The 113,040-nt window shown below is 41.5% G+C and overlaps 1 protein-coding gene and 1 pseudogene across 3 annotated transcripts; one reads left to right on the top strand and one right to left on the bottom strand.

Moving 5' to 3' along the window:
• The first annotated feature begins 33,676 nt into the window (after positions 1-33,676).
• LOC139380442 (mannose-1-phosphate guanylyltransferase regulatory subunit alpha-A) lies at positions 33,677-41,232 on the top strand. 3 transcript variants are annotated; one of them, XR_011628439.1, is made up of 13 exons: positions 33,677-33,809; positions 34,633-34,730; positions 34,813-34,916; positions 35,027-35,219; positions 35,351-35,410; positions 35,493-35,623; positions 36,634-36,774; positions 37,690-37,787; positions 37,888-37,934; positions 39,614-39,706; positions 39,912-40,080; positions 40,270-40,810; positions 40,855-40,894. XR_011628439.1 is itself a non-coding variant. In XM_071123116.1 (13 exons), exons 1-13 carry the CDS (start codon positions 33,770-33,772, stop codon positions 40,368-40,370), a joined length of 1,290 nt encoding a protein of 429 aa, XP_070979217.1. In that variant the 5' UTR covers positions 33,680-33,769; the 3' UTR covers positions 40,371-41,232. The 3 variants fall into 3 exon arrangements, 2 of the variants coding, with proteins under 2 accessions (XP_070979218.1, XP_070979217.1); XM_071123116.1 differs by adding an exon at positions 35,791-35,805 and having other exon boundaries at positions 33,680-33,809; positions 40,270-41,232; XM_071123117.1 differs by having other exon boundaries at positions 40,270-41,232.
• A 377-nt stretch (positions 41,233-41,609) lies between these two features.
• On the bottom strand, positions 41,610-112,299 carry LOC139380058 (rac GTPase-activating protein 1-like; annotated as a pseudogene).
• Between the last annotated feature and the right edge of the window lie 741 nt (positions 112,300-113,040).

Below are 113,040 nucleotides of genomic sequence, written 5' to 3'. Positions count from 1 at the left end.
TCTGGGATGACGGAAAGCTCACGTTTTCCGATGAGTAGCTAGGTGCTAAAAATGTCAAAATAGAAATGGTTAATTCCATACAATTCCCTCTGAAATACTGAGTGTTTTCAATGAACTCACCAGTGTGTAAACGACAGCTCCGATTGCAGCGTATAGCATGTGAAGCCGTGGGACCTGCGAGTGGAAGAAAACACAGGAGCTTCTGTACTGTATGTATAGGCCTACATTTATCAGATACACGACATGACCAGAAGTATGTGTATTCGGGCGGCACACAATTGGCCAGCGTCGTCCGTGTTTGGCCGGTGTAGGCCGTCATTGTAAATAAGAACTTGTTCTTAACTGACTTGCCTACCGGTAGTTAAATAAAAATGAAAACATCTCATTACAAAATCATGGGCATTAATATGGAGTTTGTCCCCCTTTTGCTGCTTAACAGCCTCCACTCTTCTGGGAAGGATTTTCACTAGATGTTGAGACATTGAGGCAGGGACTTAATTCCATTAAGCTACAAGAGCATTAGTGAGGTTGGGAACTGATGTTGGGTGATAGGCCTGGCTCGCAGTCGGCGTTCCAATTCATACCGAAGATGTTCGATGGGGTTGGGGTCAGGGCTCTGTGCAGGCCAGTCAAGTTCTTACACACCGATCTCAACAAACCATTTCTGTATGGACTTCAATTTGTGCACAGGGGCATTGTCATGCTAAAATAGGAAAAGGCCTTCGCCAAACTGTTGCCACAAAGTTGGAAGCACAGAATGGTCTAGAATGTCATAGTATGCATTAAGATTTCCCGTCACTGGAACTAAGGGGCCTAGCCCGAACCACGAAAATCAGTTGGCACCATGCATTTGGGCAGGTAGCGTTCTCCTGGCATCCACCAAACCCAGATTTGTTAGTCGGACTGCCAGATGGTGAAGCGTGATAAATCACTCCAGGGAATGCATTTCCACTGTTCCTTAGTCCAATGGCGGTGAGCTTTACACCACTCCATCCGACGCTTAGCATTGCACATAGTGGTCTTAGGCTTGTGTGCTACTGCTCGGCCATGGAAACCCATTTCATGGAGCTCCCGACAAACAGTTATTGTGGTGACGTTGCTTCCAGAGGCCATTTGGAACTTGGTAGTGAGTTTTGCAACCGAGGACATATGATGTTTACGCGCTTCAGCACTTGGCAGTCCTTTTCTTTGACCTTGTGTGGCCTACCACTTTACGGCTGAGCCGTTGTTGCTCCTAGACGTTTCCACTTCACATTAACAGCCCTTACAGTTGACCGGGGAAGCTCTAGCAGGGAAGAAATTTATTGAACTTACCTGTTGGAAAGGTGGCATCCTATGACGGTGCCACATTGGAAATCACTGAGCTCTTCAGTATGGCCATTCTACTGTCAATGTTTGTCTATGGAGATTGCATGGATGTGTGCTCAATTTTATACACCTGTCAGCAATGGGTGTGGCCGAAGTAGCCAAATCCACTCATTTTAAGGGGTGTCCACCTACTTTTGTATATATAGTGTACTTACAAATAGAGATACGCCCTACTATTGAAGTGCATTTGATGTGAAAAAGATGCAAGCATATTATTATTTTTTTTTTTCAATAGTTCAACATTTGACTACACCGAGGCACTTACATACGTGAAGGATAGTACTATGGCGATGATTATCCCAGTAACTAAGACTACGATGGCAAGAATACCTAAAAGTCCCCCCCACAAGATGTAAAATCCACCTGCCGTTAAGCATAGACATACAGTGCCTTGCGAAAGTATTCGGCCCCCTTGAACTTTGCGACTTTTTGCCACATTTCAGGCTTCAAACATAAAGATATAAAACTGTATTTTTTTGTGAAGAATCAACAACAAGTGGGACACAATCATGAAGTGGAACGACATTTATTGGATATTTCAAACTTTTTTAACAAATCAAAAACTGAAAAATTGAAAAATTTTCCCATTCCTCCTTGCAAAACAGCTCGAGCTCAGTGAGGTTGGATGGAGAGCATTTGTGAACAGCAGTTTTCAGTTCTTTCCACAGATTCTCGATTGGATTCAGGTCTGGACTTTGACTTGGCCATTCTAACACCTGGATATGTTTATTTTTGAACCATTCCATTGTAGATTTTGCTTTATATTTTGGATCATTGTCTTGTTGGAAGACAAATCTCCGTCCCAGTCTCAGGTCTTTTGCAGACTCCATCAGGTTTTCTTCCAGAATGGTCCTGTATTTGGCTCCATCCATCTTCCCATCAATTTTAACCATCTTCCCTGTCCCTGCTGAAGAAAAGCAGGCCCAAACCATGATGCTGCCACCACCATGTTTGACAGTGGGGATGGTGTGTTCAGGGTGATGAGCTGTGTTGCTTTTACGCCAAACATAACGTTTTGCATTGTTGCCAAAAAGTTCAATTTTGGTTTAATCTGACCAGAGCACCTTCTTCCACATGTTTGGTGTGTCTCCCAGGTGGCTTGTGGCAAACTTTAAACAACACTTTTTATGGATATCTTTAAGAAATGGCTTTCTTGCCACTCTTCCATAAAGGCCAGATTTGTGCAATATACAACTGATTGTTGTCCTATGGACAGAGTCTCCCACCTCAGCTGTAGATCTCTGCAGTTCATCCAGAGTGATCATGGGCCTCTTGGCTGCATCTCTGATCAGTCTTCTCCTTGTATGAGCTGAAAGTTTAGAGGGACGGCCAGGTCTTGGTAGATTTGCAGTGGTCTGATACTCCTTCCATTTCAATATTATCGCTTGCACAGTGCTCCTTGGGATGTTTAAAGCTTGGGAAATCTTTTTGTATCCAAATCCGGCTTTAAACTTCTTCACAACAGTATCTCGGACCTGCCTGGTGTGTTCCTTGTTCTTCATGATGCTCTCTGCACTTTTAACGGACCTCTGAGACTATCACAGTGCAGGTGCATTTATACGGAGACTTGATTACACACAGGTGGATTGTATTTATCATCATTAGTCATTTAGGTCAACATTGGATCATTCAGAGATCCTCACTGAACTTCTGGAGAGAGTTTGCTGCACTGAAAGTAAAGGGGCTGAATAATTTTGCACGCCCAATTTTTCAGTTTTTGATTTGTTAAAAAAGTTTGAAATATCCAATAAATGTCGTTCCACTTCATGATTGTGTCCCACTTGTTGTTGATTCTTCACAAAAAAGTTTTATATCTTTATGTTTGAAGCCTGGAATGTGGCAAAAGGTCGCAAAGTTCAAGGGGGCGAATCCTTTCGCAAGGCACTGTATACCTGATAAAAATATAAGATAATGATCATAGCAAGTATAAGTAGAAATTAGTATAATGTGTAAAAGGTATAAGGTCTCATACTTTTCGGATGAATGCATCTCGAATAGAAGTGCTTTCCCATGCAGTAGAATATGCAAATTCATCATATTCCACTGCATTAGAAATAAGTGAGTTAAGATATGAAGTCAGTAATGACCAAGTATTTCTTTGTACTACATAGCTCCAGAACCTGGGTTGGAGGTGGGCATTCCTAGAGGAATGGAATAGGGCCTCCTGGATGGAGGGTAGCCCAGATGGTACCCTGCTTGTCCTGGGTATTGAGCTGAGGACTGAGCTGGGTATGGTCCATCGGATGGTGGTGGTTGGGGTGCAGGTAACCCGTATCCTGGTCGGGCTGTGGGTAGTTCCCATGCCTGGGGCCATGTAGTACACCTTCATACGCTATAGGGAAATCCGACTTTGACATTATGATACGATATGGGCACCTTTATAAGACAGAGGGGTAAGAGGAAAACACTACGACAATGACATCACATAAGAATTACAAATGACAGGTGGGGCATTTGGGGTTTAAAATACACAGTCGCAGTAACTTCTTATCAAATAGGTTATGGGATTCCTGCATAGTTGACATGACATGTTTGATAACATATTTTCCACAAATACCCGGCAGATCACAGAGTTCAAGTAACAGACATCTCAACATCAACTGTTCAGAGGAGACTATGTGAATCAGGCCTTCGTGGTCAAATTGCTGCAAAGAAACAACTACACCAATAAGAAGAAGAGACTTGCTTGGGCCAAGAAATACACATGCAGAGATCATCCGTTCACCCACACCGCGTCTCACAAAAACACGGCTGTTGGAACCAAAAATCTCCAATTTGGACTCCAGACCAAATGACAAATTTCCCCAGGTCTAATGTCCATTGCTCGTGTTTCTTGGCCCAAGCAAGTCTCTTCTTCTTAGTGGTGTCCTTTAGTCGTGGTTTCTTTGCAGCAATTTGGCTTGATTCACACAGTCTCCTCTGAACAGTTGATGTTGAGATGTGTCTGTTATTTGAACTCTTGTGAAGAATCTATTTGGCCTGGTAACTCTAATGAACTTACCCAAAGTTCTTGAAACTTTCCGTATTGACTGACCTTCATGTCTTAAAGTAATGATGGACTGTCATTTCCCTTTGCTTATTTGATAATTTCTTGCCCTAATATGGACTTGGTCTTTTACCAAATAGGGCTATCTTCTGCCAAAGCATGACCTTCATCCACATACCATTTTTTTGTTCCATCAACGTCCCACCAAACATATACAGAACATAAGATATTAATGTTGTATACACGTTTCATGGGAACGTTGCAAGAACATTCCTGACCTGTGTCCAGTTTGAGGGATAGGAGAATATTCCATCAACATCCCACCAAACATACACAGAACATGACTGCCATTTTCTCAGAATATAAGATAATAATGTTCTAGATACGTTTCATGAGAACGTTGCAAGAACATTCCTGTGTGTCAGTTCATCAGGAACGTTCCAGGCGGTCCCAAAGAAATAGAATGCTCTTGCAACGTTCCCATGAAACGTGTCTAGAACATTAATATGAGGCCTGAGTCCAGGACATCCCTAGCGGAGACCCAGCACCTGGGTAAGGTCTGTTTCACATTAAGGGAATGGTCTGTTAGAAACATTCCTTGTACATCACTGGAACATTCCTATGAAAATGTTAGGTACTGACATAAGGAGACTCTTAAGGGAACTATCAGGTCTCAGGTAAGACCCAAGTGCAGACTGTGTTCAAGTAACAATGTTTATCGCAACAACAGGGGCAGGCAAATGACAGGTCAAGGCAGAAAGGGGTCGATAATCCAGAGTAGTGGGGCCAAGGTACAGGACGGCAGGCAGGCCCAGTGGCAGGCAGAGGTCGGTAATCCAGAGTAGGGGCACAGGGCGGCAGGCAGGCTCAGAGTCAGGACAAGCAAGGGTCAAAACCAAGAGGACGAGAAAAAGAGAGACTGGGAAAAAGCAGCTAATACAAAACGCTGGTTGACTTGAACAAACAAGACGAACTGGCAACAGACAAATAGAAAACACAGGTATAAGTACCCAGTGGATAATGGGGAAGATGGGCGACACCTGGAGAAGGGTGGAGACAAGCACAAGGACAGTTGAAACAGATCAGGGCGTGACAGGAACGTTCTCTAATGTTGTGGGAACATTTGTTGTTAGCTAGGTAGCTACATCTGTCATTGTATTTTTGCCAGAAAATAGTGTATGAAAACAACTTACTAAGACAAGCTATTCAATTGTAGGTATACATTGTACACAAGAACTTAACTTGTTTATATATACTACAAGAAACAGATGAGAAAGTCTAGCGATTGTTTCCCCACAGGACATTCCAGAGCACAGCCCATGGAAGTAAAACCTAAATGTGATTTTAACAACAGGTTATTCATGTTAAGTCAATTAATGTTAGCTACTGTAAAGATTAGTATATTACTTACACGTCACATTTTTTGTCTACAGGCAGTGGCGACTAGTCGTTCAGGGCAGGTGGGGCAGATATATTTTTTTGTTTGGCATGTTATTTTAGCATTAATACGTGTCACATATGAGTTTGCAAACAATGTACAAAAAAAATCATTGAGTTAATAAAGCTGCAAACAAACATGGTCTCTTTTTTGATATCTTGTCTAATGCCGCTCCAAAATGCAGATGTTTCCGCCTAGCTCAGCGCATTCTGTGGGGGTGGGGCAGCCAGCGGAAAATACAGAGCATAGGGGTTGATAATGTTCTCTAGTTGCGATGTGATTGGCTCAGTGTTCTGTCACTCATGGGGACACTACGTCAATGCAGAATCCACGGGAAGAGCTCGAAAATTCAAGCCCCTTGGGTGCTGCCATAGAGTTACATTAGAAGTGCCCATCCAAGAAGGCTCAAGGTCATTGGTCACAGATAAAATGGCACCAAATCACACTATATCTACCGTAGTTTTGATTGGACATATCATGTCAACATCATACTTTCAAAATCTTAGCTAGCCAGCTAGACAAGCAGTCATCATCATGAATCAAGTCGACAATCGACTGGCAAATCCTTTTCAATACTTGTCATATGAAGAGAAATTATAGATAAAATGTATCAGTGCTCATTGGCCATAGGACATAAACATTACACAACAAGTTGGAAATCGCACATTCAATAATGAGTGGTTTGGAAGCAATCAGTGGCTAACTGCAAGCGTTGCAAAGCAATCACTAGCCTGCTATTCAGTGGAGTGGGTGTGTGGGCCAAGTCTGGGTTTAACGTTCTCCTTTCCAAGCTTAAAAGGATAAACATTCACATGCAAAACAATGTGCCAGAAAATATAGAATACATTGGCCATTCTGTCAATCCAGCATGACTTCTGCCCTGTTCAAAACAACTGGAAACTCGGAACTGGGAAATCTCAGACCTCAGTTAGTTCAAGACAACTGGGAACTGACTGGGAAAATATGTTTTGAACGGTCATCCAACTCGGAATTCCAACTCGGGAACTCTAGCCTCTTCATAGACCTCCGACCTGAAGATCACTGACGTCATGATTCAACCTTGTTTTTCCCCCGAGTTCCCAGTTGTCTTAAAAGCACCATAAATCCAGAGAATCCCAGACTTTGATGATACATTTTTTATGACAAAATTTGTCCACAAAAAGGACAACACAACAAGCACAACAAGGTGAGTCCAAAAATGTATTGTATGAATAAATTATTAAATCAATTATGTAATATGCCTGGGAGATATGCATACTGTAGCTACGAAAATAATAATAGGTGTATGTTGTGTAGTAAGCTGTTAGTAGCCCATGTGTCTCACCTTAATAATTTGTTCTATTGCCCCCTTATAACTTAGTCTACTGTTCTGACATGGTGGTGCACATGTAGCCTATAGCCTGTTTTAGAGAAATGTCATCATTGAATATTGTAAGAACTTTCATTGTCTGCTTATATGCCCTCTTTATTTATCATACGGTTCTGACTTGCTGTACAAGGAGAATACTGTAAGAATGGCCCATGTTCTGAATTTGGTCACTGTACATTTCAAAAGTGCTGAATAAATAGTTTTATTGACCAAGTCTTATGCCATAGTTTGTAAATCTCAATTGTCAGTAGAAACCACATTTGTTTAAGCAAGTCAGCCATATCCGCAGTTTTTTTTTTAAAGGCAGGAAATGAGGCTGAATGAACTGTTTTGCTGCCAGACAAGACTCAGCTGAAAAGGAAGTTCTACTGTTGGGACAGCTTTATGCAGGCCTTAACAGTTTGTGGGCACCGTTTGTCACCGTTATAGTGCAATTAATGCATTGTTTAGTGTTGTTTTTAGGAATGTGATGCGAGGCGACCATCTCTGTTGGCGCCGGAAGATCTCTTGAAATTGAGCTCAGGTACATCCTGTTTCCATTGATCAACCTTGAGATGTTTCTACAACTTCATTGGAGTTCACCTATGGAAAATTCAATTGAAAATTCTACAGCAGCCAATTCTTTTGACATGGCTTAGTTTTTGCTCTAACATGCACTGTCAACTGTGGGACATTACATAGACAGGTGTGTGCCTTTCCAACTCATGTCCAATCAATTGAATTTACCACAGGTGGACTCCAATCAAGTTGTAGAAACATCTCAAGGATGATCAATGGAAAAAGGATGCACCTGAGCTCAATTTCCCTTTTGTTGTTATGGGTGTGAAGATTGATGAGGGAAAAAAATATTTAATACATTTTAAAATAAGGCTGTAATGTAACAAAATGTGGAAAAAGTCAAGGGGTTTGAATTCTTTCCAAATGCACTGTAAGAGTGTGAATTAGACATTTGTCGAAATGTAACGAGTACTTTTGGGTGTCAGGGAATATACAGTGCCTTGCGAAAGTATTCGGCCCCCTTGAACTTTGCGACCTTTTGCCACATTTCAGGCTTCAAACATAAAGATATAAAACTGTATTTTTTTGTGAAGAATCAACAACAAGTGGGACACAATCATGAAGTGGAACGACATTTATTGGATATTTCAAACTTTTTTAACAAATCAAAAACTGAAAAATTGGGCGTGCAAAATTATTCAGCCCCTTTACTTTCAGTGCAGCAAACTCTCTCCAGAAGTTCAGTGAGGATCTCTGAATGATCCAATGTTGACCTAAATGACTAATGATGATAAATACAATCCACCTGTGTGTAATCAAGTCTCCGTATAAATGCACCTGCACTGTGATAGTCTCAGAGGTCCGTTAAAAGCGCAGAGAGCATCATGAAGAACAAGGAACACACCAGGCAGGTCCGAGATACTGTTGTGAAGAAGTTTAAAGCCGGATTTGGATACAAAAAGATTTCCCAAGCTTTAAACATCCCAAGGAGCACTGTGCAAGCGATAATATTGAAATGGAAGGAGTATCAGACCACTGCAAATCTACCAAGACCTGGCCGTCCCTCTAAACTTTCAGTTCATACAAGGAGAAGACTGATCAGAGATGCAGCCAAGAGGCCCATGATCACTCTGGATGAACTGCAGAGATCTACAGCTGAGGTGGGAGACTCTGTCCATAGGACAACAATCAGTCGTATATTGCACAAATCTGGCCTTTATGGAAGAGTGGCAAGAAGAAAGCCATTTCTTAAAGATATCCATAAAACGTGTCATTTAAAGTTTGCCACCAGCCACCTGGGAGACACACCAAACATGTGGAAGAAGGTGCTCTGGTCAGATGAAACCAAAATTGAACTTTTTGGCAACAATGCAAAACGTTATGTTTGGCGTAAAAGCAACACAGCTCATCACCCTGAACACACCATCCCCACTGTCAAACATGGTGGTGGCAGCATCATGGTTTGGGCCTGCTTTTCTTCAGCAGGGACAGGGAAGATGGTTAAAATTGATGGGAAGATGGATGGAGCCAAATACAGGACCATTCTGGAAGAAAACCTGATGGAGTCTGCAAAAGACCTGAGACTGGGACGGAGATTTGTCTTCCAACAAGACAATGATCCAAAACATAAAGCAAAATCTACAATGAAATGGTTCAAAAATAAACATATCCAGGTGTTAGAATGGCCAAGTCAAAGTCCAGACCTGAATCCAACAAATGCTCTCCATCCAACCTCACTGAGCTCAAGCTGTTTTGCAAGGAGGAATGGGAAACAATATCAGTCTCTCGATGTGCAAAACTGATAGAGACATACCCCAAGCGACTTACAGCTGTAATCGCAGCAAAAGGTGGCGCTACAAAGTATTAACTTAAGGGGGCTGAATAATTTTGCACGCCCAATTTTTCAGTTTTTGATTTGTTAAAAAAGTTTGAAATATCCAATAAATGTCGTTCCACTTCATGATTGTGTCCCACTTGTTGTTGATTCTTCACAAAAAATACAGTTTTATATCTTTATGTTTGAAGCCTGAAATGTGGCAAAAGGTCGCAAAGTTCAAGGGGGCCGAATACTTTCGCAAGGCACTGTATATGGAGTCAAAAGTACATTATGTTCTTTAGGAATGTAGGGAAATAAAAGTAAAGGTTGTCAAAAATATAAATAGTAAAGTACAGATAACCTAATAAACTACTTAAGCTGTAGTTTCAAGTGTTTTTACTTAAGTACTTTACACCACTGATATACAGTAGTTCATGTGGCCTAAATCTGAATAAATTGATTCATATTTACTGATTCACATGGTAAATACAAACCAATGATACTGAGAAACTGTGATATCACAGTGAATAATTGAACCTTTTACAGATTTTGTCATCGGAGAAGAAGAAATTATTCTAGATATCTATAGAAGACCAATTAAAAGACAATGCTATGGAAACGGCTGTTGACATTCTGTTAAGCAAGTGAAATGCATGTTTGCCCTCTGGCTCAATATCATCAAGTACATATTCCAACTTCCTTTGACTTTGAATCACAGAATTAGGCACGTTACATGCAATTTCCCATAAAAAAGTTTGCCTTAACTAGAATTTTCACTACAACAAAAAGCAGTCAAATCAAATCAAATCAAATTTTATTTGTCACATACACATGGTTAGCAGATGTTAATGCGAGTGTAGCGAAATGCTTGTGCTTCTAGTTCCGACAATACAGTAATAACCAACAAGTAATCTAGCTAACAATTCCAAAACTACTACCTTATAGACACAAGTGTAAGGGGATAAAGAATATGTACATAAAGATATATGAATGAGTGATGGTACAGAGCGGCATAGGCAAGATACAGTAGATGGTATTGAGTACAGTATATACATATGAGATGAGTATGTAAACAAAGTGGCATAGTTAAAGTGGCTAGTGATACATGTATTACATAAAGATGCAGTAGATGATATAGAGTACAGTATATACGTATACATATGAGATTAATAATGTAGGGTATGTAAACATTATATTAGGTAGCATTGTTTAAAGTGGCTAGTGATATATTTTACATAATTTCCCATCAATTCCCATTATGAAAGTGGCTGGAGTTGAGTCAGTGTGTTGGCAGCAGCCACTCAATGTTAGTAGTGGCTGTTTAACAGTCTGATGGCCTTGAGATAGAAGCTGTTTTTCAGTCTCTCGGTCCCAGCTTTGATGCACCTGTACTGACCTCGCCTTCTGGATGATAGCGGGGTGAACAGGCAGTGGCTCGGGTGGTTGTTGTCCTTGATGATCTTTATGGCCTTCCTGTGACATCGGGTGGTGTAGGTGTCCTGGAGGGCAGGTAGTTTGCCCCCGGTGATGCGTTGTGCAGACCTCACTACCCTCTGGAGAGCCTTACGGTTGTGGGCGGAGCAGTTGCCGTACCAGGCGGTGATACAGCCCGACAGGATGCTCTCGATTGTGCATCTGTAGAAGTTTGTGAGTGCTTTTGGTGACAAGCCAAATTTCTTCAGCCTCCTGAGGTTGAAGAGGCGCTGCTGCGCCTTCTTCACGATGCTGTCTGTGTGGGTGGACCAATTCAGTTTGTCTGTGATGTGTACGCCGAGGAACATAAAACTTACTACCCTCTCCACTATTGTTCCATCGATGTGGATAGGGGGGTGTTCCCTCTGCTGTTTCCTGAATTCCACAATCATCTCCTTAGTTTTGTTGACGTTGAGTGTGAGGTTATTTTCCTGACACCACACTCCGAGGGCCCTCACCTCCTCCCTGTAGGCCGTCTTGTCGTTGTTGGTAATCAAGCCTACCACTGTTGTGTGGTTCGCAAACTTGATAATTGAGTTGGAGGCATGCATGGCCACGCAGTCGTGGGTGAACAGGGAGTACAGGAGAGGGCTCAGAACGTACCCTTGTGGGGCCCCAGTGTTGAGAATCAGCAGGGTGGAGATGTTGTTGCCTACCCTCACCACCTGGGGGCGGCCCGTCAGGAAGTCCAGTACCCAGTTGCACAGGGCGGGGTCGAGACCCAGGGTCTCGAGCTTGATGACGAGCTTGGAGGGCACTATGGTGTTAAATGCCGAGCTGTAGTCGATGAACAGCATTCTCACATAGGTATTCCTCTTGTCCAGATGGGTTAGGGCAGAGTGCAGTGTGGTTGAGATTGCATCGTCTGTGGACCTATTTGGGCGGTAAGCAAATTGGAGTGGGTCTAGGGCGTCAGGTAGGGTGGAGGTGATATGGTCCTTGACTAGTCTCTCAAAGCACTTCATGATGACGGAAGTGAGTGCTACGGGGCGGTAGTCGTTTAGCTCAGTTACCTTAGCTTTCTTGGGAACAGGAACAATGGTGGCCCGCTTGAAGCATGTGTGAACAACAGACTGGGATAGGGATTGATTGAATATGTCCGTAAACACACCAACCAGCTGGTCTGCGCATGCTCTGAGGGCGCGGCTGGGGATGCAGCCTTGCGAGGGTTGACACGTTTAAATGTTTTCCTCACGTCGGCTGCAGTGAAGGAGAGTCCACATGTTTTGGTTGCGGGCCGTGTCAGTGGCACTGTATTGTCCTCAAAGCGAGCAAAAAAGTTATTTAGTCTGCCTGGGAGCAAGACATCCTGGTCCGTGACGGGGCTGGTTTTCTTTTTGTAATCCGTGATTGACTGTAGACCCTGCCACATACCTCTTGTGTCTGAGCCGTTGAATTGAGATTCTACTTTGTCTCTATACTGACGCTTAGCTTGTTTGATTGCCTTGCGGAGGGAATAGCTACACTGTTTGTATTTGGTCATGTTTCCGGTCACCTTGCCCTGATTAAAAGCAGTGGTTCGCGCTTTCAGTTTCACGCGAATGCTGCCATCAATCTACGGTTTCTGGTTTGGGAATGTTTTAATCGTTGCTATGGGAACGACATCTTCAACGCACGTTCTAATGAACTCGCTCACCGAATCAGCGTATTCGTCAATGTTGTTGTTTGATGCAATACGAAACATATCCCAGTCCACGTGATGGAAGCAGTCTTCGAGTGTGGAATCAGATTGGTCGGACCAGCGTTGAACAGACCTCAGCGCGGGAGCTTCTTGTTTTAGTTTCTGTCTGTAGGCAGGGATCAACAAAAGGGAGTCGTGGTCAGCTTTTCCGAAAGGAGAGCGGGGCAGGGCCTTATATGCGTCGCGGAAGTTAGAATAGCAATGATCCAATGTTTTTCCAGCCCTGGTTGCGCAATCGATATGCTGATACAATTTAGGGAGTCTTGTTTTCAGATTAGAAAATCCCCAGCTACAATGAATGCAGCCTCCGGATATATGGATTCCAGTTTGCAAAGAGTCAAATAAAGTTCGTTCAGAGCCATCGATGTGATGGCTGCTTGGGGGGGAATATATACGGCTGTGATTATAATCGAAGAGAATTCCCTTGGTAGATAATGCGGTCGACATTTGATTGTGAGGAATTCTAAATCAGGTGAACAGAAGGACTTGAGTTCCTGTATGTTGTTGTGGCCACACCACGTCTCGTTAACCATGAAGCATACGCCCCCGCCCCTCTTCTTACCAGAAAGATGTTTGTTTCTGTCGGCGTGATGCGTGGAGAAACCAGCTGGCTGCACCGACTCCAATAGCGTCTCTCCAGTGAGCCATGTTTCCGCGAAGCAAAGAACGTTACAGTCTCTGATGTCCCTCTGGAATGCTACCCTTGCTCGGATTTCATCAACCTTGTTGTCAAGAGACTGGACATTGGCGAGAAGAATGCTAGGGAGTGGTGCACGATGTGCCCGTCTCCGGAGTCTGACCAGAAGACCGCTTCGTTTCCCCCTTTTACGAAGTAGTTTTTTTGGGTCGCCGGCTGGGATCCATTCCGTTGTCCTGGGTGAAAGGCAGAACACAGGATCCACTTCACGAAAGTCATATTCTTGGTCGTACTGATGGTGAGTTGACGCTGCTCTTATATTCAGTAGTTCTTCTTGACTGTATGTAATGAAACCTAAGATGACCTGGGGTACCAATGTAAGAAATAACACGTAAAAAAAACAAAAAACTGCATAGTTTCCTAGGAACGCGAAGCGAGGCGGCCATCTCTGTCGGCGCCTGTTCAACGATAGAATCATGATTTACTAAGCATCTGTAGCCAAGACTTACTGTGTGAGGCCAAGGATGTTACCTGTCGCTTTCCCATAAACACGACATGAGCTGTGGAGTTTTTTTTAAAGTCTTTTGTCACCCCCACTGTGGTCCCGAGGGTTAAAATGGAATAATGTCAATAAAAAAAAGTACTTTTTATCACATTATAAATGTGTGGAAATGAACCTAAACAGAACATGTAAACTTAATATCACATTGCATTTAGTATTTGAATAGATCCATGGTAATTTCCATTAAAAGCAATGGTGCTCTCTGTTCTCACTCGTGTTTTTATGTGCAGAAGATTGCTTCTAAAATGACCCTTTCTTCCTCAATGACTGCCTAAAGGGTTAGAGAAGCATCAGTTATCATCAACAGGGTAAACATTCATATCATGCCTGTGGCTAAACCCAGCACTTTAAAATAACTAAATACGCTACACCAGAACCATATATTAAGGGTGTGTTTGTAAATTCAATCTGGAGTGTCAGAGTGCGCTCTGACACTTCAGATTGTCCATTGGTAAATTAGTTTCGATCTCCGAACGTTCTGAGCCACATTGGATGCTCTGGGCGAGGAGTAGGGTTGATCAGAGCATTCTGAACTCACAACGGCAGTCAAGCACCCAAGCTAACTGGCTAACGTTGGCTAGCTACTTCCAGACACAAATGAGAGAACACCTCACTCTGACCATTTCACTCACCCTAGCAGAGTTGGTTAGGCTGTTTTTATGTTATCCAGAGCTTTGGTGACTGTCACTGTGCTTCTGGCAAAAATGTAATTACTTTATTTTGCAGACGTTCACTGACACAGGCCATATTCAATGGGTGTTGAGCGTTCGTAAATTCATCAGTTATTCTGCGCTCTGGCAAACTCTGAGGAGAGTGCTCTGAAATCGGAGTAGATGGCCAGAATTAATTTATGAAAGCACCATAAGGGTGCGCGTTATTTGTAACTTATTTTGTACATAATGTTTCTGCAACCGTATCTTACAGCAAAAAAAGCTTCTGGATATCAGAACAGAGATCACTCACCTCAGATTAGACAAAGATTTGTTTCTACAACAAGGAGGACGCACAGGACATTCTCCAAACACCCCACAGAGGAAGTGACGCAGGTACAGAGGACAAAGAGCCGGATGCCTCGTCAGGACCCGGCGAAGGCGAGTGGGAAAGCAACCGTTACCATCAATACTACTCTCCAACATGCAATCATTGGACAATAAATTAGACAACAGGACATCAAAAACTGTAATATCCTGTGTTTCACGGAATCGTGGCTGAATGACGACATGGATAATCACCAAATTTCTATCAAGATGTTAAATGTTTAACCAGAGGGAAAGAAATTCTAGATCACCTGTACTCCACACACAGAGACGCGTACTAAGCTCTCCCTCGCCCTCCATTTAGTAAATCCGACCACAACTCTATCCTCCTGATTCCTGCTTACAAGCAAAAATTAAAGCAGGAAGTACCAGTGACTCGGTCTTTAAAAAAGCAGTCAGATGAAGCAGATGCTAAACTAGAGGACTGTTTAGCTATCACAGACTGGAACATGTTCCGGGATTCTTCCAATGGCATCGAGGAGTACACCACATCAGTCACTGGCTTTATCATTATGTGCATCGAGGACGTCGTCTCCACAGTGACTGTACGTAAATACCCCAACCAGAAGCTATGGATTACAGGCAACATTCGCACTGAGCTAAAGGGTAGAGCTGACGCTTTCAAGGTGTGGGACTCTAACCCGGAAGCTTACAAGAAATCCTGTTATGCCCTGCGACGAACCATCAAACAGGCAAAGCGTCAATACAGGGCTAAGATTGAATACTACACCGGCTCCGACACTCGACTTATGTGGCAGGGCTTGCAAACTATTACAGACTACAAAGGGAAGCACAGCTGAGAGCTGCCCAGTGACACGAGCCTATCAGACGAGCTAAATCACTTCTATGCTCGCTTCGAGGCCAACCACACTGAGGTATGCTTGAGAGCATCAGCTGTTCCAGACAACTGTGTGATCACGCTCTCCGTAGCCGACGTGAGTAAGACCTTTAAACAGGTCAACATACACAAGGCTGCAGGGCCAGACGGATTACCAGGACGTGTGCTCCGGGCATGTGCCTTCACTGACATTTTCAACATGTCCCTAATTGAGTCTGTAATTGTTATGGGATTTTTATGAATAATGACTAAATTATGTATACGTTTAACGTAGAACTATAACTAACATAATTCTACCCTGTCTTTATATAATGACAAATAATGTTTGTTCATTAGGAAGGGGTTATGTAGCATAGACCTAGGAAGAAAGGAATGTATATGTGTGTCGAAAGAGAACGAAGAGGGACATTAACCTATGTTTGAACCGACCCAGCTGTAACTCTGGGGAGATAAGATAGGACAGGGAGAGCCCCTCCAGAGCTCTCGTATCTGGGGGAGACTGGAACTGTCAGCTGAGTGGTAATAAACTGTGGTGAGACTTCATGAGAAAATCCCATGGTTAGTGTGTATGTATGTGTGTAGGTTAAGATAATATTATAAAAGGAACGTCTTTGTATATGCATGGCAGAGCTCTCTAAATAAACATTCATGACTTTGTAGCTGGGCCTCCGTCTGATTCATTCCAACCCGTTTCCTACAAATTCTGGGTTTCAGGCTGAGTAATCAATTCAATTGGGTTTATGAACACTGAGAACATAATTCTCGTGACAGTAATACCAACATGTTTCAAGCATACCACCATAGTCCCTGTGCCCAAGAACACAAAGGCAACCTGCCTAAATGCCTACACACCCGTAGCACTCACGTCCATAGCCATGAAGTGCTTTGAAAGGTTGGTGATGGCTCACATCAACACCATTATCCCAAAAACCCTAGACCCCACTCAAATTTGCATACCGCCCAAACAGATCCACAGATGATGCAATCTCTTTTGCCCTCCATGCTGACCTTTCCCACCTGGACAAAAGGAACACTTATGTGAGAATGATATTCATTGACTACAGCTCAGCGTTCAACACTATAGTACCCTCAAAGCTCATCACTAAGCTAAGGATCCTGGGACTAAACACCTCCCTTTGCAACTGAATCCTGGAGTTCCTAACGGGCCTTCCCCAGGTGGTGACGGTAGGTAGCAACACATCTGACATGCTTATCCTCAACACTGGAGCTCCCCAGGAGTGCGTGCTCAGTCCCATCCTGCACTCCCTGTTCACCCATGACTGCATGGCCAGGCACAGCTCCAACACCATCATTAAGTTTGCAGACAACACAGCAGTGGTAGGCCACATCAACAACAAACTAAAATTGTCCAAACACACCAAGACAGTCGTGAAGAGGGCATGACAAAATCTATTCCCCCTCAGGAAACTAAAAAGATTTGGCATGGGTCCTGAGATCCTCAAAAGGTTCTACAGCTGCAAGATCGAGAGCATACGGACTGGTTGCATCACTGCCTGGTATGGCAATTGCTCGGCCTCTGACTGCAAGGCACTACAGGGTAGTGCGTACGGCCCAGTACATCACTGGGGCTAAGCTGCCTGCCATCCAGGACATCTACACCAGGCGGTGTCAGAGGAAGGCCACAAAAATTGTCAAAGACCCCAGCCACCCCAGTCATAGACTGTTCTCTCTACTACCGCATGGCAAGCGGTACCGGAGTGCCAAGTCTAGGACAAAAAGGCTTCTCAACAGTTTTTACCCCCAAGCCATGCCTGAACAGGTAATCAAATGGCTACCAGGACTATTTGCATTGTGTGCCCCCCCAACCCCTCTTTTTACGCTGCTGCTACTCTCTGTTTATCATATATGCATTGTCACTTTAACTATACATTCATGTACATACTACCTCAATTGGGCCGACCAACCAGTGCTCCCGCACATTGGCTAACAGGGCTATCTGCGTTGTGTCCCGCCACCCATCACCCGCCAACCCCTCTTTTACTCTACTGCTACTCTCTGTTCATCATATATGCATAGTCACTTTAACCATATCTATATGTACAGACTACCTCAATCAGCCTGACTAACCGGTGTCTGTATGTAGCCTCACTACTTTTCTAGCCTCGCTACTGTATACAGCCTGGCTTTTTACTGTTGTTTTATTTCTTTACTTACATATTGTTCACCTAATACCTTTTTTGCACTATTGGTTAGAGCCTGTAAGTAAGCTTTTCACTGTAATGTCTACACCTGTTGTATTCGGCGCACGTGACAAATAAACATTGATTTGATGTGAAGTAAAGCCAACTTTATTTAGCCAGTTAGTTTCATCGGCTGTCCGGGTGGCTGGTCTCAGACGATCCCACAGCTCACGAAGCCAGATCTGGAGGTCCTGGTGTGGCGTGGTTACACGTGGTCTGCGGTTGTGAGGCCAGTTGGATGTACTGCCAAATTCTCTAAAACTACATTGGCGGCGGCTTATGGTAGAGAAATTAACATTCAATTATCTGGCAACAGCTTTGGTGGACATTCATGTAGTCAGCATGCCAATTGCACTTTGAGTTGAGACATCTGCGTTGTGTGACAAAACTGCAAATTTTAGAGTGGCCTTTTATTGTCCCCAGAACAAGGTGCACCTGTGATAATGCAGTGATTATGCTTTTTAGTCAGCTTCTTGATATGCCACACCTGTCAGGTGGATGGATTATCTTGGCAAAATAGAAATTCTCACTAACAGGAATGTAAAAAAAGAAGTGTGAACAAAATTGGAGAGAAATATGATTTTTGTGCATATGAAACATTTCTGGAATCTTTTATTTCAGCTCATGAAACATGGGACCAACACTTTACATGTTGTGTTGCGTTTATGTTTTTGTTTAGTATAATTGCAGGAAAATAGCTTTAAAACCGCCAAATTATCTCTCTGCTTCATGCCAAACAGTGTTAAATGACTGGAAATGACTTTAACAAGTGCAACAACAAAAAAATGCTCAGTTCATTGGAAATATGTGTAGAATTGCTGAAAATGTGCTTAACAACAGGAACATTCTCTACGCCGCCAAGATTATTTTCTAGCTAATACACTACGCTAGAGTTTACACTTCCTCTTCCAATGAACTGTGGGGAGGTGTAAATAATGAAACTGTCTACCAAATGTATTAATTTTAAAACGTTGATTACTTCTACTTGCCAGTATCATTCACCTAATGATAAGACAAGACGTGTCTCTTTTTTTCTTGCTGACGTGATGGGGGTCCTGGGTCACTGGTTTGCCTGTGCGGGAGTCTCTGGGCAAGAAAAGTTTGAAAACCCGTGGCCTAATCCAGACTAAGCAATCATTGTATGCATATGGGACAGAGGCCAGATTGGCACCAGAGCTGGCTACATCCAATCAAAAAGGGTTTTATTCCAGCCAAGAGGAAGTGCCACATATGAGATAATGAGGCATTATGACAGTCAGTAAAAGCCCTTCCAGAGGTAAATTTATGGATGATCATCTAAAAGTGTATTGCTCTGGGTTTCCTCAATCGCCCAAATAACCTTATGGATGGTGACTTATTTCCTGAAATCCACTGTATAGCCTGTAGTATTCCTACCTCACCATATGTGTTGTTTATTAACCTGATATAGACTTCATAGTGTCCCAACTATTTCAAGAGGGAGTAAGTAATATTTACAAAGTAGGCATAACCATGACCCATCACCCACCTCAACTCTCTGTGGGTCTGCAGGGTCTATGACCACTGCAACGCTAGAGGCGGAGTCAATTAGGGTTGAATGGCGGGAACGCGGTTATCTTTTCCTGAGATAAATAACTGCGAGAAACCTGTAAATGATTTATATATGAACACCATGGCGTGAAATGAAATTAGTTTCTCTACGGCCTCTGTATGATGAATCGACGCTCAGGGTAGGGACAGCCAGCGCAGTTCACAATGCATGTAGACTTATCTCATCTTGGAATTTTTTATTCTTGTGACATGTAGGCATACATTTGCTGCAGCATAGCCTATGCTACAGTAATATAATTCATGTCTAATTTACCCATCTCCATCTGGCTTTCGGGGGTCAGTTTGAAAACCCCTGGCCTCACCTTTATTTTTCAATTGTAAAGACGTTTTATTTTTAATTGTAGCTGCAGAGTTTAAAAAAAAACCATCACTCGAATATCGTTGCTTTAAATCAGTGCATGCTTGAGCACTCTCTCTCCATCAACTCTCCATCCAAAATAGAATATCCTGTTCTAGATTGATATATTGCCACATATATAGATGTCCTAGCCTACCATTTTCAGGTAATACATTCAATGGAGTATTAGCCTGATATGTATCTAATTAATGATGGGTTATGCATAATAAGCTTTTAACTTATAGCCTTTGTCTCTTGTGCAATACGCAAGTACCTGTGCTCTACTGGCCTCTTTAAAAAAACGCTACTTAGCTCTTGTAGTGCCATGCAGGAAAAGCTAGACTTGAATAGCTTTCTGGACATTTTTTTTGCATTTCTTATACCTATAGACTATTCCAGGAGGGACGCAAGCTCTTTTTTTTGCTGAATGTTAAATACAGCAGTAAATGTCAGAGCAAAAACCAAGCCGTGAGGTCAAAGGAATTGTCCACAGAGCTCTGAGACAGGAATGTGTCGAGGCACAGATTGGGGAAGGGTACCAAAACATTTCTGCAGCATTGAAGGTCGCCAAGAACACAGTGGCCTCCATCATTCTTAAATGGAAGAAGTTTGGAACCACCAAGACTCTTCCTAGAGCTGGCCACCCAGCCAAACTGAGCAATCGGGGGAGAAGGGCCTTGGTCAGGGAGGTGACCAAGAAACCGATGGTCAAGTGAAAGAGCTCCATAGTTCCTAAGTGGAGATAGGAGAACCTTCCAGAAGGACAACCATCTCTGCAGCACTCCACCACCAGACGGAAGCGACTCCTCAGTAAAAGGCACATGACAGCCCGCTTGAGGTTTGCCAAAAGGCACCTAAAGGACTCTCAGATCATGAGAAACAAGATTCTCTGGTCTGATGAAATCAAGATTCAACTCTTTGGCCTATGCTAAGTGTTACCTGCAGTGTTACCTATTTTCAGGTCTCTGGAGAGACCTGAAAATAGCTGTGCAGCGACGCTCCCTATCCAACCTGACAGAGCTTGAGAGGATCTGCAGAGAAGAATGGGAGAAACTCCCCAAATACAGGTGTGCCAAGCATGTAGCGTCATACCCAAGAAGACTCAAGGCTGTAATCACTTCCAAAGGTGCTTCAATTAAGTACTGAATACCTATGTAAATAGGAGGGTTATACATTTGCAAAAAATACTGAAAACCTGTTTTTGCTTTGTCATTATGGAGTATTGTGTGTTACATTTTTTATTTAACCAAGTCAGTTAAGAACAAATTCTTATTTATGATGATGGCCTACCAGGGAACAGTGCCTTGTTCATGGGCAGAATTACAGATTTTTACTTTATCAGCTCGGGGATTTGATCCAGCAACCTTTCGGTTACTGCTGCCCCCATGTGTAGATTAATGAGGGAAAAAAAGAATGTAATCAATTTTAGAATAAGGCTAAAACGTAACAAAATGTGGAAAAAGTCAAGGGGTCTGAATACTTTCCACTGTATCAACAGAACATCCCAGGTCATCCTTACTGCCTCTGATCTGGCGGACTCACTAAACACATGCTTTGTTTGTAAATGATGTCTGAGTGTTGGAGTGAGCCCCTGGCTATCCGTAAATAAAAAATAAAAATGGTGCCGTCTGTTTTGCTTAACATAAGGAAAATGGAAACGATTAACACTTTTACCTTTAATGCTTAAGTATAGTTTAGAAATTACATTTACTTCCGATACTTAAGTATATTTAAAACCAAATATTTGAAGACTTTTAATCAAGTAGTATTTTACCGGGTTACTTTTACTTGAGTCATTTTCTTTTAAGGCATCTTTACTTTTACTAAAGTATGACAATTGGGTATTTTTTCCACCACTGCTGTATACAGCGTCAAGAAAAAGTATGTGAACCCTTGGAATTACCTGGATTTCTGCAAAAATTGGTCATCAAATTTGATCTGATCTTCATCGAAGTCACAACAATAGACAACACTATGTGCTTCAACTAATATGTCACAGCTGTTGAAGGATGAGGACCAAGGTGCAGCGTGGTGAGCATACATTTTCTCCTTTATTCAAAATGACGACGACAAAACAATAAACAAAACAAACCGTGAAGCCTAAGGCTATGTGCCATCACAGGTGGGAAAAAGGGTACCTAAGTATGGTTCCCAATCAGAGACAATGATAGACAACTGTCCCTAATTGAGAACCATACCCGGCCAATACATAGAAATAGAAAATCATAAAAACACAAAACATAGAATGCCCACCCCAACTCACGCCCTGACCAAACCAAAATAAAGACATCAAAAGGATCTCTAAGGTCAGGGCGTGACACTATATTTAATACATCAATTAAACATTCCCAGTGTAGGTTGGAAAGAGTATGTGAACCCCTATGCTAAGGACTTCTGAAAAAGCTCATTGGAGTCAGGAGTTACCTAACCTGGAGTCCAATCAATGAGATGAGATTTGAGATGTTGGTTAGAGCTGCCCTGCCCTATAAAAAATGCTATCATCGACGGAAAAATTAATTCCCAAATGTATCAAAACATTTTGCAGGGGGCTGTCTGTCTGCCAACTGAAGCTCAACAGAAGTTGAGTGATGCAACAGGACAATGACCCAAAACACTGAAGTAAATCAACAAAAGAATGGCTTCAACCAAAGAAAATACACCTTCTGGAGTGGCCCAGTCAGAGTCCTGACCTAAACCCTATTTAAGATGCTGTGGCATGACCTTGAAAGCGGTTCACACAAGACATCCCAGGAATATCGCTGAACTGAAACAGTTTTGTAAAGAGGAATTGTCCAAAATTTGTGAAGCTCTGATCCGCAATTACAGAGAACGTTTGGTTAAGGTTATTGCTGCCAAAGGAGGGTCAACCAGTTATAAATTCAAGGGTTCACATACTTTTGCCACCCTGCACTGTGAATGTTTACACGGTGTGTGTTCATATACCTTTTCTTGCCACTGTATATGGTAAGAGTAAAAACAAGGATTTTTATACTTTGAGTTTGTGTTTTTTTGCACTATCCTGCAGTTTGTTTTGAGTTTCATCCGCTGTGTGGTATATATCGTGGTAATGATGGTAGATAGGTCTATTTGTTGCGCATGAGTTCAACAAATATTTATTTTGTCTTCAGGGAAAATGTATGAAGGCAGTGCCTCAACAATGCTGTCATCATTAGACACAGTCTGAAACCCTCTTATGGCCTGGTAGGGAAATTACCTCCTTCTTTTCTGTGCATTAAATTCAAACGGACACATGGGAATTAGAAACACTATCTCTGCACCAGTATTCTGTAAGAATTGTATTGATGTCTGTGTTCCGTGTGTGGACTCGTATTTCCCAAGCCATGAGTATGCAGAGGAATACCTGATGTTTGCTGCTGAGGTGGAGCCCGGCAACACTGCCAGGGAAAACAAACATCAGTGGATCCTACAACAGAGAGGTCAAAAGCTGTGTACGGTACAGAGAACAATTCATCTTCATTGTTATTCCTTACTAGCATCAAATCCCAAAGGTATTCACCATCCTGGACGACGTGGAAGAGAGGCTCATCAGTGGTCCACAGGACAGGCTTTGTCAGAATGCCTTCGCATTTTTCTGAATGCTCCCATCATGTACAGGTCTTTTTGGTGGTGCAACGGACAGTGTATCTACTGTATCTATGCCGAACATGTTAAAAGGTATATATCACTTATCATAAGCTCATGTTTATGAAACCTACATGTAGGAGACAAAAAATAGCCACCCGTCAGTGATCCCACCCTGCCAGTGGCTTTGAAGTTAGCAGAGGAAGATTCCAACATTGAAATGCGTTCCAGATTAAAACTGTGGGTGGGATTTTAATCTGGGATCAGTGTTGGGGGTAACGTATTTCAAAAATAACGTGTTACCTAATCACATAATTTTTGTGAGTAACGGAGTAAAGTAACAAATTACTTTTTCAAATTGGCTAATATTATTACGGTTACTTTGTCAAACAATGCCTGCGTTACTTTCAATAGCCCTTGGTTCACTCCCGACCTGACTGCCCTCGACCAGCACAAAAATATCCTGTGGTGGACTGCACTAGCATCGAATAGTCCCCGTGATATTAAACTTTTCAGGGAAGTCAGGAACCAATACACACAATCAGTTAGGAAAGCAAAGGCTAGCTTTTTCAAATAGATATTTGCAACCTGTAGCTCTAACTCCAAAAAGTTTTGGGACACTGCAAAGTCCATGGAGAATAAGACCACCTCTTCCCAGCTGCCCACTGCACTGAGGCTAGGTAACACTGTCACCAACGATAAATCCACGATAATCGAGAATTTCAATAAGCATTTCTCTACGTCTGGCCATGCTTTCTTCCTGGCTACCCTAACCCCAGCCAACAGCTCCGCACCCCCCGCAGCTACTTGCCCAAGCCTCCCCAGTTTCTCCTTCACCCAAATCCAGATAGCAAATGTTCTGAAAGAGCTACAAAACCTGGACCTGTACAAATCAGCTGGGCTAGACAATCTGGACCCTCTCTTTCTAAAATTATCTGCTGCCATTGTTGCAACCCCTATTACCAGTCTGTTCAACCTCTCTTTCGTATCGTCCGAGATCCCTAAAGATTGGACAGCTGCCGCGGACATCCCCCTCTTCAAAGAGGGTGACACTCTAGACCCAAACTGTTATAGACCTATATCCATCCTGCCCTGCCTTTCTAGTCTTCGAAAGCCAAGTTCATAAACAGATCACTGACCATTTCCAATCCAACCACACCTTCTCCTCTTCTCCGGTTTCCGAGCTGGTCACGATCGCACCTCAACCACGCTCTAGGTACTAAACAATATCATAACCGCCATCGATAAAAGACTGTACTGTGCAGCCGTCTTCATCGACCTGGCCAAGGCTTTCGACTGTTAATCACCACATTCTTATCGGCAGACTCAACAGCCTTGGTTTCTCAAATGACTGCCTCGCCTGGTTCCCCAACTACTTCCCAGACAGAGTTCAGTGTGTCAAATCGGAGGGCCTATTGTCCGGACCTCTGACAGTCTCTATGGGTGTACCACAGGGTTCAATTCTAGGGCAGACTCTTTTCTCTGTATATATCAACGATGTCGCTCTTGCTGCTGGTGAATCCCTGATCCACCTCTATGCAGATGACACCATTCTTTATACATCTGGCCCTTCTTTGGACACTGTGTTAACTAACCTCCAAATGAGCTTCAATGCCATACAACACTCATTCCGTGGCCTCCAACTGCTCTTAAACGCTAGTAAAACCAAATACATGCTTTTCAACCTTTCGCTGCCCGCAGCCGCCTACTCGACTAGCATCACTACTCTGGACGGTTGTGACTTAGAATATGTGGACAACTACAAATACCTAAGTGTCTGGCTAGACTGTAAACTCTCAAAATTAAATCTAGAATCGGCTTCCTATCCAATGGGTTTAAAAAAAGGGAGGATGCGAGGAGTACACAATTGAGATTCTCCCAATGTCATCCTTCACCATGGTGAAAGGCAAAGAACTCACAAACAAAAATGGTTCTTGACCTTCATAGATCAGCCAATGTAGTACATTTTTAAAATGTATTATAAACTGGGTGGTTCAAGCCCTGAAAATGCTGATTGGCTGACAGTCGTGGTATATCAGACCGTATCCCACTGGTATGACAAAACATTTATTTTTACAGCTCTAATTACATTAGTAACCAGTTTATAATAGCAATAAGGCACCTAGTGGTTTATGATATAAGGCCAATATACCACGGCTAAGGGCTGTGTCCAGGCACTCTATGTTGTGTTGTGCAACAGCCATTAGCTGTGGTATATTGGCCATAGACCACAACGCCTTGGGCCTTGTTGCTTAAATATACCACTTACCGCTATTAGGGCAATAATTAAGAAGTTTAAAACCACTGGAACAGTGGTAAACTTGCCCGGTAGAGGACGCAAGTGTATCTTGTCCCCAAACACAGTGAGGAAGATGTTTCCAGAGGCCAAGAAAAATCTAAGGGTCACAGTTGGAGAATTACAGAACTTGGTCGCATCTTGGGGTCATCAAGTCTCCAAATCTACAAGTAGACACCACCTCCATGAAAATAGTCTCTTTGGAAGGATTGCCAGAAAAAAGCCTGTTGAGGGCAACCAACAAATGTTAACGCCTGAAGTTTGCTAAAAGGCATTGGCACTTGAATAATGGTGGTATGATCAGATAGATATGTTAGTTCTTACAGGTAAGCAGAGAGGAAGTGGGTCTACCACAGACCCACGTTTGGAAAGTCTGTTTAATCATTTGATCCTATAGATATTTTGTTTCAAATTCCGCCCATCATAATGACCAACCACCATGCCCACCGGCACAGTGAGTTGAAATGGAATTATATTTAACTTCTGGCTTCCCATGGACTGTTTTCATGTAACCAAATACACTAGTGTTGCTTCAATTGTATGTAAATGCACCCGCGTTGTTAAAAACACCTAAGGTCAACTACATCATGGACCTTATCAGGGGAGAGTGGGGTAAGTTGAGTCATAGGGGTAAGTTGAGCTGCCCTTGTTTCGAGGAAACCATACACAAAATTCATAATTTAACCAAATATTTAATAAGAGGTCATTTCATGGAGTCTGTGAAGGAAGAAATCACGTGGAAAAAGTGGTGAGCAAGTTATGTCCAAAAAGTCAAAATAATTTATTGTGAAAGGTTTTGTTGGGGTAGGTTGCTTGTTCCTTGTCAATCATTGGCTTATTGGTGAAATTGGCAATCAGACAATATCGTCTTTAAGTAAATCAATCAAACCTTTATTAATGAAATTGCAGACAGAAGTTGACAATGGAAACACAGCACACATGTTTCAGAGTTCTGCTAAATAAAAAAGGTCAAAGTTGCTTTAATATACTTGCAGTCAACCCCTAGTGATGTAACTGCCTACGTCAACACCTTCTAATCATGAGACCAAGCCCATGCATATACAGTTATACAAACCTAAAGGAGAAAACAATAGTCCTGTGTTTTCTAAGGGCTCAGCAGTAATTTTCCATTCACGTGTGGCTTACAGTGGTATGTCTGACTTGTCTCATATCTATTTACTCCCCTGTAGGGGTCTTTGTCTATGTATCTATTTTAGCCTTGAGGTGCTTTCTCACAGACACCCTGTTTAGACTGCAATGGCTCACACATCTGCTCAGACCGTTTCTTAAGAGGCAGACACTAGAAAAGAATTGTGGAACACTATTAAACCTTATGATGCATATATTGCTCATCTGTGGTCCAGGACCCTATAAATGTAGTGGGGGGAGGGTCTTAAAGCCATTCCCCTTCTATTAATACAAAAGCATAATCAATTATTATAATACATAAATCATTTGGTGCAGCTCCTATCATGACACCAAGGTGACCCCATCAGTTTCATGATGCTTGTATCTAATATCTAAAACAAATAGTCCATGAGCCAGACCCCCAAATTTGGACCGTCGGGCTCACTTGGGCCAACGATGTTGCATAGTGATTTGTTTGAAAGTCTATGTCCTGAGAGTTGGTAAATGTGTGATAGCAGTGCAGCAATGGTAACTTGCTGTGTTATCACTCTTTCTGTCATCCCTCCATCCCATTCATTTTCAGAATGTTCTGGTCAACAGAACATTGTCCTTTGACCTCTAGGCTGCATATCAGAATGACCAGTTTGACAAGTGGTTCTGAAAGGCCATGAAATTACCTTTCAAATGATCAATAAAATAACAAACTTTGTAAAGCACCAGCTACAACTATTAGTTAAAAAATCCCCCATATTGTGCCATTGAGCATTGACATTAGAATGTTGGAAGTTTAGCCATAGAATTCCAAGTATTGGGGCAGCTATGTTTTTGGATTGTAACTTTGCTGATAGAGGCACCAAATTGCGCACACACAGCAAGAACAGGGCTTTGAAAAGATGTGTAGATACAGGGCCATCACACAACTTATACATTAACCCCACAGAAGCCTTTTTTCAAAATGGCCATCAAACAACTCAATGAGGTCTTTGGGACAATTTCGCATGACCATACCTGTATGAAATATAATTGTAGACTGCCCAAATAAACGTCTTCTCATTGTCAAATGCGTTTATTTTCAGCAAACTTAACATGTGTAAATATTTGTGTGAACATAACAAGATTCAACAACTGAGACATAAACTGAACAAGTTACACACACATGTGACTAACATAATTTGAATAATATGTCCCTAAACAAAGGGAGGGGTCAAAATCAAAATTAACAGTATCTGGTGTGACCACCAGCTGCATTAAGTACTGCAGTGCATCTTCTCCTCATGGACTGCACCAGATTTGCCAGTTCTTGCTGTGAGATGTTACCTCACTCTTCCACCAAGGCATCTGCAAGTTCCCGGACATTTCTGTAGGGAATGGCCCTAGCCCTCACCCTCCGATCCAACAGGTCCCAGACATGCACAATGGGATTGAGATCCGGGCTCTTCGCCTGGCCATGGAAGAACATCGCACACAGAACGAGCAGTATGGCTGGTGGCATTGTCATACTGGGGGGTCATGTCAGGATGAGCCTACAGTAAGGGTACCACATGATGGAGAAGGATGTCTTCCCTGTAACGCACAGCATTGGGATTGCCTGCAATGACAACAAGCTCAGTCCAATGATGTCCACATGTTCTACCACGCTGCGTAATGGGGTCGGTTGGGCTTCCCACACCTCCTTGGCGATGTCCAGTAGGCCGTGTGGCCTCCTCCCGTAGAGGAGTTCGAAAGGGGAAACCCCAGCGGAGGACTGGGGTACTTCTCGGATTGAGAACAGTAGGTAGGGTAGTAGCTGGTCCCAGTTCTTCCCGTCCTGCTCGATGACCTTCCGACAGAGGTCCGGATCTGCTTGATCTGCAAGAGAGCACACAACTCTTTCATTAGATGGGACCTAAACTCAGTACCTTGGTCTGTCAGGATCTCGTTCAGGATGCCCACCCGGCTAAAAAGGTGAAACAGCTCCCGTGCGATTCCCTTGGATACCGGCGCTCCCGCCACCTCCGAACCCGTCGATACAGGTTGGTTAACCGGTTGCTTCCGGGCCGCATAGGCGATGGGTCGTCCCCGCTTTCTTCTTCGGCCGGCTCGTATATTTTTCCTCAACTCGTGCCCCCATAGGGCCGCGAACAGCGGACAATCCCGTCCCACTAGGAGAGGTACCGGCAACTCTGGTACTGCACCCACCATCATCTGGCAGCTCCCTGGTGGCGTCACGAGGTTGGTCCATATGTTTGGATACCGCTTTGTGTCACCGTGAACACAGGAATTGGACATCTTCCTACCCCCTTCGGTCTCCTGGTTCAGCAGGCTCGTGGTTACGAGCGTAACCATACTTCCGGAGTCTAACAGCGCTTCCGTGTCGTGTCCGTCAACCTTCTCCGGGACCATGGGTGCAGTTGATTTGTGGTGCGCCCATCAGGAGGTGACATAGTTTACAGCGTGATCCACCTCACGTCCGGGGCTAGCTGATGGCATTGACTCCTCTCGAGCCGGGCAATTCCAGGCAATGTGCCCCTGGGCGCTACACTCAAAACACTTCCTTTGGTCTGAACTGAGCTATCAACTCGTCCATGATGATGCTGTGTAAACGTCAACCCCGATTTGACCACTTTATCAGAATGCCCGCATTCTCCACCACTTGTGGCAGACCAGGGGGTTTGGTCAAGATGTTTACACAGATCCGAGACGGACAGAGTATGATTAGCTCGGTTTCAATGGTGTTTATTTAAATAATAAATCAAAAAGAAAAGGATAGGTCTCCCCCATGAGACCCTCTCCGGGATACCGTCTTCTGGGCTCCGGATCTTGTTGTATCCTATTGGGCACAAAAACTGAACTCCCTGCACATACCTCTGCAACCGCCCTCAACTATACGGGAGTCCTTTCTTCCCCCGCTCTCCCTTGTGCTACTGCCCTTCTGGCAGCTTTATGGGCCTTGCACAGCTGGTGAGCAATCAGCCCTTGATTACTCACAAGCTCCCAATCAGCCACAATTAGAGACCTGGCATGTCCAGCAGATGGAGCCATCGCCTCGTGATGTATACTCCGTCTCTCACCAGGCCTCGACGAGTCTCCCCCTGGTGGCTGACCTGCTGTACGCCACAATATATACAGTTGAAGTCGGAAGTTTACATACATACGCCTTAGCCAAATACATTTCAACTCAGTTTTTCAAAATTCCTGACATTTAATCCTAGTAAAAATTCCCTATCTTAGGCCAGTTAGGATCACCACTTTATTTTAAGAATGAAATGTCAGAATAATAGTAGAGAGAATGATTTATTTCAGCTTATATTTTTCTTTCATCACATTCCCAGTGGGTCAGAAGTTTACATACACTCAATTAGTATTTGGTACCATTGCCATTAAATTGCCTTTAAACTTGGGTCAAACGTTTCAGGTAGCCTTCCACAAGCTTCCCACAATAAGTTGGGTGAATTTTGGCCCATTCCTCCTGACAGAGGTGGTGTAACTGAGTCAGGTTTGAAGGCCTCCTCGCTCGCACATGCTTTTTCAGTTCTGCCCACAAATTTTCTATAGGATTGAGGTCAGGGATTTGTGATGGCCACTCCAATACCTTGACTTTGTTGTTCTTAAGCCATTTTGCCACAACTTTGGAAGTATGCTTGGGGTCATTGTCCATTTGGAAGACCCATTTGCGACCAAGCTTTAACTTCCTGACTTATGTGTTGAGATGTTGCTTCAATATATCCACATAATTTTCCACCATCATGATGCCATCTATTTTGTGAAGTGCACCAGTCCCTCCTGCCGCAAAGCACCCCCACAACATGATGCTGCCACCCCTGTGCTTCACGGTTGGGTTGGTGTACTTCAGCTTGGAAGCCTCCCCCTTTTTCCTCCAAACATAACAATGGTCATTATGGCCAAACAGCTCTATTTTTGTTTCATCAGACCAGAGGACATTTCTCCAAAAAGTACGATCTCTGTCCCCATGTGCAGTTGCAAACCGTAGTCTGGCTTTTTTTATGGCGGTTTTGGAGCAGTGGCTTCTTCCTTGCTGAGTGGCCTTTCAGGTTATTTTGATTTAGGACTCGTTTAACTGTGAATATAGATACTTTTGTACCTGTTTCCTCCAGCATCTTCACAAGGTCCTTTGCTGTTGTTCTGGGATTGATTTGTACTTTTCAAAAACCAAAGTACATTCATCTCTAGGAGACAGAACGCGTCTCCCTCCTGATCGGTGTGACGGCTGCGTTGTCCCATGGTGTTTATACTTGCATACAGTTATTTGTACAGATGAACGTGGTACCTTCAGGCATTTGGAAATTGCTCCCAAGGATGAACCAGACTTGTGGAGGTCTACACTTGTGGAGGTCTTGGCTGATTTCTTTTGATTTTCCCATGATGTCAAGGAAAGAGGCACTGAGTTTGAAGGTAGGCCTTGAAATACATCCACAGGTAACACCTCCAATTGACTCAAATGATGTCAATTAGCCTATCAGAAGCTTCTAAAGCCATGACATAATTTTCTGGAATTTTCCAAGCTGTTTAAAGGCAGTCAACTTTGTGTATGTAAACTTCTGATTTACTGGAATTGTGATACAGTGAATTATAAGTGAAATAATCTGCCTGTAAACAATTGTTGGAAAAATTAGTATGTCATGCACAAAGTAGATGACCTAACTGACTTGCCAAAACTATAGTTTGTTATTAACACAAATTTTGTGGAGTGGTTGAGAAACAATTTTTAATGACTCCAACCTAAGTATATGTAAACTTCCAACTTCAACTGTATAAACACTACCGTTCAGAAATGTCCTTGCTTTGGAAGAAAAGCAATTTTCTTTCAAAATAACATCAAATAATCAGAAATATAGTGTAGACATTGTTAATGTTGTAAATGACTATTGTAGCTGGAAACGGCAGATTTTTTAAATGGATATGGATATCTACATAGGCGTAAAGATGCCCATTATCAGCAACCATCAGTCCTGTGTTCCAATTGCACATTGTGTAAACAAATCCAAGTTCATCATTTTAAAAGGCTAATTGATCATTAGAAAACCCTTTTGCAAATTATGTTAGCACAGCTGAAAACTGTTGTTCTGATTAAAGAAGCAATACAACTGGCTTTCTTTAGACTAGTTGAGTATCTGGAGCATCAGCATTTGTGGGTTCGATTACAGAAGCAAAATGGCCAGAAACAAATCATTTTCTTCTGAAACTCATCAGTCTATTCTTGTTCTGAGAAATGAAGGCTATTCTATGTGAGAAATTGCCAAGAAACTGAAGATCTGGTGCAACGCCTCTTCACTGTTGAAGTTGAGACGGGTGTTTGTACGAGATCACAGCGTTTTTTTAAATATGCTTTTCTTTAAAAAACTAGGACATTTCTAAGTGACCCCAAGCTTTTGAAAGGTAGAGTGTGTGTGTATACACATATTTACAGTGATGTAGAATACAAAACCAAATGACCCAGGTGTACCAGATATACAGTATGAAGATCTTAAATTTTATGGTAAGAATGTGCCCAAAAATGTCAGTTTATCCAAAAACCTGGTTGCCTCTGTCAGAAGGCTTAAACTTGGCCGCAAGTGAATCTTCCAGCAAGAAAATGACCCCTAAGCACACATGAAAATCCACAAAGAAATGGTTTAGTTGTCAACAAAGTAAACATTTCGCAATGGCCATCTCATTCTCCCGACTTGTACCCCATTAAAAACCTGTGGTTTGAATTGAAGAGGGCAGTCATTAAGCGCAGTCCAAAGGATATCAAGGATCTGGAAATATTCTGTATCGAGGAATGGTCTAAGATCTGTCCCAATGTGTTCTCCAATCTCAGTCTCCAATCTCAGTCTCCAATCTCAGTCAGAAGACACTTCGTTTTTGGCTACTTTTTTCATTTTATTTGAGATGTGTAATTTTGTTTAATTCCATTGAATCATTAATAGAGAAAAATATAATCCCACATGTTAGAAAATGACAGTTTACTACTGGTATTATGTTTTTTGTTCATCTTTATCATAGGTGCCAAACATTTTGGAGGTGACTTTTTGCATTGTCGTTAACTAAACATACGCAGTACTGACATCCTGAAATGTCATAATCTTATTATGCTGCTGCATCCTAGTGGTTAATCCTTTTGTTCTTGTGAAGGGTAGGTGAATGGGTAGATAGAGCACTTTACATGTGCTGGTTTATTCAAATTCAAGTCATATATGACACGGAGTTAAGAATAGCAGCAGATCCAACCTCATGCTTACTGCTGCTCTAAGCATGTCTCTCTAATTGCACATTTTGAGTGCTGAAGAGGCCTAACTTCTCCAAAGAGACTCGTATCTAATTTTATGATTATTGCAGAGTATGGTGTTCCATCCGTTTGATACAAACACTATCTGTGGTTTTGCATATGTTATAGTTAACGTGGAAAAGATGTGCTTTAGAAACCACTTGGGAGATCATTTTACTGCAGGTAACATTTTAATGAGCAAATAAGAAAGTAAACTCCTCTGTTATTGTATCTGTTTATGTATAGTTCTCTTTTATTGAAGTTCATGATCTTCTTTGACCTTAGGCAGTTTTCATGCATAAATATGATGTGAAACAACAGGTATCCATCCGTGTGAAGCAGGTGTTTGACCCGGTTTGAACTGACTTTGGAGAGACATAAAGGAATCCTAGTAGTGGGAAGAAGAGAATGTGATGAGCAGGATACATTCATGTAATACCCCCATTAAAGTTTTACAATCAAATAGAATTCATGTCACAACTAGCAGAATATAACATCACGGCATTCATCCACTCATTATTTGACATGCCTCTGATATTCAAAGGTATACAAAACACCACTTCCCACAATCCTCCGTTTTACGTGATGACGTATTAAGCAAAAACAAACAAACAGGAAGAAGACAAAGTCAGGATTTGATCCAGATTACTAGTAGACAGCTAACGTTAGCTACAACAAATTAAAGATGCTGAAATCTGTGATTCTCATTGGAGGCCCACAGAAAGGTGAGTGTTAAGTAAATTACTAAATTCATACATGTTAATTCCTCCAGTTCTGATATCTAGAGCCACATATCTAGCTAGCTGTTAGCTAGCCTGGCTCTGAAGGGCTAGTTTAGGGGTGTATTCGTTACGACAATTCTGTTACAAAACTTTTTGCAACAGAAACCGTTTATTCCAAACGCTGTTGAGTTCCGTTTGGTTCATAAACGGAAGTTGAAGTGAAGTCGTGTCTCTCTTCATAAAAAATAAGCGGACTTCACCGCATAGCCGAATCGATAGGTGCTTGTGCCAAACACTTCGCAGACTATTACAGATTTGAATGGCAACGCGTGGAAACCATACAATTAAAATGAACGACAATGTACGTTTAAGAAAACCGCTTCTCCGTCACGTTGAAGAGCGTTTGGAGCAAAACTTTTGCAAGATAATCTGCATAATGAATACACCCTAGTTGTAGGCTAATGAATGACGTGGCGTGATCATGGAAACCCTCAGGTGCAGCTTGCCATATCAAATAATTTTTCCGATGAGCGTTGTCGAAAAGGGCTGACAGCTAGCTGTCAAGATAGCCTTGCATAGACACTTGAATTGTCACATTGCACAAGTTTGGTGCTTTCAACACTAGACCAAAATAGAACAGAAAATAATAGAATAGGGGTGCTTTCAACTCCATAGAATAAAATCTAGGATAGTATAGCTTCTTTACTTTTCCCAAGGTATGTAATTATTTCCAGAAAGAACTGGCGTGCTGATTGAGGATAGACAGGTCATCAAAATGTAATTATGATCAACTGAGCAGGTGACTTTTGCCCTACCTGTCATACAGGTACACGGTTTCGACCATTGTCCTTTGAGGTCCCGAAACCCTTGTTTCCAGTGGCTGGTGTGCCCATGCTTCAGCATCACGTTGAAGAATGTGCCAAGGTAGGTTAGCACTGACAAAAATAATAAATGTCCCTCTCTTCATCATTGGTAGAAAGAAACATGGTTTGCATTTTTCCCATAGGTGCCAAATATGAAGGAGATTTTGCTAATTGGCTTTTACCAGCCAAATGAAGAACTTACCAGATTCATGTCTAGCGCACAGCAGGAATTCAAAATCTCAATCAGGTAAAGGAGAGGATCATAGTAATTTTGTGTCAACGTTGTCATAATAAGACAAAGCCTAGAACACATGGATGGACAGTAGTCTAATTGATGAACTTGTTGAAAATATGTAGGTATTTGCAGGAGTATGCTGCTTTGGGCACTGGAGGCGGCATCTACCATTTCAGAGATCAGATTCTATCTGGTGGCCCTGAGGCGTTCTTCATTATGAATGCTGACGTGTGCTCTGAGTTTCCTCTACCAGAGATGCTCAACTTCCAGAAGGAACACGGAGAGTCTAGCAGTTTCGTAATCCTGGGGACAACTGTGAGGAGACATCCATGATTTCTATGGCTTAGGCCTTCAACAATACAGGGAAAAGTTGGGAATATGCTTGATGGAGACAATGGGATATCATTATTTGTCTCTCACTTGTTTTATTTTTCTTTATTTTGCAGGCAAACAGAAAGCAGTCCATGAACTATGGCTGTATTGTGGAAAACCAGCAAACGAATGAGGTGATGCAGCACATTTTAGTCACGCTTCTATATTTACAATTATTACTTGACCCAGAAAGTTTTTCTCTTGCTCTTATTTCAGGTTTTACATTATGTGGAGAAGCCTAGCACTTTTGTGAGTGACATCATCAACTGTGGAATCTACCTGTTTACCCCGGAGATCTTCCAACACATTGGGGCAGTCTTCCAGAAGAACCAGCAGGACATGCTGTTGTGAGTGGGAGGGATCCCCCAGGGACCCTATCGTGGGAGATCCTAGGATCTCTATGCATGGGAGTGGTGCATGCAAATTTGATAATTTCCTATCGTTGTTTCTCCTCATTTGTCTTTTTCCCTTTTCCCTTTCCTGCCATCATTCTGTTTCCCGTCCCCATCACCAGATATCCATACGAGGGGTAAGTCGGTACAACTAGGCCACTGCACAGTGTGGTTTTAGAGTAGAGATACGCATTAGTCAAATACGTCACACAAAAATATCTATCTAAAAAGCGTATCTCTTCATTGAGTCACAATACTAGCACATGGGGTGATAAATCACTCTCAAAGATGTGTTTTGGAAGGTTTATTTCCACACACTCACTTATCTTTTGATGTGCACATCATCATCATTTGTCAAGATTGAAGGAGTTGGCATACACATTTATACAATTTGTTAGTAGTAAATCGCACAATCAAATATTTAACTATCAAATTTGGACCCATTCAAAGGGACTGTTGTGACATTGACCTTGATATAAGAATATTTTTGGACTTCCTTGAGTATGTGTTCCATTACTCAAGTCAACCATGTTGCCTCTGATCCCTCTTTTGTCAAATTACTTTTGCTTTCACAATCCATTTTAATACTACCGTGCTTTATCAACTTTTAACAATCCCCACTGTATCCTTGGGCACTTGGTGAATCAGTTACTCTTTTTGACAACTCTTCTTGGTGACTTTGGTGCTGTTAATGACCCATCTAAAGTATTTCAAACTTTCTTGTGACCTTCAAGCTAGCCTTAGGTCACAATCCAATCGGAAGTGGTTGTGAGCTAACATTTCGAAAACACTGTACTAGAGAATTATTTATCACGCTTTTTTTGTATCGCCTGGTGCTCTGGGTGGAGTTATCACTTTAAAACCGATTGAATGGTCTAAAATGTGGCTACCGGATGATGCAAAACAAACGCGCCCAGAGATAAATGTTAAGAGCATGGTCTCATAGATTGGTCTCTTCCTCACAGACACGAGCAGACCAATGGCAATGGCTGGCATCGGGCTGAGGCCATTCGGTTAGAACAAGACATCTTCACAGCCCTGGCTGGGCAGGGCAAGCTCTATGTCTACAAAACACCTGCCATCTGGAGCCAAATCAAATCTGCAGGGTGAGTAGGTCGTCTCAATCTGTGAATAACTTGTGTGGTCAGTGGGACCTGAAGATGTTGGTGTAGGATACTCAACCATCTTCTGAATCTGTGTAATAGGAATTTACAGGTGAACAAAAAGGAGACCAGTCATAGGTAAAGGTAATAAGCCGGATATATATTTTTATTAGGAGTTGCAACAAGCACAGGAAAATGTCTAACTGGCCTTCTATGAGCAGGCCCTTATCTTAATCAGAAATCACCAAATGTTCTGTAAACGCCAGCCCGAGAGGCTTGCAAGGGCTAAAAACCAGAAGGCAGTGACTTTGTCAGTGTCTACAGAACTATACAGTGTTCACCGAATGGCTTCAATACAATACAACCGTACATAATGTGTCTTTTGTCCTTGTACCTCCAGTCTGGCGGCGATCACTATCAACAGATATGAGAATATCTGTTGATTGTGTATAGCGCTGTCTTAGGCGTCTCACAGTACAGACATTGCAATTTATTGCCCTGGCCACATCTGCAGTCCTCATGCCTGCTTGCAACATGCCTAAGGCACGTTCACGCAGATGAGCAGGGACCCTTGGCATCTTTATTTTGTGTTTTTCAGAGTCAGTAGAGAGGCCTCTTTGGTGTCCTAAGTTTTCATAACTGTGACCTTAATTGCAGACCATCTGTAAGCTGTTAGTGTCTTAACGACCGTTCCACAGGTGCATGTTCATTAATTGTCTATGGTTCATTGAACAAGCATGGGAAACAGTGTTTAAACCCTTTACAATGAAGATCTGTGAAGTAATTTGGATTTTTATGAATTATCTTAGAAAGACAGGGTCCTGAAAAGGGGACTTCTTTTTTTGCTGAGTTTATTAACTTTAGTCATCTTACATTTCCCCATTTTACAATTTGCTTTTTGTAAATAAAAAATGACAGGTCTGCAATATACGCCAGTCGCTTGTACCTCAACCAGTACCATAAAACCCACCCTGAAAGACTGGCTACAAACAAGGAAGGAGGGCCTAGAATAAGTGGTAGGTTATAGTACATTACTTGCCTTTTGTTACTTTTTTGAAGTTTTTGGTTGTCTTTACAGTGTATTTATACCAATTATTATTATTTTATTTTTTTCAGGAAATGTTTACATTCACCCAACAGCCAATATTGACCCTACTGCGGTGGTAAGTGCTTATCCTTGCTCTTACTACTTACCTACATACAGTACCATTCAAAAGTTTGAGAACTTAGAAATGTTGTTTTCTTTGAAAACATACATGAAATTAGTTGCAAAATGAATAGGAAATATAGTCAAGACGTTGACAAGGTTATAAATATTGATTTTTAATTTAAATAAATAATAATTGTGTCCTTCAAACTTTGCTTTTGTCAAAGAATCCTCCATTTGCAGCAATTACAGCCTTGCAGACCTTTGGCATTCTAGTTGTCAATTTGTTGAGATAATCTGAACAGATTTCACCCCATGCTTCCTGAAGCACCTCCCACAAATTGTATTGGCTTGATGGGCACTTCTTACGTACCATACGGTCAAGCTGCTCCCACAACAGCTTAATAGGGTTGAGATCCAGTGACTGTGCTGGCCACTATAGACAGAATACCAGCTGACTGCTTCTTCTCTAAATAGTTCTTGCATAGTTTAGTGCTGTGCTTTGGGTGATTTTCCTGTTGTAGGAGGAAATAGGCTCCAATTAAGTGCCGTCCACAGGGTATGGCATGGTGTTGCAAAATGGAGTGATAGCCTTCTTCAAGATCCCTTTTACCCTGTACAAATCTCACACTTTACCACCATCAAAGCACCCCCAGACCATCACATTGCATCCACCATGCTTGACAGATCATCTAATTTTTTTTTGCGTCTCACGAATGTTGTTCTTTGTGATCCGAACACCTCAAACTTAGATCCGTCTGTCCATAACACTTTTTTCCAATCTTCCTCTGTCCAGTGTCTGTTATTTTGCCCATCTTAATGTTTTCTTTTTATTGGCCAGTCTGAGATATGTATTTTTCTTTGCAACTCTGCCTAGAAGGCCAGCATCCCGGAGTCACCTCTTCACTGTTGATGTTGAGACTGGTGTTTTGCGGGTACTATTTAATGAAGCTGCCAGTTGAGGACTTGTGAGATGTCTGTTTCTCAAACTAGACACTTTAATATACTTGTCATCTTGCTCAGTTGTGCACCAGGGCCTCCCACTCTTTATATTCTGGTTAGAGCCAGTTTGCGCTGTTCAGTGAAGGGAGTAGTACACAGCGAGATCTTCAGTTTCTTGGCAATTTCTCGCATGGAATAGCCTTCATTTCTCAGAACAAGAATAGACTGATGAGTTTCAGAAGAAAGGTCTTTGTTTCTGGCCATTTTGAGCCTGTAATCGAACCCACAAATGCCGATGCTCCAGATACTCAACTAGTCTAAAGAAAGCCAGTTGTATTGCTTCTTTAATCAGAACAAGTTTTCAGCTGTGCTAACATAATTGCAAAAGGGTTTTCTAATGATCATTTAGCTTTTTTAAATGATAAACTTGGATTAGCTAACACAACGTGCCATTGGAACACAGGAGTGATGGTTGCTGACAATGGGCTTCTGTACGCCTATGTAGATATTCCATTAAAATCTGCCTTTTTCAGCTACAATAGTAATTTACAACATTAACAATGTCTACACTGTATTTCTGATCAATTTGATGTTATTTTAATGGACAGAAAATGTGCTTTTCTTTCAAAACTTTTGAACGGTGTATATACTATACAATTCAACTCCTCAACAGTCAAAGACACTACATGCTACAACAACAAAAAGACAATAAATGATACCTAATAAAACATCTAAATAAATCTCTTTCTATAGTTGGGTCCCAACGTCTCCATAGGCACAGGTGTGACCATCGGGGCTGGGGTGCGAGTGAGGGAGTCCATTATTCTCCATGGGGCTACTCTACAGGCAAGCAGTTCCTATTGGCCTACCTTAACGTTATGGCAAAAAAAAAGTGAAAAATTGGCCAGTTCCTCAGTCAAAAAGTAAATGCTGAAATGGCTGTTCTTCTCTTGATCATAGCACACAGATCATGTTTTTATTATGTCCACTTGTTTAAAGTAGGATTGATAATTAACACTGACCTAATTCCATTTTCATATGGTTCTTTTAGGATCACAGTTGTGTGTTGAACTGTATAGTGGGATGGGACAGCACTATTGGTAAGTGGGCCAGAGTTGAAGGAACTCCCAGTGACCCCAATCCAAATGACCCCTATGCCAAAATAGATAGTGAAACACTCTTCAGAGATGGAGAACTCACACCATCAATCACCATTCTTGGTAAGTTGCCTATAACTTATAACATTGAGTTGAGCTGGACTGGTTACACCTCCACCATAGTTGCTGGAAAGGAAATATCTGAGCCAGCACAGTGCATTTCAGGGCAATAGTGTGAAAAGGGTATTGGATTCATGTTGATTTTTGGAGCATGTAACCATGACAATGTTTTAATATTGCTATTTTTTTCAGGTTGTAATGTAACTATCCCGGCCGAGGTAATCATACTCAACTCAATTGTTCTGCCATACAAAGACCTCAACCGGAGCTTCAAAAACCAAATTATATTGTAGTTAATTTTCTGTGTGCGCTGTTCATTTAGTGTCAAACCAAATGAAAGATTTTAGCTTGAAGAACAATGCCACTGCCTCTGGGTTATTGTACATAAGATAAATATATAAAAAGGAGATGACACTTATTTAGGTGTTTGGAAAGTTCTAGATTTGATATTGTGTATGCATTAACTGACGTTACCATCATTTGAGATGCTTTGGGAGGCTGATGATGAGCGTTGGTTGGTTTGATTACTTCGACACGTCTGAATGTCATCCCACCACTTTTATGAAACATACGTTTCATAAAATGTATTTTAAATGTTACATTTCTGCACTAGCCCTATAATGAGCTCTGTATGATGGATTCACTACCATGTAAGGGGAATTATAAAATAATGATCATATTTTGGCATGGGGTTGCTGGCATTACTTATTTTAGGTGGTGGTGCTAACCTTTTGTTACTCAAATTGCGCCCTGAAAATGTAAACTAATCAGCTGCAGACTTTTATAAGATTGCAAAATAAAAGGAATTGGTTACAAACTGTTTAATTATGAGTGGTAATTTGGGGGCCTTTCAACATGAGTGACTTTGATTTAAAACGTGACCATTTTAATTGCAAGAGTTATTCTGACATTCTTCTCTGAAATACATTGTTGACCGTCTCATGTTTCTTTTGATTAAAGGGGCAATCTGCAAAAGTCCAAAAATGAATGTACCAATCGCCGTTTTCCACTTTTAAATAGCAATCAAGAAATGTTTGCTTGAAATTTGAACATAACAGGTGACCTGGAGATTCTGGCCTTCGATTCTGTACTTTGTTATTTGTGACAATCATAATGGGATATAGTTAACCATAGTAACATTTTGTTCCTGCGTGACTCATTTTGAAATGGAATGATTTTGGCTTTAATCAATCACTTATGGTTCAGACTGAGTTTGTACCTTTTTTAATTACTAAAAGTGTTTTTTTGTAACAAAATTGCAACCATCAGTTCCAAGTTTAAGAAAAAAAACATTGATTCTCACGACCATGCAGAAATGTTTCATAATGCAGTTTATTCAATCACAGCTACCCAATTGTGTTTGTCATGCATTAGTGCTGAGAGTTCCTCAAATGTACACTGCCCTATCATACTCCATTTTACAATACTTAACATTTCATATAATATTTAAACATTTTACACAAAGATATGTAGTCAAATGTGAAGTGCTTTTATTTTCCCAAGAACATACCAACGTTCTTCGTTCCACTGAACTATCCACACAACGAATCCAATTTAAAGAAGTCAGGAAACCACAGTGATATCAGTTGAGGGATGTAAATAACTTTAACCGTGTCAGTCTTTGCCCTGCTACTGCAAAAAAAGCCAATTCTAACAAGGACAATGAGAAAAGGTAGCAAATTGTCATATGCTATCCGCAAAACTATTTTGACAAATTTCAAAAGTGTTAAAAGATTTCAAAAACAATTTTAATTAAATAAAAGTGGTCTTACGTATTGAAGGCATTCTTCATTCTGCCCTTTAGGGAACCATGGGTAGGAGTCTTAGGGTATATACACAGCTCAGGGGAAGTCGGCGGGTTAAACAGACGATCTGAAGAGATGGTAGATACGTGTTGGAGGCACCATGAGTATTCAGCTTTTGTCCTAATCCAGCATCGTGTACATTAAAACTGACACATCACCCCGGTTACATTTGGGCAAGGGCTGTTGAGTAGTCATTGACGGTGGAGTTTCTCAATAGCACACAGCAGCTGAGTGTTGGTGTCAGGTTGTTTGTTTGCCCTCTGTCTATGCTGTGGCTGACATTGGCATCGATCACTGATATAACCTGGTTCTACACCATGAGGTGGCGTTTCCAGTTCTCAGCAGGGAACGACAGCATTCGGCCTGTGATCTGAGAGAGATGATGAAATCGACAGTAACCTGGTTCACAAATGCAGAGGCATTACACATACTGCATGCATCTACATGGGTAGCATTGCAGAAATGTTACAGCACTGAATGGACCAGATCAATGGAAATACTCAATGTGACACTTTATTATTTTATTTTTTTAAAATACTGAAACACTGTGAAATAGTGAAGATCACAATTGCGTGACATTTATACACAAGACAGTGCCCACCTTTTGGCTTTGTGTTTGTTTCTCTCATAAGGGTTGCGGGGAAGGGCTCTGCCATTCCATGTCCCAAAATGGTTGGTCCAAACATCCTGGACAAATTGTTCTGTTCTGGTCCCATTTGACACAAGGGGCTCTGCAGGACTCTACAGTGGGCAGTAAGGCAGTGTGCAATAAACTTATTAAGAAGACATTAACCTCTTATTGAATATAAACTTCCTGTTTACTCTTGCAATAACCTGCATCTGAGTGGTCCAATTTTGCTCAATTTCCTGACAAGTTATGGGATTAGTCATTTATGGAACTGTAAGTTGAGGAAATGGTACCCTCTCGGGGAGAAAAAATAATAATCACTCTAAAGACACAGGGAGGTATCCCATCACCCTTAGGTGTTACCTCGGCAGATACAGCATGAGGAAAACCAATGTCTCTGTTAGGCTTTGGCAGATCTGCTATGGCCTGGTAAATGATTGTTGCGCTGTTGTCATCATCTGTAATCGCTGTAAGCGATACACAACCCATCAGTGAGGCCCTTTAGGACAAAGAACAGCAGAGAAAAATGCTGAGAGACATACAATAACGTTATACCTCAAAATAATCTACACTCCCTCTGGCAATTATCTCTTTGTTGATTCACTCACTCCATTATGACTCAGAAGGCCTCTAGAGATACATTATAGTTCTTTGTAGCATTAGTCGTTTTGTGGATGGCAAATGCCCTGGGCTCCTTCAGACATCTCAATGCAATTTACAAAAGGGTTGGTGTTATGTCCTGAAGTCAATCGGCTTTGAGGCAGAGAGCGAGAGAGACTGATTTAAATGGGCTCATTCCCAGCATGCCACAAATTACCACTTACTCTTCACTCAAGACCATATATAAGATTGAAATTAATATGCTGGAAGTAGACATTGGTCTGGGAGAAATATTGAGTGTTGATTGTTTTATAGTCATCAGGGAGTTTTACAGTCATCAGGGAGTCATATTACAACAAGGAAATAACCTCATCCAATCAGGGCAGATGGTTAAGTGTAAACATTCTCCAGCGCTTGATACCTAAAGGTTTGCGAGGTGATTTTGAGATGCTCATTAAAAATCCATCCATGAGCATTACTGCCAAATGCATTGCATCAATCATTATATTCATGTAGATTACACAGTTTAGATACTTTAGTGTGGCTTCAAACCATAGGCCAAATCACTTTGCGTGCAACACTCAGAAATCCTGCTTCACACACTCAGGGGGAATCCTAACTTCCACTCAACTCAAATTTTCAAGCTAAAGTGAAAATTCTACTTAAGTGGAAGTTTATAAACAGCCATAGGGTAATTGATTATCATTAAACAGGGTTAGGGTCAATTCTGAATTCGAGGGTGGAACCTAAACGTGCATTTCCTCTCTAGAACAGGAAATTACGTTAAAATAGTGGCGGCAAATTCCTCTGGTGGGGGGGTTCCTTTAATTACAATTACATTTTTGAATTGGTCGCACCCCAAGAAATTACCCTGTGACTGTTCATTGTGTTGGGCAAAGCATAACTTCCACTTCAGTAGAATTTTCACTTTATAGTCATGCATTTTGATGTCATTGGGAGACGAAGTGAGAATTTGAATTAAGTGGAAGTTAGGACTCGACCCTGAGTGTGTAAAGCAGGATTTCTGAGTGTTGCACTCAAACATTTACAGTGATTTGGCCTCTGGTTTGAAGCCGCACTAAAGTATCTGAGCTATGTAATCTACATGAATATAATGATTGATGCAGTGCATTTGGCAGTAACGCTCATGGATGGATTTTTAATGAGCATCTCAAAATCGCCTCGCCAACCCTTAGGTACCAAGTGTTGGAGAATGCGTTAACCTGACCCATTTAGGGTAGATGGTTATTGTTGTAATATTTGACAACTCCCTGATGACTGTGAAACAAAATTCAAAAGGCATATTTATTCTACACATCATCATGGTCTTTATTTGTTGTATGCTTTGCAATAATAAGTGGCCTATCCTTTTGTCAACTGAATGAAACTTTCATGTTTCACATTTCAGTTAAATTGCTTTGAATTGCTTTGAATTCAATTCTGCTTCCTTCAATTCAAATGCAATTCAAATTATGCTTGCTGTGAGGTGTAGCCAATTCAAATTCATTGTTTGAATTTAATTAAATTCAGTAATTCCGAATTGACCCCAACCCTGTCATTAAAAGTGATCACATACCACAGGCCTCCATGAAGGTTCTATGCAGCCTGAAGGTGATGAGAGACTCCTTCAGTTTCCTCAGGAAATTATGTGTATGTCATCCACTCTGGGCATGCTGCTTCACCATACGCTCACCCCCAGGAACACATTAAATGCCTTTCTGCGACAACAGAGGGAGGAGAAGTCAAACATGCTGATAACTAGTCAAATATAAATGTGTCTGAATAGAAACTATTCCAGATTGAGAATAATATTGCTCCTCCAATCCTCTTTTCTCAATTTCATTCACGCACTGAACAATTATCTGAGGGATTCTAAGCTGGGTAGGTGGGGCAAAGCTCTCTAACGTGTCCTGCAAATGAATGAGAAATGCTTATTTTTAACAAACAGAACAAAGCAAGGTTGGAACTTTTGGGAATATTGAGTTGAGGTACTTCAGATCCATGAGCTCCACTAGAGGCAGAGACAGAGTAGTTCAGGCACTTCTGTTTACATTCGGGATGAGCTACCACAAAGCAGTCCCTGGACTTCATGGCCATCTATCCGAACTGGATCCTCTTCCGACATGGCTCACACGTTTCTGGACTAATCAACTGAATAGAGCCCAGACGGTTAAAAGTTCTATACATATTCTAAATAGTACAAACAATTTCTATTCAAGAGTCGCTGTGTACAGTTGAAGTTGGAAGTTTACATACACATAGGTTGAAGTCATTAAAACTTGTTTTTCAACCACTCCACAAATTTCTTGTTAACAAACTATAATTTTGGCAAGTCGGTTAGAACATCTACTTTGTGCATGACACAAGTATGTTTTCCATCAATTGTTTACAGACAGATTATTTCACTTATAATTCATTGTATCACAATTCCAATGGGTCAGAAGTTTACATACACTAAGTTGACTGTGCCTTTAAACAGCTTGGAAAATTCCAGAAAATTATGTCATGGCTTTAGAAGCTTCTGATAGGCTAATTGACAACATTTGAGTCAATTGGAGGTGTTACCTGTGGATGTATTTCAAGGTCGACCTTCAAAATCAGTGCCTCTGCTTGACATCATGGGAAAATCAAAATAAATTGTAGACCTCCACATGTCTAGTTAATTCTTGGGAGCAATTTCCAAATGCCTGCATGTACCATGTTCATCTGTACAAACAATAGTACGCAAGTATAAACACCATGGGACCACGCAGCCGTCATACCGCTCAGGAAGAAGACGCATTCTGTCTCCTAGAGATGAACTTACTTTAGTGCGAAAAGTGCAAATCATACCCAGAACAACAGCAAAGGACCTTGTGAAGATGCTGGAGGAAACCGGTACAAAAGTATCTATATCCACAGCAGTAAAACAAGCTCTATATCGACATAACCTGAAAGGCCGCTCAGCAAGGAAGATGCCACTGCTCCAAAACCGCCATAAAAAAGCCAGACTACGGTTTACAACTACACATGGGGACAAAGATCGTACTTTTTGGATAAATGTCCTCTGGTCTGATGAAACAAAAATATAACTGTTTGGCAGCATCATGTTGTGGGGTTGCTTTGTTGCTTGAGGGTCTGGTGCACTTCAAAAAAATAGATGGCATCATGAGGGGAAAATTATGTGGATATACTGAATGTCACGCCCTGGTCAAAGTATTTTGTGTTTATCTTCATTTATTTTGGTCAGGCCAGGGTGTGGCATGGGTTTTTGTATGTGGTGTGTTGGGATTGTAGCTTAGTGGGGTGTTCTAGTGAAGTCTATGGCTGTCTGAAGTGGTTCTCAATCAGAGGCAGGTGTTTATCATTGTCTCTGATTGGGAACCATATTTAGGCAGCCATATTCTTTGGGTGTTTTGTGGGTGATTGTCCTTAGTGTCCTTGTTTCTGTCGCGGTGTTAGTTTGCACCAGTTTAGGCTGTTTCGGTTTTCACATTACGTTTATTGTTTTTGTACAGTTCGTGTTTCTTCATTATTAAATAAACATGGATTGCAATAGCCACGCTGCATTTTGGTCCGATCCTTGCTATACCTCCTCATCAGAGGAGGAAATAGAAGAAAGCCGTTACATTGAAGCAACATCTCAGGACATCAGTCAGGTAGTTAAATCTTGGTCGCAAATGGGTCTTCCAAATGGACAATTACCCCAAGTATACTCCCAAAGTTGTGGCAAAATGGCTTAAGAAACAACAAAGTCAAAGTATTAGAGTGACCATCACAAAGCCCTGACCTCAATCCTATAGAATATTTGTTGGCAGAACTGAGAAAGTGTGTGCGAGCAAGGAGGCCTACAAACCTGACTCAGTTACACCAGCTCTGTCAGGAGGAATGGGCCAAAATTCACCCAACTTATTGTGGGAAGCTTGTGGAAGGCTACCCGAAACATTTGACCCAAGTTAAACAATTTAAAGGCAATGCTACCAAATACTAATATGTAAACTTCTGACCCACTGGGTATGTGATGAAAGAAATAAAAGCTGAAAGAAATCAACATTTCACAGTCTTAAAATAAAGTGGTGATCCTAACTGACCTAAAACAGGGATTTTTTACTAGGATTAAATGTCAGGAATTGTGAAAACCTGAGTTTAAATGTATTTGGCTAAGGTGTATGTAAACTTCTGACTTCAACTGTAGTTTAACATGAGAAGATGGTATCAATGAGACAGTTTTAGACAGGAAGTAGTGTCTCAAAGTGGGAGTGAAGACCCGTTTGAGTCTGGGCTTTGTGGTGGTGGTCATTTCCATCTCTGCTATGGTGTCGAGCTCCACGGTGGTTTCAGGGTCATCAGTGGTTTCATCATTGGGAGTCAAGAACATTGACAATTTTATTGCATGGGAATTGGGGAAAAACAGCTTGAGCCACAGGGATTGAGTTAAGTAGGCTTTATTGTCCTTTCCAAATGCTCTTGCCGGAAAGTCTCTGGGTTTGTGACGGTTGCTTTCACAATCGTAGTCTCAACTTCCTGATTAAAAGTATGAAACACTTGCCATTTTCAAGATTAATGAGTGGGCCTACTCATATTGAATGAACTCACACAGTGCTGAGTAGTCTTTGCTCCCTCAGAGTGAAGTGATCTCTACAGTGCATGTGGGAGGAGAAAAAAATGTGACAAGGCAGTCAGAAAGGCTACATCCCAGATGATACCATATTCCTTCCTGCACTAAAAGTAGTAAAAAAAAAAATTATGTTTTATTGTCACATACACCAGATAGGTGCAGTGAAATTGTTGTTTTACATGGTCAACCTTAGTAGTAAGGCGCCCCTGGAGGAAATTAGGGTTAACTGCCTTGCTCAAGGGCACCTCGAAGGCTCAGGTATTCGAACCAGTGACCTTTCAGAGGCATTTTGAAACTCGGTAGTGAGTGTTGCAACCGAGGACAGACTAGTTTTACGCGCTACATGCTTGACGGTCCCGTTCCGTGAGCTTGTGGGGCCTACCACTTCTCAACTGTGCCATTGTTGCTCTTAGATGTTTCCACTTCACAATAACAGCACTTACAGTTGAGTGGGGCACTGACTTGTTGGAAAGGTGGCATCCTATGACGGTAACACGTTGAAAGTCACTGAGCTCTTCAGTAAGGCCATTCTACGGCCAATGTTTGGCTATGGAGATTTTATTTTTTATTTATTTCACCTTTATTTAACCAGGTAGGCTAGTTGAGAACAAGTTCTCACTTACAACTGCGACCTGGCCAAGATAAAGCATAGCAGTGTGAACAGACAACAACACAGAGTTACACATGGAGTAAACAATAAACAAGTCAATAACACAGTAGAGAAAAAAAAGAGTCTATATACATTGTGTGCAAAAGGCATGAGGAGGTAGGCGAATAATTACAATTTAGCAGATTAACACTGGAGTGATAAATGGTCAGATGGTCATGTGCAGGTAGAGATACTGGTGTGCAAAAGAGCAGAAAAGTAAATAAATAAAAACAGTATGGGGATTAGGTAGGTAAATAGGGTGGGCTATTTACCGATGGACTATGTACAGCTGCAGCGATCGGTTAGCTGCTCAGATAGCAGATGTTTAAAGTTGGCTGTGTCCTCTATTTTATACACCTGTCAGCAATGGGTGTGGCTGAAATAGCCAAATCAACTCATTTAAAGGGGTGTCCACATACTTTTGTATATATAGTGTAGTTAACCATATAGGGAATAGGGTGCCATTTGGGACGCACAATGTGAATGATCCTGTGCTATTTCCACCTGAGCAGACGGGTGTGCTGCTCTGTGCACTGAGAGGATGACGCTGAGCAGAGGGCCTGATTAATATGCCAGCTAATAGGAAGTGACAACACACTAGGCCCAACTACAGGGACACAATGGCGAGGAACACATCAGATGATTCCGCATTAATGTTTTGGTAACTGTAACACTAGACAAATCATGGTGTATATTAAGGGTTCTCTGTTAATTGATTATCCAGTAAGGTTATTTCTGTCCCACACAATGTCTAATGATTTATTTTCAAAGACCTAACGACCAGCTGATCAAATGAATCTATATGTTTGAACTAAAAATAAACTCATGTTTTTGTGCCAAGGGCTTAAGATAGACTGGCTGAACCAAGTAACTGTCTCCCTGGTAAAAAGACCTTAGTTCCACTCCAGGTGGTTCAAATAACATTCAGAAAACTGGACAGCTTTTGCATTGTGAAGGCCAATACTTATTAGTAAAAAAATTTGTGTAAAATCAGAAGCATCAATTTTGAAACAAAGGACAAAGAATCGATTTTCAACTTGAACAATTCAGTTAATCGTTTTTATGTGGTTGAAACTGAAACCCCATTGAATTGTTTTCTAATTATTAAAGTTAACCAATCCATAGACCTCCATGTTGCAGCCTTGTTTTTATGAAAAGTATGGGTCAAATCCACATTATGCCTCTGCTTACCTTTTCCACTCGTCTTCCCCCAAGGTGATCTTCTGAGCGACCACCTACTCTTCCTGTCTTTCCAGCGGGAGCACCTGCATTCGGTGTCATGGAAGATAGCTTGGAATGCCCAAAAGTGCAGAACATGGGTCAAAGATCTATCAAAATGAATCATAACTTAAACCTCAAGAGGTCCACACCATAGCAGGCTGATGGGAGGATGGATTGGTAACAAAACACATCAAACATATGGAAACAACATTTGACTCCGTTCCCTTAAATCCATTCCAGCCATTACAATGAGCCCATCCTCCTATAGCTCCTCCCACTAACCTCCTCTGGTCCACACTTACCCTTTTTTCTCTTGCCCTCGACTTAAGTGGTTTACCACTGTTATATCCAGGACCTGTACACATTGAAACACTACGTGAAAGAGTGATACACGGACCATCCACAAGCCACAAGCTTTTACACTGTCATATAAGGGTACATATGAAATAATTGAATCTTGGTTTAAATGTGGATTTTCAGTGATAAAGTGTCATCATCAGTTCTATCATAACTAATATCAGAGTGAGACGGGAATGAAGACTCGTCAATGACAGATAATCGAATGAGATATCAAGAAACAAAACCCAAATGAATAAAGTATGAGGTCATTTTAAAAAGAACTGGGATATGACTATACTTGTAGTAGCCTATTGTTTGCTCTTGTGTTGGGTGACATTGGCTCCCCTGTGGTTGAAGTTGGCCAGCATAGATCTCTGCTCATCATTCAGGCATGCATTGGACTTCCTGTCGTGAACCAGTATATCACACATCAGTTGCAATTGTCGCTGCTGTGTGGATATACAGTGCATTCTGAAAATATTCAGACCCCTTCACTTTTTCCTAATTTCGTTAAGTTACAGCCTTATTCTAAAAGTGGTAAAAAAAATGAAAAGAATCTCATCAATCTACACACAATACCCCATAATGACAAAGCAAAAACTGTTTTTTAGAAATGTTTGCACATTTATGAATAATAAAAAACAGAAATACCTTATTTACATAAGTATTCTGACCCTTTGCTATGAGACTCGAAATTGAGCTCAGGTGCATCCTGTTTCCATTATTCATCCTTGAGATGTTTCTACAACTTGATTGGAGTCCACCTGTGGCAAATTCAATTGGTTGGACATGATTTGGAAAGGCACACACCTGTCTATATAAGGTCCCAGAGTTGACAGTCAACGTCAGAGCAAAAACCAAGCCACGAGGTCAAAGGAAATATCTGTAGAGCTCCAAGACAGGATTGTGTCGAGGCACAAATCTGGGAAAGGGTACCAAAAAATGTCTGCAGCATTGAAGGTCCCCAAGAACACAGTGGCCTCCATTCTTAAATGGAAGATGTTTGGAAGCACCAAGACTCTTCCTAGAGCTGGCCGCCCGGCCAAACTGAGCAGTTGGGGGAGAAGGGCCTTGGTCAGGGAGGTGACCAAGAACCCGATGGTCACTCTGATGGAGCTCCAGAGTTCCTCTGTGGAGATGGGAGAACCTTCCAGAAGGACAAACATCTCTGCAGCACTCCACCAATCAGGCCTCTATGGTAGAGTTTCCAAATGGAAGCCACTCCTCAGTAAAAGGCACATGACAGCCCGCTTGGAGTTTGCCAAAAGTCACCTAAAGGACTTTCAGACCTAGAAAACAAGATTATCTGGCCTGAATGCCAAGTGTCACGTCTGGAGGAAACCTGCCACCATCCCTACAGTGAAGCATGGTGCTGGCAGCATCATACTGTGTGGATGTTTTTTAGCGGCAGGGGCTTGGAGACTAGTCAGGATTGAGGGAAAGATGAACGGGGCAAAGTACAGAGAGTTCCTTGATGAAAACCTGCTCCAGAACACTCAGGACCTCAGACTGGGGCGAAGGTTCACCTTCCAACAGGACATAGCCAGAGCCGGACTTGAACCCGATCAAACATCTCTGAAGATACGTGAAAATAGCTGTGCAGCGACGCTCCCCATCCAACCTGACAGATCTTGAGAGGATCTGCAGAGAAGAATGAGAGAATCTCCCCAAATACATTTGTACAAGGCTTGTAGCATCATACCCAAGAAGACTCAGTGCTGTAATCACTGACAAATGTGCTTCAACAATGTACTGAGTAAAGGGTCTGAATCCTTATGTAAATGTGATATTTGCTTTGTCATTATAGGATATTGTGTGTTGATTGATGAGGAAAAAAACGATTTAATACATTTTAGAATAAGGCTGTAAGTTAACAATGTGGGAAAAGTAAAGGGGTCTGAATACCTTCCGAATGTACTGTATGACATTTAAGGTAAAAGTTTATCCCATCATCTTACAGACTGCAGAAAGTACAACATTAACCAAATAAACCATGCATTTATTGATCAACAAACTGTAAGTGGCTTCAGTTTATGAGAAGAATGTTGGGAAGTTCGAGATGATGGTGCTAATAACAATCGGACACGTACCATGATAATGACCTAATGATAATGAATTATTGACCTCAAAGTCTAAATCATGAGCTCCAATAGGACAGCCTAACAAAGTTAAAGGGATCCATACCAAGTGCTGAAAGTCTGCTTCGGGCTTATAGCGCTTCTTAATCTCCACATTGACCTGGTAGCGACATTTTTTCAGTTTAACCTCCAGGGCAGCCTGGGCTATGTCTGACTTCACCATCAGCTCCTTGTGTCTCTTCAGCTCCAGCTCCGCAGGTAGCCATTTCCTCTTGGTGGCATCATAGTTTTTCACTACTTCAATGAATTCTGGCATGAAAAGAAAATACCAAAGTGACAAGGCTTGTGTTAGACATCATTCTATGTTCCAAATGTGTATAATGATAGAACAAAAAAAGAGAATATGCCATGACATGAAATGTGTACATGCGAATTGCAAGATTTGGCCATAACATCTCACAACCATTCACACATGAACATGTCTTTTAGTTTGAGGCATTAGAATGGAATACGTCTTGAAATGTGTCTCAAGTGACAACATGTCTGAAGCCATATTGTGTACCATTCAACATTTTGTCTTGTCACATCTTTTTAGGGGCTGTAACGTTCTGAACTGAACAAAAGCAAAATGGCATAGTGGAGTAATGTGCCAACATTTATATCCTGTAGCCTACACACAAAAATTAATTTGACAGGGCATTCATTTATTTACAAGTCCCAGGATAATGTTGCATTCGTATCCAAGTGGGAGGTGGGAATTTACCAGTAGTGAAGTCGTAAATAATGCTTTGATATATTCAAGTGCTTTGAACTCATTGCGAAACGCTGTTTGGCCAACAAGCTGCGTAAACCATAAACTAAAAGTACAGCTATCATGCTTGTAAACAAATTATTGTTATTGTCAAAAAATTAGGGGTTCAACAAGGGTCCTTCTAAGATCCTCAACGTTTTTTGAAGAAGCTTAGGGTTCTTAGTACTGAAAATTGCCCCCAAAAGGTTCTTCCAAGAACCCCATAGGAGGTGGGGTTCATCATAATGAACACTGACAACAAAAGTATTGTGCTATTGTTGTGGGTATTATTATTATTAATAATAATATGAGGTAAACTCCCAGCAGAGCCCCATGTCCAATATATGTTGTTCTCCTTATCCTTAGCCAGAATGATTGTGCAGTGCATGGTGATCGAACAGGTTTCCTGTTATATTCATCAGAGGTGTAGGGAGGATGAAAAAATTGTAATTATACAGATGACTAACAAAACAATAATAGCATTATTATTATTAATAATAATAATAGAACCTGTTATTCAAAAGGTTCTTCGAGGATTCATTTAAAGGGTTCCTTGAGGAACTTATAGGGGTTCCCCCACAGTTTCAATTTGAAGAACCCCTAAAGGATACTCCAGGAACCTTTTATTTTTAGAGTGCATATTAATAGATTGCTTTTTATAAATAATGTTTTGCTGTTGCATCTAACTGCCGAAAATGCTTTTATCAAGGTAATTTCCTTAGTAGGTGACGTCAGAGGTCAGCATGTGGGAGAAATATGAGCTCAGGATGATGGACAAGTTTTCTCACTAGTACCTACCAGTTGGAGGGCCGTTCAAAGTTCCTTTTCCCAGTCCTATATGTGGTAAATTCCCCACTTCCCACTTGGTTGCAAACGCAGCATTAGCTTATGGAAAGTTAACATCAGGGGTGTATTCACTAGGAACCAAACAGAACCAAACGGAAGCAATCAGAACGAAATGAGGAGGGGCCTACCTTAATGTGTCCAATAGAAACTCTTGTTCTCACTGATGATAGAAAAGTATGCATCTAAGTAAATTAATTCTCAATTCAGAGAAGCATAGGGCAATGGCCTAAACACAAACAATAGTTCTACATCCTACCTTTTAGGTAGGAAGCACGCTGTCAAATGAGCATGCTTTAGGGCAGTGGTTCCCAACCAAGGGTACTAAGGACCCCTGGGGATACTTGGCCTATCCACAGGGGGTACTTGAGAAGACTCATGAGAACATAGACCTACTGGTAAAATACACATGGGGGGGTACTTTAGCAATACTCTGGGCAAAATTCAGTCGGTGGTACAGTAACCAAAAAAAGGTTGGGAACCTCTGCTTTAGGAAACCAATAAGAGGGTACAATTAATCTTGCCTGGGTGCCTTTGTAGGCGTGTTTTGCACAGCTCTGTCCAAGTTGGCTCAAAACAATAGTTACTTAATAAAGCATGTATGGTAATTAATAGGATTCTGTTTTTTACCATGCAAAAGTGCTTGCTTTTGATAAAAACACTTAATATGTCTTCCCAATGAAAACTGGTTAGAAAATTCAAACATTTTTATTTATTTATAGAAAATATATGTTTTATGTTTCTGGCCCGTCCCTATGCCCATCCCTAACACTGGGATGTTCCAAAATGCACCTGAACAAGTTGGTTATTTCATGAATGAACATTAATATTGTATTATACAACAGGTGGTTTGGAATTCCCATTGTTAGAGCTTCTCCTGCCCATGATATATGAGACAACATACACATGGCCACCTTCTTATAAAGTGGCATCTTTACATCGTTACCTAGCAACACACTAACAACTACTTTTACAACTACGATTCTTAGCACCTGTAATTCGTCATGGATGATTTTAGAGTTACTTTTGATGTGTTTTATCCACTAACGTTTAATGAATGGTGCCAACAAGAAGAGGAGGATATTAAAGATATTAAACAAGAGAACGTGGACCAGCAACCTGAGCTCAGCGTTAATGTTATACATGCAGAAAGCAGTGTTAGTGAATGTAGCATCACGTTTTGTTAAAAAATGGATAGTTTGGGAAATAATCTAGATGTTTTATGCTGGTAACCGTTGTATGAAAGCATTAATACATAAGAGGCCATGTGCTATGACTTTAAAAAAAATCATGGCTGTTGTGTTCCACACCACTCGGTTCGCTTCCTGGTTATGACCGCATCACATCCATGATAAACATGTCAAAACACATGGCCTCTGTATTACTGCTTAAATAATCAATAGCCTACTTTTCACTTGTTTCAATATCGATGGCTAACAAATAAAACACTTCCACAAATGTGGATATAATATCACATGAACATTTGATGAATAAATAGGAGGAATTCACCACTCAACATACAACGTTATAACTCCAAAACGCACGCCCTTGTTGCTGGATATTATCGAAGTGACCATAAATATGCTTGTAGTTAAAACGCTGCAACAAACATTATCGAACGGTTGGTGCCGAAAAACTATATCCCAGTGCGTAGGTTTCCACTAAATAACACAGCCACAAAGTCAAACTTCATGAAAACCAACATTTTATTTTTGGTCTTAATTTAAGGTTAGCAGTGTGGTTATGGTTAGGTTTAGAATCACATTTTAAGAGAAATTGTAGAAATATGCGGGGTTTATGACTGACTGTGGTAACTAGTGACGTCCAAGTGGGTATCTAGCCCAAAGGCCGGCAGATGGCGAGATTGAATCATGTAAAATGACACGACTCAATATCGCCACCTGCCGACTTTTGAGCTAGTGCGTATTGTCAAATGGAACCATTATCCCAAAAGACTCAATCTATGACGATATCCTCCAATTTAAAAAAAAGAAAAGTTACTTTTTTTGTTGGTATTCACATTCGTTTTTATTTGTAGTCATTGACCCCGTGTTCCTCATGTTGCCACGTGTAGCTGGAAAACAGTATTTATTGCAATGGCTAGCTAGCCTATGATTTTATTAACCTGTATTTTTCAATGTGTTGTCGTGGTACTTGGCATTTCAGGGAAAACCCACCAGTTATTACCAGACCCAGAACTGTCAGCTCGCATTGTACCACAAGGTCTGGAAGCTAGGCCAGTCAGTCAGCTCGGCGTTAACAGTAGGATATTTATTAGCCTACAAGTACTTCTTATGGAGATGAACAAAAATCTATTGCAGTATTTAATAGCCTTGTTGGGATTGAAACGTTAACTTCGCAAACATCTTACTCTTCCCGCCACCAAATCAGGTAAGGGTAAATTAAATATGCAGCCTATGTTGTTTTTGTTTACTATATGAATTATGTTATAATGTGCATTATTGCAGTGCAATAAAATATGGGATCCAGTGTTCAATTATGTAGGTTGGCTGTGAACCTGTAAAGGCCTAGTCTAAGGTTAATTTTGTGAGGTTTTTAGTCCTTTCTTCCATATCCATAGTACTGGCAGTACATTTCCAGATGCAGAGGGGTCACACCAGGGTAGCAGTCTTTTCCTGAATTGTAAATTGGCCTAATGCAGGGCTATAATTCCTTTGGTGGATGTTCTCATGAGCAGATGTTAATGTATGCTGCTTTAATGCATGCACACCATCATTTTTAAGAAGGAATGCCATTAGTTTGATTGCAGAATGTAATGCTGTCACTTATTTATAGGAGATGGTAGTGTTGTTATTTGCATCATTTCCATAAGAACATCATTTTGCACACTCTCTACATTTTAAGATTAAAGCATCGTAGGAACTTGGTGTCCTCGGAGATGTATTTTTCTTCTTTGCTGGCAGCAGCTGTCAGACAGCCCCTATATGATAAGTGTTATATTGATGCCGTGTCAAACTATAGTTATCTTCACTAACAAATCTCAGCTACCCTGCTCTGATTGAGCACAAGGGGTATGTTAAAAAAAAAAAGCAACGCTTTTGAGGTTCTACACCTTGGCGCCTGGATAACACGTTTAGCAAAGTGACCATGATATTTTCCCTATAACCTGACTGTTCATACGCCTACATCTCCTGCAGAAAAATATGAAATGTTTCCGTCTACGTCACCCTAAAAAACATGTTGTATAAGCCTTGTGAGAAAGGCAAACTGGGGGAGCCTTATTGTTTTAAGACTTTGAAATAGTTGCAAACCCCAGACAAATGTATAACATTATACTGTGCTATTTTGATAAGTTGGAACTGGGATAGGCTGTTGTTGACCCAGTTTGGCTACTTCTATAGCCTTTGTATTGATTGCATGAAATATCTTGGGTGATGAGATAATAGTCATTGACCGTGCATTTTACAGGCTATGAAATAATTTTCTACATTGTTTCTTGATTCTCAACATTGGCATACAAAACCAAAAAATCAAACCAATCTGATGTTTCAATCTCTAGAAAGTTGCCAGAGCAGGGATTATTGTTTGATTAATAATGCAGCATTAATTGTGCTCTTTTTGTTTTATCATTTCCCTCAGATGGCGTTTGCATAGCTCCATACATGTGCATACTGTTCCTGTAGCTCCATACATGTGCATACTGTTCCTGTAGTTCCATACATGTGCATACTGTTCCTGTAGCTCCATACATGTGCATACTGTTCCTGTAGCTCCATACATGTGCATACTGTTCCTGTAGCTCCATACATGTGCATACTGTTCCTGTAGCTCCATACATGTGCATACTGTTCCTGTAGTTCCATACATGTGCATACTGATCCTGTAGTTCCATACATGTGCATACTGATCCTGTAGTTCCATACATGTGCATACTGATCCTGTAGCTCCATACATGTGCATACTGTTCCTGTAGCTCCATACATGTGCATACTGTTCCTGTAGTTCCATACATGTGCATACTGTTCCTGTAGCTCCATACATGTGCATACTGTTCCTGTAGCTCCATACATGTGCATACTGTTCCTGTAGTTCCATACATGTGCATACTGATCCTGTAGTTCCATACATGTGCATACTGATCCTGTAGTTCCATACATGTGCATACTGATCCTGTAGTTCCATACATGTGCATACTGTTCCTGTAGCTCCATACATGTGCATACTCATCCTGTAGCTCCATACATGTGCATACTGATCCTGTAGCTCCATACATGTGCATACTGATCCTGTAGCTCCATACATGTGCATACTGATCCTGTAGCTCCATACATGTGCATACTGATCCTGTAGTTCCATACATGTGCATACTGATCCTGTAGCTTCATACATGTGCATACTGATCCTGTAGCTCCATACATGTGCATACTGATCCTGTAGCTCCATACATGTGTTAACTGATCCTGTAGCTCCATACATGTGCATACTGATCCTGTAGCTCCATACATGTGCATACTGATCCTGTAGCTCCATACATGTGCATACTGATCCTGTAGCTTCATACATGTGCATACTGATCCTGTAGCTTCATACATGTGCATACTGATCCTGTAGCGCCATACATGTGCATACTGATCCTCTAGCTCCATTTAGGTGCATACTGATCCTGTAGCGCCGAGGCGATGTGGGATATTGTTTTTTCGCCCAGTAGAGGACACTGTGGTAGGCCTATTCATTCTAGGGATGTCAGTACCTTGTTTTAGTGTGTGGTTGTGTGGTCTCAGTGATTAGGACAATGTTTGTTGCAACCTTTTGTCATGTTTGTTTGACGTTACACGACTCGCAATAAAAAATGACCTGTTTGCTGGTATCAAAGGCTTTTTCCCCCCTCATTTTTGGAATTACTCTATTACACAAACTGTAGTTAGCGGGCTCTGAATCAGTTAAATTTAGAACCCCAAATTTTGATGTGATATGAGACCCTTGAGTATAAGTCAGATCTCAAGCCTCCCTGTTTGGTTAGTTCTAAATTTGAGATACAGGTGTGCCTTCAGCATTTGTTCATTTTGAGCTAATCTCAGACATTGTTTGAACACTTTATTAGTTTGAACAGAATGTTTTGCCAGGGTCTTAATATCCTGTTTATATTGATTTTGGATTATTGACTTTAAGTCAATAACACCATTTATTAGACGGATTAGAAAGCCTCTTTGAGACATTTGTAGAGATTTTACCTAGGAATGAAAGTTTACCACCAGCTAGGTTTCCATCCAATTGGCGACAGATTTTCACGAGAATATTCTAAAGTCTGCATAGAAAAATATGTGCATTTTCCCACCAGATGTGTTTCCATCAACACGACTTTTAATGTTGAAAGAGTGTGACCCAGTTCTACGTATTTTATTGGTTTGTGACTCACTGACACCGCCCCCGGTTAGAGGGGAATAAAGGAGCCCAAGAGTTAACACACACAGGAACTTTAATCACACACAGGAGAAGATGAACATGGGTATGTTTTCTGTGTCCACGCATCCCATGCACATATATACACCCACACTCACAGACTGGAATAACACCGTACCTGGCAATATTTACTCCCTTGGAGAGTGTGGGGCAGGCTGGCTAGCCAATCAGGACCTGGAGAGACTGCATGGCTAGAGCGTGCACAGGGGTGAGACACATGGCCATTGTCCGATTGGCTGAAGCCATGAGCTGCAGGAGATATCGATCTCTCACATGAGGGGGAGAATTTTTATTTATTTATTTTATTTAACCTTTATTTAACTAGGCAAGTCAGTTAAGAACAAATTCTTATTTTCAATGAAAGGGTGAGTATGGGTGAGAGTCAGACAGCATGACTCCAGAAAGCAAATAAACAAATGCTCACACAAACAGTGACATAGTGTCCATTAGCGCTCTCGGCAGGGGGATTGTGCATCCATTGCATTTTCAACTTTTAAGGATGGTTTTGTCACAAACTGTTGCGATAAATGGCATACTTGCCCAATCTGGTTTTGACGCATGCTCTGTAGACAAGTTTGCTGATACAGTGGACAGGCTTGGTTATATGATGGATAAAACCAAGATCCTCTTTTTTAATAAAAGAAAAGTAAATAATCCCAAGCATGGATCATGTCCCCAGCATCATTCAAATGATAGCCAACCTTCTATCTATTGGACATTTGGTTGAAGCTTATCATCGTGCACTTAACCACCATAAATTATGAAATAAGTTATGTAGTTCATCATAACTTATTCTATCTGACTAAGAACTCAACATGCTTTTCCATGTCGTGGTAATAGTAGGCTACAACATCTCGTGACTCCCAAGTTTACTGCATCATTATGTTCTTTCTATCATTATTTGCTCATAAATGAGTTTCCACTGTCGCATAATCTACTTCACCAACAAAATAAATATACCTCCTTGTCTAACTTATTGTGTTTTGTCGACATTAGGAAGTTCTAACGACAACTTTTATCTGCATGAAATGTTTGGATGGAAACCTGGTTACTGTAACACTTACAAAATAATAAGGATTGGCTAGTCTCCCTCATAACACTAATGTACCAATCATTTTTAAAATAAGAAAAGTACATTGGTGAGAACTAATGGAAAAACACTTTATTGATATGGCCTATGCCTAGCAAAAGTGCATTTGTAAATGTTTTTGAATATTCAACACAAGGCTGAGTAGATTTTTATGAAAATTTTCGAAAAGGTACTGTATAAGATGTACATTTTTACTTTCTGTGATGCAAATATGAACGCTACATCTGGGAGAAAGATCATGTTGGCCTAATCTTGTAGGTGAGCCCCCACTCGCACTCCGACATTGCCAACCCATTCTAGCTGTCTATTTGAACGAGCATAGACTAGAGGTATTTTAATGAATCCTTTGTATAAAGCAATTTCTCATTTCTTTCTCTTTTACCCACCACTATTTCTCTATCTTTGCTTCCTCTCTCACACACTTCTATTCTCTTTGTGCCCCTCTCTCTCTCCATCCGTTGCATATAATTCCAGTGTGATTTTTAGAAATGGAGTGATTCTCTCTCTAAATTAAATGCTCTCCCCGTGCCCTGTTGATAAAAATGTTATTCTGATCGGGAGTGTTGTGTTGAATGCAAAATCTTATTTTCCGGAGTGTATTCCTATTTGCATTGTTTTGAAAACCCTTAAAATAATCAGTTGGCGATAAGACATTCGATTATTTTTGTACGTTCATTTGGAGAAAACATGCATTCATTTATGAAAGCCATCATTTGTGGTTTAAATTGACATTGCAAATGATTGTCCTCGGATTAACACACGTTATTGCTGTTAATGTTTGTAGAGAAAATAGTTTTTGCTCCATCATAAGCATACCATTTAAAGCTCTTACGGGATTTTGTTTTCTATTATATTATGAGTTCCACCATTGTTGATTGGTTTCTTTCAAATTGAGGAATTGGACTTCAGGGAGATGCTATAAGTAAGTATAATAAACTATTCACAGGTTAAACTTACTTGAAATTGCCACAAGATATAGCCCTGTGTTAAGCAACCATGTTTACAGTCTTTTGGTAGTCACATGTTCACATGCATATTTTAAAGATGATTTTAGTAATGAGGCTCCATTTGGGCAGCTTCTGTTTCTCGCCTCAGTGATTAAACAGTCTTGACCACCTCCTTTCTCATGCTGGGTCCTCATAATTCATTTAAACTGTTGTCCCATCCAGTCTACATAAAAGGAAGAACATGGCCCTAAGAGAGTCTAGTGTTATGAAGCATTCAGGCTGGACATTAACACAATCTCAACCATCTGTAATCAAATTATACCTTCAGTATATACCTTTCTGCTATATTGTTTGTCTCAGCCAGTAGCTAGCTATCAGTGGCAATGCACTTCAATAAACAAGAGTATTTTGTAAAAATGTCTGGTTAGGCAAGACGACTGATGCAAGTTGAGTAGTGTTCGGCTGAGATATTTAGGCCTATGTCTTAAAGCAGTGGTTCCCAAACGTTTTATATTCCTGTACCCCATCAAACTTTCAACCTCCAGCTGCGTACCCTTTCTAGCACCAGGGACAGCGCACTCTCAAATGTTGTTTTTTGCCATCATTGTAAGCCTGCCACACACACACTATACTTTATTAAACATAAGAATGAGTGTGAGTTTTTGTCACAACCTGGCTCGTGGGAAGTGACAAAGAGCCCTTATAGGACCAGGGCACAAATAATAATATAATGAGAATCAATAATTTTGCTCTTTATTTAACCATCTTACATATAAAACCTTATTTGTTCATTTGAAAAGGATGCACGTAACTCAATGTTGCGTTGTATTGGAGAGAGTCTCAGTCTTAAATAATTGTCCACACACAGTCTGTGTCTGTATTTAGTTTCCATGCTAGTGAGGGCCGAGAATCCACTTTCACATAGGTACGTGGTTGCAAAGGGCGTGTCTTAACAGCGCAATTTGCCAAGGAAGGATACTCTGAGCGCAGGCCAATACAGAAATTTGACAGTGGCTTCTGATTCAATTAAATTTCTACAAAACCGCTTGTTGCAATTTCGATGAGGCTCTCTTGTTCAAATATCGGTAAGTGGACTGGAGGCAGGGCATGAAAGGGATAACGAATGCAGTTGTTTGTTGTCATTTCGGGAAAGTACCTGCGTAATTAAGCTTGTCTCTCAATTTTAAAAAAACGTGTCAATACTAAGCCCCTTGATAACCAGTGCACTTCTGTATGTTGTAAAAGCGTTACATGGTCGTTGCCCATATCATTGCATATCGCAGAAGATACACAAGAGTTCAGGGGCCTTGCTTTAACAAAGTTAACAATTTTCACTGTAGTGTCCAAAGCATCTTTCAAGGTGTTAGGCATTCCCTTGGCAGCAAGAGCCTCTTGGGGAATGCAGCTACGTTTGGCTACATACGGACCGTTAGTGGAATTCCCGCAAGAGAGTAATGGTTTGGATGTTAATCATTTGACAAAGCTACCTGTATTTGACATTGTGTTATTTCGCTGAACACTGGATGGTTTAATTTTATTTTTGGCAGTGAAACGAGGCTACTCAGGCGAGAAAAAAACCTCACCCAAATATATAGCCCTGTTGGAAAATATAAATGGACTGTTTTAAAATGGGAAGAAATTATTATTATATACAGTGGGGAGAACAAGTATTTGATACACTGCCGATTTTGCAGGTTTTCCTACTTACAAAGCATGTAGAGGTCTGTAATTTTTATCGTTGGTACACTTCAACTGTGAGAGACGGAATCTAAAACAAAAATCCAGAAAATCACATTGTATGATTTTAATTAATTAATTAGCATTTTATTGCATGACATAAGTATTTGATCACCTACCAACCAGTAAGAATTCCGGCTCTCACAGACCTGTTAGTTTTTCTTTAAGAAGCCCTCCTGTTCTCCACTCATTACCTGTATTAACTGCACCTGTTTGAACTCGTTACCTGTATAAAAGACACCTGTCCACACACTCAATCAAACAGACTCCAACCTCTCCACAATGTCCAAGACCAGAGAACTGTTTAAGGACATCAGGGATAAAATTGTAGACCTGCACAAGGCTGGGATGGGCTACAGGACAATAGGCAAGCAGCTTGGTGAGAAGGCAACAACTGTTGGCACAATTATTAGAAAATGGAAGATGACGGTCAATCACCCTCGGTCTGGGGCTCCATGCAAGATCTCACCTCGTGGGGCATCAATGATCATGAGGAAGGTGAGGGATCCGCCCAGAACTACACAGCAGGACCTGGTCAATGACCTGAAGAGAGCTGGGACAACAGTCTCAAAGAGAACCATTAGTAACACACTACGCTCTCATGGATTAAAATCCTGCAGTGCACGCAAGGTCCCCCTGCTGAAGCCAGCGCATGTCCAGGCCGGTCTGAAGTTTGCCAATGACCATCTGGATGATCCAGAGGAGGAATGGGAGAAGGCAATGTGGTCTGATGAGACAAAAATATAGCTTTTTGGTCTAAACTCCACTCGCCATGTTTGGAGGAAGAAGAAGGATGAGCACAACCCCAAGAACACCATCCCAACCGTGAAGCATGGAGGTGGAAACATCATTCCTTGGGGATGCTTTTCTGCAAAGGGGACAGGACAACTGCACCGTATTGTGGGGAGGATGGATGGGGCCATGTATCGCAAGATCTTGGCCAACAACCTCCTTCTCTCAGTAAGATCATTGAAGAGGGGTCAAGGCTGGCTCTTTCAGCATGACAACGACCCGAAACACACAGCCAGGGCAACTAAGGAGTGGCTCCGTAAGAAGCATCTCAAGGTCCTGGAGTGGCCTAGCCAGTCTCCAGACCTGAACCCAATAGAAAATCTTTGGAGGGAGCTGAAAGTCCGTATTGCCCAGCGACAGCCCCGAAACCTGAAGGATCTGGAGAAGGTCTGTATGGAAGAGTGGGCCAAAATCCCCGCTGCAGTGTGTGCAAACCTGGTCAAGAACTACAGGAAACGTATGATCTCTGTAATTGCAAACAAAGGTTTCTGTACCAAATATTAAGTTCTGCTTTTCTGATGTATCAAATACGTATGTCATGCAATAAGATGCAAATTAATTACTTAAAAATCATACAATGTGATTTTCTGGATTTTTGTTTTAGATTCCGTCTCTCACAGTTGAAGTGTACCTATGATAAAAATTACAGACCTCTTCATGCTTTGAAAGTAGGAAAACCTGCAAAATCGTCAGTGTATCAAATACTTGTTCTCCCCACTGTATATTAAAAAAAAAAGTGAATCACATTTTTATTTGGCGTACCCCCGACAGCAATGCATGTACCCCAGTTTTGGAATACCTGTCTTAAAGGGTTTGTTCGGGACTTTGTCTGTGAAGCCCTTTGTCTACTTCGCTACAGTCGGATGAACTCGTGGATACCATTTTTATGTCTGCGTGCAGTTTGAAGGAAGTTGCCAATTATTGTAAGCGCAATTGTTAACTAGCGTCAGTTCAAAGACTAGATTTCTAGCTGTTCCTTTAGTCTTCGTCATTGTGCTAATGCTAGTTAGCATTGGTTTGCGAAACTACCACTAACTTCATTCATGCTGGACACAGAGACATACAAATGGTATCAAGTTCATCTGACTGGGGAAGAGCTTCATTGCCAAAATCACAAACTATTCCTTTATGTAAGGATGTTATCCAAAAATAATTGAGCAAAGACACTGGGGTCTTGTGCATGGGTATTAACCCTAAATGATTTGGCCATTGGAAAAAGTTGCTATTAGGTGGTCGATTCTGAAGTTTTCTGCTTAAAAGCCTTGCCTGCTTCTGTCAATCTTGAGTGGTGGCCATTCCAGTGTCGACATCAAATCCCTCAAATGGAATGATACCATTTGCTAAGTACACCACTCTGCTAAGTACAGAACTTTAATTTAGTGGTGTACTTTGCTTAAAGGGTAGTAGTAGTTCTGAAAGTAGCGCTCACAAGCCTAAAGTGGTCCCTGAAAATTGTGTACTAAGTCATACATGTGTGGCATGTCATTTCTCTCTCTCTTGCTCTCTGCTGTGGGTGCATCGTGTTCATCTTGCTAGCTGTCAATCATATGGCGAGGGACTGAAGCTCATTGGTTGAACTTGAATTGCTAGGGGCTGGCCCACGTGGGGGAGGGGGGGGGGGGGGGGGGGAGATGGTGCAGCACAGCTTCTACAAAAAACGGTTGCTTTCAAACTAGCGGTTTTGTGGCAAATTGAGGTAACAGTAATTCCGCTCATAGATTATGCATGTATGAACTACACATTAACAGAACCAGCCTAAAGCGGAAGATAAAGAAAAGAAACTTAGTAGTCGCCAAATTTCCAGAGCATGTCTAACACTGCTGGACCTTTGAGCGTTGATTTTAGTGTGTAGTATTTATCTGTGGTGCTTTTATGAAGGCAGTGTGTGTAATAAACAAGGGATGCATGGCACCCCCAAATCTTCTGGGAGCCATTATCAGCATCGCTGATGCAGGAAATAGATTGAATGTGAAATATAATACCCTTGAATAATTAATTCAATGGGTTTTAAATGAACCGACTGCACCCAGGGGAGGTGGAGCAGGTAAGTTTACAAGTGCCGTTTTAAAAAGCTGCCTGAGACTTGGGGATGGTCGATAAGAAGGCAAAGGAGAGAGATTAAAGCAGATCTTAAGTGTAGAGGGCACTCAAAACATTGGTTTGTTGACAGTGAACTCGGACGAAAACAAGAGTGTTTGATTTGAATATGTTCAGCATACAGCATTTCAGTCCGTTGTAGTGGTGAGGTGGTAGAATTAAGTGATGACCAGTCAGTTTACGAATGACATTTGGGAATGACATGTTTCAGACAGACCTGGGTTCAAATACTATTCCAAATATTTTATCTGTGGTTGATTGAGCTTGCCTGGCTTAATAGAACCACTAGAATATTTGACACAGTTGCAAACCCTGCCCATCAGGCACTCCAGGCAGACTCTGCAAACACTTAAGTATTTGAACGATTTCAAGTAGTATTTAAACCCAGGTCTGGACTCAAAACACTGTATGGCATATTGATTGTTCAAACAGTTGTTGAGGTGTGTTTCTGTGTTAGTTGGGCCAATAAAATCTGCCTATTCACTAGTATGTGGCTAAGCAATGCATGAACTAATGGGCTTTGTATAGATGGAAAGTGTGTTGACAGAGGACGTTCTCTGTAATGCTTTAATGTATTCTAAAGAAGCTTGAAAATGACTTTGAACACAAACCATGTCTCGTCTTGTACTCTACCCATTTCAAATGGTTTCCTCCACTGGCTGGTTCCAGTGAGTAAAATATGTCTATGTACAAATGTCTCTATATTAACTTTTGGTTGCCATTCCTGTTTTAGGTATTTGTGACCCGTTTCAGGAAATTAGGTGTATGTCGCGGGTCACTACTTCACAGGAGGGCCATTTCAACGTAAACGTTTAAAAAAAAATCTAAATGCGTTTTTTTGGCAGAAATGCCTTCTCGAACATGTGAAGTTTCATGTGCCTTAATAACAAGCTTGTATTGCATCTGTAAATACAAATAAAATAGTTAAATTACGAGCCTAGTTGGTTTAGCCTAAGAAAAAGTCAGCAACCTTCCTGCTAGCCATAATTGGCTGAGATAATGAGTGTGCTGGACATTCCGAGAGAGGAGTTTGGATTGGTCTGCCATATAGCACGCTTCGGTTTTATTTGAGCTGGTCAGTATGTCTAGGTAATCCTGTCTAACACAGCTTTAATTTTATTTTTTTGTGTATTAAAACTGCACAAGTGTTGCGCTCTACTTTCTGAAAGACTGAGGTTTGAAATCAGTAGAATTTAAGTATGATAGCTTCTGGATTACATCTTCAAACTAAGGCCTACCATGGCATCTGACAGGAGACGCGTCCAACCATGAATGATGTATAATAGCTACATTATCAGATATTACATTTTCAAATTTGAACAGAAAGAGCCATTTACTTGGCTAGCTAAAGCCTAATATTAGCTAGCTAACATTTAACCTGGTTGGTTAGCTACCTGCAGATTCATGCAGGGTAGTAATGTCATGAGTTGTGATTATGGTTCATTGTTTACCTAGACGTTACGTGTATGACATTACTATTCGTATCTCAGAGCTATTTGCTTAGCTAGTGTAACGGATGTGAAACGGCTAGCTAGTTAGCGGTGGTGCGCGCTAAATAGCTTTTCAATCGGTGACGTCACTTGCTCTGAGACCTTGAAGTAGTGGTTCCCCTTGCTCTGCAAGGGCCGCGGCTTTTGTGGAGCGATGGGTAACGATGCTTCGTGGGTGTCAGTTGTTGATGTGTGCAGAGGGTCCCTGGTTCGCGCCCGGGTATAGGCGAGGGGACGGTCTAAAGTTATACTGTTACACTAGCTATAGCCTAATGTTAGCTAGCTAACATTTAACCTGGTTGGTTAGCTACCTGCAGATTCATGCAGGGTAGTAATGTCATGAGTTGTGATTATGGTTCATTGCTTACCTAGACGTTATGTGTATGACATTACTATTCGTATCTCAGAGCTATTTGCTTAGCTAGTGTAACGGATGTGAAACGGCTAGCTAGTTAGCGGTGGTGCGCGCTAAATAGCTTTTCAATCGGTGACGTCACTTGCTCTGAGACCTTGAAGTAGTGGTTCCCCTTGCTCTGCAAGAGCCGCGGCTTTTGTGGAGCGATGGGTAACGATGCTTCGTGGGTGTCAGTTGTTGATGTGTGCAGAGGGTCCCTGGTTCGCGCCCGGGTATAGGCGAGGGGACGGTCTAAAGTTATACTGTTACACTAGCTATAGCCTAATGTTAGCTAGCTAACATTGAATCTGATTGGTTAACTACCTGCAGATTCACTCAGGGTAATAACATCATGAGTTGTGATTATGGTTCATTGTTTACCTAGCTAACATGGCTGGCTGGCTTGATAGCTAACGTTACATGTATGACCTTATTATTCGTATCTCATAGCTATTTGCATGGCTAGCTACAACTTAATGTTAGCTAGCTAACATTGAACCTGGTTTGTTAGCTACCTTCAGATTAATGCAGGGTAGTAACGTCATGAATTGTGATTATGGTTCATTGTTTACCTAGACGTTACGTTTATGACATTACTATTCGTATCTCAGAGCTATTTTGGGTGCGTTCGTAAATTCAGTCTGGCCATTTACTCCGATCTCAGAGCACTCTCATCTGAGTGTGCCAGAGAGTGCAGAATAACTGCTGAATTTACGAATGCTCCACACCCGTTAAATATGACCGGTGTCAGTAAACTCATCGGCCAGAACGTCCACTGTGCGCTCTGAACACGAAGCACTCTGAATTTACAAACTGACAATCTGACAACACAGTTGCAGTCACCGACGCCCTGGATAACATAACAGCCTAACCAGCTCTGCTAGGGCGAGTAATGTTCAGTGAGCTGTTCTCTCTCTCACTTAGATGTCTGGAAGTAGCTAGTAGGTTGGCTTGGGTGCATGACTGCTGCTGTTAGTACATTTGGATCAACCTTTAAAGAGATGGGTGGGGCTAAAGCTTATGAGGGTGTGAGCAATGCTGAATGGGTGTATACAAAGACAAGCTCTCCAATAGTAGTACCAAAACATTCAAAGGCCATTTTGTCAAAAGTGAGTTTAACAAGTTTATGAACTTTCAAAGCAAAATGACTTTCCCGTTGTTCCTCAGCTGTAGTGTATGATATACAATTTTGTAGGTCTAAGTCTCTACTGAGACTCTATATCCAATATCGAAAAACACAGTTTCAAATTTCGCTACATAAGATCGATTTGAGCCTGTTGGTCACATTTAATTAAAGGACGCTAGCATAGGCTTTACATAAGCATTCAGAGATATGTGGCATTAGTGAAACTAAGTGTACAAATGTAGTTTTCTTATTTCATGTGACTTTAAACCACATTACAATTTGTTCTTGAATCAGCAAGCATGTTGAACTAGTGACTGGCTTTTAATACAATCCTTGGCACCCGAACCCTTGTTAATTGTATGGACATTTTGCTGCAACTGCTCACTTAGTAAGACTGTCAAATTACTTTCAAGTTTCCATCAGCTCCCATTAGACATGTTTAGTTTTATTTATTACATTCTCTTCATCCAAGATGTTTCTCCTGAGTGCAACCATCATTTTCCTGTGAAAACAGGACCCATATGAATTCTGGGTGAATAGGGAGGGGAGGATGTACAGGAGGAAACAATTAATTCAGGAATGGACTAAATGTAAACCGGACTGAATGGAGGGCTCTTCTTTCTACACCCATTTTAAACCTAATGTCAGGTTGAGTTGTATGCATCTTTGTTGGATGTTGAATGAAGACAGAATGGAAGTGTGTATTAGTGACTTTTGAGGATAGCATCCAGCCAGGCGCCTGCCTGTAGGCCTAGCAGTTGTTTGTTTTGTGTGTATTATATGAGTGTTTGTTCATTGATCAGAATCTAGTGAAGATTGTGTGATTCATAATGGATATCAGAAGTATGCACATGCATCTGAATACGGTATCTTATACAAGACTGGTATTCATGCACATTTCCTGTGTAGTATACTATACTGTAATGAGGACATCGGAGTACTAAGCTTACATGTAAATTGTTGTGGTTTCTATTCAGTTAAAATTGGTCATTTGAAGTTCATGCTCATGATGTAGAGCTGTGGACACGGCACAACATTAGACTGCAGGATGTTGTTTATTTTAGTTTTGGGCAACTTTCCAAATAAGATGAGCTCCTGAAAATGTTTGTTCTCCCTTGGTTGAGCTCACTTGCATTAGATTGCATAACTTAAGGTGCTGTCAGGCCAAGCGGTTGGGGATTTTTTCTTTATATAATTCACAAATAATGGCGAAATTCCAAGTGGCTGAAAGCCCGCAAAGTCATTTTGTTCAGAGTTGGAGCTCCAAGGACTGTTTATTGGTGTCTTGGTTGATAAGGTAAGAAGGGAACATTTATTACATGCCAGAGGCCAATGTTGTTAGATTGTGGTTCATTGTTCAAAATGGCTCTCAAATGCTTTTTTAAATGACCAAATAGGCCTATAGGACAATACCCCCAGTCTTTGGCTAGCATTTCAAACATCCAATAGTCTAGATCTATAGATTGACATTTAATTCAATACTGTACTATCTCTTGTTTATTATATGCCAGTGTTTACAGTAAACCCGTGTTTACTGTTTACACAATAACCCTCAAAGAATACAGTTTCTGAGCCCTCATCATATTATTTATTTTCAAGATAGTAAGTTAACACTCCTTGGTTAGTGTGCAGACTCTTGATTGGTGGAAGGTAAGTTATTTGCATAGTACTGCTGATGGCACCTTTAAAATAGTTTCTGAAGGGTATTGCGTTTAATTGCCCTTTTGAACACTAAATAAGACCTTGGGAAACATTAAACTTCGACTTATTACACAGTCTTGTGAATAAATACTCTATTGTTTTACATTTGTCTGCACTCAGTCAAACGCCGAAGGGAATTTAAGTTTGGGGAAAAAATATATATATAATTTTGTTAACACAGTAGCCAGACATGGAAATATTAATTAGTTGTGATTCATAATTTATGGAAGCTAATTACACAAAGTACATGGTTTTTAGGCTTATCTGGGAGGATAAGGAGTAGAGAAATCCAGATATTTCTGCTCGGCCTATTTAGGGTAATTTGGATTATTATGAGAGAACATCAGCAAATTGACTCAGATTAAAAAATCATTATCAATCTCTAATGAAAATGTCAGTGTAGCCTGTGATTGAATTGTAAGCGCAATGTAGCAATTTTAAACAAACATGGTAAGAAGATTACAGCCAACAATCACAATTTATTCTATACATTTGTGTATCAAATGTCACAGCACAATTTAAACAGTGAATATCACAGGAATGACTGCAGCTCTTATAGAAAGGAATCAGGTAAACCTGCCCGTGTCTCTTCTGCTTGAGGCAGATATGTTTTCATTAAATGTCCTTAAATAACCCTGTTAGACCGTGTGCATTATTTATTCAATTGATTTATTCCTTAATGTGCATTTTATTTTTTGGTCCGAACGTTTGGGATCTGGAATGATGAACTCACTTGAGTGAATATGTTCCAGAGGCCATTACTGTGATGATGATGGTGATGATAAAAGTCCTCAAAGAATGAAAGTGGTGAGGCGGTCCAGAAATTAGAATGTCTTTAAAGGGGAATTTCACCCTGGGGGATTGTGGGCTTGTTTTCATCATGTCTGAGGCATTTGATGGCGGGGTGAGATCTAAAAATGTATGTAGTCCTGCCTTGTGGAATTTCGTGAAGGCTCTATGTTATACTGATCGCACTATACATTTTTGTGGGTGTAGATACAGTGAGGGAAAAAACTATTTGATCCCCTGCTGATTTTGTACGTTTGCCCACGGACAAAGAAATGATCAGTCTATAATTTTAATGGTAGGTTTATTTATTTATTTTAATTTATTTTTTTTGAATTTTTACCCCTTTTTCTCCCCAATTGTAGCTACTATCTTGTCTCATCGCTACAACTCTCGTACGGGCTCGGGAGAGACGAAGGTTGAAAGTCATGCGTCCTCCGATACACAACCCAACCAAGCCGCACTGCTTCTTAACACAGCACGCATCCAACCCGGAAGCACCAATGCGCCGAAGGAAACATTGTGCACCTGGCCACCTTGGTTAGCGCACACTGCGCCCAGCCCGCCACAGGAGTCGCTGGTGCGCGATGAGACAAGGACACCCCTACCGACCAAGCTCTCCCTAACCCGGGCGACGCTAGGCCAATTGTGCGTCGCCCCACGGACCTCCCGGTCGCGACAGAGCCTGGGCGCGAACCCAGGAACTCTGATGGCACAGCTGGCGCTGCACTACAGCGCCCTTAACCACTGCGCCACCCGGGAGGCCCTTGGTAGGTTTATTTTAACATTGAGAGACAGAATAACAACAACAAAATCCAGAAAAACGCATGTCAAAAATGTTATAAATTGATTTGCATTTTAATGAGGGAAATTTGACCCCTCTGCAAAACATGATTTAGTACTTGGTGGCAAAACCCTTGTTGGCAATCACAGAGGTCAGACGTTTCTTGTAGTTGGCCACCAGGTTTGCACACATCTCAGGAGGGATCCCACTCCTCTTTGAAGATCTTCTCCAAGTCATTGAGGTTTCGAGGCTGACGTTTGGCAACTCGAACCTTCAGTTCCCTCCACAGATTTTCTATGGGATTAAGGTCTGGAGACTGGCTAGGCCACTCCAGGACCTTAATGTGCTTCTTCTTGAGCCACTCCTTTGTTGCCTTGGCTGTGTGTTTTGGTCATTGTCATGCTGGAATACCCATCCACGAACCATTTTCAATGCCCTAGCTGAGGGAAGGAGGTTCTCACCCAAGATTTGACGGTACATGGCCCCGTCCATCGTCCCTTTGAGGCGGTGAAGTTGTCCTGTCCCCTTAGCAGAAAAACACCCCTAAAGCATAATGTTTCCACCTCCATGTTTGACGGTGGGGATGATGTTCTTGGGGTCACAGGCAGCATTCCCCCTCCTCCAAGCACGGCGAGTTGAGTTGATGCCAAATAACTCCATTTTGGTCTCATCTGACCACAACACTTTAACCCAGTTGTCCTCTGAATCATTCAGATGTTCATTGGCAAACTTCAGACGGGCATGTATATGTGCTTTCTTGAGCAGGGGGACCTTGCGGGCGCTGCAGGATTTCAGTTCTTCACGGCGTAGTGTGTTACCAATTGTTTTCGTGTAACATCAGCAACTGTAAATACATTTGAGTAGCTAGCTATGTAACATAATTGATGAAGGCTGACATTGGTTTGACATTGGTTATTATTATGACCGTGTATGTCACACCCTGATCTGTTTCACCTGTCGTTGTTATTGTCTCCACCCCTCCAGGTGTCACCCATCTAACCTATTATCCCCTGTGTATTTATAACTGTGTTGTCTGTTGCCAGTTCGTCTTATTTGTTCAAGTCAACCAGCGTTTTGTGTCTCAGCTCTTTCTTTTTCCACCCTCTTTTCTCACCCTCCTGGTTTTGACCCTTGCCTGTCCTGACTCCAAACCCGCCTGCCTGGAGACTCTGCCTGACCCTGAGCCTGCCTGCCGACCTGTACCTTTGCCCGCCTCTGGATTACCGACATCTGCCTTACCCTGAGCCTGCCTGCCCCCCAGTACTGTTGCCCTACCTCTGGTTACTGACCCCTGCCTGCCTTGACCTGTCTGTTGCCTGCCCCTGTTGGTATATTAAACTATTGTTTATTCGACGTGGTCTGCATCTGGATCTTACCTTCATACCTGATAGTGTATGCATTTCAATCTCATCAAATTATAGCCATGACGGAAGAGAGGATTCCAAGGAGATGTAAATAACAAGTATCACATATCCAGCAGGCTAGCTAAGTTTACAATCAAACAGGAGAAACAACAGTACAACAATTTACTGTTGTAAATCTCTAAAACTGAAGCTGGTTTTACTATACAAATATTTGCCTAAGCATGCCTGATACTGTCTGCCTCATTTATACGGTCTGGTCACTGTGCAAAAGTTGAGGGTTATGCCATATTTATTTTTATTGGCCTAGATATGGTTGGAAATGTAATATCTGTGCCTGTTCACATGCATGTTCTACTAGTCTACCCTCATGTTGCCGTTATGCTGGCACGGTTCAACTGTTGTTCAAACTGTACAATATAGTATACAGTGGTTCCTTCTTTAAAAGTTGTGAGTTTACACCGCGGGACTTAGACGTACCCAGCGTCATGGCTTCATTGCTCCAGACCACCGCAAGGGGGAGTTAGAGCACTCATTATGCATTTGGGTCCCAAGGTTTTTATATGACCAATCATATCGAGTGGTTCCAATGACGAATTTGATGCAAAGAAAATGGAAGAAATGAAAGAAAATGTAAGTAGTTATAACATCATAATGAGTCAAGCAAAAAATGTACAATTGAGAGGAATGATAGTTAATGTAGAGAAAGTGTTTGTGCAGATTTTTTTGTCATAAAGTTCATTTACGAAAATCGCTATTTTGCGAGTTAGCTGACTAGCTGACATTAGCCAGCTAGCTAACTAGTGTTATGACATGGGTAGTAATTTGTCATTTGTGTTGTTAATGTTTTAGGGACTCCTGAGAAAACCAGCAAACCAGGCTGTCGTCTTGTGTAACAGTGCATGTAAAGAATCTAGCTAGCTAAAGCATTTACTGCAAATTAAATGTACAATTGTGTTTGTTTGCCTTGCTTATATTTGCCATGCAATACAGCTGAAGTAACATAGCTAGCTAACTATTTATTTGCTTATTGTGTAGTGGAGGATAAAAATAACTGTATGCCTATGGATGAGTAGCTAGCTACAATACAGTATGTAGCCGATCTGTGTATGGACCCTCAAACTTTTGGTATACATATTATTTCAGAACCTATCTAGGAACCTGTCCGAGTCTGTAATACCAACATGATTTAAGCTGACCACCATAATGCCTGTGCCCAAGAACACCAAGAACACATGACTACCGACCCGTAGCGCTCACATATGTAGCCATGAAGTGGCTGGTCATGGCACACATCAACACCATCATCCCAGAAACCCTAGACCCACTCCAGTTTGCATACCGCCCCAACAGATCCACAGATGATGCCGTCTTTATTGCACTCCACACTGCCCTTTCCCACCTGGACAAAAGGAAAACCTATGTGAGAATGCTATTCATAGACTACAGCTCAGCGTTCAACACCATAGTGCCCTCAAAGCTCATAAATAAGCTAAGGACCCTGGGACTAAATACCTCCCTCTGCAACTGGATCCTGGACTTCATGATGGGCCGCCCCCCAGGTGGTAAGGGTAGGTAACAACGCATCCACCACGCTGATCGGTAACACAGGGGCCCCTCAGGGGTGCGTGCTCAGCCCCCTCCTGTACTCCCTGTTCACTCATGACTGCATGGCTAGGCACGACTCCAATACCATCATTAAGTTTGCCGATGACACAACAGTGGTAGGCCTGATCACCGACAACAACGAGACAGCCTACAGGGAGGAGGTCAGAGACCTGGCCGTGTGGTGCCAGGACAACAACCTCTTCCTCAACATGATTAAGACAAAGGAGATGATTGTGGACTACAGGAAAAAGAGGACCGAGCACGCCCCCATTCTCATCGACAGGGCTGCAGGGGGGCAGGTTGAGAGCTTCAAGTTCCTTGGTGTCCACATCACTAACAAACTAACATGGTCCAAGCACACCATGACAGTTGTGAAGCGGGCACTACTAAACCTATTCCCCCTCAGGAGACTGAAAAGTTTTGGCATGGGTCCTGAGATCCTCAAAAGGTTCTACAGCTGCAGCATCGAGAGCATACTGGTTGCATCACTGGCTGGTATGGCAACTGCTCTGCCTCCGACTGCAAGGCACTACAGAGGGTAGTGTGTACGGCCCAGTACATCACTGGGCCAAGCTTCCTGCCATCCAGGACCTCTATACCAGGCAGTGTCAGAGGAAGGCCCTAAAATTGTCAAAGACTCTAGCCACCCTAGTCATAGACTGTTCTCTCTACTACCACATGGCAAGCGGTACCGGAGTGCCAAGTCTAGGTCCAAGAGGCTTCTAAACAGCTTCTACCCCCAAGCGATAAGCCTCCTGAACATCTAGTCAAATGGCTACCCACTTATTCACTTAATTAATTAACTCTACCTACATGTACATACTACTTCAACTAACCTGTGCCACCGCACATTGACTCTGTACCGGCACCCCCCTGTATATATTGTTATTTTTTACTGCTCCTCTTTAATTACTTCTTACTTTTATCTCTGATTCTTATCCGTATTTTTTTTAAACTGCACTGTAGGCTAGGGACTCATAAGTAAGCATTTCACTGTAAGGTCTACCTACACCTGTTGTATTCGGCGCATGTGACTAATACAATTTGATTTGATTTGAACCTCAGCTATCATAGTTGTTGTATCGATTTTAAGTCTCAATGGCAATAATGAAGCCAATGGATTGAGTAGAATATAATAACTTTATTGTACGAAGGATGCAAGTCCTATATACATGTACTGTAGTTATTACCACTAATGAGATCCCCACATTGTAGCCTGTACATTGAATATATTCACTGATGATGTACTCTTCCTTGGCAAATAAAGGTGCGGTTCATGTATGAATCTCTGTGAGACATTCTTTTTCAGTCATATCCAATACCAGGTGTACCAAACTCCATTATTTGAATGATGCTGTCACGTTCTGACCATCGTTCGTGTGTGTTTTCCTTGTTTTAGTGTTGGTCAGGACGTGAGCTGGGTGGGCATTCTATGTTGGATGTCTTGTTTGTCTATTTCTATGTCTGGCCTGATATGGTTCTCAATCAGAGGCAGGTGTTAGTCATTGTCTCTGATTGGGAACCATATTTAGGTAGCCTGGGTTTCACTGTGTGTTTGTGGGTGATTGTTCCTGTCTCTGTGTTTGCACCAGATAGGACTGTTTAGGTTTTCACATTTCATTATTTTGTAGTTTATTCATGTATAGTTTTCCTTTATTAAACAAACATGAATCATCACAACGCTGCATTTTGGTCCGACTCTCCTTCACCTAAAGAAAACCGTTACAGATGCTGTGTCTGCATGTATGTATTACAATTCTACACTTCAACAGTGTTTACCACTCCTGCTCCTGGGACATCAATGACTACACATTGTAACTATGCAATGGACTAGAGACATTATTTAAGTCAAGGCTGATTTGTAATTCATACAGTTGAAGTCAGAAGTTTACATACACCTTAGCCAAATACATTTAAACTTAGTTTTTCACAATTCCTGACATTTAATCAGAGTAAAAATTCCCTGTCTTAGGTCAGTTAGGAACACCACTTTATTTTAAGAATGTGAAATGTCAGAATAATAGTAGAGTGATTTAATTCCGCTTGTATTTCTTTCATCACATTCCCAGTGGTTCAGAAGTTTACATACACTCAGTTAGTATTTGGTAGCATTGCCTTTAAATTGTTTAACTTGGGTCAAACAGTTCAGGTAGCCTTCCACAAGCTTCCCACAATAGAATTGATGTCAGGGCTTTGTGATGGCCACTCCATTACCTTGACTTTGTTGTCCTTAAGCCATTGCCACAACTTTGGAAGTATGCTTGGGGTCATTGTCCATTTGGAAGACCCATCAATTAGCCTATCAAAAGCTTCTAAAGCCATGACATAATTTTCTGGAATTTTCCAAGCTGTTTAACTGCACATTCAACTTAGTGTATGTAAACTTCTGACCCACTGGAATTGTGATACAGTGAAATAATCTGTCAACAATTGTTGGAAAGATTACTTGTGTCATATGCACAAAGTAGATGTCCTAACCGACTAGCCAAAACTATAGTTTGTTAAAACTTCTTATGGCTGCCATCCCGTTAACGGGATAATAAACAACCGCTGCATTGCATAGCGCCAGCCACATTCAAATAATATTACTACAAATATTTATATTCATAAAATCACAAGTGCAATATAGCAAAACACACATTTGTTCCATAAAGATGATTTTTATATCCAAAATACCTCCGTTTGTTTGGCGCGTTATGTTCAGAAATCCACAGGAAAGAGCGGTCACGACAATACAGACAAATTCCAAATAGTATCCGTAATGTCCACAAACATGTCAAACGTTTTTTATAATCAATCCTCAGGTTGTTTTTAAAATATATAATCGATAATATATCAACCGCAACTGTCTTTTTCATTCGGAGAGGGAAAGGCAATGGCTGCCCAAATTCTGTTACGCATACAAAACGCTGCTGGCACCCGGCCATACAATGACGCAATGTTATCTTTCTCACTCATTTTTCAAAATAAAAGCCTGACACAATGTCTAAAGACTGACACCTTGAGGAAGCGATAGGAAAAGGAATATGGTTGATATCCCTTTAAATGGACCAAAGGCAGGCTATGGAACATGAAGTTTTCAAAATAGAAGCCACTTCCTGGTTTGATTTTCCTCAGGGTTTCGCCTGCAATGTCAGTTATGTTATACTCACAGACAATATTTTGACAGTTTTGGAAACTTTAGTTTTCTATCCAATACTAATAATAATATGCATATATTAGCAACTGAGACTGAGGAGCAGGCCGTTTAGTTTGGGCAACTTATTCATCCAAGCTACTCAATACTGCCCCCCAGCCATAAGAAGTTAACAAGAAATGTGTGGAGTGGTTGAAAAACAAGATTTAATGACTCCAACCTAAGTGTATGTAAACTTCCGACTTCAACTGTATATACAGAAATACACCTATGCATATCTAACTCCCTTCATCTGCATTAATCTGAGGACACAGGTTAGGTGTAGTATTCCAATGAGATACTTAATTTCAACCAGTGGAGAATGTGAAACGCTTTATTGAAAGTTCATTATCCAGGTGTTATAAATACATAATACATGCATTATAAATATTATAATTGTAAAATTATATTATAAATACAAGTTCAATCTGTACTTCAATGCACATAGGGTGTGCATTATAAAAAAAAAATAGGAAGAGGAGGTCGGGAGAGAGGTGTAGAAGACAGAAAAGGAAAGTGGTAAAACAGAGGAGCAGTATTCTCTCAGTTCATCACAATTACATAGTGTCTCTTGCGGTGTCTCCTAACCTTTGGGCAGACTGGGGCTGGTTATCTTAAGAGCAGGTGAGGTGTCGATGATGGGACATCAAAACATACCTGGAGACGAGAGACAGATGGATAGAGCGAGGGCATGATTAAGATTTTTATTTTTTTTATTCTAACACGGTCAGTCATCATAATCATCAGGAGGTGAAATGCAAAACTGACCTTGGATCATTAACTCGGGGACTGCTACATCTCTATCTGGATTTCAATGTAAAGGATCTCTTTAATAATACTTCCTGTATAATATCCCTTATAACAAATCATGATAACATTGAATAGATAGGTGCATGTGTAGCATGTGACAATTGCAGGATCATATCAAGGATAGCGTCACAAATGAATACATAAATACCGCTTGATGATGACTTGATCATTTGAATCAGCTGTGTAGTGCTAAGGCAAAAACAAAAATGTGCACCCCTTTGTGTCCACAGGACCAGGACTGAGAACCGCTGCTCTTCATTGGGACCTCTTAATCTGCAGACAGGCTTTCACAGCTCTCTGTATCTGAGTACAGAAAACCTCACAAGAAATAGACTACACAAAAGTACCTGCTTTATCCAGAATAGCCTACTCTCTCACTTTGACAGCTGGCCCTGCTATCCTTTCACCCTCCTCCAAAATATACAAATGTTTGCCATTATTAAGAGTTTGTTAAAACTGGGGCTAAAACAATATCTTACATAGTGTGGGAGGGTTGCACCTAAAAATACTGGAGACTCATAACTAATCGAAGAGCATGTATGTATATGTCCTGACCAAAAGATGAGGAGTCAGTGGTAGGGTTCACTTGACGTTGCAGCACAGCAAGATTCTCAGTAGACAGATGGCATGTGATGTCAGGAACAATGACCCCATTGTCAGTGTTTCCAGATTATCCTCCTGATAAAGCAGGTCCTCCACCTTCTGAATCTGGAACACTCAAACGAAACAAATCTGTATTAGTGATGATACATTTGGCAGCAACAGGGGCTTGGTAGTCCAGTGAAAATGGCTGAGTGTTTGTGGTGTAAACCTTAAAATTAGCAGCTGACATCTGAAGTTTTTTTTATTAATGCATCTGAGACAGGTTCCATGTACAACAAGACAGGCAGAGATGAAGAGAGAAAAAGTTTAATAAGTTTAATTACCTCTGGTTATGGACACTTTATGGACACTTTTGCCAGCAATAAAGCTTCCACAGCCTGTTCCTCGGACAGTGAACCTCTGGCAATATCTACATTTCTGACCCCTTGATCAGCTTGCTCTCTGAAAGTAAAGAAAATAACTTATTTTTTGTAGATATGAAATCAATAACTGAGATTTGACCGTTCAATCTAAAGCAGCAGATGTCATTTTCAGGATACGCCAATAAAGATGAGAAACAAGGGAGCAAGAACAGAGTATTTTTGCCGAGCAATGCAAAGAAGCTGGATCATTCTGGCAATGATACCTGCACCATCTACATGCTGCAAAGACTCCCTAACTCTCGCCATTGTAGACGATGGCCCATTGCTTGGAGACTTCCTTTGACCATTCTAAAAGCCCCCATGGGGCATCCTTGCCTTAATGGCCCTGACTTTCTGGTTTAACTCTTCATCTGACATATTTGAATAGCATTCCTTGACAGACATATTGTGTTCTTTCATCCTTCTGTAAAAAAAAACTAGCCGTTACACTGTCATGAAATACAATTTATATATCGACTACGAAACAAATGGGACATGGCCTGCGTATGAGTTGCCATGAAAGAAAGGTAGATGAATTCAACTGAAAATGACAAGAACAGGCGTTCGTAGCTAAACGTTTTTGGTTAGTTTAAGAATAATAATTGCATGATTTATAATTCTACATGTATCTATGTAATATAGTAGAATGTTAGCTCCTTCGATTCAGTCTCGGTTTATAACTACTAGCTATGTAGAAGTTGGACGGAAGAACACCCAGTGCTGCTTACCTGAGTTGCCATCATCACACAGTCCTTTGTAGGTGTCTGCTATGACTTCCTTTGTTTTGGAAAGAAAGGCTGTATTGGTTGTAGCCAAACTGACACTGAAAAATTGCCAAAATGGAGGGTGGTTGATAGCAAAATTAAATGGAAGTTTTGTTTTCAAATAATATTTTTGGGGAATAAAATGCATAAAGTTTTACACTCTATTACAAAATATTCGATTTTGTACTGTGAAGCCTCGTTTTTGCTTTCAGAATTATTTTTGATGGAAAATAAAAAACGTTTCACTCTAGACAAAAATACATCCATTTGCTGCAAGTTGGGGAGAGGGGCTAATAGCTGAACTATAGACTATTCAACCTTTACTAAAGAATAGTCTAATAGCCGAGCTAGGTGTGAAAACCACCCGTCCTATCACAGACCAGATTTTCCCTAACGACCAAGGGGGAGGGGAGTTAGAGCACTCATTATGCTTTTGGGGCCCAATGCACTACTGTGTCTCTAACTGACAATGAATGGGCAATATAAACCAAATAATAAACTGATAATTGTGCACGACTTCAAATGAAGGGAGCAGGTTTCGAACCCTCAACCTTCTTGTCCAGCGTGCTATCGACTGTGCACCAAAAGCATGCTCAAGTCGCAGAGTCGATAGAGCGCGTCCTCGCGATAGCTTGCTACTCAATGTCCTAAAGTAATGACTTTTCAAATAAGGTACCTTACACGTTATGTTGGCCGACAATCTGTTAGCTACGCTGTTCTTACGAACCACATAGCATATCATTACAGCAGTATGTAACGGTATGTTAGCTATCTACCGAACTTTAGTAGTTATACATCAAACTTGACAGTATATTAACTATAGGATATCTAACTACCCAACTTTTATTGACTTGATTATTCCCATCATTCTTAGCTTAGCTAAATGGTATAGTCGTTGTACGTTCTCAATGGATACACCTGTTGAATATGGCCGGTGTCAGTAAACGTCAGCAAAAAAGCTTAATTAAATTGTTTCCAGCGGCACAGTTAGTCACCAACGCTCTGGTTAACACGAAAACTGCTAGGGCGAGTGAAATGGTCAGAGCGGTCTCATTTGTGTAAGGAAGTAGCTAGTAAGCGTGGGTGCTTGACTGCCATTGTAAGGCCAGAACGCTCAAATCAACCCTACTCCTCGGCCCGAACGGTCTGAATTTACCCAGAGGGTTTTTCATGGAATAGAAACACCATAACATTAATCAAATGAATTAAGCAAGTACCAGTCAAAAGTTTGGACACACCTACTCATTGCAGGACTTTTCTATATTTTACTATTTTCTACATTGTAGATTAATAGTGAAGACATCACAACTATGGAATAACACGTATGGAATTCGTTGAACAAATTCTTATTTACAAGGACAGCCTACTCCTTCCTCCACGTCGGGGAATTGGACCCCGGTCTCCCACCTGCCTGCAATATGGAAGACTATCAAATGCTTCTCAAAGATGCCCTCTGGTGGTCAAACTAGCAATAACTTGCATTAACATAAAAAATGGCTGACAATTAAAATATATTTGAGATTCTACAAATAGCCACCCTTGATGACAGCTTTGCACACTCTTGGCATTCATATTGTCATTCTCTCAACCAGCTTCACCTGGAATGCTTTCCCAACAGTTTTGAAGGAGTTCCCACATATGCTGAGCACTTGTTGGCTGCTTTTCTTTCTCTCTGTGGTCTGACTCATCCCAAACCATCTTAATTTGGTTGAGGTCGGGGGATTGTGGAGGCCAGGTCATCTGATGCAGCACTCCATCACTCTCCTTCTTGGTCAAATAGCCCTTACACCGCCTGGAGGTGTGTTTGGTCATTGTCCTGTTGAAAAACAAATCATAGTCCAACTAAGCCCAAACCAGATAGGATGGTGTATCGCTGCAGAATGCTGTGGTAGCCAAGCTGGTTAAGTGTGCCTTGAATTATAAATAAATCACTGACAGTGTCACCAGCAAAGCACCCCCACACCATAACACCTCCTTCTCCATGCGTTACGTTGGGAAATACACATGCGGAGATCATCCGTTCACCCACACCGCGTCTCACAAAGACACAGTGGTTGGAACCAGAATCTCCAATTTGGACTCCAGACCAAAGGACAAATTCCCACCGGTCTAATGTCCATTGCCTGTGTTTCTTGGCCCAAGAGAGTGTCTTCTTATTGGTGTCCTTTAATAATGATTTCTTTGCAGCAACTCGACCTTGAAGGCCTGATTCACACAGTGTCCTTCTGAACAGTTGATGATGAGATGTGTCTGTTACTTGAACTCTGTGAAGCATTTATTTGGGCTGCAATTTCTGAGGCTGTTAACTCTAATGAATTTATCCTCTGCTGCAGAGGTGACTCTGGGTCTCCCATTCCTGTGGTGGTCCTCATAAGAGCAAGTTTTATCATAGCACTTGATGGTTTTTGCGACTGCACTTGAAGAAACTTTCCAAGTCCTTGACATTTTAAATATTGATTGAACTTCATATCTTAAAGTAATGATGGACTGTTCTTTCTCTTTGCTTATTTGAGCTGTTCTTGCCATAATATGGACTTGCTCTTTTACCAAATCTTCTGTATACCCACCCCCTACCTTGTCACAACACAACTGATTGGCTCAAACGCATTAAGAAGGAAAGAAATTCCACAAATTAACTTTTAAGTAGGCACACCTGTTAATTGAAATGCATTACAGGTGAATACCTCATGAAGCTGGTTGAGAGAATGCCAAGAGTGTGCAAAGCTGTCATCAAGACAGAGTGGCTATTTGAAGAGTCTCAAATATATTTTGTTTTGTTTAACAGTTTTTGGTTACTACATGATTCCATGTGTTTTGATGTCTTCACTATTATTATACAATAGTAAAAAATAAAGATAAACCCTTGAATGAGTAGGTGTTCTGAAACTTTTGATCTTTAGTGTATATATTTTTAATCTTAAAGAAAATACTCTGTGATGCCTGGGCTTCTTCCTGTAGTGGATTCTAGATACAGAAACAGAATTTCTTGCCTGCGTATGTCATTGGAGCAGAACTGTATCCCGTGAACTGTATCCTTCTAGAGGGATTAGACCTGATGCTGGATTTCAGATTGCAGATGACTCATGAGGAGCTGAATGGCAGTTTGATCATGACAACACTCCGCCCACAGCTTTACAAGTACTCTCTGAACTTACTGTATGTTTATTATTTGAAGTGCAATTTCATCATCTGCTGAATACCTGTTCTCTTAGTTACAGATCGTTTCACCAGATTTAACCAAAGATTTTTGGTATCCATTACTGGGAGTTACAGGATAGGCACTGTTTTGTGTGGAGATTTTTCAACCTACCTTAGCGATGCCACCTTCATCCTCGAAAATGTCCTTGTTCAGTTGCTGGGGGAAGTTAGAATTTATAAAATGCTCCTTGAAGTAATCCAACAATGTGTACCTCCATCGTGTCTATTTCAAGTCTTTTCACTCATTGATCGAGACAGGTTTGTCTTCATGACATGCAGCACTTTGGGGTGGACTTCCACCTGTCTCGATCAATGAGGGAATTCGTGAAATAGACAAGATGCTGGCAAAAGTATTTGGGTAAATCACATTATGCGGTGTAACAGTCTGTAGCTACAGTTCTCTGCACTTGTGTCTCTACACCTGAGACACATTCGGACAGTGAACTACACTGTTCATACTTATTTTTAAGTTAATTTTACCATATACATTTTTTTAATACCCAGTTCTCTTGAGTTAGCTTTAAATAGTGTACACTCTCCTGTGTTTTAGAATTTGACAAATAGCCAAATAACTTTTGTTTATCTGAATGTCTAGCATCTGCTTGATGCTACAGCACCCTGTACAGCTTATATAAATATATTATGTAAATCCGTAAGTGCAGACATATTTCAAAGACTGATAGAAAATATGCATATTTATTTTATTGTGGTTCTAAATTAGGGCTCTGCAACCCTGTTCCTGGAGAGCTACCATCCTGCAAGGTTTTCACGCCAACCCTAATCTAGCACACGTGATTCTAATTAGCTGGTTGATAAACTGAACCAGGTTAATTACCTGGGGTTTGGTGCGAAAACCTACTGGAGGGTAGCTCAAGAACAAGTTTGGAGACCCAAGGTTGAAGAGGCAACAGCGCCTCTTCAACCTCAGGAGGCTGAAGAAATGTGGCTTGTCACCCAAAACCCTGACAAACTTTTACAGATGCACAATCGAGAGCATCCTGTCGGGCTGTATCAAAGCCTCGTACAGCAACTGCACCGCCCTCAACCGCAAGGCTCTCCAGAGGGTGGTGCGGTCTGCACAATGCATCACCGGGGGCAAACTACCTGCCCTCCATTACACCTACAGCACCTGATGTCACAGGAAGGCCAAAAAGATCATCAAGGACAATAACCAACCAACCTAATGCCTGTTCAAAGCGCTACCATCCAGAAGGCGAGGTCAGTACAGGTGCCTCAAAGCTGGGACCAAGAGACTGCTAAACAGCTTCTATCTCAAGGCCTTCAGACGGCTAAACAGAAATCACTAACTCAGAGAGGCTGCTGCCTACATTGAGACCCAATCACTGGCCACTTTAATAAATGGATCACTAGTCACTTTAAACAATGGCACTTTAAATAATGTCAATTCAATAATGTTTACATATCTTACATTACTCATGTCATATATATATATATATATATATATATATATATATATATATATATATATACTGTATTTTATACCATCTATTGCACCTTGCCTATGCTGCTCGGTCATCACTCACCCATATATTTATATGTACATATTCTCATTCTCATTCTCCCCTTTATTATTGTGTGTATTAGGTAGTTGTTGGGGAATTGTTAGATTACTTGTTAGATATTACTGCACTGTCGGAACTAGAATCCCAAGATTTCGCTACACTCGCATTAACATCTGCTAACCATGTGTATGTGACCAATAAAATTTGATTTGATTTTGTTTCCATTTGTTTGATGCCATTCTCTTCGCGCCGTTACGGACATTATTATTTGCAGTCCTCCCCTCAGCAGCCTCCTGTGTGTTCTACATGGTCTTATGCTGAGTCACACTGGATGCATTTATACAGGCAGCCAAATTCTGACAGTTTTTACACTAATTGGTCTTAATCACATCAGATTGTTTTCAGAACTGATCGTTCAGTAAATGCAGCCATAGTCCTTTATTCGGCTTAGGTGCACTGGCAATGGTGGGCTGGGGAAGCTGAGACTCTTTGGGGTGTAGGGCTTCTTAACCACCAACTGTTTGGTCCTCTTGCAGAAGATTTGCTGGTACTGCACGACTCTTGGAAAGACATGGTTGTGGTGTTAGAATTTACTACCTTTTGTGGAAGGGACGTAGGGCAACATGCCTTTGTTGGTGAAGGTATCAACTGAATGGGACAGGCTAGCGTTTTGTTAAGGACAATGAGGGGACATTTGGAGCTGCTTTTGAGAGGAAAAAAATTCGGTCAACAACGTGAATGGGCTGGGGGAGCTAAAGGTGTGAAAAGTCTTAGGAAGGCAGTTCTTACATAGTATGAATTGTTGTTTAAGGGAGATTGAGGAGAAATAGCACCTCCATTGCTCTCATACACAACAATACATTTACTGTATAAGCACAACCAAAACCCCCTTCCTCATCTCAAATTACTGTCTGTAAACCTTCTCAACCCATTGACTTTGACAGATCATTCTTGTCAATAGTAGCCCTTTGCAGAATCATTTTGTAGAACTGTCTTTGTATTGTGTTTTGAGGCATTATGATTGTCATATATGATAACGAAGAGGTAGGTGAGAAGCCTACTTCATGAGCTGTAACTGAAAAACAACTGGCAGTTGGAAAGTTTGAGGTGAGGGAGAAAGTGTGGTGGAACAAGTATTGCTACAGTAGCTGGATCGAATTCTCCATTAGCTAGCCAGAGAAATGTTGAGCAATATTAGCCAATTTAACTGATAAAATAATTGATATGGTGTGAAAATTAGCTGACTAATACGGTCAGACAGGTAACGTTAGCTAGCTAACGTTACAACACCAGAAGAGCTAGCGTTAGTAATCGAACCATTCGCTATAGTATTAACTGGAATACGACTAACGTTTACTTGCCTTCCTCAAGTTATAACACGTTCCTCAAGTTGCTTACTGGACCCTGGCAATCTGTGTGAAATGTTAACAAGTTAAAGAACTAATTAGAGTACAATCTGTGAACTAATGTTTCCCCTCTACAGTATGTGGTTCATTTTAAGAATGAGAGATTAAGGTGAATATGAGGCGTTGCTTTAAACAAGTGGATTCAGGGATCAAGTGTAGCTGGAGCTGGGCCTGGCTTATGCTGGATGCCACTATAGAGTTGAAAGGAACACCACACACGTTCCCTCTCTCACTTTTTCAATACAGTGGATAAAAAGGGGTATGCCAGATATACTCTCTGCCTGAAAGAGATCAATTATGCCAACAAAGGGTATCATGCTCTGCTGGTACATTGTAGAATAGAAGTCCACAGGCAGAAAGTGTACAATGTAATAATGTGCTGTGTAGCCCAAATATACTATTTTTGTTGGGTTGAATTTAACAGTAACATGTGAGGGGGGATTAAGGTTTTTACTCGGTGAACGTTATTTTTGCACACATGTAGCCTTGTGCACTTGATCGACGTCTACTATAGTGGCCACTATAATAGAGCAAAATAGAATACCTGTTTGTTTTATTACTTTAAGATTTTTTTTCACAAGTGCAATATTTAGATGTGTGTGGTCACAAGCATTCTGTTATAAAGGGGGTTATGGCTAACTGCAATATTAGTGTATTGTTTTTTCTCAAGACTTGAGTGTAATTTGCAGTGAAGTCTAGGCAACAAATATCATTGGATTGCTTTATTTACATGTTTTTTAGTTGTGAGTTAGGTTCACATTAACCACTTTTTATTTTACACACAGAGACTGATCAAGTAGATCATATTATTTGTTGTTTAATTAGATAAAATCTGCATTTCCCCTTAGCAGGGATTTGTTTTCATGTTACAGTGCAAAAAAAAGGTGTCCCATTTTTGGGTCCTCACCAGTTTGCATCCCTGCAACAAACACCAACATCTCTGCAATCCTCCTCCATGCCATTGACCTTCTGAGTTTGTCTAAAATCATTCTCAGCAAATAAACAAGGTACAATTACAACACTCCCCACACCACATTATTTCCCCTTTTTATATTTTTAATTAGCCCACAGCTCTTTATTTTCATGAACAGTACCGTACCTAGAATACAAGGGTTGGATTTGCACTAAACAATTTCATGTCAGAAAAATAATGTAGAAAACCTGGTTCATGGTTTGCCTCATATACATTATCTACTGGTATCATTTTAAATTGAGAACATATAGTTAGCCCATCAATATGCAAATGCTGTGTGAGTTTAGCTTTTCTCTGCTTCGGGTGTACAATGACAAGGGACACATTGATTGCACATGCCCATTAGGCCAGTTATGCCATCATACTGTAGGCCTCTTGGCTGCATTGGTTGATGCATGCCAGTATGATAATAATAAGCTGCAAAATTTGTTCACATGGATGATATCCTGAGACAGAGTGACAATCAAATAAAACCGATGGAAAAGCTCACAACTGGACAAAAAAGGTCATGTTCATTTGGTAAAGCAACACAGAAACAGACAAATTAGAGGCCGATCCCCTCACACCTTTTTAGTGCAGGATTGTGATTTGTGATTAATGAACATTGCCACTAGTTTATCTTGAATAATGTTTTTAAGTTAAGAATTAAAACAAGTTTAAACACTTCACTTCGAATGAATCAACATTGAATTAATTAAAATGTAATTTCAAAATGCCTTTGTAAATGTTAGACCTCTTAGTAAGTAGGCTATTATTACTAAAGCATCATTTCAGGTGAATTAAAAAGTCCATACCAGAGGTGGCCAACCCTGAGCCACTCTGATCTACTGGGTGAGCAGACTTCTATTCCAGTCCAGCAATAATACCCATTATCATTTCATTAGGCTTGATAAGTTGAATCAGGTGTGTTAGTGCTGGGCTGGAACAGAAGCCTGCACACCCAGCATACCTCCTGAAGAAGGATTTGCCTGCTAAAGTTGTGACGTGTTTGTAGCCTACTTTGTGTGCGACTTTTAACTGTATTGTTGTATACAACATTTACTGACATAGGTATACATACAACCCATGGCATACAAGAATGTGCCAGCAGTCTCTTGGACCATTCACTGGGACCTCTTCGTCTGCAGACAAGCTTTCACAGGTCTCCATATCTGAGGACAGACATGACAAAGACAGCCCTGACTATTATCTCTCTGTCTTCATAGTTTTTCTCTAGGGACTAAAACTGAAGAATACTTTCACCATCTTCCATTGCTGTTATCTACAAATGAATTTGGAGCATGAGTTTTTAATTTACAATGATAAATAGGCCTACATCAAGATAACTAGCTGATGATATTTCACTTAGCTGCAGTGCATTCGGAAAGTATTCAGACCCCTTGACTTTTTCCACATTGTTACGTTACAGCCATATTCTGAAATTGACTAAATCGTTTCCCCCTCCCCCTCAATCTACTTACAATACCCCGTAATGACAAAGCAAAAACAGGTTTTTAGATTTTTCATCTCAAGGATGATCAATGGAAACAGGATGCACCAGAGCTCAATTTTGAGTTTCATAGCAAAGGGTCTGACTACTTATGTAAATAAGGAATTTCAGTTTTTCATTTTTAATACATTTGCAAAAATTCTAAAAACCTGTTTTTGCTTTGTCATTATGGGGTATTGCGTGTAGATTGGTGTGGATTTGTATTTAATCCATTTTAGAATAAGGCTGTCATGTAACAAAATGTGGAAAAGAAGAAGGGGTCTGAACACTTTCCTGAATGCACTGTAAAAAAATAAATAAAATAATAATAATATATATATATTTTTTAAAATATATATTTTCCTTTGATTAATTTCCCCTAACCCTACCACCCTCCCCCTAATTGGAGTAAACTAATGGACAACAACACTTAGGGTTCTACTTCCAGTTTATTTATACTATATACATTTTACAATAGTTAACTTTTTGTTTGTTTTTAGTCCCATCCTTCAGCTACCCTCAACACCTCCCAACTATCACTGAACACCATCCAGTTTTGATTTCTGTGCTGTGATGTTTCACAAAAGTTCTGAACCTTTCTATTCTCATAGTTTCTACAGATTGTAAATTAAATATACTTTTTTTTACCAAGAGTATTATTATATTATTGATTGACTATGACTTTTTAAATCACCCAGCAGTGCTATTCGCAGAGTTAGCTTCAGGTAAATGTTGCAATTCTTCAGACATTCCTGAGTCTGCGACCAAAAACAAGCTACATATGGACAGTACCAAAATAAATGATCTAACAATTCTGTCTTTTCGCAGCAAAAGCTGCCGAGCTGATATGACATTGTATTGGTTGCAAGAATTTTCGTCGTATGTAGCAAAATCTGAAATTGTGTTTTTTACATTGGATAAAAGTAGAGACTCCGAGCTGGAAAATGGTATATCATTCAGTACAGTTGAGGTACAATGGGAAAGTAATTCTGCTTTGAAAGTTGATATACTTGAAACCTCACTTTTGAGTAAATGTCCCTTGAATGTTTTGGTACCTACTGGAGAGCTCTTCTTTGTTTACACCTATTCAGCATCGTTCATACCCGCTTAAACTTTAGCCCCACCCATCTCTTTAAGGATTCACATGTGAGGCTATGTACTAAACAACCGAAGATTTCAAAACTAAAGTCTGGCTTATACTACGGGTGTGTTTTTCAATTGAATCTGGAGTGTCAGTGTGCTCTGGGCATTTGTAAACTCAGAGCGTTGTCAGATTGGTTGTTCGTAAGTACAGAGCGTTTCGCTCTCAGAGCATTCAGAGCACACACTGGATGCTCAGTCCGAAAAGTATGGTTGATCCGAGCGTTCTGACCTAATAACAGCAGTCAAGCACCCAAGCTAACTGGCTAATATTGGCTAGCTTGCTAGCTACTTCCAGACACAAAGGAGAGAAAAGCTCACCCTGACCCTTTTACTTGCCCTAGCAGAGCTGTTTAGGCTGTTTTGATGTTATCCCGAGTGTTGGTGACTGCAACTATGCTGCTGGCAACAATTTAATTATGTTTTTTTGCCCACGTTTACTGACACCGGCCATATCAAATAAAATGTCACATACACATGGTAAGCAGATGTTATTGCGAGTGTAGCGAAATGCTTCTGCTTCTAGTTCCGACAGTGCAGCAATATCTACCATGTGTTGGCAGTTGATGTTACTCTTCAATAACACAGACCCCAAAGCAAATCAGAGGGAGAAAAATAGGTTTATTCAAAGAGGAAAAATAATAGATGTTATGTTTAGAGGTAAATGTTTATTCTTCCCTGTACTCAGTGATTCTCTCCACAGAACAAACACAGGATGTAATTTATTACCCAACCCTAGCCTGTGGTTGAGCAATTAGAATTCCTAATAAAACTGGGCCAATGGCCAAATAACAAGTATCCTGTTTCAGGCTCAATGTACAGACAAATTCCTCCTATGTCTCTAACCCACTGATCATTAATTCCCTATTACAGAAAAAACACTATTCCCATTGATCGTTAATTCCCTCTTGACCTTCAGTCCTCTGCGCTGTGTATTATTTTAAAATATTCTTATACATGTAATCTAACAATTCCACAACAACTACCTAATACATACACATCTAAGTAAAGGAATGGGATAAAAATATACATAAACTCAGCAAAAAAAGAAATGTCCTCTCACTGTCAACTGCGTTTATTTTCAGCAAACTTAACATGTAAATATTTGTATGAACATAAGATTCAAAACTGAGACAAACTGAACAAGTTCCACAGACATGTGACTAACATAAATTTAATAATGTGTCCCTGAACAAAGGGGGGATCAAAATCAAAAGTAACAGTCAGTATCTGGTGTGGCTACCAGCTGCAAGCATCTTCTCCTCATGGACTGCACCAGATTTGCCAGTTCATGCTGTGAGATGTTACCCCACTCTTCCACCAAGGCACCTGCAAGTTCCCAGACATTTCTGGGGGGAATGGCCCTAGCCTTCACCCTCCGATCCAACAGGTCCCAGACGTGCTCATTGGGATTGAGATCCGGGCTCTTCACTAGCCATGGCAGCACACTGACATTCCTGTCTTGCAGGAAATCACACACAGAATGAGCAGTATGGCTGGTGGCATTGTCATGCTGGAGGGTCATGTTAGGATGAGCCTGCAGAAAGGGTACCACATGAGGGAGGAGGATGTCTTCCCTGTAATGCACAGCGTTGAGATTGCCTGCAATGACAACAAGTTCAGTCCGATGATGCTGTGACACACCGCCCCCAGACCATGACGGACCCTTCCACCTCCAAATCGATCCCGCTCCAGAGTACAGGCCTCGGTGTAACGCTCATTCCTTAGATGATAAACGCGAATCTGACCATCACCCCTGGTGAGACAAAACCGCGACATGTCAGTGAAGAGCACTTTTTGCCAGTTCTGTCTGGTCCAGCGACGGTGGGTTTGTGCCCATAGATGACGTTGTTGCCGGTAATGTCTGGTGAGGACCTGCCTTACACCAGGCCTACAAGCCCTCAGTCCAGGCTTTCTAAGCCTATTGCAGACAGTCTAAGCACTGATGGAGGGATTGTGCGTTCCTGGTGTAACTCGGGCAGTTGTTGTTGCCATCCTGTACCTGTCCCGCAGGTGTGATGTTCGGATGTACCGATCCTGTGCAGGTGTTGTTACACATGGTCTGCCTCTGCGAGGACAATCAGCTGTCCGTCCTGTCTCCCTGTAGCGCTGTCTTAGGCGTCTCACAGTACGGACATTGCAATTTATTGCCCTGGCCACATCTGCAGTCCTCATGCCTCCTTGCAGCATGCCTAAGGCACGTTCACACAGATGAGCAGGGACCCTGGGCATTTCTATTTTGGTGTTTCTCAGAGTCAGTAGAAAGGCCTCTTTAGTGTCCTAAGTTTTCATAACTGTGACCTTAATTGCCTACCGTCTGTAAGCTGTTAGTGTCTTAACGACCGTTCCACAGGTGCATGTTCATGAATTGTTTATGGTTCATTGAACAAACCCTTTACAATGAAGATCTGTGAAGTTAATTGGATTTTTACTAATTATCTTTGAAAGACAGGGTCCTGAAAAAGAGACGTTTCTTTTTTTGCTGAGTTTATATAGGCAAAGGGTGGCTACTTTGAAGAACCTCAAATATATAATATATTTAGATTTGTTTAACACTTTTTTGGTTACTACATGATTCCATATGTTTTATTTCATAGTTTTGATGTCTTCACTATTATTATGCAATGTAGAAAATAGTAAACATAAAAACCCAGGAATTTTTTATTTTTTTATTTCACCTTTATTTAACCAGGTAGGCAAGTTGAGAACAAGTTCTCATTTACAATTGCGACCTGGCCAAGATAAAGCAAAGCAGTTCGACACATACAACAACACAGAGTTACACATGGAGTAAAACAAATACAGTCAATAATACAGTAGAAAAATAAGTCTATATATGATGTGAGCAAATGAGGTGAGATATGGGAGGTAAAGGCAAAAAAAAGGCCATGTTGGCAAAGTAAATACAATATAGCAAGTAAAACACTGGAATGGTAGATTTGCAGTAGAATGTGTGAAGTAGAAATAATGGGGTGCAAAGGAGCAAAATAAATAAATACAGTAGGGCAAGAGGTAGTTGTTTGGGCTAAATTATAGATGGGCTATGTACAGGTGCAGTAAGCTGCTCTGACAGCTGGTGCTTAAAGCTAGTGATTTCCAGTTTCAGAGATTTTTGTAGTTCGTTCCAGTCATTGGCAGCAGAGAACTGGAAGGAGAGGCGGCCAAAGGAAGAATTGGTTTTGGGAGTGACCAGAGAGATATACCTGCTGGAGCGCGTGCTACAGGTGGGTGCTGCTATGGTGACCAGCCAGCTGAGATAAGTGGGGACTTTACCTAGCAGGATCTTGTAGATGACCTGGAGCCAGTGGGTTTGGCGACGAGTATGAAGCGAGGGCCAGCCAACGAGAGCGTACAGGTCGCAGTGGTGGGTAGTATATGGGGCTTTGGTGACAAAACAGATGGCACTGTGATAGACTGCGTCCAATTTATTGAGTAGAGTGTTGGAGGCTATTTTTTTTTACAAGGGTATGTTTGGCAGCATGAGTGAAGGATGCTTTGTTGCAAAATAGGAAGCAAATTCTAGATTTAACTTTGGATTGGAGATGTTTGATGTGAGTCTGGAAGGAGAGTTTACAGTCTAACCAGACACCTAGGTATTTGTAGTTGTCCACATATTCTAAGTCAGAACCGCCCAGAGTAGTGATGCTGTACGGGTGGGCAGGTGCAGGCAGCGATCGGTTGAAGAGCATGCATTTGGTTTTACTTGTATTTAAGAGCAGTTGGAGGTCACGGAAGGAGAGTTGTATGGCATTGAAGCTTGTCTGGAGGGCTGTTAACACAGTGTCCAAAGAAAAGCCAGAAATATACAGAATGGTGTCGTCTGCGTAGAGGTGGATCAGAGACTCACCAGCAGCAAGCGCGACATCATTGATGTATACAGACAAGAGAGTCTGCCCAAGAATTGAACCCTGTGGCACCCCCATAGAGGCTGCCAGAGGCCCGGACAACAGGCCCTCTGATTTGACACACTGAACTCTATCAGAGATGTAGTTGGAATGAGTAGGTGTGTCCAAACCTTTGACTGATACTTTAGTTACTTGCATAGTGGAGTCTTTTGTTTAGACAATGAACCATAATCCCAACTCATAATGTTACTACCCTGCATGTTTAACTTCTAACTTCTAATGGCGCTCCTGTGAAGTAGTGATGCACGACATACGCATAGTTTCCTGAAATTTGTCACTAATAATTTAAATTGAAAAACTGTTTTGAACAAGGCATGGAATCGGTAGATCGAAAATCTCTTCCCCGGAAAGATGCTCTTGGATTTATTATTGGGTGCAGTTGGAGCTGCGCCAAAGGAGAAGGTGGTCCTTTATCAGGCAGTACAGTATCTTGTCTGTCTGCCAGTGGTACGTGGATACTGGAAGGTAGGCTAAGAGGTTTGTCAGGTAGAGATTGTTAAGCGGAGAGGACATGCAGTGTCTTGATGTATTATGATTGATGTTGGCAGGACATCACACTCCCTATCGTGAGATGTCTCACAGGGGTTGGGGGTTGTTTGGGTGGAAGCCAGAGCCCACTTCTTTGTATAACAGGAAATCATTGGCCATGAAGAGAAGGATGGCAAACACTAAAATATCTATGTTGATATAACCATACAGTTACACAATCTATCTACAATAACTTTTTAGTCTTCATTTAATGCACTGTAAGTCCCTCTGGATAAGAGCATCTGCCAAATTACAACCATTTTAAATGCATTTATATTGAGTGTTTTTCATTGAATATGTTTTGTTGTGTAATACTCAATTGGAACACGAACCATATAAACTGTAGGCCTAAAACTGTTTTCCTCAAGATTGCTCAACCATGCTTTTAAACTACTACTGTTTTTGAATGCTTTCACGCAAATGTGTCTGGGTTGGTGGCCTGGTGTTTGGGAGCTTGGGCCAGTGGCCGATAGTTTGCTGGTTCAGGAATATTTGAATATGTTTTTCAGAAGAACCTCTCTCCATGGTCTACTAGATGCAGTCAACCGTGGCTCGTCCAGCATCAGGCGATGCCTCTGGCTTTCTCCAGGTCACTCCGTTTCTTCCTCTACCTCTGCATCTGTGCAAGCACCTACTACTTCCAGCTCAACCGTTTTACCAAACTTGACAAAGAGCTCAGCAGGGATACTTCCCTGCCATATCCTTCTGCATTTTAAATCCAGCCAGACTGTTTGTGCTGACTGAATGCGATGTGGAGAATATTGGGAAGATGTGGTCTTTTTCTGCTGAACATGAAACAAACTTGCCTGACCTTGTGGATGAAAGACCTGTTCTCCATGACATATGAGCGGTACCTGTGCCGGTTTGACTAGACAGAGCTGTATGACCGAGCCTCACACCGCCTCTGGGACATGGTGAAGTCATGTCGCTTTCAGAAAGCCCACTGCATGGTCGAAGACTGAGTCAGTGAGTAATTTTTCCTTCTGCCTTTTGACTTAATCCTTCCAGTGAAGGCCTGCATGGTGTATGGAAGATGACAATTAACTTAGAAATATGCATACAAGCCTCCGCCTATTGATGAATCAGAAATGTTCGAATTGACCAGGGCCCAGTTTCCCATAAAGCATCTTAAGGCTAAGTTCATTGTTAGAACCTTCATTGGAGCATCGTTAAATCTGTGAGCAGTTTCCCAAAACCATCATTACTGAAGTTGCACTTGATTAATGCTCACTATTTAGCGACTGCCTCAGAGCACTCGCAGAACAGCTAAGTGCACCGTTGGATGCGTTTCCCCTACCGCGTCAATTTATACGCAGAAGATCTCCACTAAATATAGAATCAAGATGTCTCTCTGTGACCGCCAATAACTTCACAACGAAGTTGACTCCCATGCAAAGACATTGGCATCTGTGACCGCCAATAACTTCACAACGAAGTTGACTCCCATGCAAAGACATTGGCATCTGTGACCGCCAATAACTTCACAACGAAGTTGACTCACATGCAAAGACATTGGCATCTTTGTAATTGTTACAAACAAGCAAAGGATAAAAATATTATTGAAATGAAAACTGAGATGACCGCATTAAAGATAAAAATGGCCGACCTACAGTATAGACTAAATATGCCTATACATTTCAATGTTTTATTTGACTATTGTCTGTCATTCTTTCCTCAAAATACTTCATGATGTGTAGCCTAACATGTGTGCAATGATGTGCCAAATCTTGATTTAGTGCATTATTATTGGCTAACCAGCCGCCTCAATATTTGCAGCCGTAGGTGATAACTCTCTAGGAGCTGATATGTTGTCAGTATTGTGGAATAATTCTAATGTTAAGGTAACATTTGAATGGAGAAAGCTGATCCGAGAGCAGTGCTGCCTTTCTTTAGATCATATCAGCATCGAATCATGCCTCGACGTCTCATTTAGCGAACGTTCTCTCTGCCTGGTGTTTTTGGAAATGCATGTTACATCTTTGACTGTTGAAGGAAAGATGCATCGTTAAAACGCTCGTAATCATAAATTCCATCGCTATTGGAAGACCAATATAGTGAAAGAACAATGTAGTGATGTATGGCCGGTCCGGGTTTGGCAAGTCAGTTAAGAACAAATTCTTATTTTCAATGACGGCCAGTGGGTTAACTGCCTGTTCAGGGGCAGAACGACAGATTTGTACCTTGTCAGTTCAGGGATTTGAACTTGCAACCTTCCGGTCACTAGTCCAACACGCTAACCACTAGGCTACCCTGCCACCCCAAATAAGAATTTGTTCTTAATAAACTGACTTGCCTAGTTAAATAAAGGTTACACACACACTGACCAAAAAGTGATTTTGTTGGCATTGACGTATGTCCCCATTACCAGTAAAACATAATCAAAACCTATTTCTTTCACTTACTTACTGTGCTGTTTCGTTGTTAATTTGTTCAGTCGTTTCATTCTCAACCAGGATTTCATCATACATGTCAAGCAGTGAAGTTTCAGTGCTGTCTGTCCATGGCCTCTGCGCGCTGTCACTGTGGGGCTGATATCGCTGGTCCAAATGTCAGTCGTGAAGCTTATAGCAGTGACGCTATTACTGTGTAACTCCGGTAGGGCAACATCTGAAAAATAGTACCAAAAAAAATAAGTGTACCGGTGCTCGACCAGTCGGCGAAAACCAACATCACCCACGACAGAGAACGGTTGATTGTCAAGGGCAATGAATTCCATTATCTTGCCGTTAATAGATTTCGCCTTTGAGTTGTCTCGCTGAAATGTTCTTACTCTTTAAAATGACTGCTCGACTTGTTGACTGCTCAATCCACACAGTAGACATTGTGGGCTAGGTTATGCATGCTGTGTTGCGGGTGTAGTTCAACATATTACGTGGCGTCATTACGTTATGTACAAAGATGTTCTCATCTATCTGCGTTATATAGGTATGCACATCAGCTTTGACATCGGTTTTGCACATCGGCGTTAAACTAGACATCGGGCTGATACCGATGTTGCCATTTTTAGCTAATATCGTCCAATTCCGAAATGTTCAACGATATATCGTGCATCCCTAATAGTAATACCTTTTTGAATAAGCTGTCTGCTAAATCTTGCTTTTTGCCCATAAAGGCACTAACTAGACATCAAAGCTTGAAATATATTCTGTTTGAAGTTCCTTTTTCTACTTTGGCATTTCCAAAGCAGTTCATATCATTTTGAGACCACCTGTCTTATACTCCTGAGTGCACATGAATCCTGAAATAAGGGCTAAAGGAGGCTGTTGGTGAGACTGTTGCAGATGGGAAAGTCTTTCATGTTCAGTTTCACCACCTGATACGAGTAGTACTCAGTGTAAGCCTTTTCCACATACCATACTGCACTAATACACTTCATACACCAATGTATTAACCCACAGTCGGCCAATAAAGTAATTCATTGGACTGCTATATGAAGAACAGTAGATGCTAGAAACAGGTGGCTCAGATCATGCAAGAAGTACTCATATTACACTGAACTTTTGCATTAATCTGACATCTCAGTGTATGGGTAGGGTGGATTATTCTGTAGTGATATAGTACGAGTCAAAAGTTTGGAAATACCTACTCATTCCAGGGTTTTTCTTTATCAAAATATATTTTAGATTGTGAGATTGTTCAAAGTAACCACCCTTTGCCTTGATGACAGCTTTGCACACTCTTGGCATTGGTGTGGCAGGTAGCCTAGTGGTTAGAAAGTTGGGCTAGTAACCGAAAGGTTGCCGGATCGAATCCCCGAGCTGACAAGGTAAAAATCTGTCGTTCTGCCCTGCAACAAGGCAGTTAACCCACTGTTTCCCAGTAGGCTGTCATTTTAAATAAGAATTTATTCTTAACTGACTTGCCTAGTTAAATAAAAAAAAGTTTATCTTAACCAGCTTCATGCATTTCAATTAGCAGGTGTGCCTTGTTAATTTGTGGATTTTATTTTCCTTCTTTATGCGTTTGATCCAACCAGTTGTGTTGTGACATGGTAGGGGTTGTATACAGTAGATAGCCTCATTTGGTAAAAGATCAAGTTCATATTATGGCAACAACAGCTCAAATAAGCAAAGAGAAACAACAGTCCATCATTACTTTAAGACATGAAGGTCAGTCAATACGGAATATTTCAAGTACTTTGAAAGTTTCTTCCAAGTGCAGTCTCAAAAACCATCAAACATTATGATGAAACTGGCACTCATGAGGACCACCACAAGAAAGGAACACCCAGAGTTACCTCTGCTGCAGAGAGTATAAGTTCATTAGAGTTACCAGCCTCAGAAATTGCTGCTCAAATAAATGCTTCACCGAGTTCAATTAACAATTGCGTGAATCAGGCATTCATGGTTGAATTGCTGAAAAGTAACCACTACTAGAGGACTCCAAAAGCAGAAGAGACTTGCTTGGGCAAAGAAACACAATCGATATTAGACGGTTGGAAAACTGTCCTTTGGTCTGATGAGTCCAAATGTTCAATTTTTGGTAACAACCATCGTGTCTTTGTGAGATGCAGAGTAGATTAACAGATGATCTCCGCATGTGTGGTTCCCACCATGAAGCAGGAGGTGTGATGGTATGGGGGTGCTTTGCTGGTGACACTGTCGGTGATGTATTTAGAATTCAAGGCACACTTAACCAGCATGGCTACCACAGCATTCTGAAGCGATACGCCATCCCATCTGGTTTGCGCTTAGTGGGACTATCATTTGTTTTTCAACAGGACAATGACCCAACACCTCCAGGCTGTGTAAGGGCTATTTTTTTTTACCCGGTTTTCTCCCCAATTTGGTGGTATCCAATTAGTAGTTACAGTCTTGTCTCATCGCTGCAACTCCCGTACGGACTCGGGAGAGGCGAAGGTCGAGAGCCATGCATCCGAAACACAACACAACCCAACCAAGCCGCACTGCTTCTTGACACAATGCCCACTTAACCCGGAAGCCAGACGCACCAATGCACCTGGCAACCGTGTCAGCTTGCACTGTGCCCGGCCCACCACAGGAGTCGCTAATGCACGATGGGACAAGGACATCGCTGCTGCCCAACCCCTCCCCTAACCCGGACAATGCTGGGTCAATTGTGCGCCGCCCCATGGGTTTCCCGGTCGCGGCCGGCTGTAACAGAGCCTGGACTCTAACCCAGAATCTCTAGTGGCACAGCTAGCACTGCGGTGCAGTGCCTTAGACCACTGCGCCACTCGGAAGGCCATGTAAGGGCTATTAGACCAAGAAGGAGAGTGATGGAGTGCTGCATCAGGTGACCTGACCTCCACAGTCACCCGACCTCAACCCAATTGAGATGGTTTGGATGAATTGGCCCGCAGAGTGAAGGAAAAGCAGCCAACAAGTGCTCAGCATATGTGGGAACTCCTTCAAGACTGTTAGAAAAACATTCTAGGTGAAGCTGGTTGAGAAAACGCCAAGAGTGCAAGCTGTTGTCATGACGTTGGCCTGGGGGATAGGTTTATGACCTTTTATAAATACCTCTTCCCCCCTTTTCTCTTCTCTAACCTACTGAGGTTACATTTTTAAAAAACTGGTTAACATAGAGATTCTGGGAATATCAGTATGTGTGGGCAAATAAACTATATTCTGGTAATCCGAACAATTGAACATATGCAGTGGTACTTAATGAATATGATGTCAGTTCGGTTGTCATCTGAGACATTCTCATCAATGATAACTCCACAGTGGAAAGTCTATACATCAGAGTTATGAGATTCACATGGAATTGTTGTTCAATTTAAATGTTTGAATATGAAATTATTTGTGATGGGATGAAATGTGATTTTAGCATCTAAAATGTGAGATTTGGATTTTCATAAAATAGTGCTGCTCAATCAGTGGCCCTCCCCTGTGAAGGGACATGGGCTATACAACTTTTCAAACACACCCTCCTCTTCCTTCCTATATAAGCTCTTGACTACAACATAACTATCTGTTCCGCGAATGTGAGGATGACGATCCCATGTCAGAATGGTTCAGGAAAAAACTACAGAACGAAGTCAACATCAGCATGAGCTTTGATTGCGAATGGTATGAACTTTGAACTCTTATTCACGACAGAAGTGATACCTCCTAGCGGTTGAGTTAGCGACCGCAGCTGCAAACGCAGGTTAGGAAGGAACAGACAGAGTATTCCGTTTTCCACACAACGACGTTACCACAACGTACCCAATTTACCAGCAGAGACATTATTCAAAGGACAGATGACTCGGTTTGGCAACATGGCCTTCCACCTACCACCAAACTACTGAAGCGCAGCTCAGAGTAAATATTTGTTGCATTTTCCTTTTCCAAATGGGCGGTAATTTAGAAAGCATAAGATACTGTATTTACGATAGCACAGCTTCTTCCCTTTGTTCTCCCGCTCTTACACTCAAACCCCGCCCCTTTTCCTTTGTGTAACAAGCTGTCATATCTGTTCCGCCCGCTAGGGACGTTTCCTATGACGTAAAGAATTATCCAGGTATAATTCATTCTTTGTATATGTTATTCTGTGTGATTAGTTAGGTATTTAGTAAATTAATAATTAAACCCAATTTTGTATTGCTGATTCAACTTGTTAGCCAGGATTCTTGCAGATAACCAAGAATTTACAACTTTCAGAATATGAGACTGAAGTAAGATGACGATTAATGTTGACTGCTATTGATGTAAAATATTACTAAATCTTTAAGTTTATTCGGAAGATAACAGCTCTATAAATATTATTTATTGGTGCCCGACTCTCTAGTTAATTACATTTACATGATTAGCTCAATAAGGTGATATTAATTACAGAGAAATTATTTTATAGAATAGCATGTCATAGCAATTAATCAGGCATAGCCAAAGACACAACACTGTCATCAAGGCTAAGTGGCTACTTTGAAGAATCTCAAATATAACTTATATTTAGATTTGTTTAACACTTTTTTTGGTTTCTACATTATTCCATATGTGTTATTTCCTAGTGTCGATGTCTTCACTATTATGCTATGATGTAGAAAACAGTAAAAATAATTTAAAACCCTTGAATGAGTAGGTGTCCCCAAACTTTTGACTGGTACTGTATATGCAATATCTCTATTTGACTAGAAATCTAAGAGTATCAAAGCAAACGAACTCTCCTCTTGGTGTAAACAACCCTCCCCATTCTCTTTCCATCTCCATAGCAGCGACTGACAAGGCATTAAGTTGTGAAGACTTTATCTTTCACTCTAGTGTTTGGGGTTTAATTAAAACGCTGCTAACCCAGGAGAGGGTGTCACCGCATAGAGGTATCTTCAGAAAAGATGAGGTTCTACCTAAATCATATTAATGAATGCCATACAGTACCTTAGACAAACTGCACTGGGAGGAATATGAAACATTTGAAGAGAGACATTGTGGCCTGTAGACGAGTAATTGTTCTCCTAGATGCAGCGTTCATCATGCAAGTCTTATTGACTTATGGAAATCATTCGGTCTCTCACATGTAAACACACCCTCAGAAATACCTTGCGCACCTACTCACGATTTGTAATTTGCTGGTGTACGTGATTAGACTTGGAGACTTTTTATATCCTCATAGGTCGACAATATTTTAACAGGATCCCTTGCAGTTGGTATTGGCCTATTCTGACTTGCTAGCTAATATTGTTAGGTAAGTTGTATTGCCGATGTGGAGAGAAGACTGAGATTAGACCCATTTTAGAAGTTTGGTGTGTTGATTTGTCTATCACAGTAGCTTCAACACCTGCATTGCTTGCTGTTTGGGGTTTTAAGCTGGGTTTCTGTACAGCACTTTGAGATATCAGCTGATGTACGAAGGGCTATATAAATAAATTTGATTAGAAAAATAAAAATACATTTGATTTGATTTACCCTGCTATTACTGATGATCAGATCAATGGGAAAACAAACCAGAGGTGGCCTCAGCACTGAGATTGACTGCTCAATATTGATGTCATGTCACATTACACCAGGGTTATCTCCATTTCCATGAGTCTTTTTAGAGTTCTGAAATTCAAGATTATGTACCAGTTTGGAAGCTAAACAACATTAATAAACACATTCATGAAAACTTTTTACCCTTTTGCTTTTGGCACAGACCACAAAAGATGACATTTCCTGTCAAGAAAAGAACGATGCTAAAATTTCCCAGACATTCACAAGCAGAAATACATTTACAGTGTTTGTGTAATGGAAAAGATACAAGGCTACTGTCTTTGTACGCGACTAGCAGTGTTTTAAGTTTTAGGACAAATGTATTGCTTGTTTGGCTTTAGCAGTGGTAAATAGGAGTGTAATGAACAAATCCAAGATGTTGTCATGCAGGGGAACATTCCCATTTCCAACTCAGCGGGTATCCATGGCAACCCTAATTCTGCAGGTACAGCCAGATCGCTGGTGGTAATTGCTTCAAACGGATGCATACTTTTACTAAATTGACTTTTATCAAAACCTTGAGCCGTACTAATCTTCTGTTTTGTCGCCATTAGTCGGACTCTGCAAAGTCATCCTGATTTATTGCGGCGTCTGGAGGCAGGCTCCAAACATCATGTTTTGAAAACGGACCTGTGAATGTCATTTCATCCCGTCTATCAGAAAGAAAATAGCTAACTGCATCTGAGGCTTTGCTGTTGGTTTAGCGGTTATGAAGGGCCTGTTGGTCATTTAGTTCACTTTAGGTGAGATCACATCGTTCCCTTTCCAATAGAAAATACAGTAAATCGCTGAAAGTTAGTTGCATTGATGTCAAGTTGGATGTGGATCGACATGGACAATGGACATAAACTATGCCAGCCCTGATTTTCTGACAAGCAAAGAAGGTTATTAGAAGCTTTGCAACATTGTCTTGTATTTCTTAAAATATTCCCACAACGCTTTCAGAATATTTCAAGAATCTCAAACGTATAATTAATTGGCATATTATAGTTTTTTTTTGTTCTAGAAAATATACAAACTTTTGGTCACAGACATGGACTTTTTGGTCCAGAACATGCTATTTCAGAACACATGGTTCTTTGGCCAAGACTGGTTGAGAACACTTGCATAAGACCCATTACTAATAGAACATACATTTTTGAGAAGTTTTGGGTTTTGGGCTGGTAGCTTAGTGTTTGTGAAAGATGCCTCCTACCCTGCTTTCTACCTCATCACAGAGATTCGGAATCGTCAGATTATCTACAGTTCCTATAGAAAGTCTACACCCTCTTTCAAAGTGTTCACCTTTAATTGCCTTATAGCCTGGAATTAAAATGCATTTCTTTTTTCCCATTTGGTCTACATATCCTACCCCACAACCTCCAGGTAAATTTCTTTCTTCAGATTTTTCACACCCCTTGTAATAGCAATCCTAAATTAGCTCAGGTGTAACCAATCACCTTCAAAATCACACACCAAGTTAATTATCCTCCAGCTGTGTTAAACTGTAGTTATTCACATTATTTCAGGATAAATTCAGCAGTTCCTATTGGTTCCCTCTGCTCGGGAGGGGATTGCAAAGCAGACACTCAACCATGAGCTCCAAGGAGCTTTCAAAAGAACTCCAAGACAAAGTTGTGGAAAAGCACTGGTCAGGGGATAGGTATAAAAAAAATTCAAAGGCCTTGAATATCCCTTGGAGCACGGTTAAGACGATTATTAAGAAGCGCAAGGTGCACGGCACCGCCAAGACCATGCCTAGATCAGCCGTCCCTCCAAACTGGATGACCGAGCAAGTAGGAGACTGATCAAAGAGGCTACCAAGAGTCTAATGGCAACTTTGAAAGAACTACAGGCCTTTATGGCCAAGACTGGTCGGTGTGTATGTGATAACAATATCCCAAGCACTTCACATCTGGCATGAATGGAAGCCATTACTCAAATCTCAATGCCCATCTTGAATCCGTTTGAAGTATGCAAAAAAAACACTTGGGAAATTCTGTAGCCATGTGGCAAAACGTTTTGTGTTCTGACGAAACGAAAATTGAACATTTTGGCCTATATGCAAAGCGTTACGTTTGGAGCAAACACAGCACATCACCCAAAGATCACCATCGCTACTGTGAAGCATGTAAAGCCAGTAAGATGCTCTCAATGGTGCAGCTGTAGAACTTTTTGAGGATCTGAAGGCCCATGCCAAATCTTTACAGCCTTCTGAGGGAGTTTGGGATGATGACGTTGATGTGAGCCAGCTTTTCAAAGGATTTCATGGCTACAGAAGTGAGTGCTACGGTGTGATAGCAATTTAGACAGCTTAACTTGGCGTTCTTGCGCACTGGAACTATGGTGGTCTGCTTGAAACATAGGTACTACAGACGGTCAGGGAGAGGTTGAAGATGTCAGTGAAGACCCCCCCCCCCCCCCCAACCCCTTTTTCTCCCCAATTTCGTGGTATCCAATTGTTTAGTAGCTACTATCTTGTCTCATCGCTACAACTCCCGTACGGGCTCGGGAGAGACAAAGGTTGAAAGTCATGCGTCCTCCGATAAACAACCCAACCAAGCCCTGCGGCCTTGTTAATGTTAATCTTTTTAAAGGTCTTACATCAGCTATGGAGAGCATGATCACACAGTTGTCAGGAACAGCTGGTGCTTTCATGCATGGTTCAGTATTGTTTGCCTCTAAGCTAGCATAGAAGGCATTTAGCTCATCACTGCAGCTAGCGGCTGGGTTTCCCCTTTGTAATCTGTGACATCCAACAAGTGTCAGAGCCGGCATAGTAGGGATTCAATCTTAGTCCTGTATTGATGCTTTGCTTGTTTGATGGCTGGTCAGAGGTCGTAGCAGTATTCCTTGTAAGTGTTCTGATTCAGTGTCCCGGTCCTTGAAAGGCAGCAGCTCTGGCATTTAGCTGAGTGCGGAAGTTGCCTGTAATCCATGGCTTCTGGTTTAGATATGTACCTATGGTCACTCATTGGACTACTTCTATATTGTGCGTCACTGTTACTTCCTGTTCGAGTTATTGCCTGTAAGCAGGATTCAGGAGAATAGAGGTATGGGCAGATTTTAAAAACGGAGGGTGATATAGAGTTTCGTCGCCTCTAGATGCACAGGTGCTGGTAGAAATGAGGTTAGACGGATTTCAGTTTGTCTGCATTAAAATTCACCTGCCACTAGGAGGACTGCCTCTGGATGAGCATTTTCTTGTTTGCTTATGGCCCTATACAGCTCGTTGAGTGCGTTCTTAGTGCCAGCATTGTGTTGTGGTGGTAAATAGACAGCTACAAAACATTTAGATTAAAACTTTTGCTAAATAGTAGGGTCTACAGCTTATTAAGAGGTATTCTAACTCCGGCGAGCAGAACCTCGAGACTTGAAGGTGCACTATTCAGAAATCGCTCCACCATTTCCTGGTTGCTAAAATTCTAATAGTTTGCCTAATTTGTGACAAAACAAGCAAGTATAGTCTAGAGAATCGTCGTACCATCTAAACTCTTGTGAAATATATTTTACATAATCAAAAATATTGTATTTTAAGCTGTTTGAAGCTGGTGTACAAAAGCAAGAGACGCAAAAGCTAAACTAAAGAACGGGAAGCATAGAAATAGCGCACATAGAACAGATGTGGGTGGCTGCCATAGTCGACGTCCAAGTTTTTGGTGCCCGGGGAACAATGGGTTAACTACCTTGCTCAGGGGCAGAACGACAGATTTTTAAGCTCGGGGATTCAATCAAGCAACCTTTCGGTTACTGGCCCAATGCTCTAACCACTAGGCTACCTGCCGCCCCGGAGCAAGATGGTGCCGACAGAGGGTCACCTCACTTCTAGTCCTTATGAAAATATGGAGTATTTTGTTTTTTTATGTATTATTTCTTACATTGTTAGCCCAGGAAATCTTAAGTCTTATTACATACAGCCGGAAATAACTACTGGATATCAGAGCGACGTCAACTTACCAGCACCAGGAATACGACTTTCTCGAAGCGGATCCTTTGTTCGAACCACCCAAGGTATTCGAACTGATTCCAGAGGCGGACCCAAAACAACGTCGCCGCAGAAGAGGGAGACGGAGCGGCCTTCTGGTCAGACTTCAGAGGCACGCACACCACTCACCGCTTCCGAGTATATTACTCTCTAATTTCCAGTCTCTAGATAACGAGAGTAGATGAAATTAGGGCAAGGGTTGCTTTCCAGAGAGACATCTGGGATTGTAATATACTCGCTTTCACGGAAACATGGCTCTCTTGGGACATGCTGTCGGAGTCGGTACAGCCACCGGGATTCTTTGTGCATCACGTAGGGTTGCCAACTGTCCCGTATTAGCAGGGGTGTCCCTTATATTGGGCTACATTGGTTTGTCCCATACGTGATCTCCCTTGTCCCATATATTCATCCAATCACAGTATAGTGTAAACGCGCCAATTCCTGCAAAGTAATTTATGTTGTTGTTCGGTCGGTTTGGCATATCAAGGAAATAACCTGCAAAAAAGAAAAGACTGTGCAGCTACAACAAACAATGGGAAGCAAAAAAGACGTGGGTTAAAGCTGTCAGTGGTGACTCGACGAAAGCTTTCTGTACTTTATGCCATCAGGAATTCTCAATTGGCCATGGAGGGGAGAGTGACCAAACTCAGCATGCATCCACAGAAATGCACAAGGCCACGCTAGCTAAAGGTGCTATCAATATCGGCGCATTCTTCGTGACGTCTACTGCGGAAAAGGATTATCTGCCTCCTACGGAAGGTGAGCCCGTGTATTTCCAGTGATTCCTCAAACAAGGGAAATAGAAAAATGTTTCCAGTGTGCGTGAGATATTTCTCTGTGTCTGATGGAGTGCAGTGCAAGTTACTTGACGTTTATGAAGACAGTGATGAAACTGCAAATGACATACATCAAGCGCTGATGAACTGTCTGGAAAATCATGAACTTGATGTTAGACACATCACAGCCTATGCAGCAGATAATGCCAATGTCAACTTTGGAAAAAAACACTCCTTTTACCAGTTATTGAGCAGTGACAACAATCGCATTCTGAAAGCTAATTACCCAGCTCACATAACTCATAATGCCTTTTGCCTTTCCAATTGAATAAGACGATGAATATACACTGTATATTCATACCCATAACACCATACCCACACCGCCGTGTCACCGTGCACTGGCACGCCACCTTTTGTCCCTTATTTGGTAGTGAGAAAGTTGGCAACCCTAGCGTCACGCCAACAGGAATAAACATCTCTCTGGGAAGAAGGGCGGGGGTGAATGTTTCATGATTAACAACTCATGGTGTAATTGTAACAACATGCAGGAACTTAAGTCCTTCTGTTCACCTGACAATCAAATGCTGACCGTATTATCTCCCAAGAGAATTCTCGTTGGTTATTGTCACAGCCGTGTATATCCCCCTCAAGCCGATACCACGATGGCACTCAAGGAACTCCACTGGACTCTATGCTAACTGGAAACCAGTTGCATTTATTGTAGCTGGGATTTTAACATAGAATGTAGGTAGCTTTGTTCTCAAATTTGCTATCAGCATATTGATTGTAGTACCGGGGCTGGCAAAACACTGGATCACTGCTACTCTAACTTCCACGGTGCATACAAGGTCCTCCCCCACCCTCTATTCGGCAAATTTGACCACGACTCCATTTTGCTTCCCCCCTCTTATAGGCAGAAACTCAAACAGGATCTACCCGTGACAAGGACTATTGGTCTGGTCTGACCAATCGGAATCCACGCTTCAAGATTGTTTTGATCACGTGGACTGGGACATGTTCTGGGTAGCCCCTAACCAGAAACCGAGGATAGACGGCGGCATTTGTGCAAAACTGAAAGCACGAACCACCACATTTAACCATGGAAAGATGACCGGAAATATGTCAGAATGCGAACAGTGTAGTTATTCCCTCCGCAAGGCAATCAACAAGCGAAATGTCAGTATAGGGAAAAAGTGGAGTCGCAATTCAATGGCTCAGACACGAGACGTATGTGGCAGGGTCTACAGACAATCACGGACTACAAAAAGAAAATCAGCCATGTCACGGACACTGGCGTCTTGCTTCCAGACAAACTAAACACCTTCTTTGCCCGCTTTGAGGATAACACAGTGCCACCATCGTGGCCCGCTACCAAGGACTGTGGGCTCTCCTTCTCCGTGGCCGACGTGAGTAAGACATTAAACGTGTTAACCCTCGCAAGGCTGCTAGCCCAGACGACATTCCTGTCCTCAGAGCATGTACAGACTAGCTGGTTGTTGTGTTTACGGACATATTCAATCTCTCCCTATCTCTCCCAGTCTGCTGTCCCCACATGCTTCAAGATGGCCACCATTGGTCCTGTACCCAAGAAGGCAAAGGTAACCGACTATCGCCCCGTGGCACTCACTTCTGTCATTATGAAGTGCTTTGAGAGACTAGTCAAGGATCATCTAACCTCTACCTTACCTGTCACACTAGACCCACTGCAATTTTCATACCTCCCCAATAGGTCCATAGACGACGCAATCTTCATCACACTGCACACTGCACACTACCCTTTCCCATCTGGACAAGAGAAATACCTATGTACGAATGCTGTTCATTGACTACAGCTCAGCATTCAACACCATAGTACCCTTCAAGCTCATCATTAAGCTTGAGGCCCTGGGTCTGAACCCCGCCCCCTGCGATTGGGTCTAGGACTTCCTGACGGGCCGCCCCCAGGTGGTGAAGGTAGGAAACAACATCTCCACTTTGCTGATCCTCAACACTGGAGCACCACAAGGGTGCGTGCTCAGCCCCCTCCTGTACTCCCTGTTCACCCATGACTGCGTGGCCATGCACGTCTCCAACTCAATCATCAAGTTTGCAGACGACACAACAGTAGTAGGCTTGATCAGGTTGTAGTTAATATAGTATTTATAGGACTATTTCTCTCTATACCATTTGTATTTCATATACCTTTGACTATTGGATGTTCTTATAGGCACTATAGTATTGCCAGTGTAACAGTATAGCTTCCGTCCCTCTCCTCGCCCCTACCTGGGCTCGAACCAGGGACACATCGACAACAGCCACACTCGAAGCAGCGTTACACATCGCTCCACAAAAGCCGCGGCCCTTGCAGAGCAAGGAGAATAACTACTCCAAGTCTCAGAGCGAGTGATGTTTGGAACGCTATTAGCGCACACCCAGCTAACTAGCCAGCCATTTCACATCGGTTACACCAGCCATTAGGCTGATAGGCTTGAAGTCATTAACAGTGCTGTGCTTGCGAAGAGCTGCTGGCAAAACGCACGAAAGTGCTATTTGATGAATGCTTACGACCCTGTTGCTTCCTACCATCGCTCAGTCAGACTGCTCTATCAAATCATAGACTTAATTATAACATAATAACACACAGAAATACGAGCCTTTGGTCATTAATATGGTCGAATCTGGAAACTATAATTTCGAAAACAAAACGTTTATTATTTCAGTGAAATACGGAACCGTTCGGTATTTTATCTAACGGGTGGCATCCCTAAGTCTAAATATTATTGTTACATTGCACAACCTTCAATGTTATGTCATATTTACGTAAAATGAGCCAGGCTGCCCAAACTGTTGCATATACCTTGACTCTGCGTGCAATGAACGCAAGAGAACTGACACAATTTCACCTGGTTAATATTGCCTGCTAACCTGTATTTCCTTTAGCTAAATATGCAGGTTTAAAAATATGTACTTCTGTGTATTGATCTTAAGAAAGGCATTGGTGTTTATGGTTAGGTACAGTCGTCCAATGATTGTGCTTTTTTCGCAAATGCGCTTTTGTTAAATCATCCCCCAGCGCTGCATCGATTATATGCAACGCAGGACACGCTAGATAAACGAGTAATATCATCAACCATGTGTAGTTATAACTAGTGATTATGATTGTTTTTACAAGTTTAATGCTAGCTAGCAACTTACCTTGGCTTCTTCTGCATTCGCGTAACAGGCAGGCTCCTCGTGGAGTGCAATGAGAGGCAGGTGGTTAGAGCGTTGGACTAGTTAACTGTAAGGTTGCAAGATTGGTTCCCTGAGCTGACAAGGTAAAAATCTGTCATTCTGCCCCTGAACAAGGCAGTTAACCCACCGTTCCTAGGCCGTCATTGAAAATAAGAATGTGTTCTTAACTGACTTAAATAAAGGTATAATTTTTTTTAATAACAAAAAATCAGCGCACAAAATTAATCCGCCATTCCGATTAATCGGTCGACCTCTAGTGGACATCCCTTCAAATAATTGGATTTGGCTATTTCAGCTACATCTTTTGCTGAGAGGTGTATACATCCATGCAATTGCCATAAACAAACATTTGCAGTAGAATGGCCTTACTGAACAGCTCAGTTACTTTCAACGTGGCACAGTCATAAGATGACATCTTTCTAACAGGTCAGTTCGTCAAATTTCTGCCCTGCTAGAGCTGCCCCGGTCAACTATAAGTGCTGTTATTGTGATGTGGAAATGTGGCAACAACGGTTCAGCCGCAAAGTGGTAGGCCGCACAAGCTCACAGAAAAGGACTGCCAAGTGCTGTCCTCGGTTGCAACACTCACTGCCGAGTTCTAAACGGCCTCTAGAAGCAACGTCAGCACAAGAACTGTTTGTCTGGAGCTTCATGAAATGGGTTTCCATGGCTGAGCAGCCGCCCACAAGCCTGGAGTGGGGTAAAGATCGCCACCATTGGACTCTGGAGCAGTGAAAACATGTTCTCTGGAGTGATGAATCACGCTTCACCATTTGGCAGTCCGACAGACAAGTCTGGGTTTGGCGGATGCCAGGAGAACGCTACCTGTCTGAATGCATAATGCCAACGGTAAAGTTTGGTGGAGGAGGAATAATGATCTGTGGCTGTTTTTCATGGTTCAGGCATGGCCCCTTAGTTCCAGTGAAGGGAAATCTTAACGCTCCAGCAATTACAATTACATTCTGGACGATTCTGTGCCCCCAACTTTGTGGCAACAGTTTGGGAAAGGCCCTTACCTGTTTCAGCATGAAAATGTCCCCATGCTCAAAGCGAGGACCTATACAGAAATGGTTTGTCAAGATCGGTGTGGAAGAACTTGTCTAGACTGCACAGAGCCCTGACCTCAATCCCATCGAGCACCTTTGGGATGAATTGGAACACCAACTGCGAGCCAGGCCTAATTGCCCAACATCTTTGCCCGACCTTACTAATGCACGTGGCTGAATGGAAGCAAGTCCCCGCAGCAATGTTCCAATATCTAGTGGAAAGCCTTCCCAGAAGAGTGGAGGCTGTTATAGCAGCAAGGGGGGGACCAACTCCATATTAATGCCCATGATTTTGGCATGAGATGTTCGCCAAGCAGGTGTCCACATACTTTTGGTCATGTAGTGCATATTATCCATGTCCTTGTTCAGCCACGACTCAGAGAAACAGGATATTACAGGTCTTCAGGTCCCGTTGAGAGGATAGTCTCTAACAGAGCGCGTCCAGTTTCTTCTCTAGTAATTGTAGGTTCTCCTATAGAACGGAGGGCAGAGGCAGTGTATACTCACCGAAGTAGTTTTGTAAGGCTGCCCACATGTCGGCCTCTTACACTGTCTCTTCTTCCCAGTCTCTGGGAATAGGGTTTGGTCTGGGGAGAGCAGTATATCCTGCGCCGCTGACTCGTTGGAAGTAGAAATCTTCATCCAAATCGAGGTGGGTGATCGCTGTTCTTATGTCCAGAATCAGAAAAATGTAAAAAAAAAAATATTTATAGATGGTAATCCCATCCCAGTTGTATTTGCTGCCAAAGGAGCTTCCACTTAAGGGACAATCATCGAGGGGCTATGAATTTTATGGAAAATAATGAACGACGTGGAAGGTGTGTTCCACGACACGCTAGCGGATTGGAAGTGACCTTCCACGGAGTTGCATTCTTTTCCAGAGAATGCATAGAGCCCCGAGTTGATTATCAGTTTTACACCATGGCTATAATTTAACACATTTGTTGCTAGAAAGGTGTTCATTTGCAGGTAGATCGATATGTGTTCAACATCCACTGAAGTAGCTAGAAAATTTACTAGATAACTACAGTAGTTGCCTTGGTAACACTGTGTTACATTGTGCCTAAGAACAGCCCTTAGCCGTGGTATATTGACCATATACCACACCCCCTCGGGCCTTATTGCCTAATTAACTCGGGGGTGGAGACTTAACCAATTATGACATTTCCGTTTGGTATTTTTCATATAATTTTTCACAATAAAAAGTGTGGAGTATGGTGTAAATAAGTAGGGGGGGAAAATCCTTATTTAATTGCATGAAACTCTTGAGGCACGG

This window comes from Oncorhynchus clarkii, chromosome 22 (genome assembly GCF_045791955.1).
Source record: "Oncorhynchus clarkii lewisi isolate Uvic-CL-2024 chromosome 22, UVic_Ocla_1.0, whole genome shotgun sequence".
In the NCBI taxonomy this organism is placed as follows: Eukaryota; Metazoa; Chordata; class Actinopteri; order Salmoniformes; family Salmonidae; genus Oncorhynchus; species Oncorhynchus clarkii.
This window is presented reverse-complemented; position numbering and strand designations above follow the sequence as displayed.

Bases quoted from the DNA above. Each gene is read 5' to 3' on its own strand.
- LOC139380442 (XM_071123116.1), top strand. From the start codon at position 33,770: ATGCTGAAATCTGTGATTCTCATTGGAGGCCCACAGAAAG. The intron at 35,411-35,492 runs GTGATGCAGCAC...CTCTTATTTCAG, and splicing joins AAAACCAGCAAACGAATGAG to GTTTTACATTATGTGGAGAA. The intron at 36,775-37,689 runs GTGAGTAGGTCG...AAAAAATGACAG, and splicing joins AGCCAAATCAAATCTGCAGG to GTCTGCAATATACGCCAGTC.